Here is a 137986-nt window from a genome sequence, read left to right on the forward strand (position 1 = left end):
CCCCCCTCGATGAGTCTGTGGCCGCACATCTGTGTCCGCCCGCCGCCATCGGATGGAGGGCTAAAGCGTCTCATCCTTCAAAGCCGTGCAGGACCACCTCGGCCCTCGCTGGACGCGCATACTCGTCCTCAGGCTGTGCTCCAGGTCTATCAGGCTAAGCTCCTCCAAGGCATGGATGAGTCCGACCCTGACCCTGCGCTCTTCAGAGAGCTACGGAGCGCGACGGATCTTGCTCTACGCGCCACCAAGGCCACGGCCCAGGCGATAGGCAGATCCATGGCCAGCTTGGTGGTGCTTGAGCGTCATCTATGGCTGACGCTCACGGAGATCAAGGATGCGGATAAGGTCGCCTTCCTGGATGCTCCTATTTCCACGACCGGCCTCTTCGGACCGGCGGTGGAGGGTTTCGCAGAACGCTTCACGGCAGCGCAGAAGTCTTCGCAAGCCATGAGGCACTTTCTGCCTAAAAGACCCGGATCTCGGCCGGCGGCGAACCATCCTAAGCCAGCCTCGACGCAACAGCCGGTAAGAACCCCTGCTGCTCAGAAGGCTTCGGGAGCTGACAGCCGTCAGCGCTCCCGATCTGGACGGCGCTTCCCGCATCCTCAGCGACAAGGTCCCCGGCCAAAGATCACGCTGAACCCTGCGCCTCAGGCCCCATCCTGAGCCCGATGCAAGGAAGAGGAAGGCTACTCTCATGTCTGCCAGGTCACCCCGTTCAGTTCCGGGTGCCGGCAAAAAATGTTTTGTTAAAATGCAATGTTGTAAGTGCGGGGCCTTTTCTAACGCCCACACCACATTCTGCAAAATGTTTGATAAAACACAGACTTTGTCAAAAAAAGAGCAAACTTCCTCTTCCATTGTTCCTGGGAGTCAAGCCCCCAAAAGGCGGCGTATCTCCTCTTTACACCCAAACCCTTGCCGCCCGGGCCAAGGCCTGGAGAGCCATCCCCGGGGTGTCAGACTGGGTTCTGGAAATAATATCCCAAGGATATTCACTCCAGTTTGCTCGTCGACCTCCGCGCTTTCGCGGGGTCGTCCCCACCCGAGTGCAGGACTCAAATTCTCACGTTCTGCGCACGGAGTTGAGGAATTTACTGGGAAAAAGAGCCATAGAAATGGTTCCCCCAGACCAAATCGAGTCAGGCTTCTACAGCCGGTACTTTCTAGTACCAAAGAAGGACGGCGGCTTCCGCCCCATCCTCGATCTCAGGCATCTGAATCACGCCCTTATGAAACGGCGCTTCAGGATGCTCACGATGAAGCAGATCCTCTCGCAAATACGCCCAGAGGACTGGTTCTTCTCCCTGGACCTGGAAGATGCTTACTTCCACATTCAGATAGCCCCTCGTCACAGACGATTCTTGAGATTCGCCTACGAGGGAATTGCTTATCAATACACGGTCCTTCCATTCGGACTTTCTCTAGCTCCCCGCACTTTCACGAAGTGCATGGACGCGGCTCTTTCCCCTCTCAGACCGAAGGGAATCCGCATTCTGAATTTCCTCGACGACTGGCTTGTTCTAGCCCAGTCGGAGGACGAGCTAAAGTCTCACAGATCCCTCCTCCTCAGCCACCTGGAGTGCCTGGGACTCAGGATCAATCTTGCCAAGAGCGCACTGTCACCCAGCCAAAACATTTTGTTCCTGGGAACAGTCTTCGACTCAAAACACATGACCGCCAGAATTTCTCCAGACCGAGCTCTGGTCATTCGACGGCTTGCGGCCTCATTCACACCCGGGGTTTCACGCCCCCTCAGGGTTTTTCAGAAAATGCTAGGTCTTATGGCCTCTGCATCTCAGGTACTGAGTCTGGGCATCCTCCGGATGCGCCCCCTCCAGTACTGGCTGAAGCCCAGAGTTCCTCCACACGCTTGGCGTCTTGGTCGATTGCGTGTTGTGGTGAATCAAGCCTGCGTAACCGCCCTAGCCTCGTGGAAAGATCCCCTTTGGCTAGAGCAGGGTATGCCCATGGGCTCCACATCCAGCCGGAAAGTGGTCACGACAGACGCCTCCAACACGGGTTGGGGGGCTCTGTGCGATGGCGAACCGGCCTTCGGCCTCTGGTCGAACCAGGAAGGAAGCCTCCATATCAACTACCTGGAAATGCAGGCAGTATGGTTGGCCCTCCGCTACTTCCTACCGGTGCTAAAAGATCGTCACGTCCTAGTCCGATCAGACAGCATGACGGTAGTATCTTACATAAATCACTAGGGAGGCCTCTCCTCAAGACGCCTTTTTTCCCTATTTTCTCACCTCTTGGAATGGGCCCAGTCCAATCTGCGCTCACTGAGGGCAACTCATCTTCCAGGCAAACTGAACCGGGGAGCAGATATGCTATCTCGGAGCAATGTTTCTTCAGACGAATGGACGCTCCACCCCATGTCGGTTCAGCAAATCTGGAAACTCTTCGGCAAGGCGGAAGTCGACCTTTTCGCCTCAGAAGACAATACTCATTGCCCGACGTACTTCTCGAAGGGCAAGGACGCCTTGGCCCACGCTTGGCCCAACCGGCTCCTCTATGCTTTTCCCCCGATCGCGCTCTTGCAGCAGACGATCAGGAGAATCAGGGATCAAGCTCACCGAGTGCTTTTGGTAGCCCCTCTGTGGACGAACCAGCCTTGGGTCGCAGATCTCTCCCAGCTGCTAATAGCAGCCCAGTGGCCCATTCCCCTGAGGCGGGACCTCCTCTCTCAGGCAGGGAACACGATATGGCACCCCCAGCCAGAGCTGTGGGCTCTGCACCTTTGGCCTCTCGACGGGAGCCTACGGACCTCCCAGAGAGGGTACTGAACACCATTTCACAAGCTAGAGCTCCGTCTACTAGACGCCTCTACGCCCTCAAATGGTCTGTCTTCGCCTCCTGGTGTACAACACGCGGCGCTGACCCAGTGTCCTGTGACGTATCACTGATACTGTCATTTTTACAAGAGTTGTTGGATAACGGCCGTGCCCCTTCCACACTCAAGGTCTATGTGGCGGCTATTTCAGCCTCACATACCCACATCGGAGGACAAGGAGTGGGCAAGAACGATCTTGTCGTTCGTTTCCTGAAGGGCTCCAGGCGGCTACACCCCCCTCGCCCTCTTACAGTTCCCTCTTGGGATCTGCCCACGGTCCTGAGGGCTCTAAAGGGTCCTCCATTTGAGCCGCTGCTATCTGCGGACCTCCGTCCCTTGACGCTCAAGACCGCTCTGCTTCTCGCTTTAGCATCGGTGAAGCGTGTGAGTGACTTACAGGCTCTCTCTGTGAGCTCATCCTGTCTGGAATTTGGGCCTAGCGACGCCAGAGTCGTTCTCAAACCAAGACATGGCTATGTACCTAAGGTGCTCTCTACTCCGTTCAGAGCACAGGTCATTTCGCTCTCTGCTCTCCCCTCCTCAGAGCGGGATCCAGAGCTTAGTCTGCTCTGCCCAGTCAGAGCGTTAAGAATATACTTTGAGCGCTCCGCCCTATTCAGACGGTCGGAACAGCTCTTTGTGTGCTTCGGCGACCGCACCAAAGGGTCCTCGGTCTCGAAACATAGACTATCGAAGTGGATAGTTGAGGCTATATCGCTGGCTTACTCTTCCTTGGGCCTTCAATGCCCCACGGGAATTAGAGCCCATTCCACTAGAGGCGTTGCCTCTTCCTGGGCATGGTATAGCGGTGTCTCTATAAAGGATATCTGTGCGGCGGCCTGCTGGGCTTCGCCGTCCACTTTTACAAGGTTTTATAACCTGGACGTACCGGCCCTTCAGGCCCGGGTCCTTTCTGCTTGAATTAGGTCGCTGAGCCATGGCTATGGCCACGCCAGCACTTAATTACTTTGGGACGATAACCGGTCTAGGCCACCTTCTAGCTTGGCCTCTGCCGCTTTCAGGGTTTCCCTGCTTTACTCCGTCTCCGAGCCGAGGCTCCGAGACCATTTATGTTTTTCGTTCCATCTGTAGCACGGCGTGATTATACTGGTTCCCCATAGCGTCCTGCTACGCAGTACGAGTGAAGTATCGATAGGGAACGTACTCGGTTACTTACGTAACCTCGGTTCCCTGAGATACGGGAACGAGTACTGCGTTCCTTGCCGTGCTACGAGCTGCTGTGTCGTCGCTTCAGTCGAAGTAACCTGAAGACCCTACGGCGATGTGTCTGCTTATATAGCCATAAGCCCCGCCCATTTTGGCGGGTGCCATCGCCATTGGTCCGGCAGCTCCGCTACGATTGGTTTAAAGCTCTGCTTTTTTCCAACCAATCACCGTGCAGTTTCACTGCGCTTTTGAATTGCTTCAGTCATCGGAGAAAAAGGAGTTTTCCCATAGCGTCCTGCTACGCAGTACTCGTTCCCGTATCTCAGGGAACCGAGGTTACGTAAGTAACCGAGTACGTTTACAAGCCATGCGCGTTTTCTTCTTTCCTTAACTCTGGAAACATTGAGAGTCAAGTGTTTTTCAAATGACCCGAAAATTACCAGAACCTTAGGTGCATGAAAAAAGTGCTTCTAATACTGTGGACTCACACAAGCACGCTTTGCTGTTAAGAGGCAATGTGTGTGGCCATTACTGATGGAAGTTTAAATCCTACAGCTCTCTCAAGCTGAAAATATTGTAATTGCTCTTTGGAGGTTTACACATTGCCAGACGCACGCGTGTGGGTTAATGTGCGGAATCACAGAGGAGAAAGATTATCGTGTTGAAGAAAACAAAAAGAATGAGATTACAGACGATTATTAAACTTACTCACAGGAATTAAACTGCGAATGCTTATTCGATGCAAAGTTAAGCCACAGTAATACTCTCAACATGCCATTTTAACCCTCTCACTTCCAGATTGAGTACAAGAATATGTCACAGATACTCAAACTCCGTATAGAGAAAATTTTACATGGTACCGATTTTGTATTATTAAAGGTATTGCCTTAAAAGTGTCATATATTGAGATTCTCAGACAGGAAACAACATATCGCTGCTTTCCTTCCGAACCCTCGTATCTCCGTATTTTGTGATTGATAATAATGAGTCAAGGAAAACAATTTCGGTCACCCTTTATGTTTTTCAATGGGTTTTGCAAACATACTAACCTTTAAAAAGTGCTTGTCAAGTTTAACATCACCAATTTTCCATTTCCTGAGCAAATTTAGACACAGAAGGTTGAAGGAGGATAACAACTACGGCAGGGGTCGGCAAGTCAGTTTGGCATCTGGCCAAAAAAACGCATTTGCCTCTAGATGGGGGGCCAGAACATAGTCGTATTTAAGAAATGAATTGATGAAAAATGCAACTAGAAAAGCTTAGTTATTATAGAATTACATAAAAGTTATAAAATTACGGTCTATTTTTTACACACGCATTTTTTTTGGGCTGCTGGGGCTACGCTATTACGTCGTTTTCAGAGTGATTTAAGACATTTAAGCTAGCTAGATGGCGAGAGAAAATGACAGCTAAATAGGGCATCCAAAGAGGAATGGAAAGAGTACTTTTATTTTGAAGGCAAATTCATGACGTGATCGTGACGGATCCATTTCAGATCCAGCTGCGGGCAAAATTATAAAAATAACAGATATTTTGCTCTTGCTGACCCCTGGAGTATATTTAACATTTGCGTGGATAGAGACTATATTTATTAACAATTACATGTGTCATTCTGGCTTTCATCCCAAAGGAATAGATCCACAACATCATTTACTTACATTTCAGCTAAACAGACTCAAAGTACATTCGCTGTGATATTTACAATGTTGTGTATTCTCATCACCAGCAAAACGATCATAAATATATGTATAATTAGTCGATATATCGGCCAACTGTTTTTACTTGTGTGACGTTTTGTACTGTATATGTGTCTGTACACAGTCTGTTCTGTACACAGAATATTATATCACAATGTCCTTTCATTTGACAGCTGCGACTATCTCGTTCCTAATGTCGTACAGAAAATTGTGCTTGGCAGCTCCGTTGAAGCAAATGGAGTGTTAAAATCACCCAAGTAGCTTCAAAAGTTTGGCAATTCTGGTCGTAAGGATGACACCGCTCGCATTGTGCTTTCTGTTATCATTAATCTTCATCGCCTGCGCGCGGTCATTGGTCATTTTAATGGAGTGCCAGTTTGAGCCAGTGTTGCGGACGATTTCTGTATATATCGCCTATGGTGAGGATATTAGAGAAGACTTTATCGTGATGTATCGGGTTCAGTTAAAGTTATGTTTTATTTACTTTTTCTGTGACATAGGTTGTCGATTACATCCCTACGTTATTTAGACTTTAAGTTTGTCTTAACTGTCCAGTGGGACAACTTTTTTAGGGGGATAAACTCCTGGGTTGTTTAAGCAATGGTTTCTTCAATGCTTCATGTGTTGTAAAAACGTTACCCGTTTTGGTTTAGACATGACGGCTCTGATTTGTCGCTTCATAAGCTTGCCTTGCCCCATAGACAATCCAATCCCATCCATTTAATGAATATTATAATTGGCAATAGCAAGGAATTAAATAATAGTGTTATCGTTTTTTATTAGTTTAATGTAAATGTCAACATTGTGTCAGTATTGTGGGAGTTTGTCTGAAAGCCATAATAATAATGTCATTCTTCTGTCAGCTCATGAAAAAACTATCTATCAAATATTTTATTTTATTCAGCACTAGATTGGCTTTACTAAAAAGATTAATAATTGGCTTATTCTTATCCACGCATGCATGAGGTAACCTTTAAGAAAGGACAGATTTAGCTTCACATAAGTGAAGTCTTTCAACAACTTCACACGTATTAACAATTTTGACCGGATTTAAGAGTTGCACCAACTTGATCCCGTCTGTATGCGTGTGTCAATAAACACGTCTTTCAGTTATAGCTAAATTTGCCTCTAACTGATGAGGGATTGTGTCTGAACCAACAGCGAACCATCTATTAAAACCCAGCAATTCTAAAAGGACTTCTAAAGCCTTGTAAGCATAAAAACTAAAAGAGCACACATTGTATAATGTTGTCTCTGTAAATTGCTTGTACGTTTGAATGTCTATGCAAACCCGTGTGTAAATGTACGTGTACAGTACGTGTCATGCACGAGTATCACTGAATAAGAATGACCCTTGGCTGCACAGAAATAGTACATAGTTTCAAACCCTTCAGAGCAGGTGCTATAAAACAGAGTAATGGAAATTTCTTTTACTCTTTTAATGAAACCAAACGTATCACCTTTGGCTAAATCAAATAAAGCTCTCTGCTACTTCAGATAACACTATCAGATGTTTCTCCTTACTACTGGTTTCTGATATCACAAGCGTTCCTAATGAATGATTTACATTAAAACCGTTAGCGCCTTCACATTCTGAAGGTTTTTTGTTAATGTACTGCACGCCACTGCTTTAAAGTAGATTTTGTAAATATGAAAATCTTACAAGAAATGAAAATGTAATATTCAGTCATAATGCACAATGATGAAGTAACAGGCATTGTGTTCGGAATAATCTACCTATTAATCTCATTTACAGTAATAAACACTGACATGTGTTATCTTCTCACTTGCAAGATTTCGCATATTTTAATTAGATAAGCCCTCCCCTCTCTCTCTCTCTCTCTCTCTCTCTCTCTCTCTCTCTCTCTCTTTTTAACTTTTTCAGGTAGTTATGAAATGTACAGCTTTGATATATATGCTTGGGTTGTTTTTATTATCAATAATGAATGTTTTCTGCACGTATCACACAATTCTGTTCTCTTTTCACAAATGCTGAAAACATCTAATGCCTCCAGCAAAGACCAATAAAGCAAGCCCAGCCGAGCGCTGAGATGTGCCTCTTCTCTGTTAAAATGTCGCTCCCAAACATGACTTCACATCTAAATGAATTTTTTACGCTTGCTGTAGGGTCCCGAAGGATGCTGAGAAACTTCATTAAGAAATAATCTTCCCGTTTAGAGCAACATCTGATCACGAAGACAAAGCAAATATCAAGACAGCGTGGTTTTTAAACAAACAAAAAAAACAATCCATGCCGAGAGCACATTCAATAATCTTTAACTTTGTCTCGGGAGTTAGTTTGAAACGGCTTCTGTGATATAATATCAGGCAGGTATGATTTTAACTGAGATCCAGACGTGTCCACGTTTCTTCACACAGCATGCGGGCAAACAGACGCGCTTGTCTCTCGCTGTAAAAATTGCCTCGTGGATGTGCACAAACAACACAGCGCGAGATCCGCTAAGGCAGAGATAATGTTGTGTAAAATGCCTTTATGTTGATTATTCAAAACCATTCTGCCATAACCAGCTTTTGCACAAGGATTACAGCGAAGCAGATATCAAGCTGAGAGTTTAAATTGCCTCCGAAAATGTGTTTGGAATGGATATTTTTCGTGACTTTTGGTTTTGCATTGTTTCTTTCCACAAATAACTGTGTTATGGGCTGTTTTGGAGCTCACTGGTGTAGTTTCTTGCATTGTTTAGTCTGTCTGTACGAATGTAGCTGGTGGTCCAAACAGTCACAGTACTAAATTGTGGTGTCCATTTAAGGGGGTTACAGTACAAATGTTTTTTTGCATAAAATTACAGAGCAAATTTTTTATTGTTGTTCAGCAGATTATCCTCTCCGAAATCTCATCCTGGGAAAATACATTATATAAAGTAGGAACGTTTTCGGGAAACATTGTTTCTTTCAAATATTTTTCTTCATTTATTTTGAAATAAAACTTATTGGAGTAGCACTGCCTAGTTGTTATAATTTTGATAAAGAAAATGGCAGGACCCAAATGCAGCCTTAAAAGTTTACTCTAAGAGTGGGTAAAAATCCCAAAATCCACTAAAAAAACAGCGGTTATCCTGTCCCAGACCAGGCTAGTTTCCCAGCATAAGTTGCCATAGTAACTGAGCTCAAACTATTTTAAATTTGCTTTATGAAATCGAATCAACCAACAATAAGTCTGATTTACCAAAGCCTGGTTTATTGCGTAATCTCGTATTATGGAACAGCCCTCAGGGAATAGAATCAACAAGGGACCAATGAGCAAAGAGCTACAAGAGACTACAACACAAGACAGGAAGCAGGAACTCAAAAGACAAACTAAAAGTCCAGAGAACAATGAACATGGAACACCAGTGCACCATCACTCTGGATTTAGATCTTTGAAAAAATTTCTATGTGAAATATATACATGTCTTTGTATTCAGTCATTGGAATAAATTAGCAAATGTACAGTTGAGTCCACTGCACAACTGTAACAATAAAGACACAGAGGAACCATATTGTTGGGATCACTTTTAGAATGATTGACAGCCCATTTAAAAACCAGTTGAATCTAAAAGGCTCGGGCACTCATGACCATTATGCTTAGAATAAACATAACATTACTTTCTGTGGCTGTGGATGCAGAGCTTGAATGTATTTTTACTTTTACTCAAGTGCATTTTCCAAGAAGCTGTACTTTATGTGTACTTTGAAAAAAAAAACCACTACATAATAAAGCATATATCATCACGTTTTTTAAACTTTAATACATTAAGTACATTAAATATCTAGTACTTTTGTACGCTCTTAACTTTTTCCCTCTTTCCGAAATGCTCTGATTGGTAAAGCTGACCAGGTCTGTCGTGATTGGTTCCCCGCTTAGAGTGTGTGAAGATGTCCCACCCATACCATGATATCAGCGAGCTTCCGCTTCTCAGGCTGTTGTGATTGGTTGGTCCCCCTCTCGGTACATGTGTATTTATAAAATTTGTCTTTTAGCAATAAACCAAAAAAAAGATAATTTATTCAATCATCAATGACTTTCACAAAAGTGGTTAATAACCAGACAACATGGTCCCCAATTGCCTTCCATTGTATGATCACAAATCATTTCTCGAAATATCTTCTTTTGTGAGAATTTTTTTAATAACATGGGGATGAATTAATGCTGACTTTTTAGGGGGAACTATCTCTTCAAGTCATTATTCATTGTAAACGTCTCTTCCAACTCTACCTTCCAAATCTCATTCTCGGATACAAATATTGAAACTTGACTCAATGCAATAATTATTTAAATGTATGTCTGTTTTCCACACAAAGCTTGATGATTTCGCATATAGCACACACGTTGTGTAGACTATTTGATGGTAACTGTATGCCCAAAGATTTGTGTACTGTAATTGCGATCAGCCACGAGATGCTGACTTCATCACTATGTGTGCATCTGCTGTTTTCTCAAAGGATCGGACGTGTTTTTTTCAGGTTTACAAAGAGTGGCTGAATGGCTGGTACAGTTCATTTGTTTTTACTGAGTCAATTTTTTCTTCATTGATTTTTCATCTGGCCAGGCCGTTGCATGGAGGGATTGTTGTTTAAAGCTGACAACACTGATTGTCTGTTGCAGTGGCCGTTGCCTGCTCTCTCTCTCCTTTTCTCCTTTTCCTTCGATCATGCTATTAGTTACAACCCTGCTACATCCCCCCTTCGTTTAGAAGTACACAATTTCTATAGCTAAATACAATCGAGTGCTTTTTGGTAAGCTTTTGAACAATTCCTTATCAATGCAAAATGTTCATGAGCTTCTGTATCTTTGTTTTCATTATGAATTCTTAATTTTGTTTTTGTGACACGTGACATGCAGTACTAGAATTAATTCAACAACTAGAATGTGTTAAAAGATTAGTTCCTCCAAAATGAAATGTTGTCCTTCTTCAAAACCTGTATATGACTCTTTTTATCTGTGAAACTCAAAATATATGATTTTGAAATGCCTCTGTGGTTTTGTGTTCAGTCTTCAAAATACCTTATCTTCTTTTGTTCTACAGATGAAAGAAAAGTTGGTGAACTTTCACTTTAAACTTTGATTAGATTTTCTAGGAAGATTATCTGTATCTATAATTATTTTTGCCATTCATATTCTATTCCTCCTAAGAAAATCTGAGACAAAGAAATACAACTGAGCACCCCACAATGATTCTCAACAATTTTACAAGGTGGCTTATTCATATGAATTCGTATGTTGCGAATCGTACAAAAACGTACGATAACTACAAAAACGTAATACTGACTTAAGCCCTACCACTAAACCTATAACGTCACTGGTGTACGAATTCGTACTTATAAGACTAAATTTGCTACGTCGTAAAATAGATACGTTTTTACTTTAGGATTTTCAGCTGTAAAGTTGCTTCTTGTTGTGTCCGGCACAGATTTATTTGATGCTGGAAACCACTTTTCATGCTACGAAATAAACTCAGACAGCCTCTCTCGCTCCACCAGCACAGCACCACCCTCGCCCGGGTCTCAGTGCTAAAGTGTGTCCCATCTGCGCAATAGCACCTGAGTACCAGAGCAGTGTGATGCCCCCTCTCTTCCTGCAGCTGCTCTGATAGCATCAGTCACTGAGATGCGCTTTAATGAAAGGCCAGATAGAGAGAGATCTCCACAGAGGAGCCAGACCTGTGTCAGCATTTCTCTGTAATAGCCCGCTGCTGTCTACACATGTCAAACATTCACTATCTACTGGGACCCTCTTTTCTTCTGACTCTCTGCTTTAAAAACATTGACCTAGCCTTCATTACTACAAGGTGTACGAGGAGTCAAGCGTTCTGCTGTATTGCACGTTGTTCATTGCAAAGGCAATTCTTACAAACACTGAGAAAGCTGTGTAGTGTTTGTGAAGCTTTGGGTGCTGGAGAACATACTCCTGAAACACAGTCATTTATCCACCAACGTAATCCAAACATTCCTGAATACTCGCCTTTGCTGCCAACCTGGGTTTATCTGTTTGAGTTTATGATTTCTGAGGTCACTTTTAGGACGCACAATAAATTCTCCAAGATTACCTTTCTAAGCCAAATGATCATCGTTCTTATTGAAGGGGACTGCTTGCCATGCGGTTGCATTGAAAATTACAATTCATTACTGCCTGTTACGCATAAAATAATATCCTAATATGACTTTATTAGACCATAATTCAAATTTCACCCTGATCTTTCCTGAGCTCAGGACATGGAGGGAGTGTATGAATGACTTGCCACATCCAACACACACATCCATCTGTTCACACTATTTAACTGAGTGTGGTAATTGAAGGCTAATTTCTACACGGCTATGCTAATGCAGAAATGAATTAGATTGTCAATCACGCATTTTGGATTAGCTTAATATGGACTTCTAAAGTCGCACTGTGACTTTTCCCATATGACACCCCAAATTGAACTGGATTACTGCTGTGATCTTTAAAGCACAAATCATTTGGGCTTGTCCTTTAGAACAATGACCTTGCAGTTACTTAACTGAATTTTTAAAGGTATAGTTTACCCAAAAAAAATGTATGTTTTTTTGTGTTGATGAACGCAGAGAAAGATATGTGGAAGAATGCTTAACCGGACAGTTCTTGGACCCCGTTGACTACCATAGTGGGAAAAAATGACTTTTGATCTATTGAACATAAAAGAAGATATTTTGAAGAATGTAGGACAGCGAACAGTTCTTCCTACTATGGTAGTCAATGGGTTCCAAGAACTATTGGGTTACCACCTTGCGACGTTACGTCTTCCCATCATATCATGTTGCAAGGTCAACATTTAAGAATATCAAATTAAATCATGAACTAGGATCGTATTTTATCTGAAATATAACAAGGGGCATGATGGCTCATCCATCCAACTCGTAGTCCTGTGTCATCAAAATGAGAGGATAGAGTTGTATCTGTCAGGAGTCTCCATATTGAGAGGCTGTCAGGTCATCTCTGCCCATGGCTTCATCATGGCTGTGGTTCTGGGGTGATAGCGTGGCACTCCTGGGTCCGTGTGCTTAATTTTCGAAAGGATGATTTTGCCAGCTGGCTTTATCAGATTGCTGAATCGGTTTCGATTTCCTTGCCATCAGTCAAACGTCATCAATTTCATGCTACATTATTAATATGGAAAGGTCCAAATTAAATGTCAAATCCCACTTGGAGCTGGTTGTGTGTTTGCATTAGATCTTAATGAGTGTGTGTCCGTAGAAGATTATGTCACACATACGCACCCACTCAAAACTAGCCCCCCATGGATGACCGTCTTTGAGTTTATCTTTACTATCACGGAGATATGAAATAGTTTACAGCTTTTTATCTATCTATCAGTTGTTGCCTGGGGACTGTCTATATTTATTTAGTTTAAAAACAATCAAATTATTTTTAGTTCACATAGTTTTTCTATCTAAGGTCAATAACAGATTGATATGGAAAATGTGAGTGTGAGATCTGATACGAAACTGTTGGGTATATTGTTAGAGAAAGGCCTTGATCCATGAGTTTGTGGAGTAATGCCTTATGTTGTTCAGGCACCTGTAAAGCGTTGTTATAATGTGATGTTATGTTAATTTAGTCATCAGAGCTGTGAATGGATTCATTGTTATCTCTTTGTATTAAGGATTTAGATTTAGCTTGCGTTATTCTGTTTCTGTTCTGGATCTGTATTTTAGTGAGTCAGCGTTTGGTCTAGACTTGGGCTTCAAGGAGTCTGCTATTGATCAGTTATTTTAGGGATTCTTCTAATTGTCTGGGTTTTAAGTATTCTGCTAATAGTTTGGATCTGTTTTTTATGGAGTCTACTATTGGTCTGGTCTTTGTTTTTGGGAGGCCTGCTATTGGTCTGTACTTAGGAAGTCTGCTATTGTTCTGGATCTGGTTTTAATGGACTCTGCTATTGGTCCGGATCTTAGGGAATCTGCTATTGATCTGGTCTGGATCCAGTATTTGGGCAGTCTGCAATATAAAATAAATTTTATAAAGTCTGCTATTGGTGTGGATCTGGTTTTATGGAGTCTGCTCTTGGTCTGGACTTGGGTTTCATGTAGCCTGCTCTTGGTCTGGATCTGGTTTTTATGGAGTCTGCAATTGCTCTGGATCAGATTTTTTGGAAGTCTGCTATTGGTCTGGCTCTGGTTTAAGGGAATCTGCTGTTGGACTGGACCAGGGGCCTCATTTATAAAATGTTGCATAGAAACGGTGCTAAACGATCATCTTTTCAGAAAGTGCGTACGTGTGATTAATAGAATTAACGTACGCACAGAAAACACGCCCAAGCCTCTCTATCAGATGAAATCTATAAATTGTGAAATTCGTGTAATTGTGCGCAATTGAACAGTTTCAGATCTCCGCCATTTAACAATGTCTATTTAATGTTATTGACATATGAAAGAGCGCCTGTGAAATTCCAAATCCTATATGAGCGGAAAGAAAAAGGGCTTATATTTCCTAAAACCTGCAGCACAGTGCAAGCAAAAATGCGTATGTCTGCTCAGACCCTGACGTAGTCCCAAGCACTTTTCCACGTCAAAGGCCATTTTCATAAATATCACCGTTCCTGTAGATTTTTGCGTACACTCACTTTACGATCTAAGGGAATCTGCTTTTGATCTGGATCTGGGTTTTAGGTATTCTGCTATTGGTTTGGATCGGTTTTTATGGACTTTGCTATCTGCTTAATGCTATTGCAGTTTTAACACAGCAGGACAGACCTACCATAGTTACATTTCCTAATCAAACAAGAAAAACTAAATACTTTGAACGCCGTCCTCCCAAGATGGCGCAACATTCAACTAGCTCTATTGGTCTGGAACCTGTTTTTAGGGAGTTTGCAACTGATCTGGATCTGGTTTTAATTGAGTCTGCTATTGGTCTGGATCTGGGCTGCTTTGAGTCTGTTTTTACTCCCACTCCGATTGCTAGTATTGTTAGCATTAAACTGAAATCATATTTTAAGTCCCCTTTTTTATGCAGACGTCTTGTAAATAAATGTACATATTTAGAACCATATGCGAATGACAATGCAAGTAGAAAAGCTCTTAAAAGACAGAAGGTTGATGTATACACAGCGCAGACCTTTATCGGTATGCGGGCATAGACCTTTAAGCAAGAAATACGTATTTACTCAAGCATATGAACAGCCATTGAAATGCAAATGCAATCAAAGATAGATGCTGATGGTGTGAGCGAGCGTGCCGCTGATACTCCCAGCCGCAGCATCCCAAGTGTTCACCTAGCGTATGTGTGTCATCCTCCGAGACTGCTGTCGTTTATTCTTCCATTGGCTCTGAAGATCCCAATGTTGATGATGCTGTTTCATTTGCTGTCTTCGGCAGCGTGGAGGAATTCCCTGGATTGGCACGTGTTTAAATTATCCGGGCACATGCAAGCGTGGCACATTTGCACCAAACAGTGGAAAGTAAATCATCATTTAATTACAAATTATAAACAGTTAAAATCCAAACGTCCTTCTATGTGATCTTGTTAGTATTCATAGGTGTCAGTATGTACGGTGTAGTTTAAGCTTTTATACACATTTGTATGTACTGAAGCAATTTATGTTTTGTTATTCATATTATTCATAAATCTAAATGATATTTTTCTATTGTTTTGTTAGCATTTAGTTTTGTTAAAGTTTTGTTAATGATTCGTTAACATTTTGTTTTGTTAACCTTTTGTTTTTCTTAATGTTTTGTGTTTAAAATGATTCATTTACTGTGTCCTAAAACATTTGTGGGGTCAGTAATACCCCATACATTAAATCATTGCTAAAATTGGCACCTAACAGGAGGGTTAAATAGTAACCCTCACACTGTAACCTCGACAGTATTGCCTATATTTGCTACTGGTTAAGCTTTAATGATACTTACCTTGGTCTTACTAAAAGAGTGCAAGTGACCTTTTTTCAGTCACATCAGGATTTCAATTCTGAATGAGTTTTGTCAGACAGTTTCTTTATAATATACTAATACATGAGAGTTACCCTATTTCTGAGTACTGAATTTGGTCCCCTACACCAACCACAGTATACATTTACGCATTTGGCAGATACTTTTATTCGAAGTGACTTACAGTCCACGCAAGCAATATTTTTTTAATTTTTGTGTTCTTTGTAAACCCATGTTCAACCCATCAAACATGCTACAGGAATACAATACGTGTTTGTCTAAAACGTTGCTAAAAATGCTTAAAGTGTGTTGTTGTTTCAGTGTCTGTGCTTTACACATGAATTCCACTGAACAAATACAATCATATTGCTAAAACATCATTCAGTTAAAAGCAAGCAGTCAATTGCGTAAATGAATGTTGGTGTGGAGGTAACAGATGAAAGTGCCTTGTTTACGTGATCAAAGCTTAAATTGTTATGAGAAATTAGTGTTAATGAATGAAACGCGCTACACATCAGTGCAAAGATGGATGCAGCCATCTGTTGCTAGGAAGTCAAGAAAAGTCCTGCTTTCTTATTTGCGCACAGTGCTCGCAATCTCAGTTTAGCAACGACATAAATTCACCAGATGCCATTACTTTCTGGTCTTCAATTCCCAACGTAACACAACGTGGTTACAATGCACTGACTGGTTTCAATATTGTTGTGTTGAACAAAAAAACGCCACTTTTCATCTCACTGGGGGTAATAAAATTTTCCTTGTGTTTTATTTTTCATTCAATCACATATCATTTTACTCTCAGATTGTCAGCGGGCCTCAGCGTGCTCATAATTTCAAAGGCTCGCACGGTAAACATCAGGGACCCAGTCATTTGCTGTATATTGCGGTTTAAATATTAAATGCGGGCTAGATGGAATATAGATGCATAGAGGGGTATAAGTGATGTATGAAATCATTTCCATCAAGGGCAAAAGAGTCGGCGGCCCAGAGTTTATTGTGCATTCATTTTTCAGTCGGAGACGTGAATGAAATATTAGCATGCTAAGCACACGTCCACGATCGAATGGATTAACAGCATACAGAAAGTTAAAGATTGGAGATGGCATTTGGCCAAGCGTGTCTGTCCACTTACATAAGCCGCTTTGTCAAAACATGATCTGTAAAAGATGATCTTCCATTTAGAGAACCATTCGGTTGTTTTGGTTAAGCATGAAATAACTATTAAGTATAGTTCTTTTCATTGCGTTTTTTTTTAAATGTTGATATGGGAATTCTTCTCCCGGATGCCGATTGGTCAATGCATTTTTCAGCGGAGACGAAACGAACCCCTGCTAACCAACATATTTTTATATTACTATGCATGATACATAGATGCCAACTATTCATTTTGCATGTCATGGACTTCTCAAAGTTGTTTTGTGCATTGAAGGTATTATGTAGTTCAGAATAATAGTGTTGGCTAGCATATAAGGACCAATTGCTAAGTAAATGTAGTTAATGGTGGCCAAGAACTGTTTGGTTACTGACATTCTTCAAAATATAAAAAATATGTTTTGTTTTTGAGTGAATTATCCCTTTAAAACATCCTTTTCAACGTATACAATGTTCTCAAGCTTGTACTTGATGAAAGAAATGGTGAACTTAGAAATAAGTCACGCAAAGTAACATCTGTGATGTGCAAGTTTGAATAGATTCTGGAAATGTACCGATCCGAAAGAAATGTGGTTTGAATTTTCATTTTTGGGTGAAGTACTCCTTTAAGATATCTAAATTACTGTTTGGACAGCATTTGTAACAGCGTGTGGGTTATGAATTCATCCGCATGCTTTCAGGCTCACGAGAAAGGCAGTGTTTAGTGAGATATCAGCTCCGTGAGGGGGGTTCGCATATGATCTATGGCTTTCCCAATTCATAATGATATGCCATTGAATAAATGGTCTCCAGTATAATCAGGCTGAGTCAATATAATCTCTCTCTGAAGGTCTTCATTAATCTCGCCTACTATGGCTAATCATGCCCCTGTACTTGAGCCCCTACCAATGTCTCCACTTCTTATGTTATTCTAATTAATTTGGCACACTGCGGCCCACAGGCAGAAACGGGATGGAGTCTATCGGCCTCTTGGATGGGGACATTATGTCCAGCATACTTTCCTCTGTATAAATCAAAAGCAATACAACATTAAATAATTATAGAAAACAAAGCTCTTTAATGCACTTGCAGTTGTTGCATGTTGCATTGCACAACTCTCTGGAATACTTGATTCTGATTGGTTAGTTGTGTCTGAAGTCACTTTTCCGGACGTCTAAAATGATAGCAGGCAGCCTGTATCACCCTGATGGTGTTCATTTTGAAATAAATAACAGCTGTATGTACTTTACCCCCCCGCTATTGCACAGCTACTTGTTGAGATATTTATATATATATATATTTTTATATATATTATGTTGGCATGACAAAAGATCAATTGGCGTCATTTAACATATGAGTAGTACTGGTTCTAATAAGAGTGTATTTTGCGATATCAACCGGCTTGATGGTTTTTATCCTTTTTATCCTTTATTTGTGGCGTGTCTGTGCTTCCAGAACCTCCTATGTCCAAATTGTATACCACGATTAAATACTATATTGTCAAAGTTTACAAACACTCTTTAAAACTTTTTAATGGTAAGATATTTGCAAAACACATTGACAAACATGGGTGACTGTTAACAGTACGTACTATATACAGTATATATATATGACTAATAATGACCAAAAATTGTAATTATGAAATATGGAGAAACAAGGTTTCAGAAGGACAGCAGCGAAATGCTATGCGGAAATTGAAGAATACGTTTTTAAAATGCACACTTAAACCTTATAGTGATAACAATAAGACAAGTGTGTGTGTAAAAATTATAATGGACCTGGTGAAATAAGACCCCATGGTAAACCATGTTAGGTTCATTTCATTTTTTGGAGATACAGTGTAATAGAGCGACTTTGTTACAAAGAAAAGATACGAGAATGTGGATTTAATTAACCGTCAACTCTTACATTCTGTGTCGTATATACCGCATCTCGGGCAAAGATTACATAACGTAACGTAAAAGAAAAATATGGTGGTATTTATTTTAAATTAGCCATTTGGATAAAAACAACTGATTTGTCTTCTGCTTTCGTTCCGTGCAATTTCCTTGATATTGTCTAGAAATGGCAAACGTAATTAGACATCAAATATTGTGTTTTGCTCATTAAGTTTTAACGGCATCCTGCGAACAAATCCAAATACATCTGCAACCAGTTTGTAAAGTCCTACAGCTGCTTAGCCTTCATTTCTATTTGTTTCAGCCTTATGTGGGGTTTTCAGGGGTTATTGCTCTAAAATGACATTTGTCAGCCGTAACGTCACAACATAAAAACAAAAAGATCCAACTCATAATGGGCATATTCATCATCAGCCAGGCCCACTGTTAACGTGCACCTACCCTTTCAACAGCTGTGCCTCCGCGGCTCCCATGCAGAAACGTTTCCGAAAAGTCACAATGAAATAGCACTGGAAAACATCTTTCTCACTACAGTGACGTTGACTAATGCATCCTACCTGTTCAACCTCTATAAACACATTTGCGTTATTCAATTGCACATGGCTGGCAAACATTAAAGTCAATACATTTCGTGCCTGAAATGTATATCTTTGAAGACATGATATGAAATGAGAAAACTAAGAAGATAATATGTTCCAAGCTGGCACAATGTAGCTGCTGATGGGATATTTTAGTCTTCGGAGTGACTGTGGATGCATAAACCAAAATAAAATAACGTAAAAGATAACTCGGTTGTGCATGTAGTGATCATGTTTAGAGATATAAATGTGTCGATCCCACATAAATTGATAAAAAAAAAAATATTGTGGATGCGTTTGCACTGTAACTTCATTTGCCCGAGTTCTATAGCAAACTGGATGCTTTAAAACAAATAGATAATGATGCAAGCATGTGCAAATAAATCTTGTGCATTCCTTTCAGTCGGTGAGTTCTCGGCAAGCAACACAATCTCTTCTAAACATCTTTCCTTCAGCTGAATGCGCTTGTCTTTCAAGGAGACTTTTTTATGAAGTCAGTGGCTTTCAGGTGCTATTCGGAAACACTCCAAACAACCTGAAAGAAAGGCGGTCTAAACTGCAGGATTGCATCATAGCCATTGAGGTTTTTTATTGACGTTGGATACTGTCGCTGGCAGGGAGATATTGTGCATTTTGATGGAAAGAAGACTGTGCCTTATTTCCCTCCGTTTGAGAAACAGACGGCGAGAGTCATGAGGTTTTGCCTATTCTTATGCCTCTTTTAAGTTAAGGGGATATTTCACCCAGAAATGAAAATTCTGTCATATTTCCTTACATTCAAGTTGTTCCAAATCTGTGTAAATGTCTTTGTTCTGATGAACAGTGATAAAGATATTTGGAAGAATGCTTGAAACCAAACAGATCTTGTCCCCCACATTGACCACCATTTTTGAACACAAAAGAAGACACTATGAAGAATGTACGACAGCAAACAGTACTGGGCACTTGTGACAACCGTTGTATCTTTTCCTTCTATGAGAGTCAATTGGGGGCAAAATCTGTCTGGTTACTTCAGCAGAAAACATAGCTGAGCTTTCCAAAGGCAAATTCTTCCTTCCAGGGTTGACATGCACTTCTGTACTGTTAGAGGTTCATTTAGTTGTCATTGTTTTCCCGGAAGGTTTGTTTTGGCTGAGGCTAATCTTTCTGACAGTACCGACCTGGATTAAGACATCCTGACAATTTTTTTACCGTAATTATGCATCTTTCTCCTGCAAATGCCATAGATGTAAGTTTTGTGTGTATAGTGCCTTTAAATGTCAAATAAGACAAGTTACTGACATCTATGATAGCTGACATTCAGATGTAACAAGTTTGTCTCAACCAGTTGTATGGGTATGGCCTGGAACTAGTACCTGTTTACCAATGACAGACGGAGTGCCATTATATTCACAATTTCCACAAACGTCACAGTATAGTAGTGCAGAACTTACAGAACTGCAGATTCTGCACACATTACAGTGTCGCATTATGTGCCACTATTAAAAAGTGAAGAAGTTGAGTATTTCATGATAGAATCTTCATTTTTGGTTGAACTATGCCTTTTAACCGTGTTTAGCCTTTATCATCATGTTTCCTCATATCGCCTATTTGCTTTTTTTACATCGGAAGTGATATTTGTTGTAAATAAATACTAATGCACTAAACTACTTACTTTTGTAAAAACATAACATGTAACCAGTGGCGTTTGCATTGTGGTGTTAAGATACAGAATGACAGCTGGAGTCCATACATGGATCATCTCATTTGTTTCTATAAAAAACAATACAGTCTTTAAAAAGACTATAAAACTGATCCCATTTGGAATATTAAGAAACGAATAAAACACGAAAAATAGCATACCCGATAATTAACTATGGAGTTTGCCCTAAAACTAACAAACATAGCGAAACATCTACATAATAAAAGCGCAAATTCAGAATAATACATCTAACCAAACATGTTCTTCTTTAACCAATGTGTGATTTATTTAATGCAAAAACTGATTTATGTGCTCTTAACAGATCGTGTCTTTTTGAATCTCCAAACTCAGGATTTTGTTATTTCTGATAATATCACAACTGGTTTACAATTTTGAGCACGCAGTGAATGCTAGGCAGAATATTCTGAATGAGATCAAAACAACAATCTATCATATTGTCAGATAAAATATAAATGTCAAATTTTATTAACAGTAGCAGGGAAAGACATAAAGCATGTCTCTCAAAAGAGCATTTTTTCAAGAGAACATTTGCACATTTCCCTCAGTGGGTAGAAACAAACAACGCATTTAACACCATACACAGAAGGGTACAACTACGGGGTATAAAGAAGCATTGTTTGACACGTACAAAATTTTATTCATTTTTAAGTAAATTATTGCATTATGTTTTATTGTAAATTAATATAGTAGTATTTTTCCAGCGCAATTGTGACATTATGGCTGATTTGTATGAATTTGCAAGTCATTTTGGTACAATTTTATTGTAGCTAGTGACATTAGGTTTGTAGGGGGGGGTTAGGGGAAGTCTTCAGTATTTTTTAAATAATCTTAGTATGATTCACTTCATCAGAGGCCCAACGTGTCCTTCTTATGTTTTTTGTCTTTAATGGCTTCCTCCATCATTTATGCACATGGTGTGAAGATTGGAGATGATGTCAAATTGTCAAAGTCAATTAGCCTACAAAGTTAGAAGCCTTGCTGAGTTGACAGCAGGGGATTGTGGGATATAATCTTCGAGAAGACTTCTAGCTGTGTGAATGGCTGTTGTGTTCCTATAACAGGAACATCTTCCACCTATCTAAAAGACTTGTCAGACATCACTAGGACTGTCATGTACGTTTGGCACCTCGGGAGTGAAATGTAATTCACCGCTAGACGTTGAAAGGTCAGCACAAGTGTCGTAGAAAGTTTCCAAATTCATCCCTTATCAGGTCAGACACTTTTGATATGTTTGGTACCCACGAGCTCTTTGGGTTATCCACAAACAATGAAGCAGTTTCATCATTCCCTGTCTGTAGGAATGGAATTAATGCGCATGATGATAAAATTCTGGTGCCGTGACCTGATGGATATTTCCAGTTTTGCCTGAAATGTCATCATGTAACTTCACACCATTTTCCATCCGAGATGTCTGTTCCTCAGGAGTGAATTTGCATCTCTCTGATGTCTCGTATGCCTGTGTCAATGAATATCTGCCTGTGTCAACACAGTTATGTCAGTTACAACGTGAATCTTTCTCCTCCTCGCGGCTTCTTTGCTGATTTGTAAGGCGATGTGCTTCCACAGCTTTCAGCAGCGTGAACGTAGGTGCCAGGTGTGAATTTAAAGTGCATACTGTATACTGTATAGTTTTAATGTTGAACTATATTCCAGTTTATTGTGCATTTTGGTCTATAGGAATCCATCTAAAGCTTGTCTTTTGCACAAGCTAAAACTTTCAAAGTACTTTCATTGTTCAGATTTTTGGAGCAATCTGATGTTAACATCTGACTCATCCTGTGGCGTCAATTTGACATGCGTCAACTGTTTTTCAGAACAATGGCAGCATACCTAAAGGAGAGCTTTGAGCTTAGGTTATTGTGCTAGTTTTTGTAAGTGAAGAAAGCTTTTAGTTTCCCTCAACTCTTTCTCCACACTCTTCAAGTTACTTTTTTATCTTCTTGTGCTTTGAGTTCAATTACATTGTGAAACGTCTGTTCAGGAGTTTCTTAGTTTTGAAGAGTCCATATTATAAGAGATCCACGGTAAAGCCCGCATTGCAGTGCACAAACAAAAAACATTTGAGCATTTTGATAGTACTGTAGAGCAAAAGTGTTTACACTTTTTAGAAGAATCAACCTACCAATGGCTTTCTTAGTTTCTGACAATCTCATATTTATCCTGAGTACCGTAGTACTGCATACTTCGTATCTTCGAAGAGTCTTTAGGTAGATCACATTTATTTTGTTATTAAGATCACATTAAGACACTTGTATTTTTTGGGGGGGAAGCTGCTGGAGGCGTACAGGGGGGGAACAACCTATCATCGCATTATCCCTGCATAACTGTTGATTCACAATAAGTTCTTGTGGTGTACGTTATGCACGTACGCACCGTTTGCCAACAAAACACAGACATATGACTCAGTTTCACTTATCGCATGTCCGGCATCTTTTAGCGCTGGGACCGTTCCATCTATCAGTTTCGGATCTGCAAATCTAACGTTTTATCCAGTGTTATACCCAAGGTTTATATAACGTACCATACCTCCCAAATCCCAAAAGCAGCGAACAACACTTCTGAACTTTGCGAACGAAGGAGCACATCAATGGCCGTGCTCTGGCTCTCGCTGGTTGAAGTGTGGGCATGCTTCTCCGGGAGTACTGTCTAATAAGAGACTTAGAAAAGTTGTTGCATAAGGGAATTTCATGTTCGAAAAAACTTTCCAAAATCCATACGAACGCTTGGGGAGTGTATCGAGCAAAGAAATACTACATCAAACGTACAACTCGTTTTCAACAAGTTGACCATGTCAGGCACGATAACAATGAAAAGAAGACCGAATGCATGAAACACCGTTGCCCTTTTAAGCTGGATTTGAAAAACTTTACTTTTAAGGTGTAAGGGTAAAGGAAAATGTCTCTTAACTAAATTTCAAATAGTACAGCAATACTAAGTTGGTTTTTCCTGTCAGGTTCACTTTTAAGTTGGGTTCTACATCCAAAGATTACTGCAGTCTTTCTATTCCCTTCCTCAGGCGGAAACTTTCAACACGCTTACATTTACATTTAGTCATTTAGCAGACGCTTTTATCCAAAGCGACTTACAGATGAGGAAACATTGGAAGCAATTATAACAACATAGGCAACAAAATACATAAGTGCATCAAACTAGTCCATTAAAGCCTAGCACAGTATAAAAAGCTAAGAATAGTGAGGTTAGTAAGTGTTTTTTTTTTTGTTTGTTTTTTTTAAAGAAGGAAAGGGAAGAGAATTAGGAAAAATCAATCAGCGATGTGTTGACGGAAGAGATGCGTTTTTAGGCGTTTTTTAAAGATGGCAACCGAGTCTGCTGATCTTGTAGCAGCTGGTAGATCGATCCAGAGAAGGTACGGGAGAGTGACTTTTTTCCTTTTTGGGATGGTACCACTAGTCGTTGTTCCTTTGCAGACCGCAGTGATCTGGCAGGAACATAGATCTGCATTAGCGAGTGGAGATACGATGGTGCAGATCCGGTGTTGGTCTTGTAGGCCAGGAGCATAGCTTTGAACTTTTATGCGGGCGGCAACAGGGAGCCAGTGTAACCAGAGTTACATGCGCTCTCTTCGGTTCATTGAAGACCACTCTTGCCGCCGCATTCTGGATCATCTGGAGAGGTTTGATTGTGCAAGCAGGAAGTCCAGCCAGAAGCGCATTGCAATAATCCAGTTTGGACAGGACAAGAGCCTGGACTAGGACTTGCGTAGAGTGCTCCGATAGGAAAGGTCTAATTTTCCTAATGTTGTAGAGGATGAATCTACAGGACCGGGTGGTGCTGGCAACATGACTTGTGAGGTTAAGCCGATCATCGATTACCACTCCCAGGTTTCTGGCTGTGCTGGACGGCTTAGCTTGGTCAAATCCTTCAGCCCGGGTTCATTTTCCACAATCAATGTAACTTGCTCTTCTCAGTGATTTCAAGGCAAACACTGTTTGTTTGGTTTACAACCTGAAAAATGCCATCGATAATTAAATCGAGCAACATTGAAAAGCTTAAACATTCAAAAAGCACGAGAATCATCAAATACACAATCTTCAATGTTTTAAGGTTTTAGAAATGTTTTTTTAACTAATGTTTTTAATCATGTACATTTTACTATATTTTAATATAAAATCTGTAAACACGGTAACGTTCTTATGAGATATGTCTGATGGCTACAGAGAGCCATATTTCATTCATCCATCTTGCAGATTTATTTTTTTCCAGCTCAGCTGTCCATCAAGCATTCACTCAGGCATCCATCCATTCATCTTTCAATCCGTCAAAACCGCTAACTGCCTATATTTATTTCTATATGTCCGCTTGTGTTGATTTCTGTGTATGCAGCTGTCTACACACCTGTCTTCCAGTTTTGAATCAGTCTTTTTTCCAGCCGGTCTAAGGATGATATTTTTATTAATGTCTTCCTGCAGAGGCAGGAGAGGAACCCAGAGTGCAGTTCTCATTTCGCACGGCAGTCAAAGCGGATAATCACCCGGCGCGTTTGGAGGCTATGAGCCGAAGGTTCAGAGTGGCAAAGGTCACATTTTGCAAGTATTAAAAGGGCTGTCTTTAATTAGAAAATCATAAAGGTCAGCCCACTTTTTCCAGACTCAAGTGTCTGTTTGCACAAATCCAGATGCACGTTTTGGACGGCTTCGATTCCCGAGGTTTTTCCCCTTTAAGCAAGCCAGACATTCTGTGCCACGCACAGAACGAAACGTTTAAGTTGTCATTTTGTCTGAGTTTCCTCATTACAAAGCGGCGCATCTGGGGGTTTAGCCAGACAGCTTGATGCACTGCGGCTTCTATCCGTTAAGTTCTAATTGGCAAACGGCCCAAAAAAGAAATTTCAGCAGGTGTAAAATGACTCTTTAATTAAGATATTGAATAAGGCCTTCCTCTTTTGGCTCAGTTTTCAACACAAATGGGAAATTTAGAATGATTTGTAGCAATTATAAACCTAGCGCTGATTGACGTAACCTAATAGAAACGTCATTATCTGTATGTTTCCTCTGCGTAACTAGCAACCGAGGGTTTGCTATCTAAATGAATTTCACCGCGTGTGAGTGGCGTTTTCAATAGAAAGTGACGGATATAACCTTTCGCTGCTCTAATTTTCCTGTGATGAGAAAAAAGCAACATCATTAGAACAGAGACAAGCTGCCGGAGTCTCATTTGAATGCCTTTTATTTGAAATATGAGGAGGGGGAATTCAAATCTACTTTTCAACAAAAAATTACTGAAATTAAGCTTTGATAGCAAATTAATTGTTGCCGCCTGAATAAAGTAAATGAATAACACTGATAGCTTTAAAAAGGTTTGAAGGATAACATATTTTTGGCTTTAGTTCAACAAAAAAAATTTCACTCACAAAAATGTTATGACCTTTTTTAACAGAGATACATTCACTTTGATACATATATTTTGATGTGTTTATTTATTGTAAAAATGTACTCAACTTGGAGTTTTTCCCAATCGGTATGCATTTCTTTGTTCTGATGAAGGCAGAGAACAATATTTCCTTGTAACCAAACAGTTCTTGGTCCCTTTTGTAGGAAAAATTACTTAATATATTTTTTTAATGTTCTTTTGAACACAAATAAAGATATTCATGACAGAATTTCCATTTTTGGGTGAACTATCCCTTTAACATCACATTTTGTGACAAACAGATCAGATCACGGATGTACGGTAAAACATGATTTGTAGATCTTGCTTTTTTTAACATATGATTTCATAAGAGAAATTCTGACTGCCGTTATTATGATATTACGTTTTTTCATTATTTGTCCATTAATGCTGCAATCCGTAGCCTTTGCCTCTCTATCACCATCTCTTTTTAAAATGAATAAAAGCAGCCATTTCCTGCGAAATGACACCCCAAAATCATAACTAAAGTTTTATGAAAAATGATTCATGAGCTTATTGATATAAATCAGGGTAATGTAATGCTGATTAAATTTTTTTAGAAAATAATGTTACAGATTGTAGATCGCTTGGTGTTTTATTGGAATAAGTCAAAAGAGTCTTCCCACAAAATGTCTGATTTTATGGTTTGGGTTCCTTCTTTAAATTTAGAATATTTGTTTGATAGGATGTTTGTTAGGGTGAGAAGCTCGGTCACCCGGGAGGAGCTCAGAGGAGAGCCGCTGAGGTGGAGGGTCAGCTGAGGTGGCTTGGGCATCTGTTCCGGATGCGTCCTGGATGCCTTCCTCGGAAGGTGTTCCGGGCCCGTCCGACTGGGAGGAGACCCAGAGGAAGACCTAGGACACGCTGGAGGGACTATGTCTCCCGGCTGGCCTGGGAACGCCTCGGTGTCCCCCCGGTAGAGCTAGAGGAAGTGTCTGGGTGAGGGATGTCTGGGCATCTCTGCTTAGACTGCTGCCACCGTGACTCGGCGGCGGATAAGTGGAAGAAAATGAATGAAAGAATGAATGGATGGAAGTTTGTTAAAAAAAATTATCATTCACTACGATGATAGCTTGAGTCTTAGTTCTTTGAAAAGCAACAGCACCTTTCCACAACAAGACACAAAGTTTGAGGTATAATTCTCTCCCATAGCAAAAATGCCTTGGGATGAGTTATGGTTAGAGATAAGAAGCCTATGAGCAATAATGCTAGTGATGAGTTGTTTTGTGCTACAAGCTCTTTGTCTTTTTTCCAGATTTGGCTAAAGCTGTTGCTGGAAGGCCCGTCTCGTACGCTGCGGTGCTACGGATGAAGGCGGACAGTTCCTCGTCCGCCACGCTGAACTCCAGGATGAGGTTAAGGAACAGCCAAGGAGTGGGTTCATCCAGCCAGGACTGGCCTCCTTTCTCCAGGCACAGATTCTCCGCCCTCAGCTCGCAGGAAGACTACATGAGCGAAGGTGAACAATGAATCACACAATCCAGAGTCCGAGGAGCACTTACAGATTCACTCTGTCTTCTGCTTGCACTTCTTACCCACTTTAGATGTGTGACCCCTCAGTGTGTGACTCAAATACTAATGGGACTTTGGCATTTTCTTGAATATCCCTTTCTGTTCTGGGCTCCAGATTGAATTTCAATCTGAGGCGCCACACTTAAATTGGCGCCCAAATGCACGGCAGCAAGTGAGATCTCAATGATGTGGAGCCAGTTGATAGCTTAAAATATTTAACATGTAAAAAGGACAATTGTGTAGTCTGAAAAGAGTTTGAACTAAGTTTTGAATTCAAGTTTTAGATTTCCAGTCTTAGTTTCTGCAAGCAACTGTGATTTCTTTATCCATTTACTCACTAAATAAACAGTTATATTGACGATCTGTAAATCTGTAGTAAGTCTTGGCAACTTAGAATATTTATCGTAACTGACCAGAGAGAGCTGTATTTTAGAATCAAAACGGTCTAAGACTTAAATTGGCTCCATACGATTCTTCTTATTCACAAAGTGAAAGTGACCCTGACATCTCAGAAATTAATCATGTTTCTATTGAGGTAAAGTTGACCAAGACCCCTGTTGGAAATCGAAAAGGGATCATTGAAACATCTTGGAACTTCCAAAATGGCAAGCCTTCTGTCAGCCTGATATTTGATGGATGCTTATGTCAAAAAAGCAAATACGCATTTGCACAAGAATAGGACACAATATGATAGAAAAGCCCCAATACGACACCTACCTTTACAAAAACATATTCATATTATCTAACTGTCATGTGTCAAGGTCTCGTGGTTAAGTTGTATTGATTTATTTGTATTAACTGCAAAAATAAATTGCTCTGTTAGACTGCTGGAAGGAACATGTCATGATTCTCGCGGTGAGACACGGAGAGAGGACCCAGGTGCAGACAGCGGGTAAGGGGTTAACAAATAATTTAATAAATAATAAAACAAAGACCCACGAGGGGGTAACAGAACAAAACAAACTACACTACACTACACAAGACTAACTACACAAAGACTTAACAAGAACTACAAATACACTGAACTAGACTTGACAAGACACATGGACTCACCACACAACCACAATGAACCGACAGAAGACAGAAGACACAAGGGCATTAAATAAGGGAGCAAATCAAGAGGGAAACAGGTGAAGGGCATTAATCAATAACGAGGGTAACGAGAGGATGGGAACAAAGACGAGACAGGAGAGAGAGTACGGAAGGCCATAAGAACAATAATTGCCTCTCTCCACACAAAACATGAGATTCTGTCATGATCCTGCCACTAAACCAAGAGAAACATGACATGATGCGGCAGAATCATGACAGAAAATTTGTTATCAGGGTGGGTAAAGCGTTTCTAAAAAATCTAGCTGAAAGAAGCCGGACATCTTTACATGAAAAGAAGACGGAAATCTTGACTTTTGATAATTTCACAGAGCCGGAATTTTGACTTATGCCAAGAACGTCTCATTTAGTTACTACTGTAAGTGCTTAATACACAACTATACAAACATTTATATGTCTTACCGATTAGATACCACAGACATGCACCTTTGCCAAACCCAATGATTCAATGTTCTTTCTCACAGGCATTATAAGCCCACTGCAGTTCGTTTTCAGTTGACTGATGAATCTCTATATCCTCAGCTGTGTTGCTGTCGGGGAATCTTACAAAGTGCAAAGTTTTACAAGTGCTTTATGGTTTTGTTTGTGATATGTATCATGCGGTTAGTGAATAGACTTTGGGTGGTCTGTAGACTGATGCAGAGAATAGTATTAAGAATAGTAGAGTCTACGTATGTCTCAGTGGTTTTGTTTTCATACAATGGAAGTCAATGGGGGGCAATGTATCTGCATTTGTGTGCTGCAGATGAAAGAAAGTCATACATGTTTGGAAAAACTTGTGAATTATTAACAATAAAAAAATTAATTTAAGAATACCTATCTAGTATCTTTGGTGGTTGACCATCTAGACTACTGGTACTTGATAGTCCATCTTAGTTAGCCTAGAGCTTGGCTTGCTGATGGGATATGATAAAGGTAGTTGACCATGATCCAAACCCTGTTTGTACAGCTTGAACGATCCAAGTAATTTTTACTCGCTTTCCTGACTCATAACATTATAGTTTTCCACAATCATCCCATTGATTAGATCAGATCCACCAAACAAAGGCTCGCGATCGGAGAACTTATTGACTTCGTAATGAACCCTGTAACTGGGAAGTGTTTAACAATGTGTTCATGGTTCAATAGGAACAGACAATTGGGTCAAAACAGGGTCACAAGAACCGTCTCATTCCAGATGATGCGTTCAGTAGCATTGACCCCACTGGATCACTACACTCCAGCGGTTAAGTGGGCACACAGGAGTCAGAACAGAGATGTCACATAAATGATATGTCCGGTGCTCGCTTCTCCACACCATGAAGACGTAGTAGTTTGTTCTCTCTTCGTAACCCGCTGTCCTCGGGTTGTCATTGAATCGTAACGGGGGGCTCGTGGTGCTGCCGTGCTCACTGCGAGACTGATGGATCGCAGCGTGCCTCTCAGATGTCTGAATCCTCTGACATTATCAAGCTGCTAAATCATAAAACACTCACCATGGCCCCATACAGAGACTACACGGTATATCCGACAAGAAGCGCAACACCAGAGACATACAAACACAGACAGATACATCAGCATATCTGCATACACTAGAGTAACTCTCAGCTGGTAGTGTTTGAAACACAGAACTCCCCAGCAGTTGCTAAACAGCTCTGTGTGATCTCGGTGATAATAATAGATACAAAAGCAGGTTCAGTAGGAGTTGCAGAGAGCAATGTTACAACAGTGCATACTAGTCATAAAAGTATGTGAGCAACAGTAATTACCCGCTCGCTACATCTAACACACTGTTCTTTCTCACCTACTGTGTTAAGAGAAATATACTGTCACTTACTGTATATACCTGTGTATTATAGAGTTTCTTGCTTTTGATATTGGGTTTTGGTTAAGGCTTGTGGAGAGGTGCAGTGAAAATACTGAAGTGTTTTATTCAAAATTATACAAACACTGTATTTTATTATCTTTAGTTTTTTAGGTCATTTCAATTCACTACAAAGTGCAAATACATTTTTAACACATTTGCAGACACCACTCCATTCAAGGTATAGTTAACCAAAATAAATTTCTGTCATTATTTGTTTACCCTCTTGTGGATCGGATATTTTGAGAAATATCTCGGTTGGTCTCGCTCGGGAACCGGCGAACATTTAACAAATTTGAATTAAATAAAATAAACACGGAAGGGCACGGTAGGCTGCCGGCCACAAAACCATAAACAGAAACTTAACATGTGTCCGGGCCCGGTCCTCTTTCGTCATACACTCCTGTCGCTCCTCTCTTATGCTTCCTGAGCTCCTCCGTGAGAGATGCGAGACCGGTGCAGCACCTATCCCTCACAGCTCTCGTCCCACTCTGCTCACCACAGTGTCAACGGGGGCCATGTTTTTTGGTTACCAACATTCTTAACAATATCTTATTTTGTGTTCTGAAGAAGAAAAAGTCATACAGGTTTGAAGGTAACGAAGGTAATAAATAATGAAAGGAAATTGTCAAATTTGGTATGTACTATCCCATTAACCCTAATGCCGGGCTCAGACTACACATTTTATTTATTTACTTTTTCGCAGAAACATTAATGTGACTTTCCAACCAGTCATTTCTTACCATCTTTGAAGTGACTGAAACACAAAATAAGATATTTTGAGAAATGCCTGGCTTTGCTTCCGTAAAATACAATACAGTCAATATTGTTTGGCTACCAACGATCTTCAAAATATCTTCTTTTGTGAAGCCATGCATTAAATGATGAAAGAATTTTCATTTTTAATAATGCGTGTGATGTTTTTGAGAAGGTGGAGCTTGCGACCGACTGCTGCACACTATATGAGTTTAATCGATCATTTCTTGTGCCCTGGAGGCCATTGTAGTTCATGAATCACCTCGTCAAATGGATCGTGCCAAAATTAAGCTTATAATGTGTAGTGTGAACGCAGCGTGCAGCTCCAACTCCAGTGTTATAGTCGTTTCTTCCTGTAAACCTTTTGCGAAAGTCACTTTCCATACAGCTATCTTTACTGACACTCAAGTAGTGTGAAACTTCAACACTTCTATACGACACAGCTCCTCAGCCAGGCATCTGTATTTAGCTCTTTGCGAAGAACACAGCTGTCTCGGCAGAGTTCAGTTCTGTTATTGCCAAGCTCATGTCACTGTCCTCACATAAACCATCAGGACCTGGTTGTCTAGCTGTCCTCAGACACCTCAGCTCAGCGTACTCATTATAATTACAGTGTGGGCCAGTGGAGAGACCTTGTTTAAGGTGATATCTGTACAGGCTGTACCTGCACAAACTGAGCTGAACAATACAATAAAGGAAACCTCAGCACTCCGTCGTAATTGCTTTTTAGACCGGTGGACTTATACAAAGGTTCCATGATGTGCACTCAAACATGTCATAGCCTATCTGTAAAATTGTGTACTGCTGTGAGCGCTCCCTGTTTAATAGTAAAGCAACGAACGCCTGATTAAACTCTCAAAGGCATTCACGAGGCAGGGAATCCTCGGGCGAGGTTTTTCTCGCTTGAAGGAATGGCACTTGTTATTGGGGCTTTGGTTAAGTTTGAAAGGATGCTTTTGATGGTCGGTCATCTCTGTGTCACTCGGCCAACAAAGCATATGAATGAGAAAGTTAAACTAGAACGATTTCCTGGATCACAGAAAAATAAGAGAGTTCCGCTGTCATGCTCTCTTACTTTTGAGTTATGGGAAAGGGTTACAGGGCTGAGGACTGAGCCGTCTTCATAAGGTTTTTGTTTTTAAAAGACTAGCTTATTTGATTTTTGCAACTCGTCATTTCATCCATTATCTTTATATTTATTTTGTGGAATAGAATTGCAGCAGCATGTTCTTTGACATACTATGAAAGTGGATGGTGACACAAAATTATAAAATATGCCACGTACGTCAATTTCAGTGAAATGTTATTCACTGAAACTTGCATAAATTCTTAAATCTCAATTACCTTTGTGTACATTAACTGCTCTCTGGTGATTTTATGTTAAACAGTTTGGAGTAATTCAAATATTTCTATTAGAATTCATCCAAAATATTAAATGTATATAAAAAATATAATTTGTTAATAATTTATTTTTCCATTAAATAACTTAAATGATAATGTACATTTCAGAGAAATGAACTGTCCCAATGTAACAAAATTTGTTAAAAGATTTTAAAAGATTGTATTAAGTTGAAATAACTATTTATTTCGTGATATTTACCAAGCCACAATAATAATATTTTTAGTGTGTAAAATATGGGTCATAAAGTATCGCCAGATTTCACTTTAAAAATATTTCCCCCATAAAAAAATAGTTTATACGTAAACATTTATAATTTAAACAGTTTTATATTTAATTTTTAAAACATATTCATTTCGTATTATTTGTTATTTTACCTTTTTAAAATATGCGGACCTGGCAGAATTGTAATTTGTTGGCGGACTGTTTCTTTAAGAATGTTAAAGATTGAATTAAAGTGTTGAGAGTACAGTTGGAAGCGTTCTATGCTTCAGCCCAGCGCTACATTACTCCATTTCTCCTAAACATTTCAGGAGAGAGATCAACAGCCCTGTCCTCCATCTCTGCCGTATCTCTGATAAATGTATAATTACAGAGAGTTTTATTTCCCACTGGAGAGCACAGATTACTGTATTCTTTCTTCCTAAGGAAGCAATGCTTTTCCGGCCACTTGACAATTCTTAAATGCTGATATATATCATACTGCTTCAGCTACCGAAACTGGGTTATAGACCTATATTTCAGCTGGAGGTGACATTATGCTACCAACAGAAACTTAACAAAGAATACCGCGCCAATATAGTCAGAAATGTTTTGGCTTCCTTTACTTTCCTGTGAAGATATCTAAATATCTGTAAAACTCTGTTAACATTGCTACAACAATGTGTTAGGTTGAAAATCAAAAGGATATTAAACATCAAGTGTTGTTTTCAAATAGATCTAAGATAATTTGATAAAACATTAAAATGGCAATAGCATATGAAAATAAAGTAGTTTCCCTTCGAATTAAAGCTCTTATTATTATTATGTACAGGTATGGTCGACATTTTCGGTGCAGTTGAAACACTGTGAAATTGCTGAAGTAGTTATGATATGCTATTACGTTGTTTCTTTTGTAACACACATTTGAATGGATTCAGCTATTACTGTTTAAGCAGTAAGAATACAGTGTGCCTGAGGGCTGGTACATAGAAAGTCTTAACCTTTGTGATGTGTGATGATTGTATTATCACAGAAAGGGCAAGACATGCAGGTACATTTTCTGTAATGTAGATCATGAAAAGATGGTAAAGCAGTGAAGTCACGAATATTAATATACTGTAAAAGCCCAACGTGACAGCGCTTTGTAATGTTTCTGGAGACCTACCGTGCACATTTTGTATTTGCACATTAAAGCCATGAATATCTTTCTCTACAAACTGGATTTGAATTAGTTGTGTTGAAATAAGAAGAGATGAAAAATGTGCAGTTCTGTGGGATAAAAGAAACAAGACCAACAACTACTGGACAAGTAACAAGTTGTTTTTCCAACACAATCATAGCAAAAACTAAATGTCCTTTAATTTTGGAATAATTTGTATAATAACTTCTTTAAATGTTAGCACGATTTACCACTGACGTTTGTTTTAGGGGCAGGGTTATAGGTGGGGTTTCAGCATTGCCTTTTTCTACCAATCGTACATTTCTACAATTCATACGAATAAGCCACCTCCAAAAAAGGTTTAAGAATTCCTGTGAGATCGGGTCAGTATTTTTAGTTTATGGCTTACGGTTTGTCCAACAATAATAAACATAAGAAATATAACAAGGAATGCAACGTGAATGAAATCCCGCCTTCAAGTTAAGAGTCAATCATCAGTCGATCCGGACTCGGGCAGTGAAATATCTGTCTTTCCTTATTCAAAAAGAGTGTTGTAGACTTTGGTTAGTAAATCATAGTCATAATTTGGTTTAAAAACAATTGAAGTGATATTTCCATAATTAAATAGATCAGTTTAGCTAGCTTCCCTGCATCCAAAATTGCCTACTTCCATTCAATATAATAGGTGAAAAGTACATGTCATGAACAGTATGTCTGAAACCTCAGAAAGCAAAAAACTGTAGGCGAGAAATACCCAGATGGTCTAATTCCACAGAGATTTAAGAGTGTGCATCGGATAGTCACTTCTCTATCCCATGATGCCACGGGAGCTGAGCAACGGTCAAATTTCAAAAGTAAATCAAATAAAAATAGCTTACACAAAGTCGAATGTTCGTTTTCAACGTGAATGCTGATAGTGTCATCTATCTCCAGACGCCTTTATTTAAATCATTTGAAGTACTTTCGTTGAACAATTGTTCCAAACAAAAGTAAAAAACATTGCTTTCTTTTACATTGGCTACGCTATAGACCCTCTGGTCCCTACACTGATTTTCTGAAAGAGTCCGTGGACTTCTTAGCGGACCTATTGGTTAACGTTCATTAAGTACTAATTGTCAGATTTTAATATCCGCGTAGATAGCACTAACAATGCATTAGCAGTGGCATTTACAGAACTACCACACTCTGAGTATGACAACACATCAAGCATCACAATAACATTTCACAAAACCGAACGGAGAAATACATGTACAAGAGACTGTTCAAGCTGATTCCAAAACAGGCAGATTCAACAGTAATCCCACAAGGTAAAATACACGAGAAAGGCCAAATCTGGCAATTCCGAGGGCATAGTTCGAGTGAATTCCTCAAGTCCGAGTCAAATAAATCCACAGGATAGTCCAGACAATGCTCCACACAGTAGTCTCCAATTCCCAAATGCTGTGAGGCAGAATACTAGAGAATCCGTTGGATAGAAAACAAGGAGGGTTTCCACACGACAAGGCCCTAGACGAATCTCCGCAGGGCGGAAAACTAGGCAGGGTTATAATCCACACAGTAGTCCCCAATACCCAAATGCTTTGAGGCAGAATGCTAGATGAGTATCCATTGGATAGCAAACAAGGGCTTCCACATGACAAGGTCCTAGAGGATTTTCCGCAGGGCGGAAAACTAGGCAGGGTTCCGCAAGACGCTAGAAGGCTCCGTAGGGTCAGGTGCTAGGAGGATCCCCACAAGACAGGAAACAATCTCCAAAGAATCCATGCAATTTCAACTCCCAAGAGGTAAGCCTCCACAGCGAGGGTCACTCGAAGAAGGTTGGTTGAAACCACAGGCAAACCACAGGCAAACCACAGGCATCATGCAAACATATAGTAGCCAGCACCTAGACAAAAAGGGGTATTAGTAAGTCTATCTCAGTACCAGAAGCCCCAGGAATGGAATGGAATGGAATGGAATGGAACGGAACGGAACGGAACGGAACGGAACGGAACCAACATTAACAAACCAACACAGGTCTTCTTCTTCTTCTTCTTTTTTATATGGCGGTTGGCAACCAGCTTTTTGGTGCATTACCGCCACCATCTGGACTGGAGTGTGGATCAACTGGTCATCCTACACTTTCCTAAATTCTTTTAAATAACCCAGTTACCTTCAAAAAAGAAAACAAAAAGGAAAAACAAATTTCACCTGATTCTCTTTGCAGTATATCATTCAAATTTAATGTCATCTGGATTTCCCCAAGTTGTGAGATAAATCTTTGTCTGGCTTGATGGTACTCAGGACAAAACATAATTACATGCTCTATGGTCTCTTGACTATTACAATATTCACACATTCCATCAACATGCTTTTTCATGGTAACTAATGTTCTGTTTAATCCTGTATGTCCTAGCCTCATTCTGGACACCACATATTCTTCTTGCTTGCTTCTGCATGTATTCCTGCTCCTCCCCACCTTTCCTTGAATACTATGCAGGTGTCTTCCAGACTGTTCGTTATCCCATACAAATTGCCATTTTTCATTTATTTTAGCTTTGATTATACTTTTGACTTCAGCTTTGCTGTATTTAATATTCAACTCTATATCAGACTTCCCTGCTGCTTTCTTTGCACATTTATCTGCTAATTCATTACCTCCTACACCTATATGAGCTGGTACCCATATAAATGTAATACTAATACCAGACTTAAGCAGATTGTTGGCTAATTGCATTACTTCATATACTATGTCCTGTCTAGACTCAGAGTGACAACGTTTAAGGCTTATTAAAGCTGAGCTAGAGTCTGACGCAATTTTCTTATCAGTCTACTTAGATGCATCAGTATATAAAATGACTGCTTCTTTATATTTGGTCGCAATGTAACTCTGGACCCTGTAATGATCCACTTCAACATCCTTCTTTTCCTCTAATAAGCCCAAGTCTACTGGAACCTCTGACATCAACCAAGGAGGAACAACAGGATATGCCACTGTAGGGCTTATTTCAAGAGCACTGATTCCCATATTTATTACCTTTTGTTTTATTGTCCAACCAAAACTTTTAATAAGGTAACTCTCTCTCTCTCTTGACACTGCCATAAGACTGATTGACTCATGTGTTTTTCACTATGACCCCTTAGATTTGTCCAATACACCAGAGACAGCTGGTCTCTTCTAAGATAGAGAGGCATCTCTCCCATCTCTACCTGGACTGCTGCTTGCTGCTGCTGCTTGGTCTTAATTGCCCCACAGCATAGCTTCAAACCTTGGTTCTGAATTACATCTAATTTCTTAAGTGATGTTTTAGCAGCAGACCCATACACTACACACCCATAGTCAAATACAGATACCAACACAGGTCAGCGATAACCAGGGGTAAAGTAGGGGAGAAAATCAGAGCTTGATGAGAAATCAAGAGGGGAGGGAGAAAAACCAAAGTGAAACCAGGTGAGGAGAGTGAAACACTAATAAGTGGGTGATAGCGAAACAGGGGGGCGGGGTTTCAGACGAAGACACTGAGCACATGGTGAGTAGTAAACCGCACCACGTGATCGACAAATAACAACACAACCCAGTGCTCAGACCCGGGACCTGACAAGCATTCACTTAATGCAAAATATGCTAAATAAACCACCGGGAGAATGCATTTATTCAATATTATTTACTAGAATAATTTAACTTGTTATATCAACACCATGTACTTTTTTGTGTTTTTCGTTTTTTCTTATTTTCCCCTGTAAAGCTGCTTTGGAACAATGCACATTGTGAAAAGCGCTATATAAATAAAATAAAATTGAACAAATTAATTTCTATACTACCTGATAGAAGGATTTTGGGCCGCCAAATGTTTTTGGGGGGGTCTAGATATAAAAGAAGAAAGTAATAAATAAGCGATACGACACATCCTCTTTACATTGCTGTGCACTTCGTTAAGCCAAAACAACCTGACAAATTTGTCTGCCGACCCTCGCGCTGCAAAAGCTCACCTGGGCCATCTTCTGCAAATATCTCATTATTCAAATAAATAAACATACTGTATGGCTTTAAATACCTTAGCCACGTAAATTGTTATGGTTGGAAATCGGCAATATGTGTAAAACAAGTCACTTTCTTGTTAATGAAGTCATCCCGCAAATGGTTTGTATGAAGGTTAAATTTGAGGAAAATACCAGTAGTGTCATATAACAACAGTAAACGTCTATGAAATGTGTTTGTGATGAGATGTTGTTCACCTCAGAAATGACTTCCTCATCTCATCTTGTTGCACAAACATGTCACACTATTGACATGCAAAAACAAAATCGTTTTGTAATGTCAGGAAATGATCCCCAATTACACACAGGCTGTCTAAACTAAACAGATCCGTAAATAATTCGCTGTGGAAGAGATTGACTGCTGGCTGGAGGTGCTGAAGTGATGCTGGCGATCCAGAGAGCATATGGGCTGAGTGGGAGTGTTTGTGCGGGGGAAAGCTCTTTAATCTCAAAGCCCCACAGTCGGCCAAGTGTTTAGAATGGAGTGCTGGTTTACATAAAGATACTCGACTATTGTCAGAACAGATGAAGTGAAAACTCAATGACTAACAAACTGTTCTTTTCATTCTCACTTGAATCAAATGAAGGGCATTTCATGCATGAAATATTGCTTATTGCTCCCTGAATTCTTTGTAAGTCGCTTTGGATAAAAGCGTCTGCTAAATGACTAAATGTAAATGTCTAAATGTAAATTTCATGTTCATGAAATACGCATTTCGCTTCATATCGGTATGTATAGATATCGTGGAGAAATGTTTTTGTTTACTATTGCACATCTTGCAACTGCACAGCTGTTTCATTTTGTATTTTTGGTAATGTTTTTATTAGAAACCAGAATGCATCACTTATAAATTATATTAAATATTATGACTGCAATTACAATTATTATTGAGGATATAAAACTGAAAATGATGCAGTAAGAATGAATACATTGTATGTAAAGTCTTCATGCAAAGAGTTTTATTTACAAATCCCGAAATGTACATCACATACATCTTGCACTGCTTTACATTTCTTTCTTTTGCCAGGAATCAGATATCATCCCCTCTTGAGAATGTAAGACTTTTCTGTGGGAAATATGGCAGCAGGCTTTGATGTATAAGAAATGCGTTTTTTGTCCTGGAAACAACGCAGGTTGTACAGGAGACATTCCTCGGTCTGTAAAGCGTCTGGCTGGCGGCGCGTTGACACCTGGGCGAGATACAGTGTGATACAGGGACGGTGCTGTAGCCCGAACGGGGGATTTATTATGAATGCAGCACATAGCATAAATAATAGAGCCGGAGCTTTTATAGCTCACTCCCAAGCCGCTACAAATGACTAGGTTATGCTTGAACTCTGCGCCCACAGGTCTCTCCTTTCTCTCTTTTGTCTAAATCTGCTCATGCTCAAAAAAAACAAAAGCATCTTCTAGATTTAGCTGTTGCATTGCAGAAAGTATTCAGTCCTGGTGATGTCATGAATGGCACAAAAATGTACATCGGTGTTAAAAATATGATGGTACTACTTTGGTACTGCATGGTTTATGCACCAACTACGTTTTATTCATATATTCATATGGTACTCCAATGTGCAGTAGGGGCCAAACACAACACACAGCTCGCACTAATAGCTCAATAAAGCATATATTGACAAAAGTTTGATCAGTTATTAATATTTGTTGTTCCTCTTTGGTTTTTGACTACAGCAGTCATTCTCCCGGGTCTTGAGTCACACGCTTTGTGCGTTTGTTTTCATTTTCTTGCCTTCCAGTGTCTTCTCAGTGCTTCAGCACTCCGAGCACAACTACACATATACAACATTTTTAATTCATATTTAATAAAATGTTAAAATAGGTGGAAGACAAAGTTTTCCAAAATTGTATGTCACATTGTGCCACTACATTTTGATGCTCTTGCCATTATACCTATCCAAATAAAATGGTAACGGTAATGTTTGTATTTTAGGGTTTCTTTAGAGTTATTTCATTGTGTTAGAGGCACAATTCACCCGAAAAGTAAAATTCTGGCTAACACTTCAGTTTAGGGGCAATTCTCACTATTAACTAGTTGTTATTAGCATGCCTATTATTGGCATATTCGCTGTTTATTAGCACTTATAAAGCACATATTCTGCATGACAAGACTCTACATCCCTGATCCTAAAGCTAACAACTACCTTACTTACTATTAAAAAGCAACAACTTAAGAGTTTATTGGGGAAAAAGTCATAATTCATAGTTTGGTAATAGCGAGAATTGCCCCCTATACTGAAGTGACCAAATTCTGTCATGATTTAATCACCCTTAAGTTGTTCCAAACCGGTATGAATTTCTGTGTTCGGTGGAACACAAAGAAAGATATTTGAACGAATGTCAGCCACTGTCATTTCTAGGACTACCATAGTAGGAAAAATAATAATATACAGTCTATAATATATAAATATATATATATATAATTTATGTATTTATTTCTGTTTGACACAAAAGTAGATGTTTTGATGAATTTACTAAAGCAAACAGGCACCTTGACTACAATTTAAATTTTGTACTAGTATGGTTGTCAATGATGTCGTTTTCTTTGTCAACCAAACAAAGACATTCATACAGGTTTGAAACCAACCGAGAGAGTGAGTATTTTCATTTTTGGGTGAACTATCCCTTTATCCAGATGCTTATCTGTAAACCAATTTGAGAATTCAAATTTTGGGCCTATGTGGCAGATCACTTCAGGATTTATAATTGGAAGGACTCTGCTCATATACTGTACGTTATCAAGTTCACCCTGGAGGCTGATAATATGAGACAGTTAACTGAATTTGTAATGTGAAACGTCTTCTGTTTTGATCCAACAGAAATTTTGCTGAACTGAGTTATTAAAACACGTCATTGTGTATGACATATGCATATTTGAGTCATATCAAAGTCTTTAGCTTGGTGATTTGTCATATGCTTTTACCAAAGCAGGAATTGAACCCACAACCTTTTGGTTAGTGCATGGTTTTTTTATAACTACTCCACAGCATACCATTCCTTTGACACACCAAAAGTGAAAATGTACATCTTTCTGTAGCTGTTTATTCATCTCTAATATATCACAGAAAGGTAACTCATGTTTTCTCGCTTTCATCTTCTGTATGTCCCCAGAGAGCGAGGAGTTCGGCCCAATATTCATTCAGGAACCTGATGATGCAATCTTCTCCCTGGATACGGACAATAAGAAAGTGTTAATGAATTGTGAAGCCAGAGGAAATCCTGCTCCAACCTACAGGTACGGTTTACTCGTCTCATTAACGCGGATACAATTTTATTAAACGGATCATAAATGACATTTCGTTTCTCTGGAGCTTTACCTTGAATCCTTATTATCGTGTCCGGGTGGCATTTCTGTTAGAGTAATGATAATTTGACACAGATGTTGGATGTCTCCAGTGTGGATTACTAATTGGAATTGATGTGCTGTGCTGGAATTATAGTTTTATCTGTCAAACCCCATTGCACGACTATACGTACGTGCTATAATCTCAGAGAGGTCTTAACCTTTAGGAAACAGACAGGTATTGATCGATGGATTTGATTCCACCTGGAGGAATCACTTATCCTCTATAAGCATAAATAAGTAAAGGTGTAACCAACGTTGAATGATCCATTGTGTGACTGAACTGCTAGACACTAATGTGATTTGACTCCTGGTCTGTAATTTCGATCGATATGCTTGTCTAAGCGATTTAGCCCACTGTATGTGCTAACCGAACGTTTATTTTAATTTCTTCTAATTCATTTGTTTGTATTAGATAGTAACATCTAAGGTCAAAACATTGTTAACACACAATTCATAACGTACAAATTCATGTGACATTGCCACCTTGTAAAATGTAAACTAAAAATACAAAAGTGTAGTTTCAGTTTACTTTTTATCAATAAAACTAATAATAATAATAATATTACACTGTAACAAGTATGACAAGTATGATGCTAAATTCACTTCAAGAAAACTTTCAAGCAGACTGGTTTACTTGTAGCTGTCTAAGAAAGTACTTCAAGCCTACTGGTATAAGTAGTAAACTATCAGTGTACCTTTAAGTACACTGATAGAATGGCAGTAATGGGAAAATTACTAGTATGCAGTACTAGGTTCTGTAGTTTAATGTTGTGTACTCAAAGTAACACATTCGTTGGTATAGTACATTTTGTATACATAAAAGTATGCTTTTACAAGTAAAAAGTGGGCCAGTGTAGTCCCAAGTAGTACTTATAAATATACTACTAGTACATTGAAATTAGCATGCTTACTTTTTTTTTCTCAAATGTGCTGTTGTCTTTACAGCTGGCTGATCAATGGAACAAATTTGAATGTAGAAGCAGATTTCCGATACAGTATGATTGACGGGAACTTGATCATACACAACACGAGCGAGGCCATAGATCACGGGAGATACCAGTGCAGAGCGGAGAACAGCATTGGCATCGTCATGAGTAGAGAAGCCCTCCTGCAGTTTGCTTGTGAGTAATTGAATGTTTTTGTAATCTGACATTTTTCCTTTGTTTTGAATGCCGAAATGATCCTGACTGATCTAAAAGATTCCTTTCCAGTCAACGCATTGTTTAAGTTAACGTTGGTCAGGTTTGGCATGAGGACAAATCAAATTAAAGTAAATTCCATGATGCTTTGCTGCTCTTCTTAAAAGTAGCCTTGGGGTTGTCTCCATAGGGAAGTGCCCTTAACGCTTTGGCTCACAAAACCAGAGCAAAGAGCATATTTTCCTCACTAGCATTTCATTGGCCTCCTTCCAAAAAAATGATAGTAAGCCAAGAACGCATACTGTGCAGGGCCACAGGCACAATTGCTCAGTGGAAAACACATTGTTAGGTTTGCTTACTGTTTCCCCAAAAGCAATGGCCATGGTAGCCTTATTGGCGTACCCGACGGGATTATGTACTTGACTATTCACTGCCCATGGTGTTTTACCCAAGACTTGTATACATATGATTTAACATTCACAGGACGATACCATTATTCCTAGCTGTGATTTGGAACTACAGGACTTCAAGCCTGTTCTGCACCGCACAGTAAATTCGATATCAAGAGGTGTTCGTCCATGTAGAGTTCATGTTCACTCGCCTACACAATGGTTGAATAGATTCTTTTCTGCTTTGTTGTGTTCTTTGATCTCTCTGTACCGAGAAAGGATTCTGCAAAGTTGTCCGGTCTTTTCTTTTAAATCTCCTTCTGTGCTGCCAACACGCATGAACACACTATTCCGTCTTATTCCCTCACCCTTCTCCGTCGTCTGGTTCTGACCTTGGTCCACACATTGTGGCAAATTCTGAAGGCCTGTCGGAGAGACAAAGGAACGCTGTCAGCAGCAGACATTGGGGTGCAGAGCTTTTCCCAGACCTCTGCATAACAAGTGGCCACAATTTATCACCCTGTTGGACACTCAAGGATCTTTCATTCTGGTTGGCGTGGGGCGTGAGCCTGTTATGGTGCTTCATTTATTTTCAGGAAGAGGTAACATTACAATGAATTAACTGTTGCAGGTGTGGTGTAGGCAGCAATCAGGTCTAGGTCATGGTTTGATCCCAATTTTTTTTTGTCCTTCACTTTCCTGATTGTTTAAATTATCTTCTAAATAAATAGATGAAAAAATGTACATTCAATGTTTTGCAAGAAATGGGGAAGAAACATTAAAATTATTAGAATTTGCTTGATACAAATATTTGTTCAATTGAAGGTAGTCATTTAGAAATAGTGGAATCTGAAGTGCACTCAAGAGTTTCAACTGACCACCGACTACTGCTGTGCAATTTTAAAATGATTAAAGGCACTGATTCCCTGTTGGAAGAGGAGTCGGTTGGTGAAATGCAAACAGTTCTTGTGGCCTGCCAGCGGTAGGGGAACATTTATCTCTTTGTTTGCTGTGTGTGATTGAGAAAGCCTGGCATGAGATTCCAAGAGACGGTCAACTCGGTCATTTGAGAGGGGCCTAGTCTTTGAGCCCATCCATGGATGTCTCAAGCCCTCCTTTGTTGGCAGACCCCTCAAATCCCTTGCCAAGGAAACCGGTTGGTGTGCAGAGAGTATCCATCTCCTTGGAGACCAAGCAATGCATTTATATATACAGTAAAAAAGAAGAGGGAGAAAAGAGAGAGAATCTCTAGTCTGTATTCCTTTCACAGTGTGAGTATTGTGCCCTGAAACCATTCCCTGTTGGACTTTTTTCTGTGTCTTGGTTTAGAAGCAGAACTCCCTGGTTCAACCTAGTTACCAGGCCAGGCTTTGAAGACTAGGAAGAGGGGAGGTATGTTTCTGATCTAACTCCCTTCTGAGATGCAGGCCTCTCAAAAGACAAGTGGGAGAATATGAGGTATCATGGCTCTGAGGGAACAGAGCTGTGGATATATACAGTGGTCATTTTTGTTTGTGGAGAACTTTACTCTTTTTGCATTCTCTGAGCATGATGTGGGCGAAAGTCATATAGTATGAGTTCCAAAACCCAGTGTGCTGTGCTACTGTCTACATATAGGCAACGATAAAGGCAACATTGGATGGATCGACCTTTAAGTATTGAATCAAGTATATTTATAGTTTTAACGCAAGACTTTAAACTGAGGTCTTTGCTTAACTTTCTGGGATTACTACTGTGTGGAAAATGGCAAAAATACTGTCAAGGTAGGGAGCACATTTGAATTCACCAAATGACGGTCTAGTGTGCAAATATACCTTAAGTATTTCTAAAAAAAACTGTGTATTGTCTTAAACCGGCATACGCTTATCGAGATGAAAAAGCATCCGTTTTAGCAGATCTTTATCTTACTTCCCGTCCTCCCTTATTGTTGAGAACAGATGAACATCGATTTACCGTACAATGGTTTCAATTTACCATGCAAGATGAGGGGTCAGGAAAATACGAGATGAGTACTTGGAACTGACAGAACACACCAAGTCGACAGATTTTAATCTCTTCTATCGTAACTTCTATCAAAGGGTTCCATTTTTCACGACGCTCACGAAAACACAATTTTTGACAGTTCCGTAAATTATGTGAATTTCAGCAGGACCTCACAATTTACTGCGCAAGCTACATTAGCAGGGGAAGAAAGAAATAAAATGGAAAAAATAAAAATTCTTGTTACATGTCATCCCTACTCATGTTTCACGACCCTAGCTGTCTGAAGATATATCATTTATATCTTCAGATCTCGCCCGTCCTCCGTGTAGGAACAACAAAAGAAAATCTATTTTCCCATTTAGACTACAGCGGAGAGCATTGATTAGTTATAATTCATACGTCTGGAGTGAATTGAAGGAAGGCAGGGGTAAGGAGCTCGTATGGAGAACAAGGCGGCAACGGTGACAGTGCCTGATAAATCAATAATCTGCAGCATTACAATGGGATTCTGAGCCTCTCCATTCCTGCTCTCTTGTGACAGTTTGTTAGAGGAGATCACCTTCCTAAGGCCATACATTACACAGCACACACCCATCATTCTTTTCAGCCAACAGACATTTGGCACTTTCTAGCACTCCGGCCTGCCAACCACCCGTTTCACATAAATAAGATATAAACTATCGGATCGCTCAATCTTTTACTTCATTTTTTTCCTTTCTACAGTCCCACAGGAGCGTCTCTTCTGGTCTCACTGGATCTTTTCATTTTTCATCGAGAAAGGAAACTTTGATCTTTTTTCTTTCATTGCGGCACCCTGAAGATTTCAGGGTTGAAGACAAGTGTCACGCCTGTTGATGGCTCCTTGTGCTTCTGATACAATGCGCTAAGGATCGCAAACAGAAATATCTGGACAAACCAAAATCCATGTTTAATCGATGTCAGAACGTAATGTTTTTTTTTTGGTAAATTCTGTTTTACTCCTTTTTACAGTATTTATGAAGTTTTATGAGCTAGATTAGCAGAGCCCATAGCAATTGTTAGTTATGATGAACGTCCGCAGTAACAAATTCTACATCCAGAGATCATCCGCAGCAGGGTACAAAAGAAGAAATCCGAATGTATTCACAGCTGTAGTTTCTCTCAGTAACAACAAGCAGCGAAGCAGCACAAGAGGGAAAACCAGATGGTGTGTTTGGTGGGCATTAAATTTGGATTTTGAGAAAGGGGCACTTTGCAGGTATAAAGGCTAAAATTACTGGTCCGGAGTGCATCTACTTGAGTTTCAAATAAACATTTCACATGGAAAAAAAGTGAAAATCAGGCTCTTCAGAACACTCGGGAATGCATGCAGCGCATGAAATGCGACAGATTAACAGCTTTTCTGTAGTGGGGGAGTGTTAACCCATTATAATTGAAAAGGTTGCAAGTTCATTTTCTGTAGGGTGATTGTATTGTACGCAGGAGCGTCTGACTGTGCGGAACACAGAAGAATCAAAAGTGCACTGTTTTCAGAAAGAACAGAAATGCATACTGTATGTCTTCATGAGGCCACAAGAACAAATAAAAAACTGATCTGTTTATGTATTTGCTTGGGTTTGATTTCTGTTTATTATAATCAAATAAAGTAACAGATGGTTGCTTTTCAGTTGTACTTTAAAACATTTAATAAAAATATACTTTTGCTAAATGTTGGTAATGATCTGGACTTTTTTGGGTTTAATGTAATTAAGTTATCTATAAACAGAATTTGTCTGTTTGATCTTCTGTATTTGATTTAAATTGTGACCTTTGATTCTCACTCAAGTGTTTTTTCCATCAGTTGATGAGGTACCTGAAGTATCTTGGTCATTGGTCTTTCACTATCTTTCACCAACTTTAGAAACTAAATTACGAGTATATCATCATATTTTATTTAGCATTATCAAAGTAAATTTAACTCTGGACTATTTTTTCTCATTGTATAAACTGTTTAAATAAAAAGGTTTTATTTATAAAAGCTATACATGTCTATTTATCACGTCAGGGATGGATGTCAAGGTTGTGCTTTTTAAATAATATGTTCAACCAGGAAACATAAAGCACAGCGATCTTTCAGCTGTCAGACGTTATAACAGACAGGATCAAAGATCGGCCATTATTCAGCGGAAGTCATTTACGCTGCATTGATGTGTCAAAAACAGCCGTGTTAGCGGTCCAGATATTTTAACACCGTCAGTGAAGAAAAACTACGTACTGTGTTTGCTTTGATTTGAGAATGTATCATTTGTTTGTAGATGGAAAGTAACATCAAAATTGTTTGCTAGAAAACATGTTTCAAAGTGTCATGTCATGTAAAGTTTACCAAAGTCTGCTATTCAAAATTCCTTTTTTATATAACCAGTAAGTGTACAGTAGCTGTCGAAGCAGTAAATAAGCTACTATAAAAAAGCTTTTTTCAATCTTCTCACTTGTTAACATCATTTAATGACAGTTAATCTCAGCACAGTCACAAGTGCGGCAATAGTGACAAACTGTGATATATTTGAAAAATAAGTATCATCATAGTATTTAATATACATTTCACATTTTTCACAACAAAACGCGTGATCAACATGTCACCCCATGTTGACAACATGTCGCCACAATTCACATGCAAATTTGCATGAGACTACCACGTGCTTAACGTGTCTAGATGTGTTTTTGCACATGTGACATTCGTGTGGCATGACTGAGCTGCTGTCAGGGGTGAACTTCCCGCTCAGCCTCAAAATCCTACTAAAAAGCCTCTTTCTTAATAGTGCGATGCAAGCTGGCATTACTCTTCTGTTGTGGAACGGACACTTTTTATGATCCAAACCATTCACAATTGTTCATATTTTGTTTAACTAACAAAAGCATCACATTAGGTAAAATGAGGTGGCCAACTGTGTTTTTACCAATGTTTCCTATCTTTGCCAAGTCTGCAAATCAATCGTGAAATCTATTAAAGATTCCAATATGAGCTCAAACATTTGTCATCAAATTGACGTCCAGATTATAATCTAGACCTCTTTATTCCAAATGTTTTTATGGCAGTATCAATTCTATCATCTTATCACATCTGCCATGTTTTTGTTTTGAAAGTCTTTACAGTGTTTCTGGTGAGGGATTAATGCTCTGTGATTTGTGCATTGTGGAAAAATGCAGCAGAATGATTCTGACGTTGGGACGGTTCTGGAAATGGGATCCTGACACGCCATCTGAATTAAGCCCCTCCCCTTTCAAATCCCCCCATGCCATGTCATGAAACCTGAAAGCAGCAAATCCGAATGCTTAGGTTGTCTCCAGAGCTTGGAAAACCACATATGAGCAATAATGCATTTACCTCTGGGTGAACTATTCCCTTCACTGGTATCTAACTAGTTTCAATTAGCAACACTGTTTATCGGCAGCTTTTGGTTCTCGAGAGCCACAAAACTGTAGTTATTACTTTGTCCCTTAAAGGCAAGTTGCAAATTAAGTGTCATTTCCAGTCAAACGCGGCTTGTGCCGTTCCTCATATCTGTGTGTCAGCGCAGCGATGCTTAATTGGGACGCTTATTGATTTGTTGACCTTCAGAAAGGCTGCTAACATTCCATTTCCATTTGCCCTGTTACCAAGAGCTTTAGTAAGTGCAAGTTCATATCTGCAAGCTCAGACCGAGCCGAAATGACCTTTTAAACATTTAACTCAAAAATAGCAATTGAAGATCTCGGAGTAAATCTGTGAATTCCAAACAAAGGGGAAATTGTTTTCTTGTTTGTCCGTTTTTTAATATGTTTTCTACACTACCGTACTGATACTCTGCTTATTGGCTTCCGTTTATGGTTTTTATCACTTCTCGTCTCAAAAGTATTTGCCTGTAGGAAGGAAGAATAACAAGTTAATTTTTAATCGCTCAATTGTTGCTCCTACATTAAAGATCCCATGAAATCAATAGATTTTGTCTGGAAATCACTTGAACTCCTGTATTTGGCTTCGTTGAGATCTTCAAAATGTCTCGGGGGGCACGCCCCCCACTTTGAGAACCACTGTTCAAAAAATACCTCTGTTCTTATGAGGTGCGTGTGTCTGGGACAATGTTGATATTGAAATCACTTGATTTAAGCACCTATCGTACTATGGCTCTTTTATGACATATCGCTTATTGCTCCCTGAACTCTTTGTAAGTTGCTTTGGATAAAAGCCTCCAATAAATGACTAAATGTAAATGTTATGAAATATATTCTCCTGAGACATTAAATGAATAGCTCACATACAAATTCTCATCATTTACTCACCCTCTTGTCATTTTAAACCTATGTGACTTTATTTCTTTTGCAAAACACAAAAGATGATATTTTGAAGAAGGTTGGTAACCACAACCGTTGGTCCTCATTGACTTCTATCGTATTGACACAAAACCAGTGTCAACCAATACACAAAAGAAGATATTTGGAAAAATGTTGAGAACAGAGAAACGTTGGTTGAAATTATGGACACTGGTTTTGTATCAAAGGGGACCAACGGTTTTCTCAACAATTTTCAAAATAAACTTTTTGTGTATTGGTTGAACATTGAATGTTTGACATGACAAGATGGGTTGTTAATAATGATAGAATTAGTTTTTTGGGTGAACTAGGCCTTTAAAGAGTAAACTCTTGTGTTGCCTTGGTAATATGACATCACAATCCGGTTCTCACTGTTAGGGGAGGTCAGCCAATGGTATGGCGTTGGTCTCAGCCATTCATTATGGCGATGTATGCAAATGCAGTTTTGTCTCAACACAACAGTTGAACTGTAGTGGCTCCACATGTCGTCTGCTAACAATCCCATCGTTCCTGAGCTGAAACTAACCCGTGTTCATTTATGTGTAGCAGTAGATGTGGATTGTTTACCCTTATATTCTCTACATTATCCAGATAACATTATCATCCCGATACTGTCCTCGTCCTCGCTCCAAACCGTAACGATCGCTCCAAATTTTTATGCTCTTTGTGAAATAAAATGATTTTCTACCTCTCTCTCCGGTACTCATGCGATTGAAGGCTTCCAGCAAGGTTAGCTGTTTTAATTACCACTTGGCCGTTGTGTCTGGCGGGAAACAGAAAGCGAGATTTAAGTGGCAGGTTTTGGGTGTGAACACACCGAAGCGAGGGTCACACCTCCGATGACGGGCACTAAATCTGGCTGAGCCGCGAGCTCTTATCCGGCTTTCAGACGCTCATATGCAATCTCTGACCCTTCATCTACAGGTTAACAGCTGCCTCTGTGCTTCCGTGTGTCACTCTGTCACTTGCTAAGACCGCTTCTGTGTGTGTGTGTGTGTGTGTGTGTGTGTGTGTGTGTGTGTGTGTGTGTGTGTCTTCACAGATCTCGAAGCCTTTAGCGGACGGACGAGAGGAGCAGTTTCTGTGCGGGAGGGCCAGGGAGTTGTGCTAATGTGTGCACCCCCTCCTCATTCTCCAGGTAGATATTATATCTCGCTCTCTTCTCTGTTTGTCTCTATCCTGGTGAAAATAGGTCACATATGTTTAGATTAATGAGCTGGTTCCGTACAATCTCATATGATTGGTATAGCGAAGTTCTGTGCCAAATGCAGATTTCTTACCGCAGATGTTTCTTACCGTGTAACTGTTTAATTAGGGAAGATACATTTTTCATTATTTGGTACATGGGGTAACGGTCCATAAAAATATCAGAAAAAATGAATAAAAAATTGTTTAAACTTCAGATGCAGATCGTTTCATTTCGCATTGACTTGTAAATTGAGTAATTTGGCAATTAGGTACAGTGTGAGTTTGGGAAAATGGTATCAGTCAATAAAAGCTATTTTTCACACTGTCGGCTATCGGACGATAGTTTAGAAACAACCCATGGTCAGGGCCGATATATCGTGTTAATCAAAAGAAGACTATAAATGTGTGCGCTGTATGTAGAAATATAACATTATTCTTCAGAATCTGCATGGGTTTCGGCATCAGCAGATATCGGTCTGAATAATCGACTATCAGTATCGGTGGAGAAATTTAGTTTCAGTGCATCTTATTAAGGTGTTATGGGCGTGACATTTGCCTTCAAAACTTGAAACATACATTCTCATAGAATGATTCTCCTGCCAACATATACTGAGCAATAGGTTTATATTTTGTTTAACACCTTACGACAGTTTGAAGATATTACAAAATGTTCTATTTCTATTTTCTGTCTTAAATTTAGAAAAGGTGACAATATACTTTTTAGGAATTCTGTGAATGAAACCAACCAGAAAACAGTAATTACCAACAACTGAAGAAGTAACGGTTCTTCACAGAACACAAAATATTTAATGACAATATTCATGCGTGCATTTATGAGAAAGATGTTATCAATGTGACATTTCTCTGTTATGGACGTGACTGTGGAAAATCATTAAAAATGCTTTAAAATCTTTCCCTCATGAGTATTTATACCACCCAAAGGTTGATATCAAATATCAAAGTGGTAAAAAAGTAAAACCCTGACGTGTGCATGGAATTGCTCAGAGCAAGTCTTTATACTTGCTCTCCAACAGCAGCAGCGTAAGCAGATCTACTTCCAGTACCAAATTCATTCACATGTCATGATCATTATCTTTAAGTGACCAGAAAGGCAACGCACGCTGACCGAAGGCAAGTTTAGCTGTTGAACATTTTCACTTGATCTAGACTAAAACAGCACTAGCGCGTTCATTTTTGCTGATGTAAGTTGGTCTTTCAGCAAGTAGATTTTCTTGCCTCCTCTCTTAAATCACTGTGTTTCTGCTTGTCTCTGCTTCAGCATCAGTAATTGCAGGTTAAATGAAGTCGGATGCAAGCAGACTAGAAGGCACAGAAACAGGCAGTAGACTGTTGAACCAGTGCTATCAGATGAGGGGCTTGTGGCGTGATGGCCATTTTTAGAACACTTAGTGGGGACCCCGAGTAACCTCATCCGTCTCTCTACCTGTCTGCTGAGAGCCCTCATCAAAAAATATGCTTTAAAGAAGCATTTCACCCAGAACTATCAAACCTGGCAGGTTGGTCAGTAACATTGAACCTCTCTTCCTCACATCAAGGCTATGTGGCCTCAGAGAAATGTTTTTTGTGGCATTTTTGTTCTCCTCAGCGTTGAACTGTTGCATGAAAAAGATGATGTCATAGAAATAATAGCACTTGGGTTTGACACAATGGCGTAATTTTCCTGTTTGGATGAACTGTTCCTTTAATTTCAAGGAAATGACAGTGTCGGGTCATAAATGAGTCAAAGTATAATGGTCTGATGTTTCTTTCAACGCATTTGGTAACCTCCCATCTCTCGCCTTGCCAAAACACGCTGGATCAGCCCCAGACGTGTGATACCGAACAGACAGAGGTCATTATTGCACCATGCAGACACGAGTGTGTCCATCGCAGTTTACACAGCGATAAGGAGCCGAGAGAAAGTGTCAGCGGTTTTAACGCCGGTCTAAATTTACTTGCTGCTTGACTGTGTGCAGAATAAATCCTAGTCTCTGCTGACACAGTTTCGGATCAGTCCTTATCTCCTCAACCTCCTCCCTCCTTGGATCTATTTACATTAAGTCGGTCTCGCTCACTTCAGGCTCGCTGTCTTTAGCATGTGTCATCTTGATAATTATAAGCCTTTGTTTTATTACTCTGCGGCTCTCGACAGTGAAGAGCCATTGATTTCACCTGATCGAACCATGAGCAAGAGATCGAACGGGACGCCTGGGATGTTCCAGTCTGCCGTTCCAGACATACAGTAGCTCAACGTTGACTGTTTGCTACGGGACAATAGTTGTGAATCATCAAGAGACTGTGTTTGTGTCATTTGCATCATGCTAACTGACTAGTGTCCTGTTTCATAGGGGGAATTTACTGGCTCTGTGTGTTAACCTATCCATCTCCAGCCGGTCGATGTGCGTGTCCAGTCAAGCATCAGAATCCAGGCTCAAATTTACTGGATCATTAGAAACGTAACGAAAACGCACTCAGACAATTATTTCACATGCACAGACGAAGGCAGTGTGAGCACTTCAGTGGCCAGTTTCAGGGTTTTCTAGAACAGAGCATGAGTGAGCTTCGTTTGCAAATGGACATGTAAATAGCAACCTTATATTAGAGTTTTTTTACCAAGGGTTTTTACCATATTGATGGGTGTCATTAATTGGTAGTTTAAACACCCATGTGACGTCTTTAAAGCACTGTTTAAAAACTGTGAATTTTCACACCCATGATATCCTTGATATCGAGAACACATCCGGGTACTTTCATGCATTCTCTGTTCTTGAGTATTGGAAGCAGACTTTGACGGTTGTTCATGACGTAGAGAGAGAACATGAGGACACCAGAGCGCTGAAAAACGCATATTGAGAAACTCTGGTGTGATGAGTAAAAATGGTAAAAACCCATCAATATGGTGTGATGAGGGAGATCGTTGGCAGGTATGGGAGATTGCTCACGGGAGACAGGCGAGGGAGCATGGGAAATGTAGTCCGTGGGGATACAGATAATAGAGGCTGAGGTGGGAAGAAAACCAAAAAGACAGAAAGACTACAATGGTTTGGACTACCATCGGGTGTCTGTGACGTGAATAAACAAATGAAGCGTGAAATCAGTCTATGGAGAACACCAGGAAGGAGACAGGGGCAGACAAGACCGTGACACATCAGGGATTTAGTCAAATATAAACAGATGGTTTAATATACTGCTAAAAGTCAAGTCAAGTCGAAAAATACATTACTTTGAGAATATCCAGTTTGACTGAAAAATGTCATATCCCTAACATTGGAATTTCCCAAATCACTTTAAATATTGATTGTACATTATACTGTATATTGAGGTGAGGTGGGGTGATTTGTGGAAAAGAAACCAGAGGGGATATTTTGGAAAGAAAATACAAACCACTTATACTGTATGTGGCCCATTAGGCTATAGGCATTTATAGAATAATTACAAATTTAATAAACCAATTGTGGAACTGTATTCCATTTGTAACGCAGAGCCAACAAACACAGACATTCAGATGTTTTAAATGCAGACATGTGTTCATTTTTATATTCAATGATGCTTCTGCCAGCAAACATCAGGTGTGCTGCTAAAAATGCTTTTTGAGATTTGAGATTAAGTAGCCTTTATTATTGTTTTCTGTGTTTTGATGACATTGATGACATACAGAATAGGATTACTTTATTTTCTGTTTGAGAGAGGTGAGTAAATGTTTGCTATAAAGTGCACTAACTGTCTTTATATCACATTTCAACGTATTCCGTGACACGTTTCATCCAAAGAAACTTGAATATTTACATTTATGCATTTGGCAGACGCTTTTATCCAATTTTACATTGCATTATACTACACATTTGTTTCTAAGTATGTTCAATCCCTGGGATAAGAAACTATGACCTGGACGTTGCTAGCTCCTTGCATTAACCACTGAGCCAGAGGAAAGCTGTTCAACTGTTGTTATATAATTTAATATAGCAAATATAATTGATTTTTGTTCTTCAAATCCTACGTTTTTTTGCGCTTACATCATCAAGTCAGATGGTCAAGTCAGAAAACACTTGATGACACTACGTTCTGAATTCAAGACACTGGAACGCACCAGGGATACAAATATTAGAGCGGAGGCACGGATAAAAAGACCAGAAGGGGGAAAATCCTCTCCATCCCCCCCAGCATATGACACCCTGTATATATATACAATCGAAATACACAGTGGATGGGGAACCAAATATATTTTACATGTGTCTAGATTGTCCATTTTCCTTCCGAGTATAAGTCTGGAGACGTTGATTTGCTTGTTCGGGTATGTGGTTTATCAGGGTTATGGCTAAACTCTGCAGGTAAATGGATCTCACGGGCCAGAGTAGAGAACCACTGATCTAGATTATAGCTCTGTTAAACAATGTTAAATGAGTTTTAATGCAGTATGTTGGGCGTTTGTTGCCTGTTTTTCTTTTACTATCCCTTTTTCAAACTGCACAAATCTCAAGTGTAAAATGTTACCACCTGCAACCTCAAATACAGACAAGAAAAACCCAAGCAAGTAATTGGCGTAAGGCAAGGCTGTTATTATTTTCACTATTGATTTTCAGTAATTGTTTACCCTGCATGGAAAGCTGGTGAATTACCATCACTCACTGGCTACCGGGTCACAGAATGAGATGTCTTAAATGCCAGTGCCAGTCATGCCTGGAGACACAAGTTCTTTCCTAGTAAAAGGTAAAATGTAGGCCTGCTCTAGGTTTTTTGTGATCTTAATACCTAAAAGACTTTTGTAGATTTGTTTTACTTCGTGTGGAATTGTTTCCACAAGTGCATGTCATAAAAAAACTGTTTGACTGTTTTCAGTACAGCCGCTTTTCAACAATGTAAATACACTTGAATTATTAGATGAGTTGAAAAAATCAATAAACCAGCGCCTGCAGCTTACATTTGAAAAGCATCTCAGGAATGCACTAGACAGTATTGATTGTATACTAACTGTATCTGTTGATTGTATTATCTATTTATAGTCTATCTAGACAGATATCGTTCATTTATGAGGTATGTACCACGTCATGACCGAACACATTCACGCATGGCTCTATAAATCCTATGATAGCACCATACAGTTATACGCTAGAAGTATTAAATGTTTGCTTGGAGGATTAGCACTCCATAGAAATTGATACGCGTAGAACGGAGAGAACTGGGGGGAATTTATTTTAGAACTCGCAGGAGGACTTTGAGGTTAATTTGTCTTTCATTTGCCTGAATTGCTGGTAGGAGGCTCCGTTCGCATTAATATGGGTAGATGACTTTAAAACTGCAAGTGATTGAAAATAATTTGGGATCACTGAGATGTAAACAGGATATTACTCTCAATTTTATCACTGTGCTCTACGGGTGGATGTATAGAGGAGGCGTTGTTGGTTTTTGACCTTGATGAATGTGTGATGCACCGATGGCTCATTGAGAAATGAACTGTAAACAGCATGTGCATGTATCTCAGCAGTTACATGATGGGGGAGTGTGGGTTGTAGTTTGCTTGTCGGAAAACAATTTAAAAACACATTTTTAAATACATTATTTGAACCAAACAATGAAGAAAAAGATGAACAGAGGGACACATTTGTCACATTTTACATTAACAATAGTTTTCACTCGGTTGAATTCAGTATATAAATAGTAACTGCACATTACAATTAGCCTCAGAAAGCTTTATCAAGAGCCAAAAGTTCAAACTTTTGTGCTTAACATTGTTTGACGCTCCTTACACGATACAGGACGACTTACCTGATACAGTCCTACTCGGTTTTATTTACGAGATAAAAAAGTATTGTCTTCTCAGGCGATATTAACCCTGTATGAAAATGTATCGAAGTGGAAAGTCTTTAAAGAGCAGCGATCCATCACCAGAAGCACGGCACCTGTATTTACTATGCAAAAAGAAATAAATGGCCTATGAAATTCATACGTTAATTATGTGCTGAATAAATTGGTCTTGAGGAAATTCATTTGTGCCATTAGGAAATTTGTCTCCCTCTCTTTTTCCTTCTCTCTGCTGTAAGAAAGTCTGTGACTTTGATACAGTCGACATACGGGAAACAGCGTGAGCTCAGAGGAATAATCCAGTGTGCCATATCTGCTGGATTTCTATGATGTATTTCTCTGCATGTCTGTGACTGTGTCTCTGACAGCAATGATTGATCACGAAAACACAAGAACTGCATGATTTGTTGACATTTTGAAACCGTCCTCCGCTTTCAATAGTAACAAAACGCAGGAAAATATGCAGAGACTTTTATTTGTCCTTGAAGAGTTCAAATAAAAAAACTAAAAATAATAGTTTTTTTGTTCGTTTGTCTTAAGTTGGAAAAGTAACAAAAAACAAACATCTTTTAGCTGCAAAAATGATCACATTTTAAAAGTAAAAATGAAGAGTTTCCTTCCAAAATGAGATAACTCAGTTTTTCAAAGTTTTCAAAAATCATGTTTATATTATTGTGCAATCCAATTTATATCAATCAAACTGCAGTTGGTTGGTTTCGATTAAAGCCATATAAACTCGATAAATACAGCTAACTAACACAATAAAACACAACAGAAACATGATAACATAATAAAAAACATGATTTTTTATTTTAAATGAGTTATCTCATTTTGGAACCAAACTCTCCAAATCTACTTATTGTTGAAGACTCACTGAAGTGCCTTGAAATGTTGAGATATTTTAAACAAATGTATGTACTTTACAGCTGAAGTACAGAATGATGTCATTGTTTAGTGGAAGAAATTGAATGCTTTTATTTTAAACACTTATACTAACATATAAGTAGTGGTACGTTTAATAATACAATTTTTTTTTTTGATTCAATTGGATCTTTAAGAGCATTTGTACACATATGAATATAAAGATCACAACTTGCACCCTTTGAAAGTATGACCCATTAAACCAATAACATGTCTGCCATAATGTCTCGGGCTGCGCTTCCCGATACTGTTGTCTGCTACGAAGACTCTAAAGGTATATCTTAACTACAGGTATATCTTTTCTTCGTGTGTTTCCCGTACTATCTCTTTCCTACGTGCCACGTTAACAGGTGCTGTCCACGGCGGTGGTGCTGAATTGATGGATATAGATCGTTCGACAATCAATCATTTACTCTATACAGACTGCTTTATGTGAGATAGCGGCGTTCTTTATAAAATAAGCACTTTGGAAAAAGTTGAAGTTGCATTTAGTAGGACTCATGAGATAACAATAAACCGAATTACAAACTAAATCCAACAATGGATTTTATTTAATTGTGAAATCAATGTGCGAACCCGCAATCTCATGCCAGAATGTCTCAACTAACCGGCAGTGTGGTCATTCATATCAAAGCTTCTCAAGATTTTAGGTCATAAGGAGGGTCATGCAAAGCCGCTTGCTGTTGCGGAGCATTGAAAAAGTTGATTCCAGTAACTAACAATTACACTTGTTTAGTTCACACTTTTATTGTGCTTGCTCACTGGATGCTCAAGTGGCGTGTTTACAGCACGAAGCATGCAGCTTATGGCCGCGTTTATTAAAACATTAAAATATAATCAACATTATGAATCACACTTGAGTTAGTAAGACCAACAAGATCTACAAACTATTTTGGTCCCTTTTGTAGAATTGTCTCTTCTGATATAGTGCACATACACTAACTGGCTCCGTGGACGGTGCCGTCTTTGATTTAGGACAGCTCTTCGCTTTCTCGCTGCCATAGTTTGACCGAACTCCCCATAACATTCATTCCCTTATATAGACTCCCTTGCACTCTCATCTGCAAGCTCTCCTTCTGGCTCCAGCAGAGAGCATTTACATTTAGTCATTTAGCAGACGCTTTTATACAAAGCGACTCACAAATGAGGTAAACAATGGGAGCAATTGGAACAACATAAGTACAACGAAAAGCATAAGTGCAATAGAACTGGTCTCATACAGTATAGCCTACTACAGTATACAAAGCTAAGTTTTGTTTTCATTTTCAGAGATCATCTACAGCTGGGTGTTCAACGAGCTCCCCTCGTTCGTGGCAGAGGACAGCCGGCGATTCATCTCGCAGGAGATGGGAAATCTGTACATCTCCAAGGTGCAGCCCTCGGACGTGGGCAGCTACGTGTGCCAAGTGAAGAACACTGTTACCAACGCCAGGGTCCTGAGCCCGCCAACACCCCTGACTCTGAAAACAGATGGTGAGATATTACACACGCTTCACACTCGCACGCACACGTGAAACACCGCTCAGCTGCATGACAGAACTGGGCTGGATGCCAAGTGCTTCTCTAGGTAGACCGAATGGATGAATCAATACCATGACATGAAGTCCCGGCGCTATTGAAATAAATGAAATTAAATTGAGTCATTCCGAGCTGGTGCTTTGGAATTTAAGGAAGACGTCTTTAAAATATAGTTTTTTTTTAAATAGACTCACATAGAAACACTACACTGGGAACAATCCGTAACCGAGTTTTTCTCAAATTTTATGACTTTTTTACCATATTTCAAAAATACATAAAATGTCCTTTTTTAACATTTCGTGTGGAAAATCTTTAAATATAAAAGAAAGACTTGCATCACAGAGAAAAACTTGACATTATACACTGAACAAGACCTTTTATTTTACACAAACATATCAAACAAAGATGGCTTGTGACAGATCATGAATGTGCAGGAGATGACCACAGTAGCAAAACCCCATTCAAAAGCACTCGGCTTTATTCACAACAGTGTAACAAGCAAGGCCGGAAGAGAGCTGTGAGGGAACGGTGCAAGGCCGGTGACGCGAGTGATAATGAGTGTCAGCTGCGCATTGCACCGGTCTCACGTGTCTCGGATGGGACCCCACCTCGAGCCAGGAGCACAGTTCAATGTAAGGAAGGAAGGAGGTGGAAACCGGCGAACATAACACCAACTTTTAATAAAATAAACAAACAATAAACCGAAAGTATAATTAAACATAACATGAAGTCCAGGCCTGGTCCTCTCTCGTCCTACACTCCTGTCGCTCGTCTTTTATGCTTCCGGAGCTACTCCGTGAGAGATGCGAGACCGGTGCAACATGCAGCTGACACTCATTATCACTCGCGTCACCGGCCTTGCGCCTTTCCTTCAGGGCTCTCGTCCCGCATGCGGTTTTGGATGTGAAGATGTTCTGCGTGTTCTAGAATCTCCTTCAAATATCAAACATTTTGATCTCCTCCAGCTGAAAGAAATCATCGTCTGAAGCACTTTGCAATTTTCTGTGAAATCTGTCAGCTGCTCAGAATCTGCAAACTGGCAAAGCTTTTCGGCAAGTGTTGTAAACTCAAAACTCTGAACAAATATGGTGTTGTGTATTCCAGGATTCATTCAAAAAGGACAAATTCAATTTATAAACCATGAAATGTGAGCATTACCATGTTTGCAGATATTGTTTATGTACATAAATATAAAAAAGATTCAAAAGATTAGGATCACTTGACTAAAATATATTTAGTTATTTACGTAGATAATATGATGTAATATAATACAAACATCTGCCATTCCTTAAACAAACAGATAGCCCCCCCAACTCATATCATAGCCAACTGGGCTAGTAAATAACATATTCTGTTTGGGCCTCTAGTGCCACATAAAGTGAGCTGAACATAAAGTCACCGGAATGACTATGTGCTACCACGTGGAGTTGTTTTGTGTAATCATGACAGAAATTATGCTTAAAAAACTAAATATGTCTGGTTTATCGGTGCTTTACTTCCATCTGTGACGGTATGAAACCCATCCAGGGACTGTAGTCCAGATGCAGAGCCCGTTTAGATACATTACAGCTGCTCTTCTGAGATTCACTGTGTATTTTTGAAGCTCTGGATAGCATCCAGGCACAGTGCATCAATAACTGAAAAGGCTACAAATTATGTATGTTCCTGCAAATCTGGCTTAAAGGGATATGCACATTTTATTCACTCACCACATTGGCACTAAGGTCAGCTGTCTGCTTTTGAATTTTTTACACCATGTGAAGCCAGTTTAATGAGGTATCTGACTTATACACATGCTTTATGTGTCTCTCTTCTCTTAGCTTTCTCTCTCTTCTACTCTCTGTTTGAGAGACCCTTAGGGCCAAACTGAAAGTGTCATGAATTCCAAACATCCGCATTAAACGGAGAGCATGAGGTGCTTTATCATTTGCTTTAGAGATCTTTTTTTCAGACAATGCGTTCTGGTGAAACTGGCCATCGGGGAAATCATTTCCCAGCATAAAATTAACCCAATCAATGGTGCTCTTCCAGAATGGGCTGTGGCTTCTTTTATAGCCCGCTCCCACGAGCCGAGCGGCGAGCCAAACGAACGGCTGTCACTTCAGGCGCTTTTACATACTTCAGAGACGCGCATGCATCACCTGCTGCCGTTACACTTCAACGTCAGTCCCTCCGGTACGCTGCCCCGTAACAGCCTAGCTGAAAGAAGAACAGTGCCCTAAAAGCTTGTTTTTGCCTACGTGGTCTAATGTAATGCACGTCCTTTATCAGGACACCGTGTCCCCCTCGGCACGCGTCCCTCCCCCTCTCAGGCATTTGCATAACCTTGTTGTGAGAAACGGTCCTTGGAGACATACACAAATCTAAATGCATTAGCATACTAAATTGGATTTGCGTCTCTTGTTAGCAGAGATAGCGAATGCGAGTTGCGTCATGTTCTCGGTTAATACAGGCCACTCTTAAAATAAAGGAAGAACAGACAAAGGCAATCGAAGGCCATAACGGGCAAAAGAAAATCCTGAGGGATAGCTTTGTGCCACAGGTGGTTGAGTTGCGATGAAATGCTTTGCCGCAGCTGCATTTTCAAATAATCATGCAGTCAGGGTCTCGCGGAAGGCCGTGCGAAATCAGAGCGAGTGCAGCGAGAGTTTAGTCACCCGTAGTGCAAACACGGCTGATGGGGATCTTTATTCATTCTTTGCTTGACGCTCCGACTGTTTTTGGCTGGGAAGCCTTGCGCATTCTCTCGGTGTGTTTCCGCCTAAAACCCTGAAAATGACTCGTCACCCCAAGCTTTCTCACAGACTTCGACGCAGGACCTGCGATTCGTTCTCTCTGGTGAGATGATTCCAGCTACGTGCTGGAATGAGCAGTTGAAATGCTTCACCTGTGTCCTTACCTCGGCTAAGACACTCTTAATCAAACTGCCCAACTGCATCTGCGCTCAGCCGCACCTTCAGGGGAAACCATGCATCTTCTTCGCCCGCTCTCTCGGAGAACCGTAAAGACACCGCGGGCCCTCGGTTCTTAAGTGATAAATCGCACCTTAATAGATGTGACTCGCATGGAACTATAACTCTTACGGACTCATCAACCAAGTTGCTACGCTCACAAACACTCACCGGATTACCCAACCTTGTTGCTCGGCTTTGGACCTTGGAGGGGCAGTGACCATGTGAAGGGTCAAACTGTTTTGTAGGTCTTCATCATTTGTCATTCATTCATAGAGGACGAAGTCTTGACGTCATTGAATCCGAAGAGCGAACTGATTTCGGTTATTAAACTAGAAATGTTGAGACAAATAAAGAGGATTTTAAATGTCACAAGGAAACATTTTTGCAGAAGAAGGAGTGAGGAAAACAGATTTTTTTTATTTACAAATGTTAAATAAGAGTAATTTGATGATCATTAAATGAAAAATAAGGACTCTGTGCTGTTTGTGTGTATTTCTTGAAATAACACTCCAATGTGTAATACGTTTCACACTTGCATGTAGCACATCTTAAATGATATCCACCCCAAATGAATCGGAGTGTGTTGTAAAGGGCCATAGAGGTGTTTTATTTATGACCCAACATATTTAAACGTTCATCATTATACATATTTGTATACATTTTTTATTGATAAAGTCAATAGCAGTTTCTCAAATTATGGATAAGAGCATTGAACCAATGCATTGTAATGAATGTCAGCTCACATTAGCCTGCAAAACGGGTGTAAATGCGTCATAACCTGACTAGCATAAAATCAACACAGACAAACCGTCATTTCCCAAAACCAGAAGCTACTCGGCAGGCTTCTGCCACATTAAACCAGCAACCAAAGGACGTTGACCTTTTGTGATGGGCATTCCCCTTCAACTGCCATATTGGTTCAGATCACAATGTCACGTTAAGAGTTTCTCTGGCCTTCAGGAATTCCTCTTTCAAATGCCTTGTTAGTTATGCCTCTGTAATGTTTCCAGACAGCGGGGAAGACATTTGCTAAGTATGTACAGGAATCCTTTATACAGTAAGTGGACATTGGAATACAAAATGTGTCCTAATATGACATTGTTCAAATCTCCTATTTGTGATTTTAATGGGAAGTGAAATGTCACACATTCTGTCTGTTGAAGAGAGGGGTGATAGATGGAGCTCCAGCACTTACTTTTTCCTAAGACATCCAGTTATTTTGTTTCTTGAAGGAGTAGGTCACCTGAAAGGTGCAGGTCATCGTTTACTCCTCCTCATGTCATTCTGAACACGTATGATGTTCATGATTCAAAATAAACAACATCTTTGGTGTTTCAAACATTGAAGAAACACAGAAACAAAAGGAGAGCGTGTTCATCAGAGAATTTTCATTTATGGGTGTACTGTTTCTTTAAGAGCTTTCGCACCAGAATGTTCCTGTTGTCAGAGAGGTGTGTTAAGTGCTTCCAATTTGCACTTTTGCTTCGGCTCAGTCATTAGAATATAGATGTGAACCTCAGCATTGGGATAATGGATTTTTTCATTAGCAGTTGCATGTAGAAGCTTTAATCGTTTGATGGATGCCCAGACTTTCATCAGGTGATCATTCTGCATGGCACAACATAAGAAAAGCAAAATTGCCTTGCACGAAACGACCCCATCTCACGTCAATAAATGGCTTAAATTGTGAAATTTGAAAATAGGCGTTGCGACACGAGAAGGCCCCGATGGTTTGTTTTGCCTCAGTCAGATTAAACCTCAGTACTATCAATTTCAGTCCTTCCAGATGCTAAATAGGAATACGATGCCGCGTGCACCAAAGAAATATTGCAGATTCATTATGCACGCGGGATTGCTGGAATCACAAATGTGTAGCAATAAGGAGAATGAGATTGAAATTGAAAAGTTGTTTGGGGAAAAAAGGAATGCTGTCATATAATGGGCTATAAATGGGATGTCGATTACTGCTATAGGCAAGGGGGTCGCGCTTTTGCTGGGTTTGGATGGTTAGTTTTCAGAAAATAGTCCCTGCTGTTACATGTCGTGCTTTTATAAGATTATGGTTGCCATAGACCAAAATTACAAATAATTTTTTACATGAATTAATGAATATGAATACGAAACACACGATATGTGATATTTTTTCTAACTACAAAAAGAAAAGGAATTCTTCCTCATGTAAAATTCATGCAACAGTTTGCCATTTAATAAGACTGATAATCAGGCCCCAGAATGGGAGTGTTTTCCTTCATAATTGGAGATTTACTCTACGCCACCTGACATATCTCAGGGCAAGTGGATGGGCCCTCATGCCGTTCGCATGAATAAACAACGGGGCCGTGCCCCCCAGCTACGACGTCTGGAGAGATATCCAGCCCTTCCAAATTCCCCTGCATTCCACTGAATTTCGACTCAATTAGACTCCGGCGTGATATGCCGCTTTGAAGACAAATTCTCTCGCCCTGTTTCCCAGCGGCATCTGAAGTGTGCGCAACTTGGAAAATTATTTAGTTTAGCAGCTTGTCATGCGTGGCACTGTAGAGAATTCCCTCTTTGCTTCACCGACAACCACCTGTCTGCCGTGATTCCTCTGGGTTAGTTGGGCTGATTTGTGAATGCGAGAGATTTGTTCGTAGTATTGCTACTCATATTGATCTTTCTACAGTTGCACTGATCATGCGGGTTTATAGACTTTAGGGCTTGATGCATCTATGAATCCGTTTTTATTTTATTGTTTTTTAAAGACGCGGTTTGTAAATTTGCCTGCATTTTAAAATCTCCAAACCAAAAGATTGCAGATTACTTCATGTACTTGGGTTTGGAGTCAAAAACTGTACCCGACAGTTTAACTTATAAACAATTGTTCAAATCCAGTAAATGATTTTTATGCATGTCTAACCAAAAAAAGATACACGTTGCTGCTTTTTACATTTGTGACCCTAGACCACAAAACCACTCATACGAAGCACAAGTAGTATATTTGTAGTAATAGCTTAAATAGACAAGTTTAGTACAAAATATTAGTACAAAATATTGTACTATCCCAACAAGCCATGCATCAATGGGGAGCCTATTTATTCTTATATTTATGTACAAGACATCCAGCAGTTAAGACATCGCATAACCCATAAGACATCCAGCAGTTCACGTATGTTTTATTTTTTCATTTACCTATTTTTTTGCACATTTTGGGAAATTGTTTTAAAAACATGGATGGAAATGCCAAGATGTGTATAAATTCTAAAAATGCACAACTTTATCTGATTCTGTTCTTGATCTGTTTACCCTCATCGCATGTTTAAGTGGAGCATTTATTAACTCGCAGTATACACTACAGTCTCCAGGCTTGCAGAATCAATATTAGAATAAATAAAAAAAAATGAATCACTGACTGGCCATGTGGGATATTCTTGCGCAGATAAAGGTTTTCCGATAGTTTTCGAGGTGAATCATTTGCGTAAAAAAGTGTATAATGACGTTTTTTGGATCTGCATTACAGTATTGTCTCATTATATAACATTTATGGTTGTCGCGCTGTCCATTGTGAGGTCAAGGCTTCAGAACCTCTGTGCTAGATATCCAGCGAGCAGTATAGTTCATACGAGTGATGTAATTTATCACAAAGCGTACAGTTCCTCTGGCCTCTGCTAAATCTACAAACGCATCTACCTAAGAGAAAAAACTTGAGCCCAGTGTACGGAAAGCACACGTTTGCTGTCACAGGTTTAAATTAATGAGTACAGCCTTCCAAAAACCAACTGGGATGATGCCAGTGTGGAATCTCGTGTGAGTGGGCAGAAGGTGTGAATAATGTGCTGATCCAACACCTGCAGACCGAGATATTTAGAGGTTTGCCGTTGTCCCGTGGAGTCAGGTGCAGGAGAACGAATCACCACCAGCAAAAGATCACAGCACAAGAGCTTTCCTGATCTCGCCGTAAAGTGTGATTAGAACGTAAGGGGTCATGTCTGGGGCTGCATCCCTATTTGCATACTACATAGGTATGCTAAGTTAGTATTCGCATTCTAAATAACTGTTCAGTGAAAATAACAAGGCAAACGTGTCGATGTGTCCATGCAATGCTTTTCAGGTAGTGGTACCCACAATCCTTTGTCCTGAAAAAGAGTTTTTGATGGTTTTCGTTTGAATTGTAGAACAATGCCAAGCAATGAGCTGCCCACAGGGGTTTTATAAATGCATTTAAAGTTAAAGCTGCTGTTAATCATTTTTATACGATCATCTTTCAGAATACCTCGCATACAATGCATGACAGATATCACTGAAATAGGCATCGTGAGAAATCACACCTGTCTCTGTGACAGCCGTGGGCTTATAAACACCAAAATCCAATCTGAATGTGCATCAGAAAATGTCGCTTTCTGTTCTGTTCTCTTCTCTGCAGCTCCCAAAAAAAACAAAGTTAAATCCTTCAACGCACTGACTTACACATATGTGTGTTTTCTGTCGCCTAGGTGTCATGGGAGAGTACGAGCCCAAAATTGAAGCACACTTTCCCCAGACTGTACTAGCAGCCAAAGGGGTCACGGTGAGACTGGAGTGCTTCGCTCTTGGGAAGTAAGTACGGCGACATCATAACCCACCCACATTCCTCCGTATCTCTGAATGTCAAGACCACCCCCTCGCACACCGCCACCTCAAGGTGCCTTTCCATCGGCACAAACGCATGCACAATTCTCCATCGCCCCAGTGTAACGCCTCTTTTCTGTTGGAATCATTAATAATCATAATTATGACCAATTTTACAAGTCGAGCCTGTTTCTTTGTAGAGTAGAGCGCAGCACGTTCTCCGGAGATGAGGCCTTGGCAGGAGCATAGCTATTTTTAAGCCTAACTCCTGTCTGCCGTTAAATGAGCTCTCCACAAGTATTGAACTCTGCACCATATCTGATATAGTGGCAATTTCTCTCTGATTGGTGTAGAAACAGCGGCGGGATTCGGCCCCTGGGAGCCGTATATTCTGGTAATAGTTGAACGGGGAGGCAGAGGTGAGGGCCGAGGGCTGTGAGATGAAAGCGAATGAGAGCGCTGGCACGTCATTGTTTGGAGGATGCTTTTAATATCTGTTATATTCACATTTGGCCAAGGATAGCGCGGTGAAAAATGAAAGTGGCCAGTACAGGTCCACCGCTGGAAGGCAGAAAAGCACTTTGACATTAAGTCAGGGCAGCGCACTGCGTCCAGATGATGTACTGCCCAGGCTTTTTTCACGGATGCTTAAGTTTTTGCTCGCTGTGCCCTGCTGCTTTCATATACGAAAAAAATTATATTGTTAAAAGTTGTCCCTGTTTTTCCTTGAGTGGAATTATCCGCCGTAACTTCGGGTTATGTATGTTTGTAGTCAAAAGCAAATATTTAAAGGATGTTGTAGGGCGCTCATCTGAGCGACTAACCTTTGCATAGTCAGGTGGTTCTCTGCATTCCGTATTTCCTTTAACTTGCCCAGATGCGTTTAAATGAATATTGAGTTATTATTAAAGTTATTCAATTACTCGAAATGGATGGATCCTGGCCAGTTTTCTATTATTTTGTCACAATTTTCTACTATTTTACTGGACCAGGTACAAACAGGTACAATGTCCTTGGTGACGTTAGAATTATGTTGTTTTTATCATGTTGGCTGAAATTGCACTCTTACGTGGGAAGTGCATGACTCCACTTTTTTAGAAAATGTCAACCATTTTGTTTTACGCAGTATTATAATGTTTTCTTTCAGTTTATCGGTATCTTTTGCATTCTTGAGAGCGCAGTTTGTATATTTACACAATTACGACACTGCTCATGAATCAAAGTGCAACGCTGCATTTTAAAAACATAATCCGCCGTCATCAGGCTGTAATTCTATTTGCGTTCGTTATTGGAAATGAATAATTCAAATGCGAAGCCCTATCAGGCGCAAACACCTTATAAGCCAAACTGTTCTAAAGACCCAGTAATTGTTTACAGTGCCTTCGAGGACCCCTTTGTGAAGAAATGCACGTTTACAATTAATTATCCACATTAGAATAATAAGTCATTACTTAAACCTAGACATTGATCTATGTATTCTTGTTGGCTTCTCCTTCTTACTTCGATTCAACTTTACGCACTCAGTTCATGAAAAATCTGGCCGGTGGCCTTTCCCATCCCAGCTAATTCATGGCTTTGATGGCTACGTGTCTGAAAGCGGGTCTTCCGGTGAGCTTGAGATCTCGTCCTCAATTTATTCGCAAATAAATAATTTATCAGGGCGAGTTATTAGAAAATGCCACTCTTTATAATGAAGTAAATTGAAGCAAGAATTGCTTTTGGTCTCACGCTGTCACTCAGTGTGTATGACAAGCTAACAGTCGGAGAGAATAAGGACTTGTCTTTTGTGTGAATGGAATATGCCGGAGCGTTTATTGTCAATAGTGCAGGCTGTCTGCAGGGATGCTTTTCATACTCGGCATTGCAGTGGGCAGTTTCAAAGGCATACTGCCAGCTCATAATGGCCAATGCGTCTGGAGCCGAAAATGTTACCCGGACTACAAGAGGGGTCTGCTTTCATGCTCTCTGACATTCTGCTAAAGGTGTAACCTTTCTGTGAGGTTCTCACACTATTTAGGAAATAAGGCACAGATATTTTCATGTCATTTTCAAGTGGTTAAATAAAAGGGATAAATAAAAATCATGTCACTGTTGAACACAAAATGAGAAAAGTTTAGGGATTCTTATGTCCATGCGAAGTCAACACGGGTCAATGTTGTCTGGTTATCAACGTTCTTCAAAATAAATGTTTTGTGTTCTGCAGAAGGGTAAATAAATGATGAACAGATTTTCATGTTTTTCCTTTTAATGCCTTCATTGAAAGCCACATTAAACATAAAAACGTATGTTTATATATGATTCGTTGCTTTTTTGTATTTCACTGCTGGCCGTGACTTTATCAAGTTGCGACTGTTTTAGAATTTTCAAGGTCACTCGAAGCCGTTTAATGAACTTAATGAAATGAGCTTTTTAATTCAGAAAAATGCATTGGAGGCCTTGCTATATTGCAAACACAACACAAAAACTAAAAGCATCGAATGAAATGTTATTAGGCACAACCACTACGTATTATACTTGACCTCTGTGTAGGCTGGGCATACGCACACATCGCAACCATCAAGCATATGTTTCACATCATACCCATTACTATATCACATATTTTAACAAGTCGGAAATGCTGTACTGACAAGCATAATGACTCGCAACTCTTGGTTTTTATAAATCATCAACTGACATATGCAAATCTGATCCACGTCCGCCATAACAGCTGACCTCTAAAGCACTGTTTACATCGGTAGAAATCACAGCAGATGGCTCAAGTTATCCTACCCTCTCAAACACGCTAATGTTTGTTCTCTAACCCAAACGACCCTTCTGGCTTTATCACGCACCCATCATAATGTAACCTGGCAGCTCGGAGAAACTTCATCCTGTGCGCATAAACGTCCCAGGAAGATTTAAAGGAGCGCAGAGGGAGATGAGACCTCAGAAACGTGACGTTTTTATCATGGGGGCCGGCGGTTGATTGATGGCAGCGCTGGGGTTTTCCATCGCATCTCGTTTCCACCGTTGGAAAGCTGTGAAATGGAGCTGTCACTCTGGAGCAGCGCTGATCATGTCTGATAGAGCGGGTTATCTGCTGGCGGGCGGCGCACCTAGCAGGTCATATCACACGCCCGCTGCAGCCACAAATAGGGATGGATGGCGGTGTACAAATACTGCTTATCTGCACAGCTATCCGGACGTTTATTGTGTTACTCAGTACACAGCCACTTACAGCGGACGAGGCATATCAGATTGTCCTCTGTGTACTTTTGAAAAAACCTGCGGTATCAGTTTTACAAATTAGTGCGGATGGGCGCCTACACGTTTTTTGGGGCACGGAGATAGAAGGAATTGCTTTCAGATAAGGTGTGTGTGTGTTTAAAAGGTGAAATGCGTTATTTTACTGCTTTCCCGCGAGATAACTAGCATGGCACTCGCAACCAAAGATCGTGGGTTCAAACCCTTCGATTTATACACATTCATAGTGTATGTTGTCTTTGCACCATATTTGAACTTTGTTTCTTTGAATCTTTGAATGCTTTTTCAGTCCTGTCCCCACGATCACCTGGAGGAAGATGAGTGGGAACATCCCGAAGAAAGCACGCCTGCGCAAATCACAGGCGGTTCTTGAGATCCCCAACATCCAGCTGGATGATTCTGGGAGTTATGAGTGTAAAGCTGAAAACACGAAAGGAGGCACAGCCTACAGAGGACATCTGCAGGTCTATAGTGAGTATGGAGAGTCTATATTTACATAAAAAACACATGGAATTGACACAAAAATGTTCCAAAACCACATTTCACCTGTTTTAGTACATGTGAAATTCATGTTTTTTGTGTGAGGGGGTCTTTGCATCTGAAATGTGTACACTTCACATTCAGTATGTTAAACAGTTAGCCCCCGATGCTCATGTCACTGGTTAAGCCAACGTTTAACAAACATTGAATTACCTGTTGGCACTACAAAAAATAGATTTCTTCCCATTTCTATCTCATTTTACAGTTCAAAAATGTAAACATTCATAAATCAAGATACATTTACTTGTGAAGTTCATAACTTCTCGAGTGTCTCGTGACTAGTCGTTGACCTATGAGATTCCAAGTTAAGACTGAGTGCCGTCCAGTCAAGTATTATGTTTTTTTAAACACTACTAAAAAAGCTTGACTTATAAATCGTATTACTCACAAATGTATCCTTTTGTTTAAGAAGATCCTCTTGGGTAGGGAATAAACTTGTTTTGGGATGTTTCCTTTGAACAAATCTCACCTTGTATCTTATTTGGCACTGTTTGGACTAGAGACATGGATAATATCTGGAATTGTGGGGTTTGTTGAGGTGTGCAATTTTTTTCTACAAAAATAACTGTTGATTTATTTCAAAGAAACCTGAGCCGTATCTAGACAACAGGATATAATAGAGACGTGTGGTGGGTTTATTTGTAACCCCTAACAACCACATAGCATCGCCCCACAACGCCCCAGCTTCATTTCAGCTATCAACTTTCAGGGCAAGCATTACTGACATATTCTACAGATAAATGTAAGCATGCAGTTGTGTAAGAGTTTATGATATAAAAGACTTGAAAGCAATGGGTCGCAGTAGTGAGGAAATAGAATCCGTTGGGTCTGTATCTGATTGTTTCTTGGAAAATCTGATTGTTTTTTGGCATGCGTGACATCACAGGAAGAACTCATGGCAGTTTCCGGTTGGGAACTTAAAGAGAGAATTGGAAAAATTAGAAAATTGTTTAATTTAGCAGATGCTGTACATTGCGGCACACAGCAGTGGATACTGCCGCGGGTTCTTCCTGTGGAACGCGGAAGCCACACAGGCATAGAGTCCATTGTTCCACTGGGGATGCTCTCTCTTTCTTTTCTGGCATTATTTTGACTGGCCTTTATGACACAACATATACATTTTAAGCAGAGACAGCCAGTATTCGTCAAAGTTTCACAAGACAAAATGGCGGCATCTTTAGAAGACTTTTGTCCAATAAAATCGTACGGACTGTTTTATCATTATTTTGGCTTTTGCCGTACACTGCAAAAATGACTTTATCTTTTCTTTCTTATTTCCAGTAAAAATGTCAAAACATTCTTGAATCAAGAAGTATTTTCTTGATGAGCACATTGACCTGAGAAAATAAGTCTTGTTTTTAGTCCAAAAATATGAAATTTTAGTGAATTTGTGGTTAAAACAAGCAAACAAATCTGCCAATGGGGTAAGAAAAATTATCTTGAATTAAGGTTTAATTTTTTTACTAAAAACAAGACTTATTTTCTTAAGTCAGTTCGCCCATCAAGAAAATACTTTGTGATTCAAGAACGTTTAGACTTTTTTACTGGGAAAGACTAAGTACGAAAGTCATTTTTGTAGTGCTATAGAAATGCATATTTTTTGACCCAGATATTTTCCCTTTCCCTCCGTGGCTTTGATACGGGCCTGATTCAGAAGTTTGAGATATCCATTCATCTCTTCCAGACTCCTCTCTTGATCCGTTCGATAGAGGTTCTGACTTAGATAAAGTGTCCTGTGCCATAAAAGTAAGTGTATCAGCGGGGCACAAGATGAATGTAGTGTCCCCATGATTTTATACAAAAAACTGGATTTAGGAGGTTTATGACTGTCATAGGGACCGGTGATTCACCACATTGTCTGGCTGAACAAAGCCTGAAAACAACAGCTGTTTTTCTTCCCCATCACGACGATGTCCAGACACAATTGTCTTCCTTTGTGATTTCTTCATCAGCTTTTTGGGACTTACGAGAGATTAAATGAGCTGTCGCTCTTTATGCGTCCTGAAATGTTGTAAATCCCCTTGCGTGTCAGTCAGACGGGGCTTTCTGTCTAAGTGTGCAGTACTTGGCCAGTATTATAAAGGGAGAACTGTCAGTCTGAATTGCTTTAAAATGTGATGTTAAGGCCAAAGTTACATTAAGTTAACATAAAATCAAAATTGGATTCCTGTGCACTCCTCATGCACGGTAAAAATAACGTTTGTAATCTTTCATTAATTGAATGTAAATAATGTAAAACGTGCTCTTCGTATTTAATGAAGCTGTAATAAATGTACCGTAGTGTGTGAAAGTCAACCAATCATAACATAGCTCATTTGCATATATAATCATTAAAACTGCAATCGAGTGCCGCAGGGATAACATGTTTTGTACGCTGGTTCCCTCGACAAGAAGCCCATAGGAAATGTATAGTATCAACAAAGGTTTATGATGCTTACACGTATTGTACATCAAGAAACCCTTCACAAATGAACACAACAAATTCAATAGCCAGAAATAAAAAGCGAACTCTCGGTTATAAACATAGTACATAACGGTCACTCAACATCAACTCTTTTGGATTTTATTAAAACCACGTTTCGTGCTAAGGAACTAATCTGCGGACGAATATCCCTCCAGAATTCTTTTTAATTTGTGCCCATGTTGCTTTACCATGTTGTTCACTTTATAATTTCTGTGGATGGTCCCATTTGGCAACTTGATTTAGAAACATAATAGCTTTAAATATCACGAGTAGAGCATTACTTGTTTGAAAAAATGCTTTTTGCGGCTTGGGCTGGGAATCGATTCCAAAAAGAACAGTTTCCTGTATTGTGAGGCATTGGGAATCGAGAGTCGTTGCGAATGTTGGAAACGATTCAATTAAAGAGAAACGACTCTTCAGTAGGAGCCATTTTAAACACAAACGCAGCCCCATAGCCGATTTCATTGGTCAACTCACAGTCACCTGTCAAGACTTCATAACAAAACCTATGGATGCTATCTGTGAAATTGTGAGGCCGACACGAAATATTCTGCATTTATTTATAATTTCATTTATTGAAAAAATCTAAGAAAGAGTTTGTATTTTTAATGATACATTAAAATTGAAATGACATGGTGCATGTTTCATTCAGGTCTTGTTTAAAAAACAGCAGAAAATGATTTAGCGTGGAAATTGAAAATTTGTATTAAAATAATCTCCATATTAGGGCTTTCCTCCATTGTTTCCTTTTATCACCCATCGTCACTTAAGTCAAAGATACTCCAGTCAACCCCATTTGACGCTGTCTACAAATACCACCCCATTGTGTTCTCTATTTAAAAATGTGTCTTCCTGTTAATGACGCATAGATCTGTTACCCGCGATCACACTTCACTTCAGAATGCCCTGGGCACTAGACATTCAGCCATCACCTGCTAACAGTATTCCAGGCACACATCTGCTCATATAATTTGCATACGACCAATTCTCTCCGAAAGCCTCTGAAGGCTCACCCACAGTAGGGTTCGATCCCAGATCAAGTTAGCCGTGCGTCGCGACCTGCTTGAATTATGCGTCACGTGCATGACCCGGGTGAGCGACGAGCGGCAAGGGGGTGCGCCAATGGGCAGGGGAGCGCATCCTTCTCAAGGCTGCTGCCCACCGTTATTATGTTGGCCGAGGGTCTGCGGTGAGGGATGGTGGTGTGGATGGAGGGAGGCGATTAGTTTTATTACCATGTCCAAGAGCTGTAACTCAAGGAGTCCGTGCCTTTGCCAGAGGTTACCTCCACCTCTTCTTTCCTCCCACCTCCGTTTTCCTGTTTCGCCCACCCTCCTGAAACGGTCACGAGATGCTTTGTAAATTACACAAACCACTTAAAAATCTCACTGGGAGTGATATCAATTATTATCTTTCTGGCCATTGACATGATGTTGTGAACGTAGGGTGACCAGTGATGCAAACTCTGAACTGAAAGGAGCGCATTATGCTTTGAATGAGTATACCGGATAGATCCAGTATATGCTAATACTAGATTGTCAAGGTGTTGTGTCAGCTTGCAATGGTGTTGCTATGCGGTTGCTAGATGGTTCTGTGTAATTGCTTATGGGGCCCAGTGAAAGAAGCCCAACCTTTTTGATATATTGTCGTGTAGACATACCTCGGGTCTCTACTCCAGTGTGAGTTTATGGGATTTTCACCCATTTTATCGTCCGCCAGAAGCGAATTGGAAGTCACGTTGCTGAAAGAATAAATTGCACACCTCTACTCAACAAGCCACATGATTTAATTTATCATGAATGAGTTACTGTACTTACTGTACAGTCAAGGGTTCGATGAAATCCCCAACCTCAAACATCGGAAATAATAAACAGCACCGCTAATAACATCCATCTGTAGTTATTATGGAATAATGTCAAAGCGGCGTATGTTTCCGCTCAGATGGATTGCAAAGACTTTCTTGTGCAGGGCATTGTGGGTAATAAAAGTCCTCTGGTTTCACAACTTTGAGTCTTGTCATTTTTAATGAAAACACTCCCCACTGTTTCTCTCATACATATTCATTCAGCAAAACGGACAGTGTGACAAAGGATGCCTACAAACTGCAACTGCGTGTGATGTTTAACTAAATTTTGTCGGTTCAGCTGGAGCAACGGTTGGATGTTTATAGAAAGGATTTACTGCCCTAAAACTACTACTATGTACTATCGGTCATTAACATCAAAGCCTTCCCACTTCTTCGGATTTAATAGAGGCTTTTGAGGTTGGTTGTTTGTCTTGTGCTGACTTTAAATTTTTTATTCCATTTCTAAAAGATTGAAGAACTTGTGAGACGACGAATTTCAAGTGTTTTTAAACCTGCACAGAACACAAAGTGCAAGATAGTAAATCCTATTGGATCCTATTTTTCTTCCGGACCCTTATATGATCTTGGGATGGGGTGTAGTTGAATCATTGGACAGGCGAGCGACAGTAATGTATTGAGTTAATCACAGTCAGTCTCTGGATGGCAGTAGATGGTTGTGTGCATCTCAGTCAGAGCGGGCTGGAGAAATGTCATACATTTTTGTCGGTCACCCCACAGCAAGGGCTCATGCAACACATGTCGCAGTGTGAATAAAGTGGCCATCATAATGTATTGGGTTTCTTGGACAATATAATGGAACTGATTTTTTATTTGCAAACATTTTAAAACCAGTAAAAAGTACCATCACCCCAAGGAGATGGTTCTGGAAATACTTTATTTTATGTCACTTGGTTTGATGTTTTGTTATATCACTGACACACTTTGGTATTCATACACATTTTAAAGTGTTACTGGAAAATGTAAATGTTATTTTACGTTGAAAATGTTATATTTAATAAACATTCTATATGTATTTCGCAAGAATATGTATTTCCATACGTTTTTTTAGGTAAATTTAATTTACTCTCTAAATTACTCTTCACAGCTATGCCAATAGAACCATTTTTGGTTCCACAAAGAATCATTCATTCAACCATCTCTTTCTTACTTTTTTATAATCTGACTTTTTTCTGCCACAAAGAACCTTTTGTTTCTTCAGATGTTAAATATTCTTCATGGAACCAAAATGTTCTTCAATTTCAATTCAATTCAATTTTATTTATATAGCGGTTTTCGCAATGTGCATTGTTCCAAAGCAGCTTTACAGGGGAAATTAAAAACACAAAAAAGGTAAAACACATGAATATTTTAACTTATTATATAAACACCTAGTAAATAATATCCAATGTCAGCAGTCTCCCGGTGGTTTATTTAGCATATTTTGCATTAAGTGAATGCTTGGCTGAAAAGATGTGTCTTTAATCTAGATTTAAATTGGGCGAGTCTGTTTGATCCTCGAATAGCGTCTAGAAGGAAATTCCAGAGTTTATCTGCTACGTATGACGAAAAGCTTGACCCCCTTTGGTGGATTTAGATATTCTAGGTATTATCAAAAGTCCTGCGTTTTGAGATCTTAGAGAGCGTGATGGGTTGTAGTGTGATAGAAGCTCTGTTAGGTAGGTAGGGGCTAAACCCTTTAAGGCTTTATAAGTGATTAAAAGAACTTTAAAGTCAATACGATACTTAATGGGTAGCCAGTGAAGCGTTGATAACATTGGGGTTATGTGATGGTATTTTCTGGACCTGGTTAGAACTCTGGCAGCTGCGTTCTGAACTAACTGTAGTTTGTTTATTGATGATGCAGGACAAACACTAAGTAGAGCATTACAGCAGTCTTGAGGTCATAAATGCATAAGCTTCTCTACGTCAGCAACACATAGAATAGTTCGTAATTTGGCAACATTTCTTAGGTGGAAAAAGGCTGTTTTTGTGACATTTGAGATGACAGGTTGCTGTCTAATATAACGCCTAAATCTTTTACTGTATTTGTGGGAGTAACAGTACATCCTTCTTCTATGGTATCATCAAAAACCTTTTGAAGCACCTTTTTAAGAGTGTATGAGCAACACATATATCAGATGAAAGAACAGAGCCTTCGCAAAAATCTCTATACACTTCATTCATGGGGAGGTTTCTTCAAGAAGTATTTTTAAATATATTTTTCTTTTTTGGATCCGAATATGCTGTGCTCTTTCATAAGATCGGTAACAGTGCCCCCTAAGCGTTCTCTTGTAAATGACAGATAATTCCCTCAATGTAAGGGAAAGACTTCAACAGTGTACACAAATTAAAAACTTTCTTCAGGTATGTTCATCTCAGATTTTTGTTTAAAAATTGCTGTAATGGTGCTATATAGCACTTAAAGTGGTTCTTGGCTCGTAATCATAGGGGAACCTCTTTAAGTGCAATATAGAACCAAATCTTGGTGCTTCAGAGGTTCTTTGGGATGACTGAGGTACTACAGTATATAGCACCGCTTCCGTATAAAAAATCCCTGTATGGTTCTTCAGCGGTTCTAAGTAGTACCTCAGTACTCCCACTATGATTACGAGCCAAGAACCTCTTTTAGTTCTACATGGCACCATGTTTTTACAGTGTTAAACTTGTACATTTTCTTTTTCTCAGTAAAGACAGTAAAAAAGATGGCAGAGCAAGTACAAAAGCGTCCTGACTGAGATTGTCGAGTTTTTGCATGTGTTGAGTTTTTTCTCTGTGCTCTCTAGCTCTGCCGCAGTGGATCAGTATGATAAATGACACTCAACTGGACAGTGGAGAGCAGCTCCGGTGGGAGTGCAGAGCCGCAGGAAAACCCAGGCCCACCTACCGCTGGATGCGCAACGGAGAACCGCTCAGCCCACAGGTACACACACAACACAAATATTACAAATGGGCTCATTTTAATAACACTGTTATTTCCACTCGACTTGTATTCCTATTGAGATGCCCTACTGTATGTATATATCACTCCTCACACAAAAGCTACTGTAATTTCCCAAGGGTTGGTGGTATAATTATGCAGGTTTCCGAGATACTTTTGTTTGGACAAATTGTAAAGCAACATCGCAGAGAATGTAATCCCATAATGCTTTTCTGGAACAACAATGAGAAAGGAGGACAGATTGAGACTTATTTAAACCCTCTGCAACGCCATTCAAAAGTTTAGGGTCTGAAGGCGATTATTCGTTTTTTTAACAAAACATATATTAAAAATGGAAGAGGTATTATTATACTGTAAATGTTATAGTATATACTAAACAATAAAGAAAAAACAGTCCATAAAGTCCCAGCATATACATGTAATCTACAGTACGATCTCCTTCAATATTGTTTAAAGACCTCAATAAACTTATATACAGTATATATTATGTAGTTATGATTATTTTACTGATGCAGAAAAGCATATTCTTGAGTAAATGACCCTGAAATCTTCAAAGCTCAAACATTTCATGCATAAACATACATAAAACGTGTTAAATTAATGGCACAATGAGCTATTCACAATACCTCTTGTGGCTATAAACTCTTACCATACGTCCACATGGGTCTCTGCCTGTTTCTATTTTTATTTGTTCACTGTAATTTAACAACAAAACCCTGAGATAAACTTAAGACTCGGGCATAACCGAGACCTTAACGTGTTCTCCTTAGTTACAAAAAAGCAACTAATGGCATCTTCCTCTTCGAGAGATTCTTCACACACACTTAAATCTCTTAACAGTTAGACAAAACCTTTAGCTCTCTGGAATACTTCCATGAACACATTTGCACCGACGGGCCTTAATTGTTAATATGTGTCTATATTGCATTACATATCATTAAGAAGGACATTACAGAAGTGTCATCCCTCTGTACTTAGAAAATGCTGGAGTGCTGTGGCAGATGTATAATAGACATTAAAGCAGCAGTCTGACAGGTGAGGATGTGCTTGTAAAGCGGTTCTTGTCTTCCCACAGAGCAGAGTGGAAATGGTGAATGGGGAATTGATCATTCACAGGTTACAGCAGGCGGATTCGGGGATGTACCAGTGCGTTGCCGAGAACAAATACGGAAGCGTCTACTCCAGCGCAGAGCTCAAAATACTGGGTAACTGCATTTACATTGACGTTCTGTTTTCCGGGTTCAATACCAATCATGCTCAATGTAAGTCATCGTATATATTATCACAGACAATCATGTCAACTCACTACAATAAAAAACAAGGAAAATCAGGTTTACAGAAATGCATTAACAATAGAATTCTAATGCGCGAGACAGAAATGTGAATGTTATGCTAGTCAAATTCTTATTCAAAATGTATTATTCAAATTCTTACATATTCCTGTAAATGTGTTTTATTCTATCTAAATAATGTATATACAGATATATAAGATTCTTATCAAATAGTTAAGGTTAAAATATTGAATTGTGTTAGTAAAAATAAATCATGCAGTATCGGAGCAGTATTGAACATGAGTAATACACCTAAATGTCTATTCAGTTTAAATATGGCTTAAACAAATCTGTACTCATAGCCAGCCAAGGCAATTGAAAAGTGAGCAAAATGAGTTACTGATGCATTGAGAAAGTTAAACAATGTAAAAAGGCCATTTAACCCCACAGGTAATGCGTCTCTCAATGAGAAGGCCAGTTATTGACAGGTGCATTTCAATTAAACACAATGAATGATCCACAACGTAGAACGGCCACGTTGCAAATCAATTTTCACTTTTTTGTTTACGGATCTGAAAGCACTGCCAGCACTTTTGAGGAAGGAAACAAACTTGGGTGATATTGAATTCGGCGTCCGTCAGGAATGTCTAAACTGAAGATTTACACAGAGAAAGCTGCCGCGAACAACCTCATAGCACCGCGGACAGAAGCAAACGAAAGCAAGCAAGATAAAAGAAGAGAAACATGAAAGCATTGAGGGGAAAGAAGTTAGTTGGCTCGGATTTGGTTTGTTCGTCTGTCACAGTGTAATGAGAACAAAAACATGTAGCAATCGCTTATGAAAAGCACCAACGCTCTGCGTCTCTGGACATCTAGGACCAGACAAAAGAGATGCACACTGGGATTGCGGGACGCCCTCATTTTCTCCTTGTCAGCTTTGATTCTTCTGCAAATTCCAAGATGCATGTGGTCGCCCTGCCGTCGCTTTCCTGTGGGTCATTCAGATTTGACATCCCTCATTATGGTCTTGTTTGTCGGTTAGTCTGAACATGAACTCTTTTGACGGTATTCGTGTTGACTTGAAAGCCTCATGGCTCAATTTAAGAAGGAAAAGGAAAAATACATGGATGTATGTACAATATTTCTCCCAAATTTCGAAAAAAAATATAGTTGCTGTATTCATTTATTTGCAGAAAAGGAAAACTGCAGTGATATTAAAAGAAAAGATGCTCTGAAATTCAACAAACACTGGACTGGAAGGGCCACAACACATTTACAGTAGAAATGCTTATAACATGACCATTTGTCTCTTATTTTTTCTTTGGCTGTATATCACATAAATGTATAATTGAAATAATTTAACAAAATAATAAATGATATTATAAATAACATAAATGCAAAAACAAATATATTAAGATGTATCATTTTAGATATATTATTTATGAAAAGAATATAATATACAGAAAAGGCCTGTCCAAAAAAGTCACACACTAAGTATTTTGCTGGACCGCCTTTAGCTTTGATTACTGTTACAGTATTAAATGTGGGATTCATGCAATTTCCCCGGAGCTGTAAGTCACTAAATATTTCCCTTTACTGGTCCTGCACTGACAGTCCCGTTTTTATGTATTTGTTTCACATTCCCAAGTTGCTCTACGCCGGTGGGGAGAGCTGTCCTCTGTGACTTGGTTTATTCTGTTATAATCACGATCGCATATTGCAGTGACATAGTACACAGCAAAAAGCAGCCCTCATTCACATGAGACACAGCTGCAGGGTGAGTCAGGGTCCGGCATGGCCTGCAATTTGTGGCACAGTTGTGTCGCTCAGACCCTTGAGGGCACTGAAGTGGGCTGCACTCGGTGAACCATCGATGCAAAACACCTCTTAGTATCCACTGTAAGAGACGCATGTCAAAACTTGGTTTAAAACATATATTCAGACGCCCATAAGCAATCTGCGGCGGATCTTTTACCACAAAATCACACTTTTCCATGCCCACCCCAAACAAATGTTGATCACTGAGTCTCAGCTTGTGCCGAGATGGTGTGAATAGAAGCCCTTTGGCAATTGCTGAGATTAAAATGGCATCTTTTCTAATGTCACCCGTAAAAAACATGGTTCAACCTTTGACTAACCACTGCTGGCGAGACCCGTCAGCGTGTAACTACAGGCCCCAGTAGACTCCACCAGCTCTGCAGACATCATCACTTTTAGCCTGCATGTGTTTAGTTCTGCTCCGTGGAACATCATCACACTCACACAATATCATCTTCAGCCACAGGAGAATGTGTCGTAAAAAAGCACAGGGCTTTTGTGATGTCTTGTATATACAGCATGCGCATGAACATCAATATATTGCAGAACAGGCAACATTCAAAGGCTTATTAAAACGTCCTTACAGTATATCGAAGCAAAGTCATTTGGAGGCAAACGTCCATTCTTGCAAGTTCAGAAATGATAATTATTAGGCTATTAGCAATTTCGTTTGAATAAAATAGACACACTGGAGAGTTTTAATATTTCTCTCATTTTCACATGCCAAGAAACACACAAAAAGTCCTTGGTGTTAGTGCCACAAAATGAAGAGCAAAAGATGCTAAACCCATGAGAGAAAATTGGCTCATAATAATGATATTTTAGTAACTGTATGTCTGTGTGCCTTCAACTTGCGAATATAAAAAAAATGCTTGCCGTGCATATTTATTTGATTCGTTTTTAACACAGTCCTGCAATGGATAAGCTATTTCACATAATGTCCACAATAGAGAATAATTACTCAATTACTAAGAACAGCTCAGAAGTTAAGGTTTCAGTGTATGAAATGTAGCGGCATCTAGTGGTGAGGTTGGGAATTGCATCCAACGGCTCATCCCACCCCTCCTTTTCGAAGCGCTTTGGTGGCTGACACCGGACAAAGATGTGGTCACCTTTTCACTTTGTCGAAGGAGATAACCTATTTACGAAACGCGCTCTGTAGAGCAGCTTGTCCATTTAGGGCTACTGTAGAAACAACATGGCGAATTCCATGTAAGGGGGCCCGGGGTGTATGTAGATAGAAATAGCTCATTCCAAGGTAATAAACACTTCATTATTTAAGATCTTTAACCACGTCTGGAGACATACACTATGTATATTGTATTTTCTTTCTGTCAATAGATCCTTCCAAAAAATTACACATTAATGCTGTGCAGATTTATATGGACAACCGAATAACTGTGTGGAGGACTTGAGGATTTTGAAGTCCAGTGGGCAGATAAATAGCTTAGTTCAAACAAGGGACTCACGAACAACCATCACAAAACATAAAAGCAGTTGTTGATCGGTCAAGTGACTTCTCCCAACTGTATATAAACTGTAAAATCTGCTAATGCATTCTGCTCTCAAGAGCCTCCCTGCAGACAGATGAGACATTTAAGAGTAATTATCTTCAAATGTGCTTGTCAAGTGCTGAATTTTTTTTCGCTTTAGCCTGGGAACGTTTTACTTCTGGTGGACAATCGTGCATAACAATAAAGCTAATAATAATGGACACGTCACTCACAGCGACTGCAGTGCCGTCATTCTTTTATCCTTAAAATCTGTCTTCGGTGTATCACATATCACCTGCTCTGAAGACACAACACTTATTTTATTAATAAAGCCCTCTTTTTATTCTTCTGCTTCTGTCGTGGGCCAAGACAAACGGTGTCACGTGGTGTCGACAGTATGTCAAGAGTTAGCAATCTAGCTAGCTAGCTAAATTACATTAAGTGATCGAGTGTGAAAATTTTGTACTGTGGTTATATTTTGTACCGTGGTTTTGTTTTCTAGTCTCATGCTGGCAACATGTGTGTGTATTTCTAAACAGCGTCAGCACCCATGTTCAGCGCCAATCCTGTCCGACTCATCTCCACCGTAGGAAGAGACGTCTCTCTGGAGTGCCGGCCGCGTGCGTCACCCAAACCAAGAATAACATGGAAGAAAAACGACAGGAGAGTCCAACCAAGCCGAAGGTGAGTCTCTGCCCCAGCAGAGGCATCGCGACCTCTCTGACCTTACGTGTTTGGCATGAAAGTGCAACAATTATCAGGTTTCTCTGTGAAGCGGTGACAGGCCGATCGTAGGGGTCTGTGTTTTTATTGGATTCCAATTAAAAATGCTCATAGATTTACATGAATCTGTGTGGACGGGAGCTTTAATCGATGTTGTCCACTGATTGTGGGTCTCACGCTGGGTTGCGTTCTGTTGTCGTGACAGGTTTGTTTGCGCTCACAGTGAGGAGGCTGGTTTGCGCTGCAAGGTTGCATTGTGATTGATGCTTATTATGTTTTTAGGTCTTATTATTATTGTTGTGTATGCATATGTGTGAATATACTGTATGTTTTATTATGCTAACAACTACGTAAGGGTCTGAAAACTGTTGGTGTAACTCATTAGTCCTTTTTCTAGCTGGTCATGTGATCTCAACACAGCGACACACAAAGCTTTCTATACTGCAGTCTCAGTATTGTACATATGCGTATAAACACTCTTATTTTATTTATTTATATAAATTAAGTTAATAAAGCTATTCATGGAAAACTTGACTTAAGGGACCTTTAAGATGTTGCCAAGCCAACCTTCAGTTGCACTTGACACGATATCCACTTGTTTCCTGAATTTAAATGCACCCTTGTCTTTTATTCTACCTTCGGCTTTATAAAGGACATTACACTCTCTTGCCCTTTTTAAACTGTAAGAAGTAGATTTCAAAGGTGATAGGAAGATATTTTTAAATACAGGTATTAGAGCAGACAGAAGGGTTTAACCAAGCTAGTTCATTTACCATGTGCTTTTTCGTTCGGTCTTGTACATGTTACCTGGTAGAGCTCATTAGCATTCAAATATAGATATTCCTCGAGATATTCCAGGCCCTGTTTGCCGATAACTCAACCTTTATAGCCATTCTTTCGTGCATCTTTTTAAAAATGAGCTCTAGCTGCTGACCAGATTCTTGATGGAGTCAATCTGTCAATCATCAGGAGCGACAGATCTCCCGTCGAGCGCCGTCGGCTACGAGTCATTATTAAGAGCAGACTCTCAGCCGCAGACTTTTTTCTGTACGAACAAATAAGATCAAGAGTGGTTTACATAAACAGGTGGCATGTATCGATGATTTCCCGTGGTACAATAGATTAAAATTTTATTTTCACTAAAAGCTTTCGGTGCCCAAACCCGTCATTTACTCGCTATCAAATATATGTGTGGCAAGGAGAGCTCTTAGCAAGGGTGTCGCTATGCTACCACAAGAGATTTATGTATAGAATTGCTCGACTACGCCACCCGGTACATGCCGGGAAAACAACAATAAGCACACAGGTTCGTGGTCGTAGTGGAGTGAGCAAGTAATGAATAGAGAGAATTTACATAGAAAAATATAATCATTTATTACAATAAACACAAATCAATTACTCCAGGTCTAAAAAGCAAACCTGACTAAGATCGAAACAATGAAACAAACATTACATAAGATCGGCTGGAGAGAGAATGCCAGCAGGGGCCGCTAGTTCTTTACACCCCACTCAATACACACCTCTCGTAGACCACGGCAATATTTCACACAACGTGATTAGGGAACATTCACCACCGGCCAGCGTCTCTCCACACCGATACAGATTAACTCAATTGTAATAAACAAAATACAACTCAACTTACAGAAAGAAATAAAAGAAATAAAAGACACAAACCAGTAAGCACAAGATAGTTTAGACAAAAGTGTATTTGTAACAATGAGATTCCGCACTCCTTTTAAATCACCAAACTTCGGGTAATTCGCGCTTTCGTTGGCAAACCCGCGGAAGGAGTGGAACTAGGGCATGCAGACATAAACCAAAGAATACAGATGTAGACAACCAGAAAATAAATACACAAATCAATAATCAAACAAAAAAAAAGGGAAAATGACAACAGGCAATATGCCACGCTGCCGAGAACAGCAAACTTGCTCTCGGCTGCAGACTTCCCGAGCGAGGGAACGAAACAGGCATAAAATGCGTAGCAAGCGTCTTTTAAATAAACATATTCAAATCGTCGAAATGACGCCTGGGCAAAGCAGCAGTATAATCATATCAACGCGTTTTCTCGTCTCCCGCAACAGAACTCCAAGTGCTGAAACCCTTGGACCGTGAACAAGTCACAGAGTCATCCTAAATAACGTCACTCCTAATCACATACGAGTGCCACTGTTTAGAAGCCCTGCAATGCACAGCAGCCCGAACATCAATCCGTTAAACCCATCCACTCATTCACAACACTGTTGCCCTGCAGAAAGGGGCGGTCCCCGTAAATGACGCTTTCCCGATACTACAACACCAGTCTTTTAGTCAAGTCAGCTTTATTTATATAGCGCTTTTTACAATTTTCATTGTTACAAAGCAGCTGTACAAGAAAAAATGACTATAAGTAAAACATAAAAGGTTATGGAATTCAAAACACAGGTCAAATATCAGACACACAATAAATTACTATATGCAGAGTTAATTAAATAAGACTATCAAATTCTAGCAAACGCGGTGACCAGTGCTCTGATTGGCTCACCAATCCCCATGACCTCGGCCAATGAGCCACCAGGGCCCTGCGTCACCCTGCTACATATGCATTGTCAACACAGTCAAAAAACAATCATTCGAAATGTTTCAACGCAAATAAGGTTTACTGTAGAATAGTTCCTATTATTACACTGCGTATTTGAACTTTTCGCTATTCATGTGATGATGTCATACAATGATTATGATGTCGACTTCACATGATGGCTATTGTTTGCCTAAGCGGGTTTTTGTGTTTGAAGCAGGTGTGCACATGCATAACATGTCATTCAAATCTAAAACACCTTTCGTCTTTTTCTGTGTCTCGGTATCGCACCTCGCTCGCTTGTGAACATCTTGCACCATTGGCACTGAATGTGTGCTCATACTTCTGCCAAGAGTGTAATGAAGCTGAAAACTTTATAAGGTAGAGAAGAACGCCGAACGCTTCATAACCTGCTAGCGTTTCGTTTTAGGAACATTTGTGCCACAATGAACTGTTCCATTAAGAGACTTATCGTGAGAAAAAAGATAATATCACATTTAACTGCAACCGAACAAGTCACTCGCACATAACCTACTGTATAAACTGAAAAAAACTAACTTAGTTGAATTTAGTATAATCAGTGTAATTCCTTTTTTAAGTAAGCTTTATGAGGAAATTAAACATAAACTATACTGAACTGACTTAAAAATCTAGTTTCAATATAATAACGTAAAATTAATTGACCCATGAAGCTAATGTTATTTCACTTAAAAATTGAAGGCAGCTTAAATTGGTGATTTTTTTATAGTGTTCACAAAGTCACAATGGCAATGCTTTAATACTGCGAAAATATTCCTGCTCCCCCGTATAGGCTGCTGTCTTTTTAACTGACAGGAAACAACACATGTGGACATGCATTTTCATTATATTGTTAATAGTGTTCAATTCTATTCCAATCCCATAGCCATGACACTAAGCTACTGAATTAAATCATTTAAATAATTAAGTGAATTAGATTTTATATAATCAAACTAAAGAACAATTTTTGATGTCACGAAAATAATGTCAACATTTACATTGTCATTTATTTATTTATAGTTTGTTTTCCCTCAAAAAACAAGCCTGGGCATGTGCTGAGTCCAGTTTTACTCTCGTAGTTTTTAGACATTCTTTTAAAATTCAAAGTGAATATGCATGTTCAAACCCGTTGCTGACATTTTAGCCGGTATAATTGTGCTCTAAATCATAACCTTTCCATGATCACCCTCATTTTGTAATTATAAGCAACTCACTCCTGCTGGGGTAAAAACAAGGTCACCAAGACCTAACTTCTGTTCTTAAAAAAGCTGTAAAGGATACAACCACCGGAAAAACACGAATATACTGCTGTGCTTATTAATAAAAACCTTGCCTTACACACATACGGACACACACACCTCAACTAACAGGTACCAGAGACCCAGAGTCCCCAGTTCGCCGCATATTTATCAAAGGCCGGGCTGGGTTGCAAGTGGACATCGTGGAATTATTTACTGGCTCTTTTTGCTGACGGTGGTGCTGTTGCAAAGCAGGCAATTTATTCTGAGAAATAGCCACTGGGATTTGTGCTCTTTTAAAATTGTCTTGCAAAATGACTTCGCTAGCCCAACGGCCCCAGACCGGCCATAACGCGCAACCGCCCCGGTCTCGGCCCGGACCGCCGAGCGACGCTAAAAATGTCCAGACGCAGCACAAAGCCTGTTCTCACCTTGACACCCTTCCTCACTTCCTACTGCTTATCAAGCTATAGTTCCATTCTCTCGAATCAATAATTCAAAAGCAATGGTGTAACCAGCATTCAGATGCTGTTTGCCCTTCCCAAAGCTACACGCCCGCTGTAAGAGATATAGTAGATTTACAAGAAAGAGCTCTTGAGGTCAGAGCAGTGGTTCGTGAGATGGAATCGCTTTTAAAGCGGTGCTCTCATCACATTTGGAATGATGCTGTCTGCTGCATGATAGATGTTTGTTTATAGATAGTGACTACTGATAGATGAGAGACTTGACCAGCCCCAGAATGCTTCGTTCTTCAGGTAACAAGGTGATGAATGGACTTCGAGCTTGCGTGAGCTGATATATCGTGCGGCAAATTTGTCAGAGCCGAGCAATTTATTGCATTTTCTTCTTTTGTGACATTACAAGGGCAGATATACTTCTTTATTTGCCTGTTGCCTTTTCTATGCTTTTTGTGATGCTACATCTTCGTCTCGGAGTAAAAGGACATTTTACAATGTGGGAGAGTGTTTTTTTATTTTATAGTCATGTGCAATGAAAGATGCAATCTGTAACGTTGGCCATCTCTGTCTGAAACATAAAATTGTAGCTAACTTTACATGCTTATCCTTATGTGGGGTAAAGTCAAATAATGTCATAAAATAATCCACAATCGTTCTTACAGTCATAATGGAAGTCTTGCAATAATGAAAGTTCATTTCTTAAAATCATGACAAAATAGAGTACCGCAGAGATGACGCATGTTTGTAGGACAACTCGAAGGTTAGCGCCACACTGGTTCCCGGATGCCAAAAACCTATGCACTTTTCTCAAATAAGATATGTGATTAACAAAGGTTTATCACAGTTAAACGTTTTGTCTGTCAATATAATCTTTTCAAATGAACATAACATTTGTTACTTTGAAGGCCGAAATACAATCGCAAAAAGTTAAAATCTTACAATATTTAGAGGTTTTGCTAAACTCATTTTGACCAAAAAAACGTTCAAAAATTTTGAGTTTGGGGCGATGGAAACGGAAGTGCTAAAATGCTAACTCGCTTCTCGCGGGTAATACGTCATCTCTGCGATAGGCCTACCCCGTAAAGCTTTTGTTTGAAAATGGAATTTAGACCAGAATTTTACAGGGAAAAGGTATTATTTTAATATATCTTTTCTGATAAGTAACAAGTCTTTATTCTCTCAACCTCTAATGAAGTCTTCACCTCCTATCACGCGTAAAACAAGCATTAAAATATGAAAGCTCTCTATATCATGGTCAGTTTTGAACAACTTAAAAAGTGAAAAAGATTTTTATTTTATTGCTTCAGTTATGACAATTTCAATCAGATCACCTAGTAATACCAAAAATGTACTGAAAACACCAGTAATAATCCGATTTTGTCAACGTAACTAATACTGTTAAACGGAGACGTGCATCGAGATACCGTTTACAATAAATGATCATGCTAAAAATCTCATTAGCAGTTTTGCTTATTGAACCAGTGCACTGCATTTTTTGGTGACAATTGATTTGTTCATTTTCGACTTCGGCTGAATAGTTTAAATGGAATTTTAGTCAACGTTTGCCGAAACAAACTAAATTAAATTTGCACTCCGCTCCGGACACTGGCTGTTTAGTAGAAGGATTTTCTGACATTAGCTGTCCAGAAAGGCGTCTCTAGATGGAGAGAAGTTCAGTTGTGTAAGACCCCTGGGCGGGATCGAAGCTGCCCTGCGTTTATCTGACATTGACAGCTGTGGCGAGTTAATGAAGGTTTGTAATTAACATGGATTTCCACTAATGTTCAAGGGTTTTGTATTCGAAATGAAAGCATTAATCCCATTAGGTCGAAAGTATCGGCAACCACTCTGTCTTTTCACACAGAAACATGGAAAGAAACCAGCCTGGAAAACTATACATCAGTCAACAAGCAAGTGAATACGTTCTTTAACGTCATTTTCTGTTGTTCTCCAAGTTCGTCAATGTTGTACAGCATACATGCTTGTGTTTCTCATATTTGTTTGTTGGAGTGAGGACTGCACTAAATGGTCTGAAATATTTCTAATGTGTGACCTTGTGCGAGGATTGTTCATGCATTGCTGGTACCCACCGGTCTTCACCGCACGGTCTACCTTGCTTCTGCGTCCTTGGCAAGTGCCGGTCTCCGCGCTACTTGAGAAAACGTCTGCCGGCTTGATGTCTCCTTATGAATTTTACATGTACGGGTTACACTTTGTCACGGCATTGTGAGTTTCTGTCTGTCAATTCTCATCAGCGACTGCCGGATCAGGATCTCTAGGCAGTAAATATGAAAGCCAAACATCACCAGGCAAATTAATAAGAGGGAAATTAAACAGACGGCTTCCTTTCTTCACGACTGTTAGTTTAAGGCAGAAATTGAATCTTAATAAAATGATTGCTTTGTAAATATTCATCGTCATACTTCTGCCAATCAAAGCACGGGTTAAAAAAACATCTGTGGAGGAATTATGAATGTCGATGGGGAATATATTATTTTGAAAAATCTCAACTATACGCCAAAAAAGGTGTGAATGCAAAAACAATTTTCAACTTTCGTGTTTTTATGTTGAATAACATACAGATAAAAATGTCAGGAGATGTCTTGTTAAGAGCACTAATAAAACAAAGATCTTGTTTCTCATATGCTTCAGTTCTATTTAGAGCGAGACTCATTCCGTGATTAAACCCCTTCATTGTGTTTCCTACGGACCTCAGACTAGAAATGAATTCTGTCTTTGTTTGAAGTTAATTCATCATATGAGGCCAGCATAGAGGTGCTCTCCGAAACTGTTCTCATAGCCGTGAATGAGAGAGAGTGATAAGATTAAAGCTAGACTCGACTTATCTCCGTTGAATTCAATTTGCCTTCCTGCTCTCTCTTGGTTTTTGAAAGAATGAAATGTCATTAGGAGTATATCTCATCTTGACTTCCTCTCAAATTAACAATATTCAGATTATGCCGGTTTGACGTGCTGTGTACTTGGGGAAGTATATTAATCAGACTCGGAGTCATTACCATCACAAACTTTCACCGCCCAGTTTTGTCAAGTCAAGTCAGCATTATTTATATAACGCCTTTTACAAATTTCATTGTTACAAAGCAGCTGTACAAGAAAACATTGACTATAAGCAAAACATATAAGGTTATGCAAGTCAAAACACAGGTCAAATTATCAGACTGACTATAAATTATTATAAAAAGATTATACAAAATCCTATATGCAGTTTTAATGAAATAAAACTATAAAATTCTAGCAGCCCCCCGGCCAGTGCAAACAGTGTGCAAACGGTGGCGAGGAACCCATCCCATTGGAGGAGAAAAAAAATCTCTGGTTAGGGAAACCAGGCCTAACCAGGGGATTCCATTTCCCCTCTGGCAAAAGCTGCAGCCTCTGCACAAGGTCAACAGTGCTTGCCCAACAAGGCAAAATCAAAAAATAATTAGATTTAAGATTTTCATTAATAATTTTGAAGAGTCGCCGCGTCCTTTGTCCAGCTCTATCATCACAGCATTTGTCAGTTCCTGCCGCTCTGGTAACCTTGGACTGCGTACTGTCCATTCTAGTAACCTTGAGACAAGACTGGCTGAGAGTAGAGTATTGTTCTGCACTCTTTGATGCAACAAATGCATCAGTTGTCTTGTGCGTTAATCAACTAAAATGCGCATGTGTAGTGGTTGCATATCAGAAGTGTGGTTTTACTTCTATGCAACAGTTCAGCAAACAATAGAAAGTTAAAAAATATTTACAGAATAAACCATGACGTGTCTCAGAAAACCCTCATGTGTGTGGAAGTCATCTTGTGCGGGGCTCTTTCACTGAACACAAAAGAAGATATTTTGAAGAATGTTGGTAATTCAACTCCAAGGTCAACCATTCACTTGAATTGGTTTTGTGCCCATACAATAGAAGTGAATGGGTGACACCACAGTTCAGTTACCAACTTTCTTTAAAACATCTCTTTTTTTTTATTCTGCAGGCGAAAAGAAAGTCATACAGGTTTGAAATGACAAGAAGGGGAATGAAATAAACGATGACAGAATTGTCATTTTTGGGTAAACTGGCCCTTTAACAGCCAATGTATTTTGATAGCATCACTGTGCTAATCCTTTCTAAGATTACGATCTGTCTGTTAACAATTTAAAAGACGTTATTGACAGTGTTATCTTTCAATCTAAATGGTAAACGGAAACGAAGGACAACACTTAACATTGTGTCATTAGCCCTGGTTTTGGTCAGTTTTTTCAAAGTACTTTAATGGCTTTCTGACTCGTGTGTACGGAAAACATACATTTGTTGAGGCTTGGTTCACATTTCATCTATTGTTTTATGTTTGAAATAATTTGATTGCAGTATGTTACAAATCTAATGTATACAAATACTATGTAGCCACCCTATACTGCTTTCTTGTAACACAAAGTGTTAAAAATGCTGATGATATTGAAATGACTTATATTGTTTGTAAAAGTGATGTTTTTATCACAAAAAGATTTTGACATAATTGATAAGCTGTTGCAGTCGTTTTATTTATTTATTTAGGCAAATCTGTTTATTTTCACCCTCTGAAGGAAGTGAGTAAATATTTCCTCTGGCAGATGAATTACATCCTCCTTCTTTGTTTTCAGAATCATGTTGCTTCGCAACAACACCCTGCGCATCATTAACTCCAGTCGCATAGACGAGGGACACTACGTTTGTCGGGCTGAAAACCAGTTCGGATCCGCTGAGTTAATGACGTTGCTGCTGGTGAAAGGTAAGAGATCCATGTTACGTTCCTCAGCTCATGGTTAACCACACAAAACCAAACAGAGGCCTACAGTACCGGCTTGAGCCGGATGAGAGAAGAGTCTAATGCACCTGGTTTTGAACAAGTTTTTTACGGCCATTAAGGGAATCAGTGTAAATGCAAACCAACTTTTCATAAAGTGAAAATACTACAAAGGATCGATTTTCATTTCATCTTCGATAATAATCTTATAGTCTGAAGTGTTTTCAGTCGATTCTCGAGTTGTTGTTCTTTGATGCTGCTGTATAAGAGCAGATGAAATACCAGAATAAATTAAATGCGTCGTTCTGCTGCTCAACATCTTTTGTTTGTTAAATTCTGACATAATGGAAGATAAATATGTGCGAAACATGCTAATAAGACTCTTTTTCACACTTTCCCTTCTGTTCTCAATAAACGCTGCGTAATTTCATTAAACGTGTCAGCTTAATGCAATGATTTCAATTTTTGTCCGAGTTTGTGACGCACACACCGTTCTTGTTGCAGAGCCCATGCGGGTGGAGTTGAGCCCTGTTCGGGTGGAGGTTACGGTGGGAGAGAGTGTGGTGCTCAGCTGTAAGGTCACCCATGACCCCTCCCTGGAGGTGTCCTTCTTCTGGCTGCTCAATAACCAACCTCTCAACGCTCAGCATGAGGGCGGTCACTTTGAGTACATTCAAACAGTAAGAGACTTTCTTCACTACAGCTGTGTCTGACCTTCCGCAGGTGTTTAGTGACATCCAAGGTGACAATGAACCGATTGGATTTTTATGGTGGTGATCTGTTTGGTGTTTTGTGAAAGTTAAGGCTTAAACAGCCTTACTGTGTGAAGGGATCCACGATACATCCAAACCACTAATGTATACATTTTGTAAAATTTGTAGATTAACAGCTATAAACTGATGTTTGGCCAATATTATGAAAATGTAATAATTTTTTCTTAAAAACCTACATCCACTCTAAGAGGCCGTTTACATGAGACCGTTTCAACTAAAAACTGAAAACCTTTTATGCGCTTTGGCTGTTCAGTTACACAGCAACAGCGGTTTTGAAAACTTTTGAAAATGGGTCTCAAAGTAAAGGTTTCTGAAAACGGCCGCGTAATTGGTTCCTTATGACACGGCTCGTTGGAATGCTTGATTCTGATTGGCCAGTCGCGACATTTGTATTGTTCGTTATTCCCAGATAACAACCTCTCAAAACTAAAACCACATGATAACCTGAATGAAGGAAATCATTTTGACAGTTTTTTTTACCAAATTAAATATGTCTTTCAATAACATATATGACATTAGATTTACAAATGATTAAACCAATTTACCTGTTTGTGACATTTGAAAGCCATTTCTTAACATAAAACCGAAAGTAAACAGCTTTTCCTCACAGAAGGTTTGCATTCGGTAAAAACGAGCAAATAAAATATTTCAAATTCACATTTTATGTCCATTTTTTTCTCATTTGCCAAGTAGCATGCGGGATAATGTACAAGCAGCCGGCTGTTATGGCAAAATGAGCCCCTTCAGTGTGATACAAGATCCTCCTGATCACACAGTCGGGTTATTTTTGTGATAACAAATGGCTGCCTGTACATTATCCCTTGCGTATAAACTCTGAAGTCGGCGTTTAAAACAACGATGACGTCATACGCATCCGTATTTCTTGTTCAGTCTGTAGGCATGCGCGAGTATTCCCAAAACAATAATATCAGCCTTCTTTGTGCCGTGTGACAAACTAAGTATCATTTCTTCAGCAAAAAGTAGATTTACTGCACGACAATGATCAGCGGAGCCATAGTATTTAGATACACAAACTATAAATGCACATACATGCCAACAAAGTGTATTAAGAGCGCTTTTAGCTTTAAACAGGGTATGCCCATGTGTGCAGGCACGTAGTGTTTCTTTACAGTGAGACATCGCCATCGACTAGCCTGGCAAGCATAATACAGCATTTCTATTTGTTTTCCTGGATCCATCTAAATGCAGACCGTTTTGATAACGGTGTCGTGTGTTCATGAAACTTAGAAATAGTTTTTGGGGTTATACTTCTCTGCGTTTCGCACCAATATTCGGTTGCCCTCATAACTGTTGAAAGAAGACTCATGACTCTGTCTTCAATCTGTTGACAGATGGAGTCCTAGTGACGTATTTTAGGCATGCCACATTGCACCAAATCCTGCTTTACCTCGTGTGAGAATCAATCCAGCGAAAGGTCAGCCGGGTCTGCATGTCATCATGATGAAAGACCCACCGTGAATCACACCGTCATGTTTATCAGAGTCTCAGAGGAGAAGAGCCCTGCTGGATTCACAAGTGTCCATGATTAGAGAGAATCAACAAGCATTCTGCTGCTACAAAACCCAACAACGACGTGATTGGACACGCTCGGATGTTTGCTGTGCTTTTAGATTGCTTTGATTTTCTTTTCCAAAGCTACTGGTTGTATTATTCCAGAGCAAACAAAAACTGCGAGGAAGCGAAAAAAATTCGATACAAATATCCTAAAATGAGCTAATTTAACTTAGATATGTTTTCCTGCAGTGGCTTGGTTGGAAAATACAGTATTTCTAAGAATATGGCATTCAGTACTGTATTCATCCCCATGTAGCACGTCCACAGTCCTTTCCAGAGTCTTTACTGTTACAAAAAAATGGCAAAACTTTCTTTGTTTGGTTGACAAGACCAAACAAACGTGATCAAGCTTTGTTGGTACCATTAAGCAGGTCATGGAGTTTCTTTGTCAACTCAATCTTTGATCCTAAAGCTAAAAGGTTAGTTCGCCTGCACGTGCACATGATCGAGTGACGTCAGCATCACAAAGCTAATCACGTTCAATATGGATAGAGGGAGTTCGGTATGTTCCTTCTGAAATAATTATGCGCAAATATTAGTAACAATACTGTAACAAGGTCCATAAAAGTAAGGAAGGAGACGGGAACCGGCGAATATAAAATAACTTTTAATTAAATAAACAAACAAACAATAAAACACGACATAAAGTCCAGGCCTGGTCCTCTCAAACTGACGGTCCGGTCGCTCATCCTCTTATGCTCCTCAATCTCCTCCGTGATACGAGACCTCGCATCCCGGCTCTCGTCCCGCCTTCCTCACCACAAATACATAATAAGTAATGCTGTTTCTGCTGTCTACACAAGAGAGACGTGTTTCAGAAACAAGTTAAACTTTAGAAAGGTAAATATTACAGTAATGTAATATATGATGTATGTGTATAATGTGTGCTTGAGCACCCACAGTGAATGAACATATCCTGCCTCATATTAGTTATCATTTAGTTTACCTTTATTAATGAGGGTGAAGCAATCGATGAAGGAAACTATGTGTGAACTCTGACAGAGTTAAAGAGATCAACGTACTGTAGGCTACTATTGAATATGGCACACGTGTGAATGTGAGGATTTATATTTTAAATTACTTGTGTCTCTGTTATTGTAAGACATTTCACAACCTTCCCCACAAACTGAAGTGACAACCTCCATAGGTTACAGAAGAAATATGTACAAAATACACTACGGAGAAGTTTTTTCTTAATAAAGAAGGCTAAATTAAAAATAAAATGACAGTATGTGAATTTAGTATTCAGTGTCAAGTATACATTTAAGTATCTGATGGTCTTCTCAATCCTGACTCTGCTTGGATCGAGGGCCACGTTGAAGTAGTTCTGTGGTCAGGATAGCAAAAACCTCTGGCATACATAACCCTGTCTCCCACAAACAGGCTATCAAAAAGTCCTGTCATAGAACAAAGCAGAGAAGATTGTATTGCAGTTTGAAATAGAGTTTTGGTCCCATTTTTAATTCATTTAAAGGGTTTTTTGCTGTTTCCCATTTACTTTACCTTTCTTGAAGCACCGACACAACACAGATGCATCAAAGTTTTAAAAACTTCTTACACATTTTAAAATGTAGGCCTACTGTATGATACATTGTTTATGTGAATTCTAAGTGTAACTTCATTTCAGAAAAATGGATTAAAATAGCTGTGTTAAAAGATGTGTGATGTCACCTGTCAATGTATGGTTTTGTCTGTATCTTACTGTAGCTGTTTAATAGAAGGTTTCTTTAGTCAAGTCAGCTTTATTTATATAGCGCTTTTTACAATTTTCATTGTTACAAAGCAGCTGTACAAGAAAAGTATGCAAATGGTGGCGAGGAGAAAAAAAACATCAGAGGGAAACCAGGCCTGATCAGGGGATTCCAGTTCCCCTCTGGCAAAAGTTGCAGCCTCTGCACAAGCTTGACAATGCTTGCACAACAAGGCAAAATACAAAAAATAGATTAAAGATTATCATTAATAATCTAATAGCGGCTAAAGTCTGGGAATGGATTGCGCCCTGCCCGCTCTGGTAACCTTGGACTGCATCCTGCCCGTTCTAGTAACCTTGGAACAATGAGACAAGACTGGCTGAGAGTAGAGTACTGTTCTGCACTCTTTGATGCAACAAATACATCAGTTGTTATTGGAAGTGTCCCTGGTTGATCTAACTAGTGCAGCCTAGATCTTTTAAATATATATATTATGATAGTGTAGTGTATGCTGTCATGAACAGGTAAGGGAAGAACCCAATTGCAGGCAGACGCGGGGATGAATGGGGTTAACAGATAGTTTATTATAATATTAAACAGAAAACAAACAGAACCGGGCTAATATGCTCATACTTTATTGTACGTGTAAGAACTTGAGCTGCCGCGTTTTGGACCAGTTGGACTTTTTGTAATAACCCTGAAGGGCAACCACATAATAGTGCATTACAGTAATCTATTCTTGATGTCATAAAGGCATGAATTAACTTCTCTGCATCTGATGGTGACAGCATATGACGTAGTTTAGGTATATTTTTTAGGTGTTTGCGACCTGGTTCTCAAATGACAGAGTACTATCGAATGAAACCCTTCTTTGCTGAAGATGAGGGAATTATGGAACATCCATCAATAGATAAGCAGTATTCTTGGTGGTTACGTATGGTCCAATAAGTAACACTTAAGTTTTGTCCGAGTTAAGTAATAAAAAAATTAGTGGACAAAGACGATAAAAGTCTCAACACAGTGAAACTGAAAGTGTTCCTAGATGTTCTGCACCACTGACAAGAATGTAAAAAATGCAAAACAAATAAATACATATTGTATGTAGTACAGAAAAAGAATGGAATATGAATACATTTGTATGTTATCTCTAAAATCAGATTTTACCTACATAGTAACCATTATTTGAATTTATTATAGTAATATATATTTATATCTTTTTATATTAGTGTATTTATTGTATTAAACATTATTTAAAATAACTTGCCATTGTAAATGCACTGTAAGTTGCGTCATTTATATGTATATACGCTCGCTGCTGGTTCAGTTTCGGTGTGAGATCTCCAATCTAGATCATAACCTGCTCGGGAGCAGGTTAGCCTATCAACGTAAGTTTCCATGGCGATTAACACTGAATAAAGCTGAGTCTGCCAGAAAACAAAAAAACGTTTTTCAAGTTCCCAGGGAGCACTTCTGATGAAGAACTAGTCAATAGATGTATCAGGAAAGTTGTGACTTCTTATTTATGGTGTAATATTTGAGACACCCGGTAGCTAGTAAACATGAGTTATAACATATAAAAACAAACGTGTTGTGCAGCGGAACATTAGGCGACCCCAGTTGGTGTCCCAGTCTGTGGTCCTTTCCCCAATTCTGTTCCCCTCTCTCCCATCTACTCTCCACTATTCTATCAATATATACGTTTTAAAGGGCAAAAATTTTTAATAAAATAAAATTAAAAAAATTTGTGTGTGCAGCAAAGTTTATCAACACTATACCAACGTGTTCATAGTGTATATATGTAGCACTCCATTTTCAGCTGCCTGAATCAGCTCACTCAAGAGTGTTAGTGACAATGTGATTCAGACTTGAAACACTGATTGACTAGTCTTTGCAGGACTTTTGTACTGTTAAGTAAGTTTGTTTTAACCGTAACTTGCTAGCCGGACTGCCAGGAGTCTCCTCCTCTCCACCTTATATGAAACCATCTCTCCTCAGCTCCAGATCACACAAAGAAATTCCAACCAAGTTTTGCCATCTCAATATCAGATTATGGGCATATTTAATTCCTCCCTTCGGTTGACAACACTATGGATCCCTTCACACCAGCATCACTGTAAAAAGCTCATGGTCATATCATGTACGTGAAGATATGGGCATGGGTTTAAGTGAATGTAGATTAGCCCACAAAGGGTTTAATTGCTAGTTGTCAGAGCAGCTACAGTAAATGGCTGTCTGGGTCGTTGAGTTTGATCATTTTTGTCAAATTAAATGAATATCAATCTTAGAAAATCAGTTAATTGTTTATTTTTACATTGATTCATTTACAGTAGCTACATACAAATGAGAAATGCTACGAGGCGATTCATGAGGAGACAGTAATGAGTTGTGTCCCGATCAGGATTGTGCATATTCCCTTCACAGGGTGTTTAAATGGAAATTGAATTGGAACGACAGGATGAGGAATTTACTGAAATTCAGCACAGACAACAGAAGAATTTCATTTGTTCAACACTACAAAATGTCACTACAGATAACTTCTTAAGCATTCCGTTTACGGTTTGCATTTTGTAAGTTGTGCGTGATGTATCCTTCCATCATGGTCCAACATAAGTGTTTATTAAACTATTTCTAAATATCATGAATATATATATTTCAATTGAATTATAGTAATTGCATTAAAGTGATAGTTCACCCGAAAATAAAAAAACGATCATTTACTTTTGTCATTTTAAACCTGTATGACTTCCTTTCTTCCGCAGAACACAAAAGAAGATATTTTGAAGAATGTTGGCAACTGGCCTCCATTCACTTGCATTGGTCCAGTGCTGTTCGCTTACCAATTTTCTTCAAAATATCTTCTTTTGTGTTCTGCGGGACAAAGAAAGAAGGTCATAAAGGTTTGAAATGACAAGAAGGTGACAGAATTTTCATTTTTGGCTGAGCTTGTCATGATCCTGCCTCTCCTTGTCTTGGTTTTCGAGTCTTGTGGCAGGATCATGTCAGTCCCATGTGTTTTGTGTGGAGAAAGAGCATTGTTTTGGTTTGAGAAGCCATGCTCTCTCTCCGGTGTCACGTCCTTTAGTCCCGCCCCCTTGTTTCCCCGGTTAGCGGTCCATTAGTGTTAGGCTTGTCTCCGGCCCTGGTCCATCTTTCCCTTAGTGTTCCCTTTCTTGTTTGTTTTGTCCCCCTTGTGGGAAGTTTTAGTTTTCAGTCTTGTTTGTGTTCATGTTTTCCCCATCGAGGGTCTTTGTTTTGAAATAAAGTCTTGTTGTTCGACACATGTCTGCCTGCGCTTGGGTTCTGTCCACAACCATAACAGAGCTATCACTTTAATGCATTATGTACATTCATTATTATTATTATAAATATATTGTAACTGTTGGACAAAAACATTGTATCTCCTCGTGTCTTTTTCATGATTTACTTTGATAAATCATTTCTATTGGTCAAACTTTTTTTTTGGATTTGCAATATTTTAACGATCGAGGGTATTGAAAATATCTCTTCAACATAGTCGTAAATTAATAACAAGTGCAGTGTTTTTGCAGCTTTCTGTCCAACAGCGAGGATAAAGTATATTATTATAATTTTTTGTGTCATTTTAAATTAAATCAATAATTTTAATAGGAAGGCTTTTAAGAATTTTTTTCATTAAAGCTTTTATTATGTCATTTCGTATACTTTAAAATAAGATATGCAATCTTATCAAATGTTGTGTTTTATAACACATTATGAATAATTTTCTGTTGATTTTGTGTTAAATAAATAGTAACACAAAATGTGTTGTCTTTAACTAGACAGTTTTTATATTGTAGAGTTTGTTGGTACTTTATTGTAAACTAAATACATATTCTTTCAAAATCATTCCTTTTTTTTATTATTGTTCTGCGCATTCTTTCTAACCTCAATTCAAATTCTGGAATTTACGAAGTATTTTTAATTTACTTCTGAATGAGGCAAAACCCAGCATGTCTACGCTTTCAATAAGTGTAGTGCTAGAGAGCGGTGTGTTTGTACAGAATCATTGTTGTTAAATGTTCAGGCCTGTTCATGGGTAGTTTAGTACAGCCTTGCGGTGGTACCGTGTGTCTACCTGCATTAGAAATGTGTAAACTGAATTATTTATTTTTACATATTGTTATTCCGTAGTTTTTAGCTTAACAGTGTTCTAGAATGTATTATGAGAGTATTCCCAATTGTATCACATCTTGCAGTGCTGAACCACAGAATGTGTCTGTTCAGCAAGCAGACCCGGAGACCGCTTGCATTACTAGAATATTCATAGCACACGATTTTTCAGACCATTTTTGTTTTGAGTTTTTTTCTAAGTCACAGAAAGTAAAATAACCGAATTTTGAAGAGCAATAGACGTTGTTTGCGCAGTAATGAAAATAATCCTGTGATAATACAATCTCATTATAATCTTTATATATTCTAACAAATAGTATGGTGATGTATACTGTAAATATTTTATAATTTAAATAATATATACTGTATGTAATAAAGTCAACATCTGAATGCATTACATGGAGGTTAACTATCACGACAATGGCATAATTGGTCTTAAAAATAGCTAAAATATGCAGAATATATATTTTTCTTTTGATTTTGGGTTGATATATGACCCGTAACGTCAACACGTGCCTGTTCTGACAACACATGCGCTGTAGCGGACAATGGCACGGCACCCAGTTGTGTGATTCATGTGTTGTAATTTTAATCAGCCTCTGTACTAAACAGCCGCCTGCAGACCTTGAATTATTCGCAGTATCACCCGGGGCGTTTCTCATTTTCAGAGAAGAGCAGATTGAGGAAAAGTAATGGCAAGCGTTCTCCTAAACCGAACAGGAATCTCTTAATCCACACAAGCCAATAGAGGCTGTAACAGAAGCCTATTGCTCAGGTGTCAAGCACTGCATGGAGGTCTATTTCTCTCTTTTCCTCACTTCTCTCTCGTACGTTCCCCTTTGTCTCCATTTAGCAGTCTTCCACAGCAGACCTGATGATCAGGAGCATCCTTCTGAAGCATGCTGGGAAATATGGCTGCCGGGCACAGACGAGCGCAGACAGCGTGCTTGCCGAAGCCGAGCTGCTCGTGAGAGGTGAGTAGATTAGTGTAATGTCGCCCACACAAAACTCGATTTTCACAAACGACGATGAGTGAAATGATGATAATACTTTTAAAAAGAACACGAATTGGTTTACTTCACTAATACAGTAAATGTCCCTGATAGCCTGCAGTATTTGAAAGAACGCATTTTCGTAATGTTTTTTCAATTTGAAAAAGGTCAAAGATATTAATATTAACAAGATGCACCACTGCCGTTACAATGAATGGCGAGGAATGCAACGTTTAATATTGCCGCTCTGGCTAAGCAAGTCCCGCCTTCCAGTAAAACGAGCCAATCGTCAATCTGTGAAGACTGACGATTATAGCGGGCAGGGCTCTCGTGAGGCGCTTGCCATACTTTGCACGGAGGCAGTGGTTGAGGCGAACTCGGATAAGCGAAATTTAGGCTTAGCAAACCAAAGTTATTATACAGTTCATGTCATGTTTATTAATTTATCGGAAATATGCGGTTTAAATTTGTGCTCCTTCTCCTGCTGTCCTTGGTTGATGCGTGGGCGTGCCGCATGCTTTTCCTGGAGAATTGTCCAATAAGGGACTAAGAAAAGTTGTTATGGAAGGATTTTTCATGTTAGAAAAAACTTTACGAAACCTGTACAAGCACCGGGGGAGTGTATGGAGCACAGAAATACTACGTCATATGTCCAACTAGTTTTTTGACAAGTTGACCATGTCAAGCATGAGAAGACAGCACGTTTAACATTATAAATGATAAAAAGTCAGAATGCATGAAACACCGTTGCAGGGCCACTTTAACAAGATTTGATCATATTTGATCCACCAGCGATATTGTCGAAAAAGCTGTGATAATATTTTTTATATAACCCCTAAAATATGATGGTCTACCATTAACAATCCATCCTTGATATCCGAATGATTCAGATATTATCAAGTCAACAGCTGAATATTCTCATTGCGGAGTTGAAATGCGTTGGAAATATTATTTCATGTTATCCTGTACAGATGAAACAAGTCTGCGCCCTTCACAAGTGTCGAAAGTTGTTTGCCTTTAAACTACTCGCGACTTGTGTATTTAATGAACAGTCGGTTCATTAGCAGTGGTCACACACTGATGAAAACCAAAAACTTTCTTCCCACGCAGAACAAGTACCAACACTTTTGTATGTTATCTGTAAACGCTTCATCGTAACATCTTATAAACTTTCTCTGCATGACATGTCTTGCACAATTTCCGTATAAGACAAACACAATTACTAACCTTCAACCTTTTACTTTATATCCACGCGTCACATACTGTGTATAATAATACATTATCATGCTAATAGAAAGTCACATCCAACTTAATTATGTCCTCCAGTTCTTGCTTATTTGTACACTCTGTATGTCTGAACCCACCCGGTCAAAGCTTTATTTTCACGTTACTGTAATTCCCAAAATATTAGTCTACCGCAGAAAAGTTAATAGCAAAACCACTGGAACACACTTCGAGGGCAGATGAATTGTCTTCCTTTTGTCACTATACAGAACAGTCATGTGATCCGTGATCGGTGTTAATCATCGATTAGTGGCATCTCCTAATTGCGCATTGATTTCATGATATCCGTGGCTGTTTTCTTCACAAAGAGAAGTGCAATTTACCCTCTGCCCCGCCTGAGCACCATTGATGTGTTCATGATGTGTGCCTGCACTGCTCCACATGCGCTCAACTTCGGGTCAGAAAGGCTTCATCCAGCCTTAAAACAGAAGCTGCTGCTGGTGTGACGTTATGCCGTGCATATTAATATGCTCTGAACTGTTCTCTCTTGAGACGCCCACTGTATCTGCACACACTTCTACAGAAAAAAACGTTTCTAAAGAGCTGGCACACAACGCACAACAGAGAGAAAAAAACTGTTCTTTAGTCTGTGTGAAATCCTTGATGAGTGATCTGCCAAACAAAGTCTTTGTAACTTCTGTAGTTTGTTTGCTTGAAGATTACAATTGTGAACTTGATTTTACATGTACACACATGCCCATAGTTTCTGAGAAAGGAAATTTGAGGAAGGATTGTTTTTGGGCCACATTCAACGTACAGTTATTATAGGAGATTGACAGTCAATATACAGTACAGTGGATATACAGTAAATGCATTTGTGATTCTTCAACCAATGTAAGAATCTCGGCTGACCTTTCATGAGAGGACCTCATATGGATGTAAAAACGGGTATTTTTTAAACAAACCTGCTTGTTTCAAACTTCCCCAGCTTTCCGATGTCAGACAAATGATCACATTAACACATCCCACACATTCACATCAGCAACACCTTTTCACTACTCATCGTGAGGTAAAGTGACTATTATTCAACAGAACAATTGAATCAGAAAACATTGACAGCGTTGTTCTGTATATGCTTTAGAATAGCTGAAACGACAGCGAGGTGTTTGTTTGCAGGACCACCCGGACCTCCTGGAGTGGTGATTGTGGAGGAGATAACAGAAACCACAGCGACGTTGTCGTGGAGCCACGGAGTTGACAACCACAGTCCAATCACCACCTACAACTTACAGGCACGTAGCCCTTTCTCTCTGGGCTGGCAGACAGTGAAAACCGGTAATCACCTTCATACTATATTCAACACTGTGTGTGTGTGTGTGTGTGTGTGTGTGTGTTCGCGTGCGTGCGTGTGTGCGCGACTGTAAAAAAAGTGCTTTAAAAATTGGTAACCTACTGTCAGCTGTGGTTGCAGGCATTGTACTGCTAAGTTACAGTTTACCTTTATTTAAAGCTCTACTTTTACAGTATGTGACTGTAATAATACAATAGTTGATTATATTGTATTGCAACATTACTGTTAATAATGTGAATTTCACTTGAGTCTACTTAAACTAATAAGCTAGTGAAATTGACGTGTTTTGCTTACTAAATTTGACTCTAATGTTTCACTGCAAATTACTGTTTTTCTAAATTTCACTGTAATAGAACTGTAAACTACACTTATAAAAAATGTGTGCAAATTTACACAAAAAAGTACGTAAATTTGACTAGTTGTTTTTTTAAAGTTTAAAAACTGTGTGCCAAAAACTAAGTAAATCCTATATTTGTTTTTTACAGTGTACTGGCAGATAGTGTCAAGCATCTGCTGTTTTTACAGTACAGGTCTAAGGCACTGTTCTAGTTGTGGGATAGAAAATACCATCAGCATAAAAGTCCCTATGAATATACCAAAACAAACATGTGCGTGAGCAGGGTTTTAAACACACATTTGTTAAATGGTAGATAAAATTGTCTGAGTAATTAAAACAGTTACTATAGGCATTTAGCTGCTAATTGAAAAAGTGATAATGATTAAATCACAACTAAGACAAAATTAGATAAAAATATCATCAGTCTGACCTTCCGCTTCTTTTCCTAAGCACAACAGCAGTTTAAATCTCATTGTACTGCTCTACTAAAGCATTAATGAATTAGGATCATATCGCCTTTGGCTAGTTTTTTTACCTCTGGGAAAATGTGCCCATTGCAAGTTTATAATCAGTGTACATCAGATGTTTTCTTTTGCCTAAAGTTTAATTTTATTTACAAATCCCTTTGTGAAATATTTCTAACTTTACGTCATTAAAACAGATTAAGTCGTGTGTAGTTTGGCTCATTTAGAGTAACTCAATGACCTGTGCTATTTGTCACGAAGTAATGCAAAATAGCTTCTTGCTAATTTTTACTCAATTCACCTTCCATCGTGGGGCAGAAGGTTAATTTGAACCGTAATCTTGCCAAAGTCACTGACAGAAGCAGATGATGACCAGCCAGAGGGAATTTCCCATATGAACCAAATATTTTTCAGATACCTCCATCCAAACCTTTGGCCTTCAGCGTAGCACGACTAACAGTCTATGAATGCAGACTCCAGCTGACTTTTACCCCCATGTGTTTAAAATGACACGAAGCAGAGCCCAGTTGTCCTCTATTAAATGTCTGTTGTTCTTTTTTTTAAATGTCATTGGTTTAAATCAGACACATTAATTTGAAGGTCATTACCAAGTTAACCTTCCCATCCATGGCTCTTTTTTTCTTGGATGGTCAGATAATGTGTCTATTTTAACATCATTATCAGCAACGGAAGGTTGTACTTTGGGCACAATAATAACACACGCCATTACGGGCTGTTATTCTAAACCAAAAAAAAAGCTTTATGTACTAATGAATCATTCTTTTTTCACACTTAACATGACGGACTAAAAGACGGATGAAGTTAAACAATGCTTTGGAGGTAAAGGTGAACATTTACTCAAGACCTTCCAAACAATGTTTACATTGCGTACAGTGAACACATACTGCATTAGCTAAATGGGGTACATTCATTGTCTATAAATAGTCTAGGGCCAATCACGCTAACAACCCTTCAGATGGGGCAAACCAATCAGAAGTCAGTCATTTCAGTCAGATTTGGAGATTCAAGTTGATGTTGGTGATTCGCTGAAGTTGAGTTTAATGTTATACAAACATGCATTATGTATGTGCATACAGTAATCTGCTGCCTGATACATTTGAATAACTAAGAAAAAAACTGCAGTACAGCGTCAGCATTGTGTCAGTTCACGGCCATTTTTTTATCAAAATGGATTAGCAAAAATCCAAGATGTGTGCACATCTAACAAGCACAACACACCTAAAAAGATCCCATTAAAATATTTTATTTTGTTCTCGACACATGTGACGTTTCCATGAAAAGCATGTAACGTTGTTAAGTTTTCAATGTCTCAAACTTCGGGTGCGCCAACATTTTGTTGTTCTTTTTTGTTACCAAAGTCATTTAAAAATGCAAAAGAATCATCAACGAAACAAACAAATTGACAAGCCGCCTCGGCTTGCTAAGACAAGGTCACGTGACAACAATACTGCGCACTACCTTTGGAAAGTGTATTGTTTAAGAGCGAGAAGCTGATAAAAACACAATGAAGCGAATGCGAGACTTGTTTGGTCACCGGGGGAATAGCAGGAGAGAAAACATAAAGTACAGAAAGGACAGAGAGATTGCAGAAAACGAAACAGATAAGGGGGTGTTGAGGTGAGGGTTTGGGCACGGGGGGAATCATGTGGAAAGCATCTGGGAGTTTATCATTCCACAGTCTTACTCCGACAGCGGGACGCCGGTTCCACAGGTCCTGTACAGCCGCTAACTGTAGGCCAGGGGTCGGCAACCCGTGGCTCTCGATCCGCATGTGGCTCTTCTGCCCCCCTGCTGTGGCTCCCTACAGTCTTTATAAGGCCCGGTGTTTATGCCTGGTATTAAGATGTGTTTTGGTCGATCAGATCACAAGTGGATGAAAGAGGCACATACCTGTTTACAACTGCTGCTGTTATCCGTCTATTTTTCCACTTTTGACCACTTCTGTCCTGATTTCTTCAAGAAATATCTGAAAAGCATACACATTTCCCCAGCCGTTCTTTTTCAGTTCATTCGAATAGATTAAATAAGTGCATGCAATGTACATATGAGAGCAACCGGAAATTACAGAAAAACATGCAGAGAGCAGCGGTTTTATTTCTGTTTGACAGATGTGAAAAAGCACTGAACACTGTATGCAAGTGTTAAATGGAATGGTGAGAAAACATTCTGCATGGTACGTTTTCCGTCTTTAAACCAAACTTTTAGGTCTTCAGCCGGCATAGTTTAAATCCTGTCCAAAAAACCAAAGGTTACAGAAAATATCTGAAGTCTAACTAAAGCACCACGTGCAACACCAAGACACTGCTCTCCTATTGCAGCACTCCCACTTCTTGCCAGGGACAAAAATTTATAAATTGCTAACACCTAAATACAATAAAAATCGCACTATATTGCCACCTAGTTCCAACTAGGTAACAACTACATTACGTGCATTACAACCTGTGTTATAGTTATTTAAAGGGTACATATATTTTGCGGCTCCAGACAAATTGTATTTCGTGGGAGATGGCCCAAAGCGGCTCTTTTGGTCTCAAAGGTTGCCGACCACTACTGTAGACAGAAGTTGGCCTAGACTTTGGTCCACAGCCAATTGGGTGTCTGAATCTGAATCTGAATGAATTATCTGCGTGAATGAATGAAGAGCCAGTCTTCTGGGCTAACACACATCTTGTATCTAGTGTTTCTCGTGTATTGATTTAAACCATGAGTGAAATTCAATTTGAAAATTCCGTAGAAAAATGGAAATTTTCAATTACTTATTCAAAGCACAATTACTCGAAACGGAAAGCACCGAGCACATGGGCATCAATCTCGAATTTGGTGAGCGGTTGTTTTAGAAGCACACTTCATGCATCTGTGACACGTATTGTGGAGCGCATATTCCTGCTGTGAATGCTTTCACACGTCGTCTGGTACAGTATTTTCTTGTTAACTTTAAAAAACCCTTTTTGAGCTAAAGCTTGAAAACATACTCGAAAGAAAACTCATATTACTTATGTTAAACGCAGACATTACTAAAATGCAGACATGGGGGTTTGTTCTCCAAATGTCAAGTTAAAGTCAAAGTAGTTAGAAGATTATTTAAAAAAATCATTTTGTATTGATTTCATTATTTGCGGTACCTTACCGCTTTTCTTTGTAACCCTCAGATCCAGACCCGGTGACTGGAAACATGGAGTCGGCCATGGCGGTGGAGCTCAACCCCTGGGTGGAGTACGAGTTTCGGGTTGTGGCCACAAACGGCATTGGAACAGGAGACCCGAGCGCTCCCTCGCGGGCGGTCCGCACTAAAGAAGCAGGTATCTATCACAGGCCTGTTCACCCGTGAATATCAGAGCTAAATGTTCCCGCTCAGATCGCCAGAAGTCTAAATAAATAAACACTCCTCACACGCAGCTCATTTATTCTCCACTCGAGGGATGGTGGAGCTTTGTGTTGTGACACATTTGTGCGACTGCCGCCGCCCCGTCTGAATATCCAGGGTGACCCTGGTTCTATTTTAATTGGCGGAGAAATGGAGAATAAGCCGCTTACATGAATTTAAACAAGTTTCGTGTGTGAGCCGAGGCAGAAAGGCACTCGCGCCCTCAGGCAAAGAGGCTGTAGAATTCTCTATTTATGGAGAACAAAAAGCTCGCTTCAACACACTCACATTCAGAAACGTTCAGCGGACCCGGCCTGTGAGAAGCAGCGCGGTGTCTAATATATGAATATAATGACAGCTAGTCCTTTATCATCATTTAAAACGTTGTGAATTATTGCTGTTGTCATGGTGTGCCGCTGTTCGTTTTTTCTTCACTCTGCAAGTTTTCTCTTTTAGTTTATTTGTAAACAATCTGTCAGTTGCGTTTCTACTGATGCTGAACTTTTTTAGCTAATAAGTTTAGCTTTTTTTATTGATTCTAATGAACTGCTACCAGTGAACAGTAAACAATGGCTTTTAAATATTAAACACTCAGCTTGCATTTTTGCATACAGATTTACAGCTGCTATCTGTAACTTTTGTCCCTCTACCACCATCTCTGTTTCAAACACAAAAGTGCAGGTGACTTTATGTACTTTTCTTTACGTGGGTGGAAATCAATGACATCAAAATTAGATTTTCTGCTAAATCCATCCCCAAAAGCTCAAATTATAAATCTGTATTATAAGCTTACTGTTTTGTCACGTGCTGATTTTTATCTATAAAAAGTTACAGATTGCAGCTTTACGCCAAACATTTATTATTCAAACTTATAAAGTGGCTTGCAATACTATTTAGGCGATGTGTGTCGACACATTCTCCGGGGTCCCCCTTGTTTGTGTTTTGGGTCCAGCTTCATTCCATTAGCGGTTACGGTAATTATGCACAAAAACAGAGTTGCCTGTGAGAATGAACTAAGCAGGAGGCTGGCTGGAGATGGGTGTGGAAAACGTGAGTCTTCAGGGAAAATGTGTATAATTTTGACACTTTTGGAAAAGATAACACAATTGGATAACTGAATATCAAACCGAGTGGCATCTACAAACAAACTTTTTTTAGGACTAAACTTTTTTGAGCTTTTTATGTCTAATTTTAACTAACGGGTTCCGTTGTGAATGTCATTTTGTCTCAATTCCATAAGCATGAATTATCAATATCAATTCCAGCAGAATTAAGTCGTTTATCACATTTAACTGTTTATTTTCCAAATACTTTGTCATGATCTAAATAAAGCATATCTACTGTTTAATCATTCAAAACCTAACATCTAATTTTTCTAAATATTTAGCTTGAAACTTGTTTGGCTTATATTGCACGTGGGCTGATATTTCTTTTACTTAATGGCATTCATATATTCCTTGTTGGGACTTAAGTGTCCAAATATATTTTTTCTGGGGTCCTTTAGCATAACATCACATTATCTCTTGTCTGCAGTTCCGTCAGTGGCCCCTGCCAGCGTGAGAGGAGGAAACGGTCGCAGACACGAGCTGGTCATATCCTGGGAGGTAGGTTTGCGCTCAGCATGCACAGATAACTCCCTACTGCGATCCCGTGCTATGCTAATGAATATGGCATAGAAGACTCGCATTTCCTTGCCAAATGGATTCATGCAGCTAATATACTTGAGCGTTGGTAATTATGTTCAGGCATAATTGCCACCATTGCAATTTGCGTATTGAAGAATCGCTACGGTTAGAGTTCACAAAACCTATAAGAACAGATGAGCAATTATACACGAAATAGATTTTGATCGTTTGATCAGTATTGTTGGATGGAAAAAGATTGAATAGTGCTTTATGTTTATTGCAGAACTGATAGACATTTATCTTGTTAGGCCTTTAATAGCTGTAGCACTGGTCTGAGAAAAGTTTGTTGAAAGTTGTACATTTTCTAAATGCATGAGTGTTAGTTCTGCTTTCTATGTATAAAATCAGGATCTTGATGCTGATTGGTCGGTATGCGTAGTTTATTCATGGTAAAGTACAGTTATGCACAGCAGTCTCGATGCATAGCACTTGTTTCTCCTATTGAAAGGTCGCCATTAGATTGATTACAATAACAAAAAATTATGTTTTAATAAAGACTTACTGTTTTTTTATTAAGTATGACAGTAAGGCTGTGTTATATTGTGAATATGGTCTTTAAAGTTTATACTCATTTGAACGGCAGTTGCTCATTTTGAGTCATTGTGACCCAAAAACACTTTTTTGATTGTTGTGTGCACTTCAGCATACAGTATTCACACAGTACCGCGACGTGTCGACGTGTCAGATTCACAGTTCCAGTTGACAGCTGTGATCAAAAATAAACATTTTACATCACCAACAACATCACTGCTTTGCAGAATAATAAATCATATTTGTCCGTTTAGGGCTACTGTAGAAACAACATGCTGAACTCCATGTAAGGGGACCCGCGGTGTATGTACATAGAAATAGGTAATAAAATCAACGCTTCATAATGCAAGGTCTTTATACGCCTCTGACGACTTAGTTATGTATATTATATTGCATTTCTGTCAATAGATCCTCCAAAAAACAACAGACTTGACCTTAAGCTAAATGTTGCTAACAAAGCATGAAGGCTAAAGCACAAAAATGCGAATTTACCTTCCTAAATCTGTATCTTCCTCATTTACTGAAATGATATGTGTGTTTTATCGCAATGTTCTATAAACCACGTATAGGAGATTTGTACTCGCGCAGGCTGTACGAGTCACTAAATTGTCCCCACGTCTGTACGTCTTTGGCAGTCAATTAAACTGTGATGTTATTAAATAAATTGTAAGTTTGGTTAAACAAGAGCAAAGTAAATGATAATTAACCTTCAGTCTCTAAAACGCTTCCCCTGCTGTGGACGGATGTGGAACATCTGTTTGTAATCTAACTCCTAACAACGGCCAAATCTCAGCATTCAAAGAGAAGACTAGCTTAACATGTTTGTTAATGGACAGATCACCGTTTGCTCCGTGCAAAGACGCTAAACACATTTTAAACAGAAAAAATAACAAGGTATCCAAATGAGGCCCGTTAAAGGTGTGATTATCTGGGGAGCGTGAAGCAGATGTAGGCTGTAAGTGATGGTTATTAAATGCTCAGCCGCCAACTGTCACCATCCGAATAACTTTGACACGAGGACAACTGTACCTCAGCGAGAAATTAAAGGAGATAGGGCTCGTTCCAGATGCGACGGAATGTTTCTACCAAGATGACTTTCTCAGTTTATCACCCCTTGAGAAAGTTATCACTGCAACCGAAATAATTACAGTAACTTTATATTGTGCCAGAGGTTCAATTATACGCCCCTCGCCACATTCACAACATGGATAATGAGTCTATGGACCAGGAAGGTTTTTCGCTCAGAGCCTTAAACACGTTTCGCACGTAATATTTTCCTTGTAAGAGCGAGATTTTAAAGCACGGGAGAGTTCACATTATTTCTTCGCTGCTGTATTGCATTAAGAGACATTCCAGTAGGTACTGTATCTTGACAGGGGCTTCAGGTGCTATTTAGAGACTCATTGCACATCATATTAAATTACAGATCATTTAGCGTACGCTTTTAAACCCAAAGCATTTGCAGTGCATTAATTGGACTGTCCCTCTGGAGCCTAAGTGCTTTGCTCAAGGACATAATGATGACTGAATTTGATAATTCCTCCATAATTCAACAGTTCTCCCAGGTCTCCCGTACCCAAATATAACCTCCAACCTCCCGTATTAGATGGAGTTATATGTCTCAAAAAGCAGAACGTGAGATCCAGGGTTGGATACAGATCAAGTCTCCTCCCACTGCATTTTGATTGGTTGACAGATTATTGTTGGAGTTTTTAATTATCACACAGTCACCCTAGACTTTCAGTATGCTAAATTCCTACACATTGCCCTGCATGTCTGGGTAGCGACCATCGCAACAAGAAAAACCATTCATAAATACAATGATGGGTTATTTTTTGTTTCCACATCATACATTACGATGTATTTTCAGTTCAATTGAAGACTTTCTTGTTTTTTTAAGCTCTATTGTACAAAATTGGATTGTGTAATATTAGCATTTCATCCAACTGAAATGGTCAAGCCGAGGCGTATCCATCTACTATTCGTCATGCGTCAAGATGTTATACGAATTTGCAGATCAGAGTTCACCAAACGTGGACTTTGGAACGCAGCAATATGCGAACCTTTTCCGCAGAAGCTTGCGGTTCCGCTCTGCTGCATTCACATGCGTATGAATGGAAGTCAATGGAGCAAAAAGTCTAGTGTGACCGCACATTTACTCGACTTATTGCTCTACCATTTCTCTACATTTCTGAGTCGTAACTACAGTAATTTCTTCTTTTGACAGAAAAACTAATAATGTATTTTATTAGATTAAGGCTCAGGGTTTCGGTAAACATACATTCAAATGTGATCATTACTTACAGGCGTACACTAAATTATGAATCTATCTCAACTATTATTATTCAAATGTACTGCAGACACACATTGATAAAAGTGAATGTTACCTACCACGGGTTGCAACGAATTGCTATATATAAGTGGGAAAAGTCCGATCTGGATCCAACCTCGCCCCGCTGGATCTTATATTATGCAGTGCAGACCATCTCCAGATGTTTCTCCCAAAATTGCTTAAGACAAATAAAACCAGACACAAATGTTATGTATAAGATGAGTGTGTATTGTAGAGGTAAAAGTATCTGTATTAGGTAACAACTTTTGATTGCAGACCTGACCAATCTAAGCTCAGTTTGTGACATTGTTGAGATCTCTTCTGATACTCTAATGGAGACCTTTGTGACCTTTCTTGTTCGTATTCACAGGAGAAATATCGCAGTAGACTGAAGCAAACGTTCCCATTAGCTCCCCGTTTAATCTCATTGCCAGGTAGATATAACTGAGATCTCACCTGTAATATTTCTTAAAGTTTTGATCTTGGTTCTCAGTCTTGGGGTTCGACTCTTATCCTACCTAGCAAATAAATAAATTTCTACCATACAATCGCATTTGTACGTTTTAGTGCAATCTTTAAGGGGTTGAAGAGGTGACGCTTCAAGCGAAGTTGCTTTTATACAATCTTTTTTTTGTATGATTTACATTATACAAATTCCTAAAACCCTATGAAAGCACAAAACCATTGAAAATGCCTCGGCAACTACCCATGACACCAAAGAACCATGCTGTATTGATATGTTTTTATACTCTATTCTCCTTGATTTGTCTGCATACATCCTTGTAAAGGGTATTGAATTAATTGTTGCTAATAATATCTGAATATCGTTTCATTTTACAGTTTGTCACTTACATTCTCTCTTTCTCTCATGAGTCTTTGTGCATTTGCTGTGATCACAAACAACTCATTTAATGGGTGTCACACTTTGTGATCTACATTTACTGCAGCCGACAGATCATTGGGACATGTTAAGCCCACCCCCCACACCCTCATCTCCACCAATCACCAAACACGAAGTGGCATTTTAAATGCACATCTTCAACAAATCTTTACCAGCATGATAATGCTGAACATCACTGTATCGTAGTGTTTAGCTCCTCCCCATTTATCTGCCTTCTGGTTAACCACTTTAGGGCCGTCGAGTTGGCTCTGCATCTCCAATCAAAGTTGATGAATATGGGGTGATACCGAGCAGGAGAGGTGCTTCTTTGGCAGTCAGTGGCCTCGCTGCTGTGCTGCCTCTTCAATAATCTCTGGGTGGTTGTTGGAAACCCGGGCGACTGGGCAGAGCTGTGCTTATTAAACAGGATGAATGACTGAACAGCCAGGCACGGCTCTGCCCCGTCTGCTCATTAGTTTCTGCAGAGTGAGAGAATATTACACACACCAGGAGAAATGGACTGAACCATTGCGGTCGCCCTATTTGTGCGCGACACCCACCATGCATGCCAATATAAGACCGCCGACAGACTTCATTTCCACAGTGGGCGATGACTGTCCTACGGTCCACAGACTTTTTATATATAAGTTTCAGTCCATTTTGTAGCAGAACTGATTTCTTTGGTCTAAAGTGGCCCTTTATAGATCACCTCATGCAGAAATCAGTCAGCGGCGGTAATGGAGGTTTGTCTCTGTTTTTTGCAGCGCTAGCACAAATAAAGGGAATTACAATAATATGGTCACCCAACTGCAAGGGTGGCCCCAAATAGCCACGCCCCAAAGCCGTTGCCATTGGCAGTGCCAATATTCACTTGTTAAGCTTGACATCACGCACCACCATACAGTATATGGAAGGTCAGAATCGTTTCCTGGTCCAACCCGTCAATCAAATGCCATAGGAAAATAACCAAAAATGCAAATACACAGTCATGGCGTGTTGTAAAACCGCAGAAAATTCCCGATCCCATCTTTAATCTCCATGACGGTATCTCAAATGGTCACCCTGTGATTAATTTTTGACCATCAAGATTGTTTTTCAGATATTCCTGGAAACTATAGTGTACAACGAGTTTTTAAAAGTATTCTTTACGTCATGAATTAATACGCGGATTGCGATTTTGGTTTACATTCTTCAGAAAGCACGCATGTTTTTTATTAAACGGAGATGCAAGGTCTGAACAACAATAACACACTTCAACTCAGCCCTAAAACTATGTGCAAACAGTGTTTAATGTGATGGTACATCTCGTTTTCTCCCATCATTGCTCCGCGTCTCGGATTGGGTGTCGCTGTCAAGGGACGAGACAATTTGGATGCGGGAATCAGTCAAATTATGGCGTGACGGACAGATTCGTTGCCAGAAAGAGAGTACAGGTGTTTGTCAATTATTAAATTTGCCCAAGATTTAATTCTACCGGCTTACATTTTAATTAAATTTCTCCCTTAATAGATTTCATTCCATTCTATTAAATGACTAGCAGGTGTTTCACACAGAGTTTGATGCACAGGCATATAAAAACATCAAGCGAATGTCAAATCTCTTTAAAAGAGAAGCCGAGGAAATTGTCAACATCTGGACAGCCAAAATCAGCAAACGTGACTAACAGACAGTACGCGAATGTTGAAAACATGCGCATGTTGGTAATGTGTACAGCTCACATAAAAATGAGCCTAGCTTTCTGTCTTTCATTCCGTCAAGATATTCCATTCAGTCATTTACCTTAACCCTAATGTTCCAAAACACATGATTATCCCACGTATGGCTTTTACACTCAACTTAGCGTGAGATGTTACAGTATACGAAAAGCATTTGTTATTCACAAAGCGTGCTCACCCGAACACTTTATTTACCAGAGGGCCTGAACCAAACCCCTTGACAAGTCCCTGATAGGCTTCAGAGAACAATGCCAAGCTCTGGCTTTATGGTGTCTCTTGGATATGTTGGATTACAGCATATTTAATTGATGTGTTTAGGCTCACCATCAAAGCGCTTGACATTCACAAGTGATTTGTTTCATTATAACCGAAAATCTCCAGGAATCTTTTGGGACTGACTGACATTTCATGTTATTCTCTGCCATTTACTCTTGCTTCTTTGAGAGAAGCGCAGTAACAAAAGATGTTATTTATCTTGCAAAATATGGAGATTTAAATGTATTTATCTATTTGAGACGTGTTTAAAGCTTCTGTTTGTTTTTACAGCTTTGTTTCGGGTCAGAGACAGCTTTTTTTAGCCAAGATTGACCAGGTTTTAGTACACATTGTAAAATAGAATATAAAATGCATTGAGTTTCGCTTTTATGAGATTTTTTTTAAAACCTTTAAAAACATTGTGCACAAACACGTCTAAATTAAAAGTTATATATATTTCCAGTGTTTTAAATTAATTTCCCCAGTCGCTAAAACTAGCAGGCAAAAATGTGTTAATCCAATAAAAAAACATTCATTCTGTTCTGACAGGTGCTTGGGGCAAAAAAGAAAGCACAGAAGTCTCAAAATTCCATCTGTTTTTAACACTTGGTATTTCATTATATTATATTCAAGCTTTATGGATATCCCATCAAATATTGGTTTAATGTATATGCATAGACTGGGGTGTAATGGGGCTGTCAGATTTGTTTACGCGGTGTGTTTACATTGTCGCATTTGCTTTCCGTGAATTGTGAGCGTTATTGAATGCACAGCTAAAATGGGGTGAACAGAAACGAAACAAAAATGAGACTTCATTCTTAAAACAAAAGCAGAATGAATCACTGTGTAAATCGCTCTTACATCAACTCACGTATTGAATTGAATGCGGCGGTTTATGTAAGAATGGTTTCTTTATTCAGAAATTGGTTTTGCTTGTGTTTCAAGAATAAGGGCACGGACTGCAAATAAATCACTCAGACGGCACCTGAAACCCACGTTTCACCCGTTTGTCATGGATGGGTTCGATGAAGATTTGTTTTATAGGTAACATACAAAATTATCCATAAGATGGTCTTCTAAAGGTTAGAAGAAAATGCTGCCCCGAGTAATTTTATAAATAAGTTTGAGATCTGTGAAGCAACTCAGCGATTTGTCATTTCAAAGGCAGAGCGAGTAAAGAGTTTGATGAAAGATTACAAAAAAATGTCTTTCTTTGAAATAGCTTGCATTCATGAATCATGCACGAAAACACACTGGAAGAAGGTCCGTTTTAATTTTATGTTGGCTTGATAAAATTGAATGCTGGCGCTGATGCTTTGAAAGTTAAAAGATGTATTATTATCCGATCTAATAGTGTAGGTCAGCTGGCACTTTAAAGATAATATTCATTTAAGAGTCACATATTTTGAGTAACGTCAAATTTTATTCCCAACTTCAATTTAACTTGGAACCAAATTGACTCGTACGCCGACCTGGAAAAAGTGTTGTGAATTTTCCACAAATAAGTATAAATACGGGCAGACTACATCGCCAGGGCTGATAATTCCCAGGCAAAGGTCTTCATAAATTACCTGCTGCATGGTCGTTTACCCTGACCTCATTTCACAAACCTCAGCTGGCTGTGTATTATTGAAATGCTTTTCCAATTTCACATGTCTCTTTGCAGAAAAATGTTTATTTTCCTCGGCAAATTGATATATTTGCCGCAATGTCATCAGAGTGCATGGACAATGTTATATTTAAATGCAATCGCGTTGGAAATGAATCCACGGCTCAAGTTAATGCATTTCCTCCCCTTAGCCCGTCTCAGAAGAATTCCAGAACGGAGAAGGTTTCGGCTACATCGTGGCGTTCAGGGCCAACGGGACGCGAGGATGGAAGGAGAAGATGGTGACCTCGGCCGACTCCACCACCTATAAGTACAGGGACGAGACCTTTCCCCCTCTCACCCCGTTTGAGGTGCGGGTGGGAGTGTATAACAACAAAGGAGACGGGCCATTCAGCGGGGTGGTCACTGTGTTCTCTGCGGAGGGAGGTGAGAGACTCTCGGCAGAAGTTTATTGCTTTCAATAACATGCAGCTCAAGGTACGAAAGCAATATCTCAAGCTTTGAAGATCGTCACACAACAGCTAATCCAGGGCTTTGAAAGGATATACTGTCTGGTTTTGTGGCTGTGTTTTGAGGTATCGTAGGAGAAGCTAAAGGAACATTGTAAAAATATAGCACATGATGAGAACAGATTTGACATAAAAAGCCAACCCAATTGGCTTGTCATTTATTGTCAACGCCAATAGCCTTGTGGTTAGTACATCAACATAAAGCACCAAACAGCTCACGGCAAACCGAATTACATTCCAATATCTCAACAGACCTTTGCCAGTCCTGCTCCCCTGTCTCTCTACCCAACATATTCCATAGTCAGCAATCTACAGCAGGAACGATTTCATGGTTCTGGGACGATTGCCTGAAGTACCTGCTTTTGTTTTGATCGGACTTCTTGTAGGAAAACTTCAGCTCCTTCTCTGAGGCGGAGTCTAAACCAGCAGGATAGGAACAGCACGTGACTTGGCACACTTAAATTACATTGCTGTGGACCGGCTTACATCACTAAATAGTTCCTTTTGCCGGTGCGAATGCGATCGGGGGAAATAGCCAGAAAGAAAACTTAGGTCACGAATGACAGCTCTCTAAAGTCGTTCCAGGACTTTGTTCCCGAACTTATCTGACCGCCTTTACATTCACTGGAAAATAATTTCTTATTGCGAACATTCGCATTTGTGCAAATGTGCAGAGTGCACTTTTGTCCTTTGTTTAAATATGCCAGAACTAAATTTACAACCTGATCTTAAAGCATAATTTCATACGAGGTAAATTTCAAAAGCTAGTCCTGTCAAAATTAACACGTCAACATATGCGTTTCTCTTATCTCACCCTCCTCTGGGCCATACTCTCCATCACAGAGCTTCACAATTTACCATTTAAATCTGTTTAGACTGCTAATACATAAGAGATGAAGCATTGATCCTAAACACATCATCAGCCATGCATACAGTGATTTGTTATGTATAGAGATGATGTTTTTTGTGAGGACTCTGAAGTGTTCAGCTTTTCAATGCAGAACCCAGGGAGCCTCCTTCTGAACTGCAGGCGTTTGCCATCTCATCTTCGGAAATTAAGGTGACGTGGAAGCCGCCCAGTCCCGGTCCTGGAAGACCCCAAGGCTATGAGGTTAGAGAAATGCATTCATTGCTCTGTTAGAATCTTTTTGCATTTCAATGTATTAAAATAAACTGCTGATCTGAGAGAGCATCTGCAAACACGTGAAATACTTCAGAAAAACTCTAAATTTGCTGTCTATTTAATTTAATTTCTATGTACAGGAAACAATAAAAATATCTCAAGTGTGATTTTACTTTTCTATGGGTATGTAGGCAGAAATAAGCAACAATCACAGCCCTGACCCCTCTCTGTTCCTCATCGTCTTCTCAATAGTCATAGACATTAAAGCTTTCTGAATAGAGGAAATGATTCAAGGCAGCAATACTGTACAGTTGCGTCCTCCAGAGAGAAAGATTATTGTATTTCAACGCCGGGAGATATTACATGCTCGCCTATTATGCTCTTCATGCAAAATGTATGACAGTTATTTAAACCAAATGATACAATATTGCACGAAATTGGCGCACCCTCACTTTGTCATTTATTGAGGCACCCCAATCTCATTTTCTCTGTCGCCGTGGAATATCTTGACGGAATGAAAGACAGAAAGCTAGGCTCATTTTCTCGTTGGATACAGGTGAGTTACTGGAAGGACATGGAGCAGGAGGAGATGGCGAAGAAGCAGAGGACGACGAGGAATGAGACGAACATGCTTCTGACAGGACTGGAGGGAAACATGCAGTACCTGATCTCAGTTAAGGGCTTTAACAGCGTCGGTCAAGGCCCATCAAGCTCAGCCATCAGAATCAGAACTAAGAAAAATGGTGCGTCCTGGCACAACGTGGGTGATTGTCACAACTAATCGATGAAATGAAAAAACATTGTTCAAATGTTTTTTAAGGCTATTAGTATCAACATTAAGCATTGCAACTAGACACCAATTTTTTCTTTACTAACTGACATAAAATGCTGAACATTTTTCTTTAATTAAATTATTCAAAGACACAATCTGCAGATTCAATAATTATGCAAATAGCTTTTAGTCCTAACCTTGTGATCATGAAAGTGAATATAGTATGGTCCCAGATCTATGGATAGAAAATAAGTCTAGAGAGATGAAAAATAAGTTGAATATTTGAATGAATGTGTGAACACTGCAAATTTCAAAAGGCGCTTTATCTGGCTCTTTTGTTATCTTTCTATCTCTACAGCCCCTAGTTTACCCCCAGGCAACTTGATGTGGATTCAGGAAGGGAATAACGTTTCTTTATCCTGGGATCCGGTTAAAGCAAGGGACAATGAGTCAGCTGTCATCGGGTACAAGGTCGGTCTCAAGCGCACGCTGCAGATGTAATGCTAAACTCATTACCACCAAATGCGCATATTCATACTTTACACCTTGCAGATATTGTTACGTCAGGAGGGGAGGGGCCACAGTCAGGTCACGAGGACTCCAAACTCAGCCGCCGTCCTGACCCTACCTGAGGGGGGGGCGTACATCATCGAGGTGCGAGTGGTGAGCGAAGGAGGAGAAGGGGCCGCCACTGCCCAGGTCAGACTGCTGACCTCCTCGGGTAAGCATTGATTCCTGTCACATTCTGAACTTGTTTCCTCACAGCAATGTTCCTCAGAGAAAAGACAATATGGTAGGAGGCCTGAGCGCTTTTCTATTATTTATCTGTCCTTCCCTTGCACACCTATACAACTATATAGACAATCACATTTATTCAGCTCCTCAAAGTAAGTTTACCATCATTATACTAATAGGACTAGTGACCCATTTTAGTGCAAGCAGCGTCAAATTCATTTCTGGATATTTAGTTTCTGATGCGTCATAATTATAGTTCTACAGTTCTACAGTTACAGTTCAGGCTTGCCAACAAATCCTTCAGGCTGCCATTTTCACTAGTTCCTTTTCCTCTCCACACTTTTCAGCAATTAGTTCAGCTCGAAGCACTTAAGGTAACTACAGACTTCATTCAAACTCTGTTTGGAAGGTAATTTCATTCTTAAGCCCCTTTCAGTGACAGTGATTAAGTTGCTAGGGGTCGTTGAGTTTCTTAACAGTAGCGTTGTACTAGGTGTTCCTTCTCCACCGTATTTATCAACCACATTGACCGGTAAATCTGTGTCAGCACTTTCATTCTACACTTTAGACTTTAAATCTTCATTGACTTGAATCTGTGACCTCTTATTTTAGTAGTATCTTGATTTTGTGTGATATTTATGTGCATAATAAATTGCAAATGGGCTGCAAAAGAGAATTTCTGATTTTATTTTTAGGTTATTTATTCTACTATTTATATGCATAGAACAAAAGTTTTAAACAGAGCTGGTACAGAAGTCACGTTGACCGAACGTCTTCCAAAGTAGTATTTCCTTCCTGACATGCAAGTGGAGTTTTATTTTCATTTAAAATATTATAAAATATTTACAGTACATATGTTTTTTTATTTCCAGGTGTCCGTGCAAAGAGTGGGCAGTTCTCTGTCTATAATCTGCCTGCAGGCATGACATGGACCGTTCTTTTCCTGTCTTTATTGGTGCCTTCTTTTCCTTTGTGAGGCTACTGAGTCCCGCACCCTAAAACCGTCCCAACGCCTACCCTCTGAAGACCGCAACCCACCCCACCCCTGTGGGTCCCCTCAACACAGACTGCCTGCCCTGGCCTGTTCCATCAACAGTAGCCGGGGGTCAGCCAAAGGGAAGTGCTTCTTTTCCAGACAAAGATCAAGAAACTCCAAACAACACTTTTTTCCTGGCTTATCGTTTACTTACAGGTTTCTGTTCAGGACATCTTTGTAGTTTTGTGCTGTACAAAGTGAAGATATCGTGTACACCACGAAGCTGTAACAAAGACGTTTTATAGAATGGGGACTTCCAGAGGAGTCCTTAAAGCTGCTGGGACTGTCCGCTGCTCTGTGCCAATGTGGCTTCCCTCATTACATCACTGCATCTGTTTTATCCTTTGGCTGCCTAAGCAACGCAGAGTAAAGCTCAGTAGAGATAAGTGCATTGTTTTCTTATTTACAAACGGAGCGAGAAGATGAGAAGAAAAAAAACATTTTTATAGTGCCGAAAATCTAACTATTTCCAGAATTGCTTTTTGTACATTGTGTACCCTTTAGAGAAAACAAACAAACAAAAAAATTGTGTGTTTCGGTTGGCTGTATCAAAGTTTTTGAACTTCTGTTCTCAGTTTTGTTACCTTCGTCGGTTTTTGAGAGCTAGCAAGGTTGCTGGGCAACAGTGGAACTGACAGATGAAGCGGAGATAGAGGATTTGAACTCGACTTGTCGTGCAAAAACACTTCAGTAGACAAAGACCACGGCTGACGTGTGACAGTTGAAATAAATGTGATGTATATTTTTAAAGGGCTCTCGTGTGTCTGTGTTGTGGGTGAAGAGGGCTGGGGGAAGATCTCTTGATCTGATTGCTATCGATCCGTTCTATCAACAAAGTTTGTTGCGGCCAGAATTGAGTCTGAGAGAATTACATTGGTCAGAGATGATCCGGTTCCCAGAATTCAATAGAAACACTACTTGTCCACTGGCATGAAAGAAGAATTCTTCAGATATTTGATCTGGGGTTATAAAATGTACAAACAGGGGAGAAAAAGTAGTTGTGCATTGGGAAGAAACGGGAGCGCTGGTGTGGTCGCTTAACATAATAATAATTATTTAGTTAGCTTATAAATGTTTTCATTCATCTCTTTTGAAATAACAAACTAATATATAATATATACGAATATGGCAAGTAATTTTACATATTTTATGCGGTTACTGCACTTTCCAATGATGCGTACACGTATTACATTTGATCAAATTACAAGTATATGTGATTCAAATAATAAAATGACCAGAAATTTCAACACCAATATTTTAAAGCTGCCTTCTGCAACTAGGTTGTCAGAGCGATTATATTTGAACTCGTGGGCAATTCCAGTGGTCTGGATGTGACAAACACTTTGAGATGTATTTGTTATCAGTATATTAAATATACTTTGCCGTATCTTTGTGAATATTAATTCAAAAACAATAGCAATAATAATATAAAACAAATAGAGGAGTGACCCTTTATAGTTATATTTTACTTGTCATGTTATGGATGTGACAATTCTGAAAGCGGTTTATGGAAAAACTTGATTTAAACGTATATTTTGACTTTGATTCCTTGAGCTTAAAATAATATTGTTGTCACGTCTCTCCCCTCACAGCGAATTTCCATCTCTACATTTACATGTTTGAACAACTTTAAGAAGCTCTCACCCTTTGCTCGGCCTCGCTGCCAATCCCATGATCCCTTGCATAGACCGTCTGCAGAAAGCCAATTGAAAACGGTAGCTCTTTTCCGCGCCAGCGCACAAGTACAGTACGGTAAAACTTTAAATAAGTGAGTCAAACTGAAGCGGCACTAATGGTTTTCAAGTGTTATTTTCATAAATCATTCACCCAAGACTATATAAACAGAACAATTGAAAGCTTTAACCGCCCTCCATTTCAAAATTGCTTGAGCTTCTATTTTAATATGCTTTCAAATTACTTTATCCCCAATTGCTTCATTCTTAAAAATATTGATTTGTTTCTTGATTATTTACGCACCCTCGGCATATCAGAGAAACCCTGTGAATAATAATAATTCCTCTAGGTGGTCTCTTTCATGTGCTTCATGCCATGCATCTCATTGGATTCCAGGCGCGTGAGATCAGCTGGGTCACAGCTGTAAAGTCCTCACAGCAACATCAATGATTGTCTTTACTTTTGCCTGTTTCTCTTGAAGCTTCTTAAACTCTCGAGGGATACTCGCATAAAATCTGCATAATGGAAAAGTTAACCTAGAAAATGAAATCCTTTTCTCAATCATGACGCTCATAGCCGTATTAAATGACGATGCAAAGAATCTCAGACATTTGTGTCTGGAATTACAGTGGACATATTTCAAGTCATAAGATAGTTAGCGTGAGGACCAGAACGAAATTTAAATCATTATTCAAAGAAAATCTGAAAAATATTTAAATATGGTGGATGTAAATTGTGCCTGAAGGCATTGCTGTAAGATTGAAGAATATATAAAAATTCTTTAGTTTAGTGAGTTATCCTTCTCATGTTGACATGGTTTTCCGTTTTAAAACAGAAAGGTTCATCAATGTTTATGTTTATTCATTTGCTTAGCCCATGTTAGCACAAAAGCAGTATAAATGTAAGAACAAAAATGTATCAAAATAAAAGTTTAATATAACATAATATATAACCAGGAAAATGATAAAAAATACATGATTACTATTTAAAGTTGATCAGTAAGGTTATACAGCAAGCAGTGGAGCCAAGAGGTCACCGTTTTGTACATCGGTTAGTTTTATATGAGATGATGATTTTGAGTTTCTTTTCAAACAAAAAGGGGTCTGGCATGGCTCAAATTTGAAGACATGGAGACAAAACTGCTGATGTCCAAAAACAAAGCTGATGTTAGTACAGAGGTCACTGTCATATGTAAAAATGATGGAATGACAGAAGTTTCGTTGGAGTTTCGTTTTGGAGGTTTAAAATTTATGAATGAACCTTTAGCCAAACATTATCTTTGTTCACTTAACTTTGAATGTGTCACTGAATTTGCCTCAACCACGAAGTCAAAGTCAGACCTGCAACTATTTAGAGCTTGGCTTATGATTCACCTGAAACAGAGACATGTTCATGCAAGTACTATAAGAACACACTCAACTTCCATTTCCAAAATGATTTGCTAGCATTTTAATGTGGAAAGGATATCAACTTTCAAAGAAGCATGAATATTTCACCTTTAAAACATTAAGTATGACACAGTTGTCAGACTTCGGAGCTGAACTGATGCTCGGTTAAGCACTGCGAGAAATGCAAGTCTCTTCCGAGTTCACTCCCAGCACATGGTCACATACGAAACATCAGTGAAATATCAATAATTAAACCTAAATACATATGTCGTACCACATATGGTTGAAGAAACATCAAGATAATGTGCATGCAAACATCTTCGAAAAACCCTTTCCCAATACAAAGAACCATGTCAGCAGAAAGGGGTTCTTTTAAGAACCACATTTTTATGGTTTTTAGTTTGATTTGACTTGGAACGCAAAATCTAAAAGATGAAACTCTTCTGTAGAAAGTTAATTGACACGAACTGAGTCACAAAAGTGAAATTTCTGGGGCTTTTGGGAAAAAAGAAACTGGTCATCTTCGAACATTAATTGATGCGAAATGTGATGTCGTGGGTTCTTATAACTTTAGAAAGAAACTAATGTTGCACAACCTCCATTCCTCAAGAAAACTCACTAAAAGACTTCACATTTGAAATGTCACCTTGGGGATCAGCAAAGTGAACGAATAAGCAGCTCTGCACTGTACAAACACACGGTGCACTTAAAGTGGACCAGGACAATGATAATTATGCATGCATTAGCTGTTAATTTGGATGTTTCTATGCATAAATGTCATTTATCCTTGTTTGTGACTGGACCTGTTTTGATCCATGAATTTTGCAGTGTTTTTCCCACTCGCCGAACGCACTGGATGCCTCTTCGTTGGCGCTAATGTGGCAACCTTTAATTATTCATGCAACACCTGTCTGTGTCAGCCCATCTAATTTATGGTAATGGATTATCTACCCCGTAAAGAGGGCCGCGTGCTTCCGAGGACCGAGAGATGTGGCATCAGCAATTACAGCTCGCTTTCCCAGCAGGAGCGAGTGCTGCGGAGGGCCTGAGAGAGAGCCGAGACCCGAATCGAGGCTCTTTAGAGCCTGCCACCTGAAACAGATGTTATATGAATGAGACTAATGCTTTTTGAAAGCTCTTTATCAGTGGGTGGGTTCCGTGTTGTTGCATGATGTCGGAGTGGACGCCGCGGTGCTCGGTTGCTTTCGAAGGAAAATGCTGACGGTATTCATTGGCTGTTATGTCTGTTTGTTTCTTTTGGGGATGTCGGCAATGTCTGGGCTGTTTCATAAAGGTGAATATATTATAAAGTTCCAAAAAGCCATATGCCTTTTAATATATGAAAACATAAAGTATAATAAAAGGTTGACCTTCAAAGCTATACAACAGCTTTATGGAAGGAGCCGATCGAAATTCAAGGCGCTATTTCATGTAAATACTTGCCAGGAATATAGGACACAAATCATGTGGACTACCTTAAGTGTGCTTTATGGCTTCCATGGAGCATCGTTTATACTAAAAGCTTTCTTTCTTACAGTTTTACACAGGGATGAAAGAAATAAGTGGGTGGTAAGACTTGAAGTTTAGCAAATGCTTACAAAGTGTTTTAAACTTTAGCTTGAAGCGACTTGTGTGTTGAATAGAAAGCTTCATTAGAGGTTCAGAGGCGAGCGTGTTAATTGAGTGTTAATGAAAGAATTTCTGAACTCGTGTTGTTTGATGACCTCACTCAAACTTTATACAATCCAATCTAGTTTGAACTGGGCCTCTAATGTAATTGAACTTTCAATATTTCTCAATTAGCTTTCGCTAGTTGTTTGTAACTAATGTTTATGTTCACTAATTTCATAATTAAAAGCTCAGCTGGTACATAAAAGCTGTTACTATAAGGCACTGTGAAAGTCTAGATGAAACGGAAATGACAAATTTGATCATAAAATGCCAACATTGACCTGTTACACAGAGTGGCACTTGAAATATTGAAGCTCCAAAATGCACATCCGTCCACCATTCCAACACAATCACTGCAAAAAAGTAAACAACTTTGACGCTGTTGCTAATTGTCGCTAATTCGTATGAATTCGTACGATCGCATTCATACATTTTAATAAAATGGTGGTGTTAGGATTAGGTGTGGGGCTAATGGGCCATATACACACTTCCACGAAATAATTTATCAGTTGAGACACACTGGTATATAGAAGTGAATTTGAAATTATACGTTCATAAGTTTACAAGTCAAATACGGTAAAACGCCGCTTCTTAATACCACTGTAATCTACAGCATCTGCTAAGTTGAACTATTTTCTCAGTTTTCCATTTAAGTCTCCCCAATCGGAAACCGCCGCGGGTTCTTCCCATGAAATGTGGAAGTAACGTATGTTTTTATCTGATTTACTATGTTCAAAGTTATACGAATAAGCCAGCTCATAAAAATAGTTATAATGTCCCATGAGTTCAGGTGGGTACAAATTTCAGTGGGTTAATAAAACGTCGCCTTAGAATTAAAAGGTTCTATCTGTGTTCCGAGTAGTTTTGAGATATTGAGCATCAAAGTTTTTGCATTTCGTATAGCAAAAATTATTTGAAGAACAGATCCCTTTCATACATGAAAAAGACAGAGACCCTAAATTTATTCTAAACCTAAACCTAAGAGAGAACCTTATAATTCTAAAACATTCATTAAAGCAAGTAATACATTTGCAAGCAAAACAAACAATTTACTTATAATTTTTGTTAAAACACTAAATTAGTGTACAATAAGTTACATTTACATGCTTTTATGGCATTTATTTCATTTTTTAGGACGCATAACCTTTTGTTCAAGTTAAGGGTACAAAAAATAAAGTCTTATCTATGATGCGGATGTTGATTTTAGTTAGGTATATGATGGGTATTTCAACAAATGATTACAGGAACCATAACACAGGAATTAGGAAGCTAGCGCTGCTGGCTAGTGTTGTGTCTATAAATATAATATAAACCCCTCAACAAAACCTAAATCAAAACAGAAAAAAATACTGTAGTTCAATAAAACAGTCAACCTTGACGTTTCTTTTAAACATTGTTTTGCGTTGAATTGTTTCCTCACGGAGTCCGGTCACATGACAAAGAAAGCTTATCCTGATTGATCCTTTTGTATGCATTCAAAGTGCTGATTGGCTCGCAGATAAACCTTATAGACAGTGGTTTAGTGGTGCCTGGAGAAGTGGGTATACTGTTCATTTATGCCCGATTTTTTAAAGCGGCCCAGCAAAGGATGAATGCCTCGCCGCTGTAATGGAGCCAGGTTTCCACGCTGGTTTTATGCACATTTTGAAGTTTCGTATTCAAATGAACGATGGCCACAGAAAAGGTGCAGATTCTGCAATCAACCCTTGCCCAAGACTATATGAAGAGACAACCAGGGTCCGGGTCCACAAACTGGTCGGACTGGTCTTAGAAGTTAGTCATACAATTGTTCTTCAAGCCTGGTCCTAACTTCTTTGAGTCAGTTACAAAAAAGGTAGGTTGGTCTCGTCCTAGAACTAGTCCTTTATCTATATATATATATATATATATATGTGTGCTTTTTAAGACTTTTAAAGTGCAAATGAGATAACAATAGCTAAAATACGACCAAGTCTGTCTTTTCATCATTATCAGCATCCGTAAGCAGCGCCGCCGCTCCCACCACGCGCATCACGCACTGTGCGTAGGGCACCAAGTGCCGAGGGGGCACCAAAAATAGCCTGATGAATTTAAAAAATTTTAAGGCATATTTTAGCCATGTATATGTAAAAAAAAAACGGCTGAACAATCCCATATCACCCCATCCACACCAAGGCAGTGCCGGTTGATCGCGCGTGCGCCTGACGCAGTTTGACGTTAGCCTCCTCGTTAGAGCGCTCGTCTCCCAATCGGACGGACGTCGGTTCGAAGCCTGTGTCGAGCGGGGTGAGTAACTTTAATTTCGGTGCAGCTTTCAATCTGAATTGAGATTTTACTGTTAAACATTGATATTTTTTGTTTTACTATGCTGTTTACTGAAGAAAAGTTTGCACCTTTAAGGGGGGGGGGCATCATAATGGAATTATGCTTGGGGCACCAAAATGGCTAGCAGCGGCCCTGTCCGTAAGAACTCGAGGTCAATACTTTTATACAAAAATGATACAATCTATGTTTCATGAAAGAGCATTTGGGTTTGAAATGACATAAACGAGTGATAACATAATGTCAAGTTTTGAGTTAACTATCCCTTTAACTTTTTGAGTAAAAACATCAAATTACAAAAGTTGTAGATAAAGAAGTGATACTGTACACATCGGGGTTGACGTGAGGATCAATTATTTAATAAGTTTGCATATTTGGGTGAACTCCATCTTTAATGCAAGATGCCTGAAACAATCTTTCAGCTGTTTAGCCACCTACAGTAGTTTTTGAGTTTAGGTGACGTCAACAGTCGTTGCAGAATTGGTTCAAGCTTCTTAAATAGTTGTATTCCGTGCACTTAAGTACAATACGACCAAGAATGTGTGTTAAGAACACAAACAGCATCAAGTTTGATTTCTTGATGACATTAATCTACTGTCTACACCACCCATCCACGTTCCAGAATAACCTTCGTATAAATATGTGCCTTCTAATGAAGTTTCTGTAAATCAAACTAATCAATTTGAGCAATAAACTCACGCAGACATAAGATGGTTGGGTGTACGTGCTATTAATTCATCATGCATATTTGAATATGCAAATTTAATCAAGACACGACAATCAAGTTTTCTTTTTGTTTTCCTGTCAACTGCAGTAAGATTCTCGTCAGATGAAACCTTTGTGACCTTTTTCGAGGAGTGCTTTTGAAGACGGGTATCCGCATTAATCCAGTGCACAGACAGCATGGGGTTTGGGTAATACTGATGTGTTATACAGGAGAAAGGGAGCACTGATGCAAAGCAAACTAATTATCAGTCATCAGACAGGCCGGCAGGTGGTCAGACCTCTGAGCTTTAGAGAGGTGTGGAGATGTCCAATGACGTACCCGCTCCATTACCACAAGAGTGAGAGCTGATGCTTAAACATATGACATATGAGCTGAGTGCTCTCTACCTAGAGAACCATTTCTGAGCACCATAGGCACGTTTTTGATAAAAACTAAATCGAAATGGAAAGAAATACAGTATGTTCATTCTTATAATCCAGTACAAGATTGTTAAAATGCTACGGTACATTCAAATGCATTACAATATGTGGGATATAGGTGCAGGAAGGATAATATCCTTGTACTTTGATGACGTTTGTATACCACATTGATGTGACCATATTCATATATTATGACATTTAATATGGTAAAGTCATTAGATATTATGGCACTACCATGAAATACCAATTTCCATATTACGTCCTGGAGATTCATCCTCTACAACATTAGGAAAATTAGACCTTTCCTGTCTGAGCATGCAATGCAAGTCCTAGTCCAGGCTCTTGTCCTGTCCAGACTGGACTATTGAAAAGCGCTACTCGCTGGACTTTCAAAAGTCCCTCTCACGTATCTTCTCTGGATCTGCTCCACATTTGTGGAATAATCTGCCCGCTGCTTCTAGATCAGCAGATTCTGTAGCCATCTTTGAGAATCGGCTGAAAACACATAACTTTCGTCAGCACCTTACCGATAAGTTCTGACTTCTATCTCTTTTCTACTCTTTCTATCCTTAAATTTCTTTTTTATACTGTGTTAGGCTATGTGAGACCAGTTTTACTGCTCGTATGCTTTTGTTTACTTTATGTTGTTCCAATTGCTTCCACTGTTTACCTCATTTGTAAGTCACTTTGGATCAACGCGTCTGCTAAATGACTAAATGTAAATGATTACAATATACTTTCGTTGTTAGGTGGACAAATAAGGGGAATTAATTTGATCATGCGATTAAATGTATAAACTGAAAAAATCTCTGTACTGTATTTTTGTAGTCATTTTTCTCCTATAGAGCAAAGAGACTGCACTATAAATTATAGAGTAAATGTATGAAGTAAAAACCTATAATTTTACAGTTTTTTAACATATATTTTTGACACACGGTAAAAAAAAAATTATACAAAAGGACTGCAAATTTACAAGTTCGAGTACAAGATATGTAATTTTAAGCGAATAACTTTTTTTGTCATTTGTCTGCCGCCCAAATTTGTTTAATGGGATTTTTTACACATTATATGGAGAATAATTGAGACTTTTGCTCAGGTGTCTGGTTTTCATGACTTCCTGAAAAGCCCCCAAAATTCTAACATTTCTCTTGAGTTTTAGCTATTGTGATCTGTCACACAACGACTATCCTCAGACATTTGATAATTCCAACTGTGAAACATTTGGTTGGGAAAATAGTAAACAAAGTTCATCTTGACTCAAGATCCACATGGTGTACAAACATAAACCAATTTGTCTCTGTCCTCAAAGATTTGTATTGAAATGCACTCTGCTAATGAGAATTATCAGCGGGGACTCCACATTGAAAATGTAAATAAATGGGAATAAAACCCATTTTACGTCCACAAGCCCATCTGTCTCGTGCTACATTTCTGTTCTGTCATTCTTAGCGTGAATGGCAACTTTCTGGGGGAGAAAAATCATCCCTGCTGCCTTTAAGGTTGTTTGATGAAGTCTTCTTAATGCAGTCTTGATAGAGAATTCAAGGAGGTTGTCTAAATGTTTCTAAGGTCTTGGTAAATGGAAGGACATTAGCATTCTAATGTGCTTCTGTTGTGTTTAGTCGAGTGCTTCTCTCATACGCACTGTCAACAACAGCCATAGAGTTAGACAAATGTTTTTTCCATAACAGAAAATGCTCTCGAATAGATCAGTATTTGCATAAAAATTGAATAGATTAAAAATGTAAACATACTTTCCACTGATGCACTAACATGGACAGATTTTAATATTAAAAGTGTGCATTATTTGGTGATACAATTTCTTAACTTGAGTTTTCTACAGTAGCCATTCACATCATTGGTTGAGCTAACAAAAAGAACAATATTCTTGACAGTGGACCTTCAGGATGTTTACGCTTCAGGATGTTAAACTATTGAACATTTATAAAATCAATAATAGTAGGTCTTTGCTTTACCAACAACTCACCTTGCTTAGAATCTGAATCACCAAAGTTTGTCTTGTAACTTTTTTTACCTTCTTTAGACAAAAATGAGAGATGCGTATGACCTGTTTTTTTCAAAGAACACAAACGTCATTAACTCAGTTCTGACTTTCTATTAGTTTTTTTCCTGCCTTCAAGAGTTGAAGTCAGATGTATCCCCGTCTGATTTCAGAATGTTCACACAGTCTTCCAGAACATCCCTCCGCCTTTACATCTTCATTGTTTCCTCTAAAACGAAACCTGACACAGTCAAACCTTGGTGTGCCTGATTTGAGTGATTCTCTGGGGCGGTAATGGAGACAGTTTAAGCTTTTTATCAGTGACCTGACAATATGAAGCCAGACGAAAACAAAGTGCAGCTCTCTGTACATTCTTTTTTCTGTTAGGTTCTTGAGCAAATTGGATGGATTACAGCTCTTATGCGGTCCGGATCTAAACCGACTTTGATTGGAGATCGTCAGACACACTGCTGCTAATGATGCTGCCAAACGCAATACGTTTATTAAAATATCTGCCATCTTTTCTGAAGTATCATATTGATTTGGATAAAAATGCAGCATCATTCTGGGCCACTCTGGTTTTTTTAAATAAAATATTATAAAATATATAAAAAACACATGTCTGTTCATTCATATGAATTCTGTTTCAAAACCCATTGAGCAGCTTTGTATAGACTTTCCTGCTTCTCTTCAAAACAGCATCCTAAATGAAAGAGAACCTGAATATTTGAGAAACTTCTACATTGGCAGCAACTTAATGTAACTTCCAAATAATTCAGATAAAGTTATGTTGTTAAAAATATTAATAAAATACTTAATAAAACAAATACTGTTAGCATGTTGCTAAGCTAAAGCTAACATATACTGATCTAAACATATAGGCTATTGAAAGAAATGTTTCAATATTTTTTTAAGGATTATTTATACAATGTTATACTATATATTGATTAATTGACAAATAATTGTATATAAGCTATCCTTTGAAGGCAGGCTGCATAAAATATGGACGTAGTGTTCGGGACGTCATCCGTTGGATTCTGAGGAGCTGTTTTGAAGCTTAAAGTGGGCGGGGCCAGGCGTCGTCATTCAAAGCAGCGCGTCCTCACAGTTGTCATGAAGTTGCTTTATAAACCAAAATATTTGTTATACCAGGCTGTAAACATGTTTTATTTCTGCTGTTATGTTGCCCATTTGAACATGGATTTCAATGGGATTCCCTTATTCACATGGTTTTGTTTTGGTTTCACCTCTGTGAACTTCAAAATCTGCAACCTTTGACACCCAAGTTTTGCCTTAAAAAAGGATTCAGCCTTCAAACTGGCATCTAGCTTGTTTTTGGTAGAAACATCGGATTTCTGTAAGGCAAGATAATGTTGCTGTGTACCTGCTACCTTGATATTGGCAGCCTGTGATGCCACAGAATGATGTAGATGCTCAAGGCGACTTGTTGGATTTCAGAAAACAGATCTATAATCTATTTTCTAGACTGAGTGCTCAAGAAGACAGGCTGAAATGAATCAAATTTCTCCCTTTATAACAAATCTAAGTTTTTCGTCAATAGTAGGATAGAAATGACATTCTCTGGGTCGGGTCACACGGCTTAGCGCTAGTTTCACACTAGAGCGAGTCTGAAAAAGGACCTGGAAATGATTCTGTGCTTTCAATCCTGGTCCTGTCCATCTTCATAGAGCCTTCAAGGTAAAGCTTGTCTCTATCAGGATGTGATGAATGACTTGATCTGCTCAACTGGCCATTTGAAGAAATCTATTGAGACCATCGCATGAGGACCCCTGCCATTGTTCATCTGATGAAACTGTTAGAATGTGTGGGACGGGATCGTATTGATGTGTGCTGTATGTGCGTGCCCTCTGACGTGTTGTGTGCTGTATGTGCATGCCATCTGATGTGTTTGTATTGCTTCATTGTTGCGTAATTAAAAATATTTTAAAATGTTTGTTAATATCTGATGCTTTTTTATGCTAATTTAAGAGTGCCCTACCCACATGCATTGGAGTACATTGATACAAATTGTCTTGTTTTACAGAAAATCCTTTAAGTATTAAGGGTGCAAGTTAGTTTAAACCAACGGCTCAGTTTGTCCATATTAAACCATGACTTGAAATAGAGTTGTAAAGTGTGAATGAGTCCCTTGTGAGATTCATTAAACTGAAAGGCCAACATAAAATATTTTTCAGCCGTTTCAGTTCTCACTAGAACATTAAAAGGTTAAAAATGCCTCAGAGATGAGTATCAAAACCTGCTGCAATTATTTGCAACAATGACTCTCATAGGATCTATAGAGTTTTTCAATAAACAGGCACTGAGGGGCTAGTCAGGTTAAAATAAGTTTTGCTAGCGGCAATGACTATTACCAGAATTCCTTGCAATGATCCATTTAATGAATCAACACAACATCCTCAAAAACAGAACCAGAATTATAGAAAAAATCTAGACTGTATGAATGCATGCACAGAATAAAGCCATCATAAAGACTTAAAATATCTACCGTGGAGTGTTTTTGTTGGTAATGATGTGTGACTGAAGGACCCTCGGACTCACAAGTGCACTGAATACTGAGAATCTCTACTCAAAGTACCCGCAGTGCAATGTAATCTGTTACAAATGTGTGCGGTTAGCAAATATAGTCATTTGTATATGAGAGTGTAGAGGGTTATCACCCGGTGTGAATGTGAAGCAGCTCTGAAGGCAAACTAAAGGAAATTGAATTCAGATGTAATGAGATGTGGGATGGGAAGGAGCATGGCTTGGATCTAACTGGCTAAAAATTGGCAGATTAAAGCTAACTTTATCTCTCTGCTTAGAACTTTAGTGTTCTGAGAAATGATATCTTTGTTATAGGCACCAGTGTTCTGTCACAAATAAAGCAAACACTTCAATCAAATTGATGTTGTTATTTAATTGAGAGAGATACTAGCCTCGATTCACATTTCGCAAACGCGAGTTGTGTCCTTTCTGTAGTCAAATGCACGCGGCACTCTGTATAGTTCAACTATTTCCACTTAGATGCGACGCCGACGCACCTAGAATATGACCGCGTTGCTCCATGTGAAAAGTTTGTTATTTTCGCGTGAGTGATGCAAAAGCTCTTCGCAAACGCCTAAAACTCGCCACCCGATTTGCAGCAATCACTCAGCCCGATTTGCGTCATTCGCACCGCCTGCCGCAAAACTTTGCATTGACTTTGTATGTCATTTACTCACGGCAAACGCTTCATTTGCATTTGGTGTGAACACAGTATAATTACGTGCACCTGCCGCGTGTCTACATTTAAAATAAGGAACTTCCGTGTGCAAAAGACGGGAAATGTGAATCGCCCCTTAAAAGTGTTATCAAAGAAGAACTATAGAAACAAACAAGCTTACACTTACAAGGTGATTTTGTTTGTCTACATGCTTGAGTGAGAATTTGATTCATTTTATTATATTAAATTAAAAGCTCTGTGTGGCCATTGTTAGAACTGAACTTGATAAGACTGCATTTAAATACGCTGCGCCATCGGAATGGCACACTATCCAAATGGAGATGAACCTGTATGGTCTGGTGTCATATGGTCATTTTAATCACAAAGCAATACGCTGTGCGCGCACCGGTCCCGCATATCTTACAGAGGAGATCGGGTGCTTAAAAGGATGACTGGCAGGACTGTTGACAAGGGAGGACCGGGCCCGGACATTGTGTTAAGTTTGTGTTTGTTTTCTGGCCGGCAGTCAACCGTGAGGTGGCTGCCGGTCTTTACTTCCGTGTTTATTGTTTGTTTAATTAAAGTTTTATTGTTTGAATGTCCGCCGGTTCCCGTCCTTCCTTCCCTTCTATGGATCTTATTACATTCTGTTTCTAGAGGGTTTTGATGTTTTATGATCTTATTGAGTACACTGTGTTATGTTGTTGTGCTTGTTATGTAACCTGGCTGATGATCTTGGCCAGAATAACTCCTGTAAAAGAGATTTGTAATCTCGTGGGTTTAGTTAGATAAAGGACAAATAAAATAAAATAAATTTTAAAGAGTAAAGTTAATCGTATTTCTTCCATTTGCTTTGTTCGAGATTTTCATCGTCTCTAGTGCAAAACCATATCATGGGTAAACGCTCAATAAAGCATTAACACGATTCGTTCTCATTCCGTCATTTAAAGGTATGTGGGAGCTAAAAGAAAAACATCATCGATCAGGAGTGAAAATGACTTTAAAATATTCCCAGGAAGTTAGAAGTGTGTTTGTAAGACCAAACTCGAGCCATAAAGACAACTGTTTTGCCAGTCGGGGATCAATATTTGAATGTCTTATTTTTCTTTTATAGCTTATAATAAAATATCAGAAGTGCAAACAGTAAAAGTGTTATTCAATTTCCTCTCTATAATTTAAGACAGATGTGATGAATATAAAATAAGGATTCTGAGATGTTATTTTGAGGATACAGAAGAAAGGAGTACATAAAAAGATGTATTATTAATTTATTTGGAACTATTTCGAATATCATGCAAACGTGGATTTTTATTGATTGAACGGTTCTTTCAGAAGACTTTTAACTAATTTGCATAATGACAGATGCACATTTTTCCAGATAGTGGTGGAACACGCACATTTTATATGATTCTCAGTCAGATGGACAATGGCATGATTGTGTCATTTATATCAGAGCATCACTGACTGGAGGTTTCCATGGATACTAATCAAGACTTTAGCACCCTCCTTGTAGAAGTGAGAAGAGACAAATGCTTTTGAACTATACATGACGATATGTATATTAATGTATATCTTTTTAAGTCTACTTAAATGAGTAATATAGACATAAAACATAAAATTGTTAAAATTAATATATATAAACAAATATGAACACATTTTGATTTAGCTTGTGGTATAATGGCTGAAGTATTCTCTACACTGCAATTGTCAAAAGGTGTGGGCTAAAAATTCACTTTATATTATATTTACTCAAATTACTCATTACATCATGAAGCTCTAATAAACATGATAGTGAAGGATTCACAGCCATTTTCACTAGTAGAGGATGAGAGCTTCAGGGCATTTATGAAGAAGTTTGACCCGGCATGTGCTTCCCACAAGGCACAAACTCAAGGACATGGTTGCTGCAAGGTACAAATGGACAACAGAGAATATTGTGGGGGAGGTAAAGACAGCCAACACTGTGAATCTGACATGTGAAGATACATGAACATGGATGCAAACCTTGCAGTAACTGGCTATTCAATCATTGTTCATAGTACATACATTGTTTCATAAAATCAATGAGAGCAAAACAGCAATAGAACTTATTAATATAACCTAAAAGATGGCTTTGGAGCAATAGAACCCATAAGGATGTTGGGCATGGCCACACTTTTGGATCCCAGATGTAAGACTGTTGTTTTTGCCAGTGCAGTCAATGCTGACGCTGCAATCAAGAACTGCAAAACTTGAAGCAACAACACTGTATCCACAAGATTCACCCCACCCATCATCTTCAACAGCAGGAGGACATGGTGGTGGAGAGGACAACCTTTAGAAGCTCTTGGACAGCAAGATAAGCGAAACATAAAAGAACAACAGTCTCAGTGCAGATGTAACGGTTGAAGTACAGAGCTACTTGAAGACCCTTTATGTTAGCAGGGCAAGCGATCCACACAAGTTTTGGGCAAAATGCCAAACTATTCCCACATATCTTCCATCTTGCACCAAAATACTAGTTCACGTGGTACAGATGTTGCACAAGTGTTTTCTAAAGCATGAGAAGTTTTGTACAAAAAAGCTAAAACATTGGAACAAATTCTGTTTTTGAATAAAAACTCGATGCTATATTGTTGATATTCTTTGTTCTTGTCACTTTCACTCACAAACTTACAAGGTTTGAAAAATAAGTAAATTAAATTTTACAAACCACACCTGACCCATAAAGACAGCTTTTTCATTTCCTTCCTTTTGAGTCACAACAATAAAACTTCGCTTTGCTAGTGTTTATAATATTTGCATGTTAATGGTCTGATTTGCACAAATAAGGCAAATTAAAAAAGACCTACACAAACGTTTTTATGCTCCAATATACCAATACCCTTAAACCACTTGATTTCAACTGATTTCAGATCCAAACCAGGGACCTACCAAAGATCCTTAAGATTAATTCCACTCTTTTATAACAAACAGCAAAACAGGCTTGAAGCTGAAATGTGTATTTTCTCATCATCTTTTTGAGAAGGTGGTCTTCACAGCCCAAGAGATAAATTGAAATTCTGAGAGGTTTTTAAGAGGCTAACTTGGAGGCTGCCCTTTTAATCTGGCTTTAGTATTGGCAAACAACAGCCAGTGTTCAGATATTCAAGCAGAAACATGCCCTGCAATTCTCGAAACACAGCCTAATTGTGTTCATCTGCTCTGGCTTTATACTTCGAGCCCAGTGGTTTACAGTTCAAAGCACAGATTCTGAGCTCTCAGCTCTGGTACTTCATTGACCGTCTCCTAAATGCCGTGTTTACATGGCTGAGGCAGTAATCGTTTGATACGGCAGTTCTGTTGTGTTGCCCAATGGTAATTTACACAAGCTCTTATCTGAGGACCAGTTGTACAAACACATTTCACGTCAACTAGACAAACAAGGGGTGCACTTGCAAGACTGTGCCTTTTAGACATTTGTGGATGTAGAGAAAGGCTTCAACACGGATGGTAAAAACGATCCAAGAATGCTCATTATTTTAGGAAGACGGTGACTTTTCTCGCAAAATTACATCCATCATTATCAAAGACTAGAGTCTGCACATTAAGACAGCCACGGACATTCTTTGCATGGGGAATACTTTTATGAGGTTTTCATTTTGAAAATGCTGTAAAAGTTTAAGGTCTAGGTTTCAGTGATGTTTGGGGCTTTA

At 39.3% G+C, this 137986-nt stretch overlaps 1 protein-coding gene across 1 annotated transcript; it reads left to right on the plus strand.

Moving 5' to 3' along the window:
- Positions 1 to 27476: 27476 nt before the first annotated feature.
- Positions 27477 to 121682, plus strand: cntn5 (contactin 5; the record flags this gene model as incomplete). Its single annotated transcript, XM_079465335.1, has 23 exons — positions 27477 to 27486; positions 27565 to 27768; positions 41431 to 41554; positions 42611 to 42786; positions 50527 to 50622; positions 58662 to 58865; positions 66337 to 66439; positions 69984 to 70165; positions 77328 to 77464; positions 78558 to 78687; positions 82604 to 82748; positions 91684 to 91811; positions 92331 to 92506; positions 100847 to 100967; positions 103386 to 103544; positions 107532 to 107681; positions 109280 to 109350; positions 116945 to 117179; positions 118264 to 118373; positions 118942 to 119128; positions 119516 to 119628; positions 119710 to 119878; positions 120765 to 121682. The coding sequence occupies 23 exons, from the start codon at positions 27477 to 27479 to the stop codon at positions 120866 to 120868; spliced, it is 3234 nt and encodes a 1077-aa protein (XP_079321461.1). The 3' UTR covers positions 120869 to 121682.
- Between the last annotated feature and the right edge of the window lie 16304 nt (positions 121683 to 137986).

The sequence above is a fragment of the Barbatula barbatula genome, assembly GCF_947034865.1.
Source record: "Barbatula barbatula genome assembly, chromosome: 10".
NCBI lineage: Eukaryota > Metazoa > Chordata > Actinopteri > Cypriniformes > Nemacheilidae > Barbatula > Barbatula barbatula.